The 139344-nt window shown below is 38.4% G+C and overlaps 10 protein-coding genes across 14 annotated transcripts; 5 read left to right on the top strand and 5 right to left on the bottom strand.

Annotated features, from left to right (window-relative positions):
- Window positions 1-3932: 3932 nt before the first annotated feature.
- Window positions 3933-14474, top strand: tab3 (TGF-beta activated kinase 1 (MAP3K7) binding protein 3). The gene is made up of 7 exons (XM_067414038.1): window positions 3933-4123; window positions 5762-5930; window positions 7206-8370; window positions 11252-11412; window positions 11740-11833; window positions 11987-12058; window positions 13092-14474. The coding sequence occupies exons 2-7, from the start codon at window positions 5829-5831 to the stop codon at window positions 13217-13219; spliced, it is 1722 nt and encodes a 573-aa protein (XP_067270139.1). The 5' UTR covers window positions 3933-4123; window positions 5762-5828; the 3' UTR covers window positions 13220-14474.
- A 9-nt stretch (window positions 14475-14483) lies between these two features.
- Window positions 14484-21840, bottom strand: tmem47 (transmembrane protein 47). Its single transcript, XM_067414039.1, has 3 exons — window positions 21396-21840; window positions 15789-15929; window positions 14484-15321 (listed from the first exon to the last, which is right to left on the bottom strand). Exons 1-3 carry the CDS (start codon window positions 21619-21621, stop codon window positions 15143-15145), a joined length of 546 nt encoding a protein of 181 aa, XP_067270140.1. The 5' UTR covers window positions 21622-21840; the 3' UTR covers window positions 14484-15142.
- A 3646-nt stretch (window positions 21841-25486) lies between these two features.
- Window positions 25487-31926, top strand: prrg1 (proline rich Gla (G-carboxyglutamic acid) 1). The gene is made up of 4 exons (XM_067414016.1): window positions 25487-25556; window positions 26119-26162; window positions 26591-26751; window positions 27389-31926. Exons 2-4 carry the CDS (start codon window positions 26153-26155, stop codon window positions 27860-27862), a joined length of 645 nt encoding a protein of 214 aa, XP_067270117.1. The 5' UTR covers window positions 25487-25556; window positions 26119-26152; the 3' UTR covers window positions 27863-31926.
- Window positions 31927-33750: 1824 nt separating this feature from the next.
- On the bottom strand, window positions 33751-39116 carry cpox (coproporphyrinogen oxidase). Its single transcript, XM_067412717.1, has 7 exons — window positions 38416-39116; window positions 37236-37379; window positions 36891-37001; window positions 36663-36804; window positions 36010-36228; window positions 35053-35157; window positions 33751-34457 (listed from the first exon to the last, which is right to left on the bottom strand). The coding sequence occupies exons 1-7, from the start codon at window positions 38954-38956 to the stop codon at window positions 34373-34375; spliced, it is 1347 nt and encodes a 448-aa protein (XP_067268818.1). The 5' UTR covers window positions 38957-39116; the 3' UTR covers window positions 33751-34372.
- A 7349-nt stretch (window positions 39117-46465) lies between these two features.
- Window positions 46466-51700, top strand: ccdc181 (coiled-coil domain containing 181). The gene is made up of 6 exons (XM_067412716.1): window positions 46466-46754; window positions 47697-47816; window positions 48194-49108; window positions 49254-49400; window positions 50661-50818; window positions 50920-51700. The coding sequence occupies exons 2-6, from the start codon at window positions 47715-47717 to the stop codon at window positions 51089-51091; spliced, it is 1494 nt and encodes a 497-aa protein (XP_067268817.1). The 5' UTR covers window positions 46466-46754; window positions 47697-47714; the 3' UTR covers window positions 51092-51700.
- Window positions 51701-53570: 1870 nt separating this feature from the next.
- Window positions 53571-66611, top strand: fsd1 (fibronectin type III and SPRY domain containing 1). 2 transcript variants are annotated; one of them, XM_067414009.1, is made up of 13 exons: window positions 53571-53708; window positions 55571-55666; window positions 55820-55951; window positions 56902-57003; window positions 57359-57381; window positions 57701-57822; window positions 59818-60027; window positions 60117-60215; window positions 60733-60886; window positions 61130-61212; window positions 61318-61569; window positions 62500-62588; window positions 64363-66611. In XM_067414009.1, the coding sequence occupies exons 1-13, from the start codon at window positions 53694-53696 to the stop codon at window positions 64471-64473; spliced, it is 1488 nt and encodes a 495-aa protein (XP_067270110.1). In that variant the 5' UTR covers window positions 53571-53693; the 3' UTR covers window positions 64474-66611. The 2 variants fall into 2 exon arrangements, with proteins under 2 accessions (XP_067270110.1, XP_067270108.1); XM_067414007.1 differs by having other exon boundaries at window positions 55571-55678.
- A 5-nt stretch (window positions 66612-66616) lies between these two features.
- On the bottom strand, window positions 66617-81254 carry stap2b (signal transducing adaptor family member 2b). Of its 3 annotated transcripts, none has more exons than XM_067414011.1 (14): window positions 80893-81254; window positions 78596-78667; window positions 78252-78371; window positions 78004-78060; window positions 76559-76713; window positions 75432-75563; window positions 75072-75144; window positions 74340-74442; window positions 69875-69970; window positions 68247-68312; window positions 68055-68117; window positions 67728-67787; window positions 67335-67448; window positions 66617-67233 (listed from the first exon to the last, which is right to left on the bottom strand). In XM_067414011.1, the coding sequence occupies exons 1-14, from the start codon at window positions 80983-80985 to the stop codon at window positions 67190-67192; spliced, it is 1248 nt and encodes a 415-aa protein (XP_067270112.1). In that variant the 5' UTR covers window positions 80986-81254; the 3' UTR covers window positions 66617-67189. The 3 variants fall into 3 exon arrangements, with proteins under 3 accessions (XP_067270112.1, XP_067270114.1, XP_067270113.1); XM_067414013.1 differs by having other exon boundaries at window positions 66621-67233; window positions 67728-67784; XM_067414012.1 differs by having other exon boundaries at window positions 66625-67233; window positions 75072-75141; window positions 80893-81253.
- Window positions 81255-82336: 1082 nt separating this feature from the next.
- mpnd (MPN domain containing) lies at window positions 82337-87304 on the top strand. The gene is made up of 13 exons (XM_067414010.1): window positions 82337-82525; window positions 83093-83295; window positions 83583-83804; window positions 83915-84026; window positions 84180-84258; window positions 84762-84858; window positions 84967-85039; window positions 85118-85194; window positions 85282-85450; window positions 85555-85625; window positions 85869-85958; window positions 86196-86288; window positions 86792-87304. The coding sequence occupies exons 1-13, from the start codon at window positions 82522-82524 to the stop codon at window positions 86876-86878; spliced, it is 1377 nt and encodes a 458-aa protein (XP_067270111.1). The 5' UTR covers window positions 82337-82521; the 3' UTR covers window positions 86879-87304.
- Window positions 87305-87364: 60 nt separating this feature from the next.
- sh3gl1b (SH3-domain GRB2-like 1b) lies at window positions 87365-120872 on the bottom strand. 2 transcript variants are annotated; one of them, XM_067414014.1, is made up of 10 exons: window positions 120491-120872; window positions 97751-97819; window positions 96127-96199; window positions 94584-94727; window positions 94348-94481; window positions 93061-93219; window positions 91681-91784; window positions 91454-91587; window positions 91109-91156; window positions 87365-89641 (listed from the first exon to the last, which is right to left on the bottom strand). In XM_067414014.1, exons 1-10 carry the CDS (start codon window positions 120533-120535, stop codon window positions 89448-89450), a joined length of 1104 nt encoding a protein of 367 aa, XP_067270115.1. In that variant the 5' UTR covers window positions 120536-120872; the 3' UTR covers window positions 87365-89447. The 2 variants fall into 2 exon arrangements, with proteins under 2 accessions (XP_067270115.1, XP_067270116.1); XM_067414015.1 differs by lacking the exon at window positions 91109-91156 and having other exon boundaries at window positions 120491-120870.
- Window positions 120873-125181: 4309 nt separating this feature from the next.
- rorca (RAR-related orphan receptor C a) lies at window positions 125182-138983 on the bottom strand. Its single transcript, XM_067414006.1, has 10 exons — window positions 138600-138983; window positions 133424-133509; window positions 132390-132531; window positions 131697-132152; window positions 130852-130973; window positions 130458-130590; window positions 129787-129894; window positions 129363-129473; window positions 129150-129262; window positions 125182-128195 (listed from the first exon to the last, which is right to left on the bottom strand). Exons 1-10 carry the CDS (start codon window positions 138604-138606, stop codon window positions 128034-128036), a joined length of 1440 nt encoding a protein of 479 aa, XP_067270107.1. The 5' UTR covers window positions 138607-138983; the 3' UTR covers window positions 125182-128033.
- Window positions 138984-139344: the final 361 nt, after the last annotated feature.

The following is a 139344-nucleotide window of genomic DNA, read 5'->3' as shown; positions in this document are numbered from 1 at the left end:
GGATAAGAACAGATCCAGCAGCGGAAACAGTTTTCATTTGTTTACACTGAATCATTCACTGTTCAGATTTTAGGAACAATTTCTCTTCATTTAGGCATTCCTTTAGTCTTTTACAGCCTGGTCTCATTGTTAAAACATACTAATATGTAACTTTGTTTGGAATTGCTGAACCATACAATATGGATGTATTGGCAACATTTAAATGCTGCATTATTACGTTTTTAAATAACTGGACCTGTTGAGCTATTTCAAGGTCTGAAACACTGGAGAATTACTGAGTGGATTATGTTGCATATTTCAGCAACTGCATGAGAAAAAAAATACAATTGTTTCAAGTGCTACGATTTCTCTTTCAAACCAACTGTAAACTTTCCATCCTGCTGTGAACTGCACCTGTTCCTGTAGTAGAGTAAATGCCCAGCTAGGCCAGCAGCTGACTTGTTGAGAGAGGAAGCGAGGCAGACAAGAAAACAGACGAAGAGAAGAAGAAATAAAGAGTTAAATGATATTTCTTTACACCAAAACACTTTAAATACTCTAAATCAATCATCTTATTATACTGATTAAATTCTTATAATTTTTAGCTTTAGATCAAAATTAATAAAGTATTGTTTTTAATGCATTCAAGTACAGTATTGTTCAAAGAACATTAACATATCCTGTATATCTCTGCATCTCTGCTTACATATAGCTGAAGTCTCCATTATCAGGTACCAGAGCCAAGCTAAATTAAGGCTTGTGACAAGCAAGAAATGGCTGGCTGCCCAGGAGCTCAGAGAAAATGTTGACTTATCAATCTCAAATAACTTTGCTATGATCTAAAATCCTGATCAGTGTCAGAGATCCCAAATAGAAATATGACATGTAGTTATTCCACTGTGTATTTATACAGTAGCATTAGTTGGAGTCTTGACAGTGTGCTCTTGGGACAAACCCTCAAGACCACATAAATATGGACTTGGTCTGTTTTTTTGTCTTGATCTCTGCCCCTAGTTATTAATCTTAAAAGTAGACTCGGCTTGTGGAAAAGAGGTCTCCTCTGTCTGTCCTCTTATGGTCTTTCAGTTTGATTTTGGTCAAAGATAATTTTTTGTTGGGAACACTTTGCAATAAGGAACTAATTGTAAACATTAGTTAACATGAACTAACAATGAAAAATAGAATATAGCCTAATCGTATTTAATGTTAATTTCCACATTTACTAAAACATTATTAAGATCAAATGTTGTATCTAATATTATTCAGTGGACCACATGAACTAAACACTATTTGGGACCTTAGCCTATTGTAAAGTGTTTTTCAGTGTAATGGCATATGCAGGACTATTTAACTAAAATTAATTAAATAGCAGTGAGTGCATCAGTGAGTTGCCTTTAAGGTCTATCCAGAGGGAAAGGTTTAAAGTTGTTTTTTATTATGACACTAAATCATATTTGTAGCTGAGCTGCAGCAAAGGACTCCCTCATCTGGTGAACTATAGGAAATTCATCACAATTTGACTCCAACTCTTGATGCTGTAGGAGAGGGGTGTCCAATCCAGATCCTGGAATGCCACTGTCCTGCAGATTTTAGCTCCAACCCCAATTAAACACACCTGTACCCAGAGGTGGGCATAAATACATGGAAATGTATTTAAAATACAAATACAAAATACTGTGAGGAAAAATTTATTTAAATACAAATACAAAATACTGTGTGGAAAAATGTATTTAAATACAAATACAGTATTTTGTATTTTGAAAATACACCAAATACACGTGAAATTGGCAATTCAGTGAAGGGATCCATATTAGGCTGTAATCTATCTGGGCCTATTCTGAATGCCAAAAAGCATTTAGATGTGTGCAACTGCTTAGAAACTTTCGTTTTCAATTTGAATTTGAATTTCCTTTAGCGGCAGTTATAATAACACAAATTACGTCAATAACTCATTCGCCCTCACTTCTTTTTCCACTCCAACATTCCAATTATTCCTGCCCACTAAAAGCTGCACAGATATATGTGCTTACCCCGATAGGCCTATCTATGTAAATGATTTAGAAAAAGTTCCATCGATTCACATTTTATATTATTGCTACGAATCTACGATGTGTATTGTCATATGATATCACTCATCCCTAACATGCAGTAACGTTAATACTTCAAACACATTTGACAAGCTACTTTAATCAACAAGTAGAATTGACCATGACATCCTCACCTTATTCCAACAATTTTGTAAAGTTGCCGATCCAAGGCTGGGTTGTACTAGCCTATAAATCTAGACGCACCCTAGCGGCAGCAAATCTAATCTGCCACGAGTGCCGTCTAGCAACTCCCAATACACTTCTGAGCTGTAAAAACCAAACTCTGGTCGGGCCAATCACATCGTGTATAGAGTCGGTGGGCGGGGCTTAACATAATGACGGCAGAGTTGCGTTTGCGTGCTTCTAGTAAACACAGACGCTGGCGAACGGCGGTTTTTCGAATCAGCTTTGGCCGTGACTCTGGAAGACTTGAGTTAAGCTTTTCTCTGAGAAAAGAACAAAGAACGGCACTGAAGTCATTCTTAAGAAGGGAAGATTCAGAGTTTTGCTGACTGGATACGGCGAATGTTTAATCTATCAATGAGCTCCGCTTCACGTTGCTCTGGATGTTTGTAGCGCTATCCTATCGCGTGCAGAGGGAGTTTAAAAGACAACCGTTTATCCGCCCCTCGGATTGAGCTGTCAATGGTGAGTTTCCAGACCAAACATCTTGATGTGGGTCTGGCTTGTCAGGCTAGGGTTGTACAGCTGCGGCTCACCTGAATGAATGTTGGGGGGAGGGGCGTGTCTGGTCTGAACTAGTAGATGCATGAAAACAGCTCCTGATAAAGAGGTTGCCTGGCTCAAAGTATTTTGAGTATTTTGAAAATACAAAAATACTCATCTTAAATGTATTTAAATACAAATTACATTCGATTTTTTCCAAAGGCTTTAAAATACAAAATAGTATTTTGTATTTCAAATACGTATTTTAAATACATGTATTTGAAATACTGCCCATCCCTGCCTGTACCAGCTGATCAAGACCTTAACATCCCGACTGTTTAGGCAAGCTGGACCTAAACTAACTCTACAGGACAGTGGCCCTCCTGCTCCGACTTCGATTAAATAATCAAATAATCTGCTTTAGGACATCAATTGGGACGTATACTTTTTTCTCCTTTCAATAGATCAGGCTTTGGGTTGATCTTTATTATCAAACTGATATCAACATTTAGTAAAGAGAAATTTCTTTATTGTGAAATCTTTACTGATTTATATAATGTAAAGAATAACTTTTATATTGTTGTTAATATATGAAGATATAGCATTTAGCCTTTAATCTTTTTTCGTCACTGTGTTTGCATTGCATTGTTTCCCCTCCCACAATAAATGAAATACAAAAACATATTAAATAGCATATTTAAATTCATACAAAATTAAATAAAAAACACAATTAAACACAACTCTTTGATCATAAAACATTTAAATATAATCTACATGGAATATTTTTTTTAAAGAGACAATATTTATTCTTACCTTTTGCCGATGAATATCAGCAACTAGAAAATGCGTATATTTGCTCAGACTGGGCCTCTGAATAAAATGGAGGGGTTTAAATACTGATGTAGGCCTATATTCTACTCAACAAAAAAAACATGCAAATTTCTTTAGAAATATTTTGTCTAAAGGTTTAATAAACTGTTTCCTTAAAAAAAGATGTTTGTCTGACTAAATTATTTAATTTGTTGGGCTTTACCGGTTCATCTTCACAGTAATGGGGGGAAAAGACAACTACTTTTGTACTGTTGTGTACAGGCTATAATTGTGTCCAATGCTTTAGCCATGTAAAGCTTCTCTTTTCTTTTACCCCAGCCCGACAGAGGGCATTGAAGGTGCCATATTTCGTTACATGACAAAACTCCAACCGGAACGACAGAGGAAGAGAAATAGGCGTAAGTGAAGACGGCAATTTTGTTGCGACTGTGCTAACAGTCGCGTTTCCTGTAGAAACCCGGTGAATCGTTGTCATTTTCTACCCCCTTTGCTGCCCGGTGACACACCCTATGTGAAAAGCCTTGCTTGGATGGTCAATGGCCGTAAGGCTCCGGCGCACGGTATGTTATCGCACATTGGCTACACTTGTTTTCAGCACGGCGAGCAGCCAGCCGTCGTTTGTACTGCACCGAAACTGACAGCAAGTTTTCGTATAAATTACTGCGTGTTTTTTTTTTATGATGTCAGCGAGCTTTTGACAGGTATCGCGCGCAGGATTTATTAGACGTCAGTCAGATAAGCACACGGGAGTGGCGCGCGCTGCTTTTCCGTTTTCCCTGCAGCTAAAAACCGGACGGCTAGCGGCTACGCTAAAGCTAACAGTTAATGAACAGCCAGTGTTTTTCCCTTTTTCTTTCTCATCCCGGAGATAAGTACCTGCAAGGGAGAAAAGATTATGCAAATCACGATGTGAATGTATGTCGAAGAATAATGCGGAAACTTTTGTATAACGAGGCGCTGTTGTCTGAGTTTATCCCATCAATTGCGGCTTTCTATCTTTGTCGCCATGCAAAAATAGCGTTCAGTTGTAGCACTTAAACGGATTTGGCGGTGGCTTGTCGTTGTTTCACCGCGATCAAGAGGCGCCAGACAGGTACTCGGCAGAACTGTCACTGATTGACTGTAGAAATAGTTCATTTTGGTGGCAGATTGTGCTTTAATGGCTGCATAGATGGTTCAGCTAGCAGGGGGCAGTGCTGAAATCAACCTGCGCTTGGTTCGTGTTGTCATAACTGTCTCTTGACAGTTTCAGCTCTTCACGAAGTTGTCTTCAATATAATCTAAAATGTTGGTGTTTTATTGTTTTTACTGGTGACTTAACTGCTGTTGCAGTCAGATATATTGTTTATGTACTTAGTGATTCTATTTGGGACAAATTTCAGTTAGGCACCTGATTTTTTGTAAATTGCTTGTGGTCAGTTTAAAAAGGTGTTACAGTGCTGCAGTTATGCATATGACAGTAACACCTGTCGTGTGTGTGAATGGGTGAGGTCGAGCGGAAGGGAGCTGTACACGTGAACCACTGTTCATGACTCAGATTTCAGGTCGTTGTCGTTGGTGAGGTCGCTAAACACAACACAAGCCATTCACACATAAGATTAGCTTCATAATCCTTTTAACTTTTGAATTTACTTATAATTTCCCTGTGATGTGCCACATAAGTGTCTTTTGTTCCGATAAACGAGTTTTAAAGGCATCGGTATAAAAGCTTTGTTCCTGTCTAGTTGTACGACATGTTGTTTACACTGCGGCAGCCGAGAGCCTGAGGCCGTCTGGTGCACAAGCGACCAGGGTTAACCCTGAAAATTGTCATTTATTACTCACCCTCCTGTCGTTCCAAAACCAGGAACATCTTTGGAACACAAATTAAGACATTTTTGTTGGAATCCCAGTTTCTTCACCAGCCATAGGCAGAAATGTCATTGTAAATTTTTAAGGCCCAGAAAGGTAATGAAGAAATGGTTAAAGTAATCCATGTGACTAAGGTTCAACCGTACTGTCATGAAGCTACAGGAATGCCCCTTGTGCCCAAAGGAAATGTTAGGCAGAATGTATAAGGCATTTTTTTCCACATGCAATGACAGTGAGTGATGATTTCCCTTTGTTTCAGACTCCCCAAGGCAGTTTGTTGACAGTGCATTTGAGTGGTCAAACTCGATCTGTGGCTCTGATGTGATGTTATTCATGTGTGTTGTCAGGGGATGAGAGAAGAGCAGGTGCTGCGCTCCTGGCTGCGGACTCAGTGACTCGCTCTTTGGGCTCAGGATGGCGCAGGGAGGGCCTCAGTTGGACTATCACATACTGCAGGACCTTAAGCAGCGCTTCCCAGAGATTCCAGAAAAAGTAGTGTCTCAGTGCCTTCTTCAGGTGAGAACTGGCAGCCACAATTTAATGGAAATTTGGTGTTTAGAATCCGGCCTGCTCTAGGATTTTACATCATTTTGACCCAGAAACCCATTTGAATAAAATGATGATGTATATTATTATGGTTCTACTCCAGACCATTGATTTATACAATTATTTAAATTGTGGGTCTCATAAAAAACAACTTGTTTTTGAGGAAATGGTCTCAAACTACATTAGAAGACAAAATTAGAAGATTTATTCACACAGACACACATACATTATATTTGTACATTACCTGTTTTTTAATATATGAATAATGTAGTACATTTATTTTAACAATATATCAGAGTTAGTGCTATTAATATACTATAGTATTTAATTATTATTTAGCTTTTATTTTTCTAATTTATAAAATTAAAATGTTTGTTTCAGGAATTATGTGATTTCTCTTTTTGTCATTTTTATTCGTTTATATATTATGTTTTATTTCAGGCGATATTTAAGTTCAAACTAAAATAAAACGCATCTAATTTTTTTATTTCTAGTTTTAGTTACAACAACACTGCAATATATTTACATTTTAGTGATATTCTCTAGTTCTTGCTAACTAAAAAGTTTTGGACACTGGATGACTTTCCTGAGGTAAATATCAAATCCGGTGACATTTCCACAAGCTGTTTTAGTGATATCTTTTATTGACATGGTTAAATTGCTGAGAGATGGATGTCAGCTGTTTCTGTACCCTCTGTTGTTTATTCATATTTTTTCATGCTATAACTAGTATTAATTTGAGTTCTCTTTTAAAAGTGCAACATAACATTTATTGTTTGAAATAATAGAGTAAAAACATTAATATTGTGAAATAATATTATAACAATGTAAAGTAGCAGTGTTCTATTTCAATATATTTCGAAATATAATTTATTCTTGCTGTTATGGCAAAGCTGGATTTTCAGCAGCCATTACTCTAGTCTTCAGAAATCATTCTAATATGCTGATTTGGTGCACAGGAAAATTTGATTTCTTCTAATTATCAATTTTGAAAACCATTGCACTGCTTAATATATTTGATTGTATTCTTGCTGAATAATATATATTTTTAATCTTACTGAACCCAAAATTTTAAGCAGTAATGTATGTATAACTAAAGCTAATGACATGCAATAAAAAAAGCATAAAGACTTATCAGTGATAATAGTTGCTGTGTCTTTCTGGCTGAATGCCATTACTGAGTGTGTCAAAGTGGTTTCTGGTGCATGTGCATGTTTACCTCACTGTCTTCCATTTCCTCTTCAGAACAACAATAACCTGGACCTCTGCTGCCATCTGCTGGCTCAGGAGAGTAATAGATACCTGTATGAGGAGTACCACAGTCCAGACGAATTGCACTTAAACCGGAACCACATGCTGCGTATTAGCGTGGGTTACCCTGCTCATGATGTGGCTAAAAACAATGCTGGCAGCCGAGCTTTGGTCCACAGTTCTAGCGACGGGCACATCGAGCATCCTCGAAGTGGTTTCCCTGAGCCCCTGTCTGCCCCTGCTACCATGGCGCCGTCACCTGGCTTCAACCCTTTCTTCATGAACGATCAAGGACGCTCGAACATCCCCACCCCTCCGCCCAGCATCCAGGGCATGTCTCCAACATACCACCCTGTCCCACGTTACATGACTCCCATAACAGTTACCCTCTCCCAGAACATCCCCTCTGCCCCACAAGCACTGCAAATCCCCCCCGGTGCCTATTGTAATAGTGGGAACACCGTGTACATGCGTCCTTCACCGTCTCAAAGTCCTCAGCCACCTCCCTGGTCTACATCTGGGACTTCTATGTACCAGCAGTCTCCTTATGCTACTCCGACGTATCAGTCCCCGTACAGCTCTCCTCAACATCAGGTCCAGCAGCCACCCCAGGTGTTTCTTCCCATAAGTCCTCCTACCCTCCCTGGGCTATCCTACCAGCAGCCAGCGCCTGTTTCCCACAGGTCTTTTATATCCTCCAAAGGCCCTATGAAGAACCAGATAGAGATCACACTGGAGGGACAACGACCACGGAGCAACTCCCCTGTACACGCTCCACAGGGAACGCTCTATATGGCCACCAGCCCTTCCCCGAGCTCCCCATCCCGGGCCATCAATATGACCGGTCCTCCCGGGGCCTCGATTCATCAAGGAATGTATGTCCACCAGGGTGTGGCAAGGCCCCGGCCCACATCCTCTCCTCAGCCTGCCACCTCTGCCTTCATCAAGATCAAAGTGTCCCCTGGACAAGTGCAGCGTTCATCAAGCTCTCCACCAGTTGAGACCGAATCCCTTCTAAACATAGTGGACCTGGGCGAACGCCATGGCGCCCCTCCTCCCATCCTACCCATTTCTGCGCTGCCAGGGAACATCGCCAGCCAGATCAACCGCATGCCTAGACGATCAAGCTCCGGCTCGGATGACTATGCATATACTCAAGGTATGGATAGGAAAATTAATACTTTTGTTTCCAAATGCAAATTTTTGAGGAAATTAATACTTTTGTTCAACAATGATACATTAAATTGATAAAAAGTAACAGTAAAGACATTTATAATCTTACAAAGTTTGTATTCCGAATACAAGTTATATTAAACAAGTGGCAGGAAGAATGGTATACATATGCAAACAACAAATTGCATGAAATCCATCCAAAAATCCATGACGGATTTGATCAAGTTGTTCATTAGATGTCGCATAGGTCATACAAGATAGACCTTTTTGAACATATGAATCTTTCCATTAAACGTTTATTGGATTTTCCCACTTTTAATGCAGGTAGACAACATTTATTTGTAATAAGCTCATTAAAGGACTTGTATAGGTAGATTTTACCAGAAAAGGTTTTATAATTTTAATCAAATGTTAAGCATCTTGTATATTAATAGCTGTTTTGTTTGGTTTTATTTCTGTTGTGTTTATGCAAATCTTGTATTTATGAAGCTCAGGTTTTGCCATGAAGATAGCCTCAGATGCTAAGATCAAAACAGTCTACTACTATTTTTTTTTTTGTATTTTTGATCAATCAAATTCAGCCTTGGTGAGCGTAACATACTTCTTTCAAAAACATTATAAAAATCGTACTATTCCCCAAACTTGTGTGTATAAATATAAAATAAATATAATACGTTTTTTCCCTTTATTTAGGGTGGCATGTTTATGGCTGACTCTTTCAAGGAGTCAAGAACACATTTTAAAGGGGTCATGAATTGTGAGAAAGTGTCCTTGATATTTTGCCATTAAAGAGGTCAATGTACTATAAAAATATATCCTGTAAGTTACAGAACTCAAACTTTCCTATTAAGTCCAAAAACTGTTCTTTTTTTTAAACCAAGATGCCAAAATGACTCGTTTCAAATTTTGTCATATTACATTATAGTGCGAAAAAAGAAGAAAATCGACACCTGCATCATTGCCTCATTTGCCCCGTCCCAACAATTTGCATGTCATGTGGTAGTAAATACGAGAGACAATGACAGGATTAAACCAATGAAAAAATGATCCTCTAAGGATTATAAAATTATTTGCAATGCCAAGTTGTGGAAAAAAACTGTCTTTGAATGGTTGCTGTGATTTTGCCAACTAAGACATGTCCTAAAAGTTTTCCCGACCCTTAAACCTAGCCCTACCCATAACTTAACCTTAAAGGAACTGTATGTAAGAAATGTATTTCAATGAATCATAAAATGGCCCTGATATGTCACTAGGCATTAAGAAATCATGTTCATTTAAAAAACGTATAGCACTGACAACAGAAGTCCAGCCAGGATATCGTCATGTTGTGTTTTGGCCTGAAGCGCCACCCTCCTTCTATTTACCTATCACAAAGTCAGTAGTGTTTCGGCATCCAGGTTGCCAGATCTGCTCTAGTTACCACAGCTGCAGCTACAAACGTTCCTGCTGGATCCTGCAGCCTATCTGGCAACCTCGAGTCAGGATGGAGGAAGAGAGGCATACACCGCTCTGCACTAATTTGAAATTGGCTGCAGTACCAGTTTTGGCCACAATCTTACATACGCTTCCTTAAAAATCAGCGAGAAGGAATGGTAAATAAAACACTGATGTAGTAGCACCTAACCCTGGCTAAAATTTGACATAAACTGTAAACTTATCCCTCAAATCTGATTGGTTGTTTGGAATGTTATTCCAGGATCAGCAAAGATGTCGTTCTTGGTGAAATCACTTTCACCATCTTGGCATTGCCTTCCTTGTGATCCTAACAATAAGAAATCATTGAACTTTATTTTCAACGAAGTTCCAGATCACGTCAGTAAGACTGTTCGTTTGTTTGCTTCATTTGACTTCGGATTCGTTTTTAAACAAGACACCATTCGGCACAGGCTTGTCAAAGAGACTGAAAATAAAAGATGATGCAGTGATGACTATATCCAACTGCAATGTCGCAACACACTGTGTGAGTAACAATGTTTTTACCATGTGTCACTATTTCTTTGTCTGTTACAGGTCGTTTGATATGTACTGACTGAGCATTTATACTGTTGCGCTGCAGTCAAACTGATATTGTGATTTGCTGTTTTTTTTGTTGCTTTGCTTCAGCATTTTTGGGGTTTAATGCGTTGGATTAACGGATTCGGAAGAAAGTATGTAGAGACCGCTGGTTTTCTTATTGTTTTGGTCGAAGGCTCGAAGCCGTTAGTTATCCTGAATAAAAGCTTCAGTGACTGACATCTGTTTTGTCATCAGTAAGATATTACTAAAAGTTTGAAATGCTGAAAATTATTTTAATATGCAAAACTGTTACCCGATCATAGTAGTCAGCATTTACTTCCAAGTCTTGAATGCGGCACACCTATCAAAACAGTGTTTGAAAGAGAGGGGCGAGAGGGTCAAAAACAGGATAGAAAATAGATCTAAATTAAAACTTCTTTTTTTTCTTAATGTAAAAATCTTGATCTCATCGTAAGTAGAACATAAAACCAAAAAAATGCAGTTCTTGACCCCTTTAAGTTATCTAGGCTGAGAAAATAAGTAATGTTAAAACTACTATATACGTTTAGTCATTTTATAATTATAATAAAATCTAATATTTTTTCTAATCGAAGATAGTCACTGGATGATAATTACAGGCTTTATAACATCAAACTTCTGAAAGTTAGAGTTTTGTTCGAGTCAGTCAATTTCAAGTGAAGCAGATATTTACTTGTACATCACATATGAAAAAAACGAATTAGGTTGATCAGACAAATTTCCTATAAAAGTAGTCCATTTCTGCCATGTTTGCATCTGTTTATCCTGTATGAATCAAGGTGAAGTGTTCAGTCTTAAAGCCTTTTGTCTAATGCTGTATGTCTCCTCCTCAGCGCTGCTCTTGCACCAGCGTGCTCGGATGGAGCGTCTGATGAAAGAACTCAAGCTGGAGCGGCAGAAACTGGATCATTTGAAGGCGGAAGTGAATGAAATGGAATATGACGCCCTGCAGAGACGTTTCAGACGGGTAAACAGCTCTAGCCTGATCCCTCGGGTAAGAGAGACAAAAAAAACCAAGCTTTAAAACGTTTGAATGCATCTTTTTGAAGGGTTGCTGAACACACACACACCCACCCACTTGTTTTACATCGCTAATAAAGGAGATGAATGAATCCTCTTCAAATTCTCCAAAAGGGCCTTGCATAGAAGCATACATACCTAGAATCTACATGCAGAATGTGCAGATAATATGATGAGGTGGAAATGAATCACATTCATTCTCGCTCGTTCTGCATGCTTCGCAGACTGTGAATTCATCTTTTCATAGGTTAAACTGCAGTACATAATGTAAAATAAAATGCATGTACTTTGTGTTTGCTAGCCCGAGGATATGACCAAAATTCGGTCACAAAACCGACAGCTTCAGATTGACATTGATTGCACCTTGAAGGAGACAGACCTGCTGCAGTCCAGAGGTAAAAATAGAATGAATGTAGTCATCTTAATGACATTCAATATGAAATGAACACCTGCATTGCTTAATTTCATGTGATTGTGCTCAAATTATTGGAAAGTGTGCTGATAACATTTGCTTCATCCATATCTTTTTTATCTTATTTTTATTTTAGGCAAGTTTGACGTGAGAACCATGAACAACTTCTATGATAATATTCAGCCTGGCCCTGTTGTACCTCCAAGAGGTGGGAATTCAATGAATTCAGCATTTCTAAACATTTCATTCATTTTGTGGTTATCCTTTACAATAAATTTCAATTAGCTAGTGCTAATTTGTTATCCAGAACATATAGAAAATCTTTTTAAACGAATTGTGTTTCTATGGTAAAACTATTAATGAAAAAATGAATCAATGTAATTTGAGTAATCAATACATGTAACAGTCATTATGCAAATAAACTATATTATTTTATATATAATTATTAATAAACTTTGTTTATTTAGCGAGACGCTGTGGTAGCTACTCACCCTCATGTCGTTCCAAACCTGTAAGACTTCTGTTCATCTTCGGAACACAAATTAATACATTTTTGATGAAATCTGAGCGCTCTCTGACCCCTACAAAGACAGCTACGCAACTACCACTTAAATTTATAAAAGACACTTTAAAAAGTTAATAAATAGATTAATTAGAGAATTAAGTGGTTTAGTCCAAATTTCTATAGAGACCAGGTTGCTTTCAAAGCAGCCCAAATATTGATATTGGGTCCCTGATGCATGCAAATTATATACATAATTACCCAACTAATTGCGAGAGAACACGAAAGCATTGAAATGTATATTTTTTTCCCTCCTATCTAATTTTTTTCACCGTGTCCCTTTAGAGACTCCATAGAGTGTGTCGTTTCCTTTAGTATTCAGCTTCGGGTGCATGCCTAATATCCTAGATACTTTTTCAGTAAAATCTCTCATGGAATTTGTAAACTAACTCTACTCCCTTGAGCTAAAATTAGCTCTTTGCTCTCTGAATATCCTGTCAGATTTGTCCTGACCTCTGATTATACTAGTGGAGTAGAGGGTATTAGATTGCTTGTTATGATATAGTGTTACTTGCACCCTAGTTCTATTTTCATCACTCTTTTGTTGCTATGCGGGGGCCAGTGGCCCAATTGTCAGTGGCTGTGGTAGAATGCTTTCTCAAGCCTTCAAATTTAGCTCACAGCAGCAATAAATAAATGCTTGTGTGCTGTCTCATAATGTTTTGTCTCCTCTGACTAGTTAAGCCTCCGGTCGTGCAAAGGGACGAGGATTTTGAGGGCGCTCAGTGGAACTGTGAAAGCTGCACTTTTCTGAACCACCCAGCGTTGCACCGCTGCGAACAGTGCGAGATGCCACGCAACACTTGAGCTGGCTTTACCACGACCCTTCCTGACAGGACATGAACCTCACTCTCACCGCTAATCTTCTGTTCCATCATGCAAAGTCCCGCCTATCATTTGACGATTTCTGTCCCTTGTGCCCTCCGCTTCACCCAGCAATAACTGAGCCGTACCCCACAGAAGACTAGACAACTGCTCTAGTACAATATTATCCAATCAGACCCACCCTGTTACCTCTTGAGGAGCTTCCTGCACTTGTATTTACTTTTTTCTACTGAACGATGCTTTAAAAGAGGAAGTAGGGTGACTTGACATAACGGAGACAAGCAAAAGGGATTGATTGATCGATTGGCACTGGAGTGGACCGAGAAGGTGTGGTTTTAGGAGAGGGCGGAGCTTCCAGATGTTGCAGAGGTGTGGTTTACCAAGCTACCATTCCAAGCAGAATAAGACTGCTGAGTTTACACGAAAAAGCCCAAACAATCCTGTGCACAGGGCTTCTCTCACAAAAAGTTCAATGTATTGAGATAAGCAGAGGCTGAATAATTTTAATGTAGACTTTACACTGTATGTGCTCACTATGAGCTCTTCTCATGAATGAAGAACACTACAAGACCTGCATATGAACCTATACCTGGTACTTTTATGCATATTATGCCACACTGTATTCTGTGTTTAAGTTGTTGATTTCTTGTGCAGATGCCTCAAGTTGCTGTACTTAATAAAGGATCTGATTCTATGTTACTATATGCTGATATTGAGATATCCAGGCTGTAAAACCATGAACACATCACACTTTTCTTTATCTATTTATTCGGTTAGTATATAAATTAGTACAGTATGTCACAACTGCATTCTGGACTGAAAAATTTCAACGGAAAGCACTCAAACACGCACTCAGATGATACATGCACCCTCATTCAAACACATCAACATGCTCGCAACAGACTGACAGTGCTAAGAAACAAGCCTACAGTCTGACTTAACTACCTGTATGGATACTTATGCAAAAGAAGACTTATAATCACTCTTCAGATACCAGTCAAAATCTAGTCTATATGCAAGGCTTGGTTACACCACAAGATCTAGGTTATATACAATGCAAAGTATCTTCTACCAAATCCCTTTTAGACTGAAGGTGAGCTATGCAGAAATATGATTTCAGATGTGCACAAAGTAACCACATGGTGACAATTCATGTGCTATGTACATGTTCTGTGCTTGAAGGAACATCAGTGTCTCAGTTTCTTAGCATTTCATCAGAAATTATATACGTTTTCATGTTTTATTAAAAAAAAAGGCATTTGGGTTCAAATGGGCCATGCAAATTTGCTGTGTTAAGCAACAGAAAGTTGCTTATTTTGAACGTGACTTCTCAGATTTCCCTAATGTTGACGGCACCTTAACTGTAAGGCATTTTTTTAAATCATTATACTGTTTTTTTTCCTAATTGCTTGATTTTTCAATTTATGTTCCCAGATTCATTCCAAACGGTTTATTTTGCCTTTAAACTGTCTATCTATCTTTGAAGTCTCAAAACAAATGTGTCTATCATGACAGTTTTGTAGACTTCTGTCTGCCTTGTTTCAGATCCCACCACAGATGGAGGTTTGCCCACTGATTACATCACAGACTGGAAGTATTCCTGTGAACATGGGTTGACATCTGGAGTCAGATGCTCATGTGGGTTGAGAGGTGTTAGAATAGCATAAGGGGAGAGAGAGAAGACAGAAAGAAAAAGAATGAGAGTTTGATGAAGAGGTTAAATTGAGTGATGGCATAATCTGAGGAAGAAAACGTATGTACGTTTCTAACAGCTCGGCGCTGCCCTGCATTTTGAGGTTCTGTGTGTTTGCGAAGTCAAGGGCTAGTTCCGAACGAACGTTCAGTGCATGAGCTATCACAACAGTGAAGAGGACATTGAAGTGCATTGAGGGTGTTGTAGCATTTTTAGTAGTAGTCTTCGTAGTTCTTAGGGTTCAGGCAGTAGAGAATGGCTCCTCCGAAGGAAAAGATGGTGGCTCCCCAGGCCAGACCGTAGCCCCAGTTAAACTCGTGGTATATTCTCAAACTGATGGTCTCGATGAACTTGATGGGATACAGCACCAGACAGCAGGCCTGTAGGACCACTGTGAGAAACAGAAGAGCCCTGGCTATGAAATTTGCAATCATCAAAGAGACAAAAGTAGGTTAAGAATATTAAAAGTCTTCTAAATCCTCAATGGGCTTTATTTCTTGATAAGTCCCTCAACAAAGTGAGTGAGGGCCAACTTCAAAGCCATGTAAAAATCCTCTCAAAAGAGCTGTGAATGTGTCTGTTTCAGATATACCTTACATCTTTTCCCTGTAATGCGTTCATATCGAGAACAACTGATTTCTGAGCCAGCTGTGATGTGGCTTGGAAAAAAAACTGTTTAGATGCAAATAATGCATTTGCTGTTTCCTGGTCCATTAGCCGCAGCAGTTGCGTCTTAGAGCAGACAATACATTTTAAATTCATAATACATGCACCCTAATTTAATGTGCGTGGAGAACAGAAATGGGAAGCCAACTCATTAATGTCTAAAACGTGTGCGTGTGGTTGTGTCTATTTCACCTGCAGCAAATAGCATAACTGCAACCGGTCTGTAGAAGCGTCTCCTGGAGCGAATGCAGACAGACACCAGGGCCACCAGGAAGGAAAGGAGGATAAGGAACGCTCCGCCCAACAACAAAGCCAATGTGGCGATCTGCCAGTCTGCATTAAATCCATACATAAAAAGTCAGTTTCATATCGCATTACATTGTATGCATTATATTTATATAAACACATATCCAATGGAAGAACATTCTCATGGCATATACACATCATTAAACGCTAAGGAAACCTTCAAGACTAATGGTTTGAGTAAAAAGAAAAACTACAGTGGTAAGACAAAAAACAATGGAGGGAAAAGATGTTTTGTGTGAATGGCCCCTTAAACTATTATTTTTACAGCCTCTAAACATGATGGAAAGTCAATACACACATTCAATGGCTCACTTGAACACTTACATCTTGGGTTTGCGTAAACTGAACGAATGAACCTCTACGGGCAGCTGTGAGCTTATCGACAATTCTGGTGGACTAAATGGGGCATCACATAATGTATTCATCCCTCCCTTTCTCTCTCCTTCATTCCCTCTTGTTTCTGCTTTTCATTCAAGCACTCTGAGACACTCAGTTAGAGTAGGATCCAGAAATAGCTCTGAATCCTCCATGGAACGCAGGAGTGAGGGAGGGGGCAAGGAGAAAGAGTCAGAGAGGAGGTGCCTGAAACTGCATGCCTGCTTCCATATCTGACGACATGAGAGTATATGTGTGGAATCTCACATGCTCTTTAGTAACTCCTGAGGAATCTCATTAGGTAGGCGTAAGAGAAACATATTAGAAGTAGACAATCTCTGAGGAGTGGCTTGCAAAGTTTCTTTAGCTACATAGGCTGACAGAGTATTTTTTTTCTAAACTGTCATTACATTAATTATAACCCAATGTGACAAATTGTTCACTTCAAATTAGTGAGTAGCGAGTAGCAAACTTACATTTTAGAGACACTATTAACAATTATTTAATACATTTGTTGAGCGAATGATTCAATGACTCGCTCATAAAGACAGTGGCATCATCTAACACTGCATACTTCCCTACTATATAGTAGGGAAGACAGTATGTAACAAAAGTATGTCCAAATTCACAGTACTCATAAAAGAGTTGGCAAAAAGTACCTACTACTTCCAGCGATATTCTGAAGTGTGTAATTCTAGTGGCAGTGAAGCGATGTAACGGATGCTGGCCACATTATAATCACAACATGGTGAATGTATATGTCTAGATTAGAAGTTGGGGCCTAATGGTTAGGGAGTCATAACTAGGGCCGGGACTCGATACAAAAAAAAAAATCAAATTAATTAGAGGCTTTGTAATTAATTAATCGAAATGAATCGCATTTTAATTGCATATAAATATTTGACCTGAGAACAATGAGAAGTAATTGTTCACATGTATTTTTAGTATACCACTGAATAATGACTGAATACATAAGCTTTATCAACAAAATATTGTTTATTTATTTCAGTCCAGCAGACCAGTGCAATGTTTGCCATTAAGTTTAGCAAAAGTATATTTGTGATATTTGAGGCTCGATGTGCTGCGGTGATACGCAAATTCCTTGTATAGCTTGCACACAACCATGCTCTTGTCGACGCTTCCATCCATTAGTTTTTTAAAACAAAATTTCCCATCCACGGGGCCAAGCAAAGCGGTCTCATCAGCTTCTTCGTTCATGTTCACTATGGTTTGTTGTTGTCGTGACTCGTGAGCGCTAGTTGGTGTTCCAGTATAATCGGTCCGTCGAAACTCATTCATTGAAAAACGTTCTGCGGTGCAAAAATAAGTGTGGTTAAAATTATGTTATTTATTTTTTTGCGTAATTAATTAACGCGTTAAAGTCCCGACCCTACTTATAACACAAAGTTCGCAGGTTCAAGTCTCAGTGGAGGTGGGGGAAAAGAACAGTGTTCTTTGGGAGACGCATCAAAAAATGGCTGCCCACTGGTGTGAGTAGTGTGAGTGTGCACTTCACTGTAAAAAAAATTCAGGTCTCCAATTGAACATTTTCAAGTGACTGATCACATCTAAATGTTGAATTTTTCAGTTGGCCGAATTGAATTTCTGTGAATTAAATTGCATCAATTCACAGAATTTCAATTCGGCCAACTGAAAAATTCATCAATTCACAGAATTTTAATTCGGCCAACTAAAAAATTTAGATGTGATCAGTCACTAGAAAATTTTCAATTGGAGACTTTTTTTACAGTGTTGGATGGATGAAATGCAGAGCACTTGGCTATGTCACTTTCACTTTATATAACATACTTTTTTAGCTGTAATTACTTATTCAAAATAAGAACCTACTCAAAAGAGTATGCAATTTCAGATGCAGCCAGACACAGAATCATTAACCAATCAGTGTTAAGTTAAGTCATAAGTTAGCTTAGTGAATGATTCAATGACTCATTCATAAAGGCAGGTAATTGTTTTGAATAATGAATAAGTCAGTGTTTCTAAACAAATCGATTTTAAATGAGCGAGTCCTTTAATCATCAACTCAATCATGACTGTTTTTGCTAGAAATCGGGCGAATTAATGGTTCAGTGACTGCAAAGTCACCTACTAGCATATCAATGTAACTTTCAGAGAGGCTTACTTAAAACAAACATTTTTAGTTTTGTTGTTTTTTATTTTTTATATTCAGTACAGGGAACAGAGAACCTATTAAACAACAAAAAGAACAATAAGTACATGTTTAATAAGTGCTACCTCAGATCTAAAAGTTTTCACTCACTTTCTATTATTTTAGGGTAAGCAAACAATCTATTGCAACATTACCCATCATAAATAAAATAATATTCACAGAGTGTTTGCACTGTTACACAAGTTAAACAAGAACATTACAGCAAACATACTCATTTATTATGTAGAGAGTTTGTTTTAGGTTTGAAATTCCTCTAAAACCTGACCTCTGTCTGTCTGTCTGTCTACGCACAGACATTAAAAACAAACACTATGATTACGTTTTTGTTTATCATGTGATAAATTACTCAATTACTGAACCTGAGAAAGGGCTCACAATATTTCATGAGACGTCAATGGCTGTTTGTTAAAATTAGACCATAAAAGCACTGGATCCTGTCACAGGTTTTGTTATTACACAGTGATATCTGTAAATAGAAACATTTTCATCAGCTTGGGAAAATGATCTATAATTTTCTCTGCTGGAAAATAATAATTTTTAGCACTAAATCATGTCAAAACATTATTTTCAGAGATGGTTGAGAGTTGCTCTGGGCTACTTCAGCTCCATTCCACCGTACTATTGTTTCAAACATAAACAAACCATTTACCAAATACGGTTGATGATTTGGCATAATAAATAAGTACTAAATATGTCTGTCACCGCAGGAAGTTGGGGTATGAAAACAGCCACTGATATTTGCTTGCTTCCATATAAAAAATAATAATAATCTAACTGCTCGACCTCCAACCTCCCTGGATAGCCACCAAAAGCCTGCGAATCATCAACGAGAGTGTCTTCCCCCCCCATCTGAGAAAAAGATTTCGACTTTATGTAACCTTGAGGTCTAAGTCTGAAGAGTCTCCGGCAGAATAGAGCTTATCCACACAAAAAAACCCCTGCAGGAATAGAGATGGAAATGAGGATATGAGATAAAAATCAAAACATTCATTACTATAATCTGTTTTTCAGAAACCAAATGCCCCTTGGCTAGTTCTTTTAATCTGATACCTTGATGAGGGGAAAAAGAAGTTCAATGTCATAGACGAGAAACCGAATTCCGTCAATAAGACACAATTCCTCTCTATTCGCAGACAGGGAGAGACATTGGCTGTATAGTGTGCGCCACAGACTCTACATCGAACCGCTGCCTCTTCTCCAGTCGAGCATAACATCCGCACAAAAAGACTCTCACACACTTTCGCCACATTCCTGTTGTTTGTGATTATCTCTCTCTGAGAGCTTTCACAACCTTGGCTATCTGGTGCATGAGTGCATGAAAAAGGGAGTTCGTTTATGTTAACATATCTATGTTGTTAAATTGACAGATAAACTAAAAAGGATGCTCTGGACTCAATGAAAGGTTAGGGAGCAAATATGCTGGTTCATAGAAGTCTATGGAGTCAGCCGGTAATTGCACAGCTAATGAGATTTAGTTTAATGCACAGTGCATGACACAGAGAAAACACAGAGGAAGTGGATTGACTGATTACAGAAAGCCCAAAATCAATAATGCGCTGCAGAGGAAAGCCATTTACCCAGGCGGCCAGGCCGCTCCTTTGGTATTTTGACTTGGGTTTCATGACTTTATAAGGAGTCAAACTGTGCTTTTTAAAAATGACAGGACAGGGTCCAGAGTCAAACAAGTTGTCATTGTAAAGCCGACCTAAAATAACATCTTAAATCTTAACTGCTTTTGGCTATCCCAGACTGTACTATGCAAAATGTGCCAATGAATAACTTTACACTAACATATGAAATGGATATGCAGGGGGAACTGCCTCCAAACTGCAGTTTATACGCTAGCAAACCTTCACGCATGCCAGAAAGGAAGTTTCTTTTTCAGTGCAAAATGACATTTCTAGAATGCAGCACTTGTTTCCTTGGTAACTAATCTGTCCACATTAGGGCCTCTAGGGAGCTCCCCTCTCAAACTTAACCTCACTCCTTGGCCGGTGAGGAGACTTTAACAAAGGCTCATTTTATAGACAACAAAAGCAGAATGAAACCCCAGCTGGACCACCGATTCCATCGCACATTCCCACATCATCCAAAAGCCCTTCCACCAAACAAGCTGTGAATAAAATACAGTGTGCTATTAAACGTTAAGGATCAATATCAATTAATTAATGAAGCACAAACATTGTCTCTGTAATGAATTAATCCTGGCTTGCTATAGCCTGGAGAGTCTTTTTTATAAAACAGGACAAATTCAAGGTTGTTTTCCCCCCCAAAAAAACATTAGCCTACTTCAAGCCTGGTTTTCTTTAAAATAACTAAATGTTTGTTTTTGTTTTTTAAGTAGGCTACTGGTAAAGAATTAAACAGTGACTGTCCTTTTTTTTTTTTTTTTTTTTTTAGTTTTCTAGCATTATACTTTTCATTATACTATACTTCTCATTATACTATATTTCTAGCGTTATACTATTCATTAGCTTCATACTATAGCAGATTACAATTGTTGCTGGTACCTATCAAAATTCTTTTTTTTAATTAAACTATAAGAAGTAAAGTAGGGTATTAGTATGGGCTCTTTAAAATAGACTAGCCTACTAAGCTGAAATATTAAATCCATAGTTTAAAGAAGTAAATAAACGACTTGTCATATCCTGACAAAGAAACGTAAAAATATTTTTTCAATTTTCTCAGTGTTTTGAAAGAGCTGTTTTTGCTTGAGCTGAACAATGAGTGATAATGATGCGCAAGGGAGCGAAGGGCCCCTTTTGTTATCTCATAAATCAAATATGAGCCTCCGGGGCCATGTTACAAAGCTCACTAAAGTTAAAAAGACTGCGCTCTTTTTAGTTTTTCCGGCATCTTAAAATATGTATGTGCAGCTCATCCTGTCTGAACATTGTTTATTGCAAAGTTACAAAAGTAGCGGGTCTCACCGGTCCCCAGCGTGCTGCTGCATCGCCAGTTCGCGGAGGCAGCGGGCTTCCAGCAAGACTCCCACAGGGACAGGTGGTACTGGTCATCCGCGGTGACCCACGCCGGACTCAGCACGGCCCCAACATCCAGGCACAGCGCGAGGAAAATACACACCAGACCCACCAACTTCAGGGGCGTCAACGCCGACACGCGCACTTCCTCCGCTCCGCTCACGGATGAGGCCATGTCGGCTGGATGCGCGGCGATGAGGAGCGATTGCTCTGCGTCGCGGAGAAGCCAGCCAGGAGCGACGATCCCAAACAATGTCTTTGGATCCTTATTCGTGATCAGTGTTTTGAAGATTGTTGAGCAACTGCGCGAGAGGGACGCTGTAACAGCTGCCCTCGCGCTCCTGTGAACGCGACTGCACTGCACATTATTGAAAAATCTCGGCTGCACCTGCAGGGTCCTAGTGCCTAGCTAGAACTGCCCCTCAGTGACCCGTGCCTAGTCTGAACGAAACGTTTACAAACCGAGATGAAACGGTCCGAGCATTTATCGAGTCAGCAATCACAGGAGAACCGCGAATTTTTGGTTTTATTTAAAAATTCGAGGAGGAAAAAAAAAAGAATGTGACTTCTTTATAGCTAACATTTTTTTTATTATATAGCCTAAATGTTTTTCTAGCCCTTTTCCCACAAAACGTTAGGACAGCATCACATGCAATCCCACATTCAAAAGTGGCAAAGAATCTTAGCTATATTCATTTATGCTCTAATTATTGAGACAGATGTTTCATTACCTTTTTTGTAAAGCATATTGGGTTTTTTACGTCTATGCTTTATCCCGTTTTAATACAGCCATATTTATTACGTTTTAATTATAGGGCCTTCATTTTATTAATAATGGTAGGCCTATTTTAATAGGCCATAGGCTATATCCCACATTTGCAGCAATGTTTCTTATTTGTTAGTGTCTGCTAAATAAACATTAGTCTGTTTTGCTGCACAGGCATTCTTTTCTGTCATTTCATTTTTCAAATATTAAAGCAACAGAATTAGGCTACATTTAGATTTTCTTTGAAGTTGTTATAATCACATTCACTGATTAATATCTGACCTTTAGGCTATATAGGCCTGCATAATTTAAAAGTGTATGGCAAGCCGTTTTGTCTTTTATTTATCACAGGATATGAATACTTGATATCAACAATTCAATTTTCACTAGTTAAAAATGCTAATTCTTGATATCAACAATTCAGTTTCCCCAAGTTAAAATGCTTATTCCTGATATCAACAATTACATTTTCACTATAGTTAAACTGCTAATTCCTGATTTCAATCAATCAATTTCAACTAGCCTAGTAAAAACTCTAATTCTTGATATCAGTAGGCCTACTTGTATTTTCACTAGTGAAATCTCATAGGCTGCCATTCAAATCAGTTGTTGAAATCTGGAATTCTTGATATAAAAAAATTAATTCTTCATATCAACAATTGAATTGCTACTAGTAAAAATATTCATTTTTGATAACAACAATTCTATAGTCTCTTGTGACAATGTTAATTTCTGATATTATGAATGTTATTGTTATAGTAAGAAAGACATTTTAGATATCTGAAATTATATTGATGTCAAGAATTTAATTGTTGATATCAAAAGATGAATTCTTCATATCAACAATTAAATGCGTGATATCAACAATTATATTCTCAATATCAGAAAGGTTGTTATTATCAAGAATTTAATTCTGTAGTCTATGGTGACATTTCACTAGTGAAAGTACAAATATTTATATCAAGATTTATAGTTTTTACTAGTTGAAATTCAATTCTTAATATCAATATAATCCTGTATTGGTATTCCTGTATTCCTGTAGCTCAACCAGTAGAGCATAGTGCTAGCAACACCAAGCTCATTCATTCCCAGGGAACATTCAAGGGTTCGATTCCCAGGGAAAGCAAGAATGTCAAAATGTGTACCTTGAATGCAATGTAAGTTGCTTTGGATAAAAGCGTCTGCCAAATGCATACATGTAAACAATTAGCATTTTAAACAGTGAAAATTGAATTGCTGATATCAAGAATTAATGTCCTATGAATGAATAAAAGTCAAAAAGGCTTGCCATAATAGTGTATTTCAGGAAGTCCAGCCAATTGAAGCATTAGCATTATTGATTACCTATTTTAATCAGAGAGAGAAGAATGGCGAATGTTATGGCCCCCCAAAATGTCATTATTCAAACAAACAAACACATCAGAGAAACAATCTCCATCACTTAACTTATTAAAACATTTGGCCTATTGTTTATCTTAACAACTTATCTTAGTAATTACTTACATTTAATTTGTTTAAAAATTGAATTGATACTTTATTAGTTCTGTTTATTTAATTGCTCCCCTGATATTCCATTTTATTCATTCCTATTGTTTATTTGTACAGTAAAATATAGAATTTTTTTACAAGACACAATTTTCCACTATAGGCATACAAAGCTGCTGCCAACACTTTTAAGTTTTTGTCTTGTCAATATAGCACACTAAAATTATAATTCATATGATTATATAAGAGAATAATGTGGAGAAGAGTGACAAGAAATATAGTTAAAATGCAACAGCAATTAAATGTTTCACCACCAATTAAGAATGTATTTAAAGGCACAGTATTCAAGGCGTAGCTTGATGAGGTTGTGAATGAGTGTGGAATGGGAGTTGTAGTCTTAACTCTTTAACTCCACAGCCGATGGAAAGGAATCCGAAGGATTCGGCAGAAATCATGTTCATGAGCGAATGTATTAAAGTTTTATTAATGTTACGGTGGAATGAGCAGGACACTATGAGAGCCCTTGGGAGCGAATACTAATGAGAGAGACCTGCGCGAAAAACACCAGTCTCAGAGCTTTTATTATGCTTATGCCTTTTCGATGCATATGTGGGGCAGTGCTGTTTTACATAGGCTAGGTAAAATAATTATACTAAATACATTTGAGTGTGTTGAAAGTTATAATATTATATTATGCATTCGCTCAGTGGCTGGGATACTTGTTAAAATTTGCAGTGATCTAGATCGATATTATTATTATTATTATTATTATTATTATTATTATTATTATTATTATTATTATTATTATTATTATTATTAGCCTATTATTGAAGGAGTAAGTCAACATAGAGTAAAATAATGAACGTTACATTTTCCTTCCTTCTATTTATTATTATTATTATTATTATTATTATTATTATTATTATTATTAATCAATCAATCAATCAATCAATCAATCAATCAATCAAATTGTATTTATATAAAAACAATAACTAAATGACTGTTGCTAAATGACATGCAATTAATTTGAAAATATAGCCTATTGTATGATAGAGAAAGCTCGCTCTGATTATGCTATGTTAGCCACTTGACAAAATGTGCTGCCTCTGAGGCATGGTAAAAACATTACTCACAGTGAATCAAGAAAACAAGCGATTCAAACAATAAGACGTGCTGCGCTATGTTATTGTTAGTTTTCTGTTGATAATAAAAGTCTGTGTCTAATAAAATACAGGCTATATTGAAGCGTCTTTGGTGTTTTCATGGTTTACAGAAATCCAGGATAGCGTAGATATGACATCATTGACAGGCAACAAGGACCCAAAGTGATGCACCTTAAAGTTGTTTGCAATCCACCATTAATCAAGAGGAGAAGAAGGAGGAGGAGGAGGAGGAGGAGGAGGGGGAGGAGGAGGAGGAGGAGGAGGACGCAAAGTTTACCACAACACTGGTAAAATAGCTGATTTCTCTGTATTTAAACATTGTTGGAAACGTGTGAGATAATGTAAGTACATAAGTCAACACAATATATAACACTGTTCTAGTGGTTTTTGGATAGTTTAATGAATCTAAAAATCTTTCACATTGTACCTTTAATTCAGGGATTCATTCACTTAATTGTCTTTTCTAGCACGCATCTATTAAGCCGATCGTTTCTTTCTGTCTCATTTATCAACCGAAGAAAAAAGGAATTTACAAAAAATCATCTTATTTTGTAATTACTCCCCCACACCCCGAAAACCGCGTCATCCGCTTTTTATATTCATTACTATCCAGTTAATTCTGGCTGCTGACTGCGCATGCTCAAAATCAGGGCATCAGGACTAAGCGTTACATGTTTGGGAGGAAGGGTGGAACGGGTAAACACAGTTTTTAAATATTTTATTCATCTAATTTAAAGTCGCAGCTTTTTCTAACGATTACATACATAAGGCATAGCTTCGGACTCGTCGATGGTTATATTAGTTTGTGTCGTTTTTATGTACAAAACCGCGTCGACAAGCTTCAGTCGATAGTCATCGGGCTGAATTAGCGACACAGTTCTGTATAATTTACTTATAATGTTTTTAATGTGTCGAAGCGGCAGTTTTACTTTTCGATATAGTGAAAGAACAGTCATTTTGTTAAACGTACCCGTTTTTATTCGCGTGTCGTTTGTTAAATATGTCCTATACATGCTAGTAAGCTAACGTAACAGTCCTTGACACATAAAGAATGATTAATGGTTTTGGACATATTCGCTGTTTATGATCATTTATGGATACTGCTTTGTAGTGATTTATGTCAAAAGCCATCTTGAATGTTGGGGTTGTTTTGACTTTAAGAAACTGAACATGCATGGGTACAACACAAGTGAAATAACGTTAAATGTGCGGTCGTTGATTAAATCTAACGTTAGGTGTCTGTTCTGTCATTCTCAAGGTCCTGTTTCCCCCTTTAAAAAGCTGCAGGAATCATGGGAGCCGGTGAGCCTTTCCTTTTATGCTTTATTTCAGCCAGTGACTGTGATAGGAATATTTTGTGTTTCTTGTCGTTGCTAAGATATGTAACGTTACCGTAAGTGGGTTTGTATGCTGAGCCTGCTAGTGATGTAATGGATGTCACGGCCCACGGGAATGACTTCTGTCAGTAATTGCTAATTAGTATTAACAGATTATCAACAGGGGTCTCAGCCTTCATAGCACCTCTAATATCTAATTCATGACTAATCTGATATTTATGCATCACAATATAGCATCTGTTTTATTTCTCCCACTCTTAGTGGTGATGAACAGTAGGCTACTCTTTTACAAGCTTCCTGTGCCAGGCCAGGAACGGGCATTTCAAAGAAATGACTTTGTCAGCTCTCCTCCTTGTTTCTTTGCTGTACACTTATTGTTTGTATTTCCGCCAGTGTTCCTGCCAGCGGATTCCGCTCACTCTGTGCTGCGGAGGCTCCCGAGAGCGAACTTCTTCTTGGAAGAGATGAAGCAAGGGAACATTCAGCGAGAATGCAGGGAGGAAATCTGCAATTATGAAGAAGCCAGGGAGGCATTTGAGAATGATGAGAAAACAGTGAGTATGGGGTAGATTTGTGCTCATTGGGGTTTTTGGTTTTCCACCAGAATTTGGAAATAACTTCCTCTCAGTCATTCCACTCTGTGGCATTTCCTCTAAGCAGGAAGTGAGAATTATTAACAGGAAAGCCTCACTGGGTACACATTTTCTCTGGGTGGCTAATTATGTGTTGTTCCAATGAAGGATGTTTGGGTTGTGTGTTTTTGCACACTGTAAAAAAATGACAACAATGATAAGCCAAAACCGAGGGGACCGATCTAATTGTGATTTCTAATTGTGACCGATCTAATTGTGAAAAAAAAGCCTACATGTTTGTAGAAATGCTCAATTTGAGAATTGTTTTTTTTTTTTTTTACAATTATTTAATAAAATAAAATAAAATTACAATATCAAAGTCACTATGATTATAATAAATTCAGTAATTAAAGTGTAATTCAAAAAGCATTCTCAATTCAGTTCTGTATGGTGCACAGTCATTGCTTTGTGTTGTGCAATACAATAGTCTTGGTTATTGGTCAGAATGACATAGTGGGGTTTTTGTTTAAAATGCAAACTAATGACTTTGACTTATTTACATAATGCAGAGAGGGACTGTCCATATGTCATTGTTTCTTTCACCTTGTGACCCTTACAGAAGCGATTCTGGGAGGAGTACCAGCGGGAGAGCAGCCCAAGACCTGGAGGACTGGATTCCATCGCTGGTGGTGTTCATTCCCTGTACCTGATCTTACCGCTTCTGCTGGTTTTGCTGCTCATTGCTGCAGTTTCCATCACGGTTTGGAGATGCCACTCACGCAAAAGATCCCAGCAAAGCCCTGCCATTGGGCGTCCTCAAAGAGACACAACTCTATCTGTGGTGTCAATGGACCAGTGGGGTCGGGACTACCATCCTGATATTAGTCCTCACTCCGAGATCAGTGCCCACAGTAGCCCTGCCTACCCTAGTGCTGATCTCACACCTGGGCGGGGCAGTCGGGGGGACCCGCCCCCTTCATATGAGGAAGCTGTGGGCCATACAGATATACAGATTGAAGCAGAGCCTCCACCACAATATGAAGACATCATCAGTAACCACGGTAGCACGGTTGTCATCTCCCAGGGAAAGTGACGGATCTTCCATGCAAGCCTCATGTAGAGATACATTTTGAGGCCTCCACTAATACTGTAAACCTTTAGTGCTATATTTTTCTATAACTTCACTTGTATGACAGGATTTATTTTCAATTTAAGCACTAACAAAACAGTTAAAAAAAAAAAAAGATGTGACGTGAATGCTAAGTATGGTAACCCATACTTGGAATTTGTCCTCTGCATATAACTCATCCAAGTTAGTGCACACACAACTGCAAACCGTGGAAACGCACCCGGAGCAGTGGGTAGCCACTCACTTCAGTGCCCGGGGAGAAATTGGGGGTTCGGGGCCTTGTTCAAAGGCACTTCCAGCTGGCTTGTAACCTTTGGGTTACACATTTGAGACTAACCATTGGGCCAGTGGTTTTCAAACCTGTCCTGGAGGCACCCCAGCCCTGTATATTTAGCCCCCATCCACACGGAGACACGTTTAGCTGTATACGTATACATTTTGTACCGTATCAGCGCTTCGTCCACACGGATCCGCCGTTTTGGAAGCATGAATCCGATATTTTTTGAAACCGGGTACCAAAGTGGATAATTGTTTTAGTGTGTACAGCCAATCTGTATATTTTGCAAAACGGTGATGTCATCACACTACGTCCAGCATGGTGAAAGAGTTAAGGGATACAACTACGGGCACTGGGCATGTGCACATCAATATATCGCGTCATTTAATTAACGTATTTGCATTATTGTAACAGTATGTTTAGGGTCGGGGTAGATGTTGATAAAACACATCTGTTAAGTAGCAAATGTATTTACTGTTATTTTATTGTGAGATTGCGCTTCACTTCCAACCATTGCTTTACCCCTTCTATCCATTACTCTTCTTCTCCATTTTTTAGTGTATTTCTGTAGGAGAATTATAGTGCCACACACTGTCCTGGCATACATACTACATCGTTTTGAGTCGTTTTCATAGCTCTCGTGTGGACGCAGATATTTCTTGAAACGAGAAAAAAAAAATCGGATGCAAAAAGCTCTGGCTTCGTGTGGTCGGGTCCTTAGTCTTCCTCATTTATAACACCTGATTCAACTCATCTGATTAGTAGAGACTGCAAGAACTAATTTGGGTGTGTCTGATAAAGGAGTCAAACAAAATGTGCAGGGCTGGGATGCCTTCAGGACAGGTTTGAAAACCACTGCATTAGGCCACATTTATTTACACTCTTAAAAAAAAGGCATGAATCGTTCCATGGAGAACATCCATTCTTTGTAAGAGTGTAGTATGAAGAAAACAACACATGCAATTTCATTCCAGTACTGTAACTTGCATGTTGTTAAACATCAGATTTCAGAGATGATCGCAGAACTCGTGACAGCTTAAATCCTGAACCAAGCCCAAATCCAGTGACAATGAATTACTGTAACATGAACAACTCGCACTCACATTCTTCCTAGTTAGATGTATTTCAAAGGACTTGCTAAGAAATGAGCTAAACATTTTCAGTTGTGGCGCATTTCCACTGCATGGTATGGCTCATTTCGTTTCCTTTAAATCATGTGGTTTGCTTATGGCTTGGTTTCACCGAGCAGTACGGGTTAGTTCGGTATGGTACACAATTTTTGCCATTTCCATTGTCAGAAATTGTGAACGGTACCCTAATACCGTACCGCACCACTTTTTTGGCACCATTCTGTTGGGATACCTAGCACACTAGTGTGGTATTAAAGGGTGGAGCTGGACTAGGGTGACCAAACGTCCTTTTTTTCCAGGACATGGACATGTTGGTTATAGATAGTATTGCTGGATTTCGGTAATCAACGGTCACCCTAAGCTAGACTCACTGCAGAACGTTGATTGGTTTTCGGCTGTCTTTTCTTGTGACCGCCTCATTCTGAGAAGCAAGAACAAGATCTGCTGTATGTTGTCCAATGTGTCTCTTTCTACCATGCAGTGGAAAAGCACAATTAATGAACCATTTAGAACTGTAATATAAAATGTCAGATTCAGTGGAGAAAAGAAATTGCACAATATTTTCAGGAAGTTAATGTTTACTGACGTGCTATATTTTAAAGTTCATTGTAACCTTCAGAGATAACCATCTTGGCTTAGGCTTTCTCTGTAACCTTTGTAATCGCATAGACGCCTCTATGCACTGTACTCACAGCATCAATGAAACATTGATATTGGGCTAATTTTGTTTTTCTCTAGTTGAGGTTTTAAAAACTGTGTGTTAGATTTAGTTAACATGTTGGTAACTGTTCCTCTAAATGGATAACCAGTTATTGTTTGGTCAATGTTATCACCAACGTTGTTCTAAGCATAATTTCACAAATTCAATCCTGATTAGGTTGTAGCATCATGGTTTCTGATTCAGCCTGAGTCAACACCTAGTCAGCGTGTGTGAAGCTTTGACTCATTTGCTGTACAAGTGTGGTTTAAGTTTTGTTCTTTTAGTTGAGCCACACTGAGTTCCATGGCAAGACATGGTAGTTTATGCAACAGTGCTCTCTTTTCTCCATATTTTTGGAGCAGTTTACATGGTCACAGCCTTGTGAAGTTTATTTTTATTGTGGCCAAGGATTAAGCAGGCATATTAAGCATCCCAAGCTGGGAATTCTAGGACAAGCAAGATAAATTGTCTACTGTGGAGGTGATTTTATTACAGAACAAGAAGCATGCTTTTTGTTTGTTGTGAGCTGTGTGCAGACTTTCTTTTAGATTTGTTTTAGCGTACATAACTGTTTCTCTAACCTCTTCAATTATTGACCAAGCTGGTTACTTTTTACATGTTGAAGGCTGATTTCGATGATTAGATTGTTTGAAACCTTCTTTCACGCTATAGTTTTGGGTCCTAATTGTAGGGTACATTCGCATTAACAAACGCAGCTGTGATAGGGATCATTTCAAAGCATAATTATTTTCCCCATTAAAACAATTATTTTTTGGTAACACTTGAAGCCTTTATGTAAAATGCATTATAAAGGTATTCATAATGTACATTCTAATGCTTAATGTATTTTTTTCATGAGTTAAAATGCATATTTAGATGCAGATTTGTTACATCTAAAATTAGTTGTTTTAATGCATTATGTATTTTTTGTTACAATGTATTATATCTGTGGCTGCACTTATTCATGAGACCATTATACATTTTTCTACACTAAAAATAATGCATTATAAAGGCTTCAAGTAAAGTTTTACTGATTTTACTTCGTGAAAATTTTCAGACTGGTAAATTATTTAGGAAATTTGACACTAGATTTCAGGTTGGGCTTGTCTGTGTTTTAACGGCAAGTGAACACCTTTTACCTCACAACATTTTTTTTCTTGGTTTTTTACTCTGGTTCCGCCTCAGGCCCCAGCTGCATGAAACAAAAACCAAGAGAATTTCAGATTAGGATCAAATTAGGGAACAAGCCGTCCCCTAAAAATAAAAGAAGGAAAACCTCAAGGAAACATTCAGTATTAAATATCAGGAAATTTGTGTTTATGGGCGTGTGGGGGGAAGAAACATAATGGAAAACGGTTGATACTTTTATCTTCATTAACTATGAGTGAATGCACTTTTAATGGCACCAATTGCTCTTTGTAAAGAAATATTATTTGATGTGTAAAGGAATGTTAACTAAAGGAAAATGTGATAAATGATTAGAAAAAAAAACATGGCATGGCTGTTTGATTTGTCCACTTGGATATCTACAGTTTCTATTCTCAGCTCATCAACGACATGCTCAGCTGACATACATATGCAATAAAATACGTCACCAGCACTAACTCAAAAAAGCTTTGTGAAAATCAAAACAGTTTCAATATGCCTAACATTGTTTGTGTTTTTAAAGATATTGTGAAATAAGACTATTACTTGAAATACAGTCTGATGTTGTTGCAAGTTTGGCTGGTTTTGATAGATGTTGCTGTATATTTGCAGGCTGATATTTCTGTGGTAGTTAAGAGTGACTGGTGGTGTTTATTGCTTAAGCCTTACTCAGAGATAGATTAAAAAATGTATATATATAAATGTGTTAAGACCAATTACATTTTTTTGTAATGATTGAGCTTGAATTTTTATTTGTAATAAAAAGTTTTTTTGGCCCTTGTTTTTCTTTTCTTCAAAAGTTGAAAGAAGTGAATACTTTTATTCAGCAAAGATGTGATAGTATTAAAATGATTTCTGGAGGAATGTGACTAAAAATACAAAATGCAATGATGCAGTTATTAATTGTACCTCACAATATTACAGTTGTTACTCTATTTATCAACTGAATGTGGTTTTGGTTGATTGTGAAACTTAAGGTATATTGTAATTTGAAATGTTTTTTCTTTTTCAGACTAAAGTCTAATACAACATTATGAACATTAATATCTACAATAGGTAAAAAGTCTTTTTTTTTTAGTATTCCCAATTATTTAAGTTTAACAGACCAAATTAGTTAGTCCTCTGATCTAATGTTCTTCCTTTAAAATTCAGTCTAATTTCAACATATACATTAATGTTAAAAAGTACCATATTTATTACTTGTATTACTTTCCTACGTCCAAACAAGCATTAACTTTATGGGCAGATGTGCATGCTAAAACTGGCCCAAACAATGGATAGACATCACACAAAATTAATGTTCTGTTGCCTTGAAAGACATTTGGTCATTCATTGTCCTTACATGTTTTTTTGTTGTTGTTGTTTTTCCTGCTTAGGTACTATTTTCACAAGAAAGGTGTACATTTTCAAAACGCTTAGTACAAAAATCCAAACTGATCACACTTGTAACACAGCTAGTCATTCTTTCAGAACCTCATATCATTCTTTCATTCAGTAGCACATATTTTCAGCCCACGTTATCGTAATTACTAATCAATTATTGTAATGTAATAAGAACTTTTGGTTTAATCACCAAAATATAACAGTATGATCTTTCAATTTAGTACTCTTAACAACCAGTTCATCCAACAGCAAACAATGCAAGATACAAGTTTCAAATCACCCTCGTTGCTGAATTAATTACAGTAACACATGCTACAGATGCCACATAAGAAAATATGCTTACATTACCTAACTTAATGTAAAGTAATCCATGATGTTTGTAAAAGTATCTATTCAGTGTTATGAAAAAGTGTGATAAAGTTATGATGACACCACCATGAGGTTCTGGGCTATAGAACTACTCATCACACAAAACTTTCTGCATTTTTACATTTTCCACACAAAAAAAAACGAATTCTGTATAATTTATATTTATAAGCTTGTTTCCTCGCTAAATGTCCCCGCAAGTACAAGGATTTAGGATATTGACATCTTTATAGGGACATTTTGTCCCTATAATGTAGTTTTCCAGGCCATACACAAACTTTGAACATAGTGGTTATAATCTAAAATAAATAGCTTATAATGTAAAAATAATTACATATAGTCATCCATATCGAAAATGGATTATCTACGTCTATAGAATCAATATCTATCTATCTATCTATATGTGTGTGTGTGTGTATCAAATGATACATTGATTAACCATTACGATCAGTTGGATTAAATAATAGACACATATATTAAACTGAACAAGAGATGCAAATTAAAAGTTTGATAGTAAGAGATTTATGGAAGGTGGTTATTGTGAATTAAACAGTTATGTAGATGAAACTCTTATTTTGTGTAGTGAAAAGGATACTTTGTGGTTTTGTGTATTGTACTAACACAATTGAAAATAACCTGAAATGTTTGAAAAAAAGTTAACTTTTGATGATCTGTTGTTATATTAGTACTATGAGTTTTGAAAATGTACACCTTACTTGTGAAAATAGTGCCAAAACGAATAAAAAAAACTGTAATGTTTGACCATGCCACATGTGAACTTGAATGTCAGTTTAGCAGTTTAAGTTAACTACTTTACTGACAAGAGTATACCAAATGACACCACATATAAAAACACTTGGTTGTTTTTTAATATGCAGAACATCAACATTACATATGTGCTGAGAATATTCTTTGTTCAAATTTTAATATATGTATAAAAAAGGGCAAGTACTGGTCTGGAATAGAGATCTGTTAATGCAGGACAGGACCAAAAAAAAGGCAAAAATAAAAAAACCAGTGCTAGAAGCAATAATGGCATGGATTGCATCAGCACAAGTTAAACATGACCATTTAGACATACGTGACTGACACGTCCATTCAAAAACAGCATACCAAGGTCATTAAAGGTTTTCGAAATACACCAGTAGTCATAATTAAAGCAGCGCAATCAGAAACAAAGCTGTAACTAAGTAACACTGTCACAGGAGAAAACAGTGAATCCATACAGCCAATGGCAGTGATAGAGAGTTCATTACAGCCAAGCCAGTAATCGTGCAGTGTAGCAGTCAGTCAGCAAAATCAAGTCAGGGAGTCAAATGGTAAGAATTTATCCTGCCATAGTCTATTTTAATGTTGTTCTATCTGAACATCTAGCGCTTGCTGATATGTTTGGTATCCAGAGTCAAACCCACCCTCCATTTTCACAATTCCCACCCAATATTGGTGAGTGGACGAATGAGTCTTCCTCTCCCTCAGATCCATTCTTTAGGGTTCCGTAAGGCCTCCAGCATCTCTGCTTCCTTGGTGCCTTTTGCCGGCTCATGCATGTACTCCCACCTGAAATGAAACATTTACTTTGAGTTTTTAAAAGGGTCATATCATGAGGAATACAAATTTCCTTTATCATTTGAGGTTGTCATATGAGCTGATTTTACATGAAGAAACAGCAGCAAAATCCAGAGCTTAAGTCACAGGGTCGGTTTGGGTGTGGTATAAGCTGACCTCATAGATAAAAAAAAAATGTTGCTGTAAATATGCATGATATAACCCAAAAATGAAAATTCTGTCATCATTTGCTCACCCTCGAGTTCCAAACCAGTATGAGTTTCTTTCTTCTGCTGAACACAAAAGAAGATATTTTGAAGAATGTTGGTTTACAAGACCATAGTACTTTGGAAGTCAAAGGGTGCCGTCAACTGCCTCGTAAACCAACATTCTTCAAAATATCTTTTGTGTTCAGCAGAAGAAAGAAACGTATACACTTCTGGAACAACTCAATGGTGAGTGAATGATGAAAGAACTTACATTTTTGGGTGAACGATCCCTTTAAATTATGAAAGTACACACAATTCACAAAATGATGTACAAAAAGCTCAGAAGGATCATCCCTGGTAAAAGGCAGTAGCTGACACGGTACAGTTTGCTCATATACCTTGCAGTAAGCGGTAGGGACATCAGGATGCTCTCGATGCGTGACCCAGGTGTGGCCAGGCCAAATTTCACCCCTCTGTCATACACTAAATTAAATTCCACATATCTAAGAAACACAAATAAAGTTTGGTTACCTGCCAAACATTTACATCCATATGACATACAGTGCTTTAAAAATGTATTAAACTAACAGTATTTATGATTACTAAATTAGTTTTTTGTTTGTTTCTGTTATGGTTAAACCATTAAGATGCGCGAGCTCTTTAGATAATAATGAAGATGATTAATCAATAATGATTATCAAATATTATTAATATCTAAATTATTAATTAAATAATATTATTAATATTTGTAATAAAAGCACCTGAAATTACGGAATCTGAATAAAAGTTCAAAATAATTTTAATATATATTTGTTGTACATATTTTTATTTTATTTTTATTTAGTTCTGCATGCAGGTTATATAATGGTTCTTTAGTATTAAACTTTGACTCAATAAAGTTTTAAAGAAGTATTTTATGTGCATCATGGCGATATTCATGAGATCAAAAATACAGTAATATTGTGACATACTTTAAATATTTATAATTGGTTTTGTTTTTAATACATTTTAAAATGTAATTTATTCCTGTGATGGCAAAGCTGAATTTTCAGCATCATAACTCCAGTCTTCAGTGTCATATTATCTTTCAGAAATATTTCTAAAATGCTGATTTGGTGCTCAGGTAATATTTCATATTCATCAGTGATGAAAAGGGTAATACATTTTTTGAGGTTACTTTTTTTTTTTTTACTGTAAGTATTTACTGTCACTTTGGATCAACTTATGAAATTGCTGAATGGAAGTCATAATTTATTTCTTTTTTATCCTTTAAAAAAAAATCTTACTGAACCCAACTTTTGAACCTTATAAAAACAAGACCATCCAAATCCGTATGGACTTCCTCTTTAACTAACCTGCCTCTCCTGACTTGCTGCCAGTCCTTCTCCTCAGGGGTAAAGGAGTCATTTAGATGTTTGTATACTATGGGCAGGTAACAGGGCACCACAGTTTTAGCACAGCTTTTCACAAAGTTAAAGACCTCCTCCTGATTGGGTGAATCCAAATCATCAAAAAAGATCCCACCAATGCCTCTCGTCTCCCCTCGATGACGGATGTAGAAGTAGTTGTCACACCTTGAAAAAAGAATGTTTTTTTTTTAGCGATGCTAGCCTAATATTAAGAAAACAAATCTATTTAATTACAAATGAAAAGGAAAAAAAGAACTACTCTTCTACTAGATGTTACAACACAAAAGAGTGGCACAATACACTGGCTGCTGCAAATAATGGGAAATCTTATCATTGCTAAACAGTTCAAATCCACCCAGAAGATATAACGCTTATACACTACACACATACGCATACACACACACACACACACACACCCATAACAGCTGTAATACACCCAGTTTTTTCCTCTCTCTCTCTTTCTCTCTCTTTCTCTCTCTCTCTCTCTCTCTCACACACACACACACACACACACACACACACACACACACACACACACACACACACACACACACACACACACACACACACACACACACACACACACACACGATTCCTACCACTTTTTGAAGTCTGTGTAATATTTAGGATGGTGCTTGTCACATGCTTTCTTCAAAGTCTTGTGGAAATGGGCGGCATCTTCCAAATTAATGTAAACAGGAGTGAGATCTGTTCCTCCACCAAACCACCACTGCTTTGTGCCTGAGAGGAGAGAACGAGATGGGTGGGGGGCACAGATAACAACATCTCCCTTCACACACCTTCAAATGACTGGGCAAAACACTCACCATCTGCTTCCTCAATTTCAAAGTATCGGTAGTTGAAATGCACTGTGGGAATGTGGGGGTTTTTGGGGTGTATGACTGAACTCACGCCCATGGCACAGAACGGCAACTTTCCTGGAACACAGAGATAACGCTAAACGGTAAAAACAATAACTTGTGCATGACGTCACACCTTCTCAATCACTCTCATTCCCATGAAGCATGACAAATAATCAAAGTAAAAGCCTTGAGACCACTGACAGTTCAAACTGAGTATAAAATGAAAAACTAGAAGTAGAACTGTAGATTTAAGGAACTGATTTCAGCCACACTCTGCATTCACCTCGAAATGGGAAGTCATTCTCTCACCATCTTTCCCTTTCAGAACTTTTCCACGGCTGCGCATTTGCTTGGCAGCCTCCTCGGTGAGATTCCCAAACACCACGGACACGTTTACACCCGCTTTCTCAAAAACCTTCCCATCTTGCATCACACAGCTGATGCCCCCTCCACCTTTATCAGACACAAGAGAAACATGATTTGTTACAGTGTAACACCAGCATGCAATGTCTAGCTAATAATTAATTTATTAATGTCTCAATGTTGTAGGTAGAACAAAGCAAAATCGAAATATTTCCAACCTCTGGTTGAGAATCACTGATATATGGAATATACAAAAGTTGGCACAAAGATTTTGTCATTACTGATACAGAACCAATTAAATTATGGGTAACACTTTAGTTTAGTGTATTGCAACTAGTCTACTGACTAGTTGCTATTGGCATGCATATTACTAGGATATTGTCAGCTCGTTAGTAGGGTGAACCTACTACATTCTGCATAACCATATTCTACACCCCCTAATCCTACCCAATACCTAATCTTAACAACTACCTTACTAACTATTCATTTATTGAGACAAAAGTCATAGTTAATAGTGAGAATCAGGCCCTGAAATAAAGTGTGACAAAATTTTGTTTTTAAAAAGAAAATTTGGAAAGGCATATAATGACATATGAAGTCCATTTCTTTGTTGTTGGATTACAAAATAACTTGTATACAATTATACAATTCCCACACTAGACAGAAGTGTACACAGTGAATTGTACTAGTGTATAGTATGTGATAAGTCACATACGTTAAAATTGAGAGATAAAGAATAGAAATTACCAGATTAAAAGTCATAATATTAGTTTATAATATAGAAATTAGATTCAAGCAATAATTATGAGATACAAACCTAGTAATTATTACCAAAATGCCTTCTTTAATTTAATAATGTTGACTTTTTAAATTATATTATGTTATAAATATGTTTTACCAAAACATGTTTTTATTTATATATCATCTCATCCATAAAAAGGGCTTCCATAGACCTGTTGCCCTAAACATAAATCAGGACTTTGGACCATATGTTTGCTCTATTACTTTATCTAAGGCTTGCCTGTGTGCCACTAATTATGGTACATAATTTATAAGTTTCATTCAACACTTGAAATGTTTTTGAATAAAACGCACATAGAAATTCATAATAAATCCATAAAACAACCTTCTTTTCTACTCCATCTGTCCACCTTGAACGTGCCTCCATCCACCTCCTCAAGGGCTTTACAGAATGCAGCCTGTGTCTCCATGATGAGCATCTCCATTCTCGTGGACATCGCATCTTTCCTCTGCTCTAAGACCTTGATGTCAGTGACTGGTGGAGACATGAACGACTTGCATCTCTCCCGCATGTCTTCCTCCTCTTCTTCAAACTTGGATATCTTCGTTGCCATTTCTGCCCGCTGAAAGTGACTTACACCTGCCGCCACAACACCAGTGACAGCTGCCGCCCCAGCAGCCAGAAACACACCTTTACCGTACCGTCCGAGTGAGATCCTCCCCGGCGATGCTTGAGACATCTGTCTCCTTCCTGCTCTTATGAGTGACCATTTTCCTCCCGGAAGAAAGGCACATTTACGGAGGGTAGAGTAACGGGCTACGAAAGCGTGGAAATCAGCTGTACCATGCGCAGAGCGGGACGCTTGACACAGTCTCGCTATTGATCTCGCGGAGTTGCTTATTGTGCACAACGCTACAGAAGTCATGTTGTGTACTGAGGCAGAACAACTGTATCTCTCCACGAGCTGTGAGTTGATAACTGAACCATAAATAGGGTGTAAAGTGACTATATCTAGTTTTGCACGTAGCTTCTCCAACAGTTCTGCCCGCGGAGGCGTGTCTTAATTGCTGTATGCGAGTCGAGGTGTATTTTGGGAAATTGAGTTTTTCCACATATAATTAGAACTTTATTCGACTCAATACGGACTACATATACCATAGACGTTGAAAACAAGCTAAACTTGACCTGTACTTCCGAGATGTAAAAAAAAGTATTTTAAAAATGCTTTAAAAAACGCAAGTGCAAAGTCCTTCAATTATAATTCACACTATGTCCTTTTATAAATACTTTTTATTAACAAATAAATATTTATTAATAATAGCAATGTACAATTACGCCTTTGTGTTAATCTTGTTGACAAGAATTTTGTAAGAAAGTGCAGTCTAGGAAAGTGTCAGTCAGCTAAATTTTACTGGAATGGTTGTTAAAAATGAGAATATTTCCAAAGCATATCAAGTATATGAATAGACAACAACTAACAACAAGGTGAAATAAGTTATTAAGGACATACTTGTGTTAACCTTTCCTGCTTTTGACTCCTAACCGTGGTTGGAATATACAGGGGAGATCCGTCTTCTCCAGGGCCGGAAGTTTTCCTCCCGGGGTTAACTCCCTAACTTTTACGTTGTCTAGTGTGATGGTGGCATGTAAGGACCAGGAGACGTCTTGCCGCCTTTTAATATGCTTTATTTCTCGAACTGCACAGAAATACACTCCACATTGGTCTAACTGCACTGGTCACCGTATTACTGTTGTCTCGCACACACACATCCGCTGCTTCGCGGGGACTCACTCAGGGGGGCGCGCGCTCCTCGGACACGCGCACGCGCTCACTGTCATCCACACACACGCACTGAGCTGTCCCAACTAAACACGTAAAGACACATCCCACAACACTACCCCCACCATGGACTGGCAATTAACCCTAATTCCATTCCATTTAGATATACTTATAGAACACACTCTCGATATCTGTAGGCCTAAAATGTGAAGAGATAGCTGTGTTCCAAATAATAAATAGGTAGGTTTTACTAACTCAACAAGTGTCTAAACGGGGCTAAGAGTTCTAAAGCTCATTCAACAGTGTATACAGGAATGACCAGATAAATGACGATAGTAGAAACCCAATAGTCTCTAATAAAACAGAGGAGTACATCCCCTTTTAAATCCTATTCGTCGGTGACCAGTGGTAATACTGTCTGCCTAATCTGGTAGTGATCAGAACATACATTGGATACAATAAAGTGCAAGTCTGACAAAGCATTAAAAACAACCCTTTTTTTTTTTTTTAACAACAAACAAAGAAAAATGCTTTTCTGTAGAAACATTTAGAAAACTGGACTAGAGTCCAAAACGTAACTGCGTAGTCTCTACTGCAAATATGAACTGTCATACTCGACTCACTCAGTGACCCAGTCCCCGTACCGGACCGGTCCTCTGCGCTGACGTTGGGGCCGAGGTTGGCGCGGAGACTGGTGGTGTGGTTCTCCCACCGCACCCCCACCATGGTCAAGTATCACATGGGAAGGAGTGGATGGAAGAGACCCAATTATGCGAGAATTAGTAGCAGGTGGAGTGGACGGCCGGGAGTCGCTGGAGCCAGGAGAGTAGAGGCTGTGTAAGCCGAGATCCTCCTGGTCTGCTGGGTGCTCGTCCACAGCGGGTGGCAGGACCTCAGAAGGCGTCCAGCTCTTGGATTGGTCCAGGACCCAGGTGTTATCCAGGGCCTCACGGCTGCGATAGCTTTTAAGTTGATCATGATGGACAACTTTGACCTTAGCTCTGGGGCTCTTTTGGATCCGATAGACTAGATCGTCTAACTGTCCCATTACAAAGTAAGGTCCTTCGTAGGAGGGAAGGAACTTTTTGACTTTGTTTTTGACATGGCGTGTTCCTTTGACGAGGTACCACACCGTGTCGCCGACTTTGTACTGTGTGTGGCAAGCGTTTTTGTCATATTGTCTTTTTGCACGCTGGACTGACTCACCGAGGGCTTCTCGGGTGATATTGTGAGCCAATTCCAGCCGCTCACGCATTTGTTGCACATACTCGGGGACTGAAGGGGCATGGTCAGAGTCTGGGGGCAAACCAGCCACAAGGTCCACTGGCTCACTTATTTCACGGCCGAACAGCATGAAGTTGGGGGTGAAACCAGTAGCGCTGTGCTTGGTCGCTCTGTAGGCCATAACTGCATATGGGATCATCAGGTCCCAATCCCAGTGACAGTGTTCTGCAGTAGAAGCCAGGATCTTTTGGAGTGTGGCGTTGAAACGTTCAACCTGGCCGTCGGACTGCGGTCTGAAGGGTGTAGTGTGGGTTTTGTCAATGCCAAACAAACGGCACATTTCTTTGAATACCGCTGATTCAAAATTACGTCCTTGATCGCTATGCAAAGAGTGAGGCATTCCAAAGCGACACACCCATTCAGTTGCAACAATGTTTGCCACTGTCTCAGCCCTTTCATCCGAGATTGCGAATGCTTCAGTCCATTTCGTGAAGTACTCCTGTATTACGAGTATATAACTGTTTTTACGTTCCGTCTCATTAAGTGGGCCCATGATGTCCAGCGCAACGCGCTCCATGGGAGCTCCAACTCTGACAGTTCCCATGGGCGCTTGGGGAGTCTTGTGGGGTCTGGCTCTGCATGCACAGTTTAGACAAGTCTGGCACCAGAGGGCCACATCTTCCCTCATGTGGTACCAGTAGTATCTGGTTCGAAGTCTGGCCACAGTCCTTTCGATACCAAAATGCCCACCTACTGGCCCTTCATGCATTTGGCGCATAACATCGGGTTGCATTTTGCGTGGAAGAACAATTTGAGGATAGAACTGTGTGTCGTCTAAACAGTAAAAGCGGCGGACCAGTACTCCGTCTCTGAAGTACAGCCTTCTCCATTGACTCCAGTACGTTTTGGTGGCTGGGCTGCATGGAGAGACTGTGACCCATGGGGGCCGCTCATTGCTGACCTCCAACCAAGCTCTGATTGGTGCAATGTCCGTATCAGCAGCTTGAGCCTGGCGCAACTCCTCCATAGTCCATCCAAGAAACAGTCTGGTCTCGTTGGTGTTTGTCACATAGACCATCTCTGCTTGTTTTAAAGTGTCTGTATTAGTAACATTGGCAGCGCTTACCCCCACCGGACGCAGCAGCAGGGAGCCGGTGTCAGCGTCCAACTCACACTGAATTGCTTGATGACTTGTGGTTCTTTGCTGCGAGTAAGGGTCCTGCAGATTACAAGGACAAGACAGACGACAGGGCCTGCGGGAGAGACTGTCAGCATTTATATGTAAACGACCTGGGCGATGGATGATTTCGAACTCGTACTCCGCCAGCTTCTCAAGCCACCGGGCTAGCTGACCTTCCGGCTCTTTCATTCGCGTGAGCCAGCGCAGACTGCTGTGATCGGTTCGTACCTTGAAAGACCTCCCAAGTAGGTACTGCCGAAAATGTGATGTGAAGTCGACAATGGCTAGCAGCTCCCGCCTCGTAGTGCAATAGTTCTGTTCCGCTTTGCCTAACTTGCGGCTACCATATGCCAACACACGTTCGGTGCCACTCTGCATTTGCGACAGGACAGCGCCGATACCTGTGTCACTGGCATCGGTGTCCAGGATCATTTCACCATGGTCCAGTGGATAGCCCAAGACAGGGGCTGTGGTGAGGCGGTGCTTGAGCGTGTCGAAAGCGGCTTGGTGTTCCACGTGCCACTGGAAGTGTGCATTCTTTTTCGTCAGGTTATGTAACGGTTCGGCAATGGAGGCAAAGTCTTTCACAAACCTGCGGTAGTAGGAGGCGAGGCCAATGAAACGTCTGACCTCTTGGACTGAGGTGGGAGTGGGCCAAGTTCGGACCTTGCTGACTTTATTGGGGTCAGTGGCCACCCCGTGCTCAGACACAATGTGACCTAAATAGACAACTTGACGGCGGAACAGGCAGCATTTGGCTGGTTTCAGTTTAAGATTTGCCTGTTTAAGTCTCTGGAACACTTGGCTTAGTCGCTGCAGCATCTCAGGAACATCCTTAGCTAGCACGATGATGTCGTCCAGATAAACGAGGCAGGTCTCCCACTGCATGCCAGCAAGGACGCGGTCCATAAGCCGTTGGAACGTCGCCGGCGCATTACATAAGCCGAACGGCATAACGTTCCATTCGAATAATCCATTACGGGTGCAAAAGGCAGCTGCACGGCGGGCTCTTGGTGTTAGCTCCACTTGCCAATAACCCGAAGTAAGATCCAGAGTGCTGAACCATTTGGCGTTGGCGAGTGTGTCCAGCGTGTCTTGTATGCGGGGTAGCGGGTACGCGTCTGTGATGGTGTGGCTGTTGAGCGCTCTGTAATCTATACAAAGGCGATAAGTCCCATCCTTTTTACGCACCATAACAATCGGTGAGGCCCAACTGCTGTGGCTGCGCGTGGCGAGGCCGTTCTGGAGACTCTCACTGATCTGCTGTTCTGCGCTCCGCTGCTTCTCCCCAGCCATACGACGAGGAGGCTGCTTCACCGGAGGTCCCGGCCGGGTTATGATGTCATGCTGGACGAGACTGGTCCGGCCCAGATCACCAGGTCCCCTGGAAAAGATGCTTTCGTAAGCACACAACAAATTAGATAACTCAAGTTTTTCATTATCATCAAAGTCAGTGGAACTCTGAACATAGAGCTCCTGAAGGTGCTCTGGAACTGCAGGAGGGCTGGCTGGGAATTCGGCCGTCCCGGGGACACATGACGAAGATAGAGCTTCAGCTGGCTGGAGGAGGCCTGCAATAGCTCCTTCTTTAATAGTCACAGCCTTATTGCCAGGGTTAAAGAGGCGTAACGGAATGATGTTGGTGGGCTGGGCATTGACTAGGGCTCTGGCGATAAGTATTTTGTGCTTTTCAACAAAGCCTTTTGTGGGAGTAAGCATCATGTCCCCCTGGGCTTCTCTGCAGAAGAATGCATTGCCCTTCACTAGGTACTCCTGTCCCGCTTCAACTACAACAGTTCTGGCTACTCTGACAGCGTGTGATTTCGGAACAGTCTCTGGGTGAAAATAGGGCACTTCCTCTCCAAACAGAATTATGCGGTGCTTACCGAAATCAAGGCGGGCCTCAGCTTGGGTGAGGAAAGGATGGCCAAGCAGCACCTCATTGCCATCTATGTCTGCTACAAGAAAGTTCACTTCCACTTGACGGTTGTTAATACTGACCGGTATCTTGACCTCACCAAGCACTGGCACGTCCCCTGGGCCCACCCCAAGTAAAGTTTCTACGACGGATGACTGAAGCGGTGGTCTCACATCCGGGTGGATGGCGTTGTATTGGTGGAGGGGCAGCACGCTCCTCCGCGCTCCACTGTCTAAGACTGCACAGACCTCCAGCTCAGACATGCGCAAGTGAATGTTCATTTCCCGATTCTGTCCTTTAAGGTGGAACACAGTGGTCAGTGGGCTTTCCTTGGCTGCGCTTGAACGGAAACCCTTTGTATTTCTTTGAGGAGACGGGCACTGGCTATGTTTATGACCCCAACCACTACAGTTATAACACCGGATGTCACCTTTCTTAAAGTTCTTGTGCTGCTTTAGTGGTTTTTCCGACGTGTTTGGGCCAAAGTGACTGGGTGCTGGCCTAACTACAGGAGTAGCGGTAATCACAGTCTCATCGCTATCTCTTTCTCTGACAACAGCGGCCCGGGGCCTGCGTTCATTTAAGTTGCGGGCCACTGGCTGCATGATGCTGGTGACATAGGAAGCAGCTCTCTTAGTGGTGTCATGGCGGTGGGCGATCTCATAAGCTTTAGCTAGTGTGGCTGGACGTTTTTCTAACAATCTCTGAACTAGCTCTGCATCACCCAGGCCATTTGTGAAAACTTCAACAGCTATAGCGTCTTGTTCAGCCTCTGACCAATCACCGTAAGCTATAGCTACTTTTCCGTAAATGTCATCTCTGAACACATGAAGCGCCTCACCAGCTTTACGCACTCTCTGTCTCAGCTCTACTGCTACAGCCGCCGCATGATCTGAAGAAGGGCCATACGCAGTTTCAAGTTCCTCCAGCAGGCGGCAGTAGTCCCATCTAGATGAACGAGGGTTTCGGTGAACGATGGCGCCTGCAGCCCCGGTGAGGCAGAATTTCAGCTGAATGGCCATTGTCTTAACGGACCAGTGATTCGCCTCCGCGCAGCTCTCAAACCTGTGCAGGAACTCTCTCCATGGCGTGCTGCCGTCGTACTGGCCAGGACGTAGAGTGGGGACTCTCTCTTTGGGGTTATATTCCTCATCACTGTCCGACAGAGGAGGCGGACGGGGCGCAAAGTGTCTCCTACGTGTTAAGGAACAGGGCTGGTGCAATGGGGCATGTCCATGTTTTACAGTCATGTCTGGGTTAGTCAAAGAATAGGACATGGGCAGCGTGCAAACTTCAGCTTTGGATATAGCTGGTGTGCTCTGTACAAAATTCCCCATGTGAGCATCGGCAAAGGGATTTGTGACTTCATTGTGTCCCTTTAATGGCATGTCTGAAGCGGAGTATGCAAAAATGTGAACATCGGGCCTTCCCGCGAAGCCGTGGCTTTGATTGTTGCCTCTGCTGAAAGGATTGGTGGGCGGAAAACAGGCGGGGCTGCCGAACGGCGCGAGCAGATCTTCGCCATTAGCCAGGGTGTTAGTGCAACTTTCATCACACAGGAATGGGTTATAATGTTCGCATTCTCTCTCAGCCTTACGTTCATAAGCTTTCCCAGTATCTTGACTGTTGCCATCAACTTTGGTTAGCGACATGAACGGGTTTGAGTAGTTAGTTTCCCGTCCGTAAACATCGGAGGGATAGCGAGCGGCCGCCATGTTGTGTAGCTTAGCACCGCCGCTATTACAGTTGCATTACAGTTAACGTTACTCAGCTTTACTATATCGTCCTTTTATTTTCCATGCCCACCAGTTTTTAAACAACGTGAACTGTCCCTTCGTGGTCGCCAGTGTTAACCTTTCCTGCTTTTGACTCCTAACCGTGGTTGGAATATACAGGGGAGATCCGTCTTCTCCAGGGCCGGAAGTTTTCCTCCCGGGGTTAACTCCCTAACTTTTACGTTGTCTAGTGTGATGGTGGCATGTAAGGACCAGGAGACGTCTTGCCGCCTTTTAATATGCTTTATTTCTCGAACTGCACAGAAATACACTCCACATTGGTCTAACTGCACTGGTCACCGTATTACTGTTGTCTCGCACACACACATCCGCTGCTTCGCGGGGACTCACTCAGGGGGGCGCGCGCTCCTCGGACACGCGCACGCGCTCACTGTCATCCACACACACGCACTGAGCTGTCCCAACTAAACACGTAAAGACACATCCCACAACACTTGTTTATACATAAAGATTTGGCCAAACAAACCCAACTATTCTTTGTTGTAGTTGTACCTTGTTTATTTTTCCACCAACTGTATCGCCGATAAAATCTGGCTGGTTCTACCTGGTTTATTTTACTGTCTATGGGTCCTACCGTCTACATTTACAAAGAGTCTGCGCATGCGAGCGCACCCACGACAGGCCGTTTTGTGTGTCTCTATGGCAACACCTGTTACATGCTACTTTGAAGCCGAGGCCAGCAGAGGATTAGAGCGCCCTGCTCCTGCTCTCTAATGTAAAGGTGCGCGTGGAGGCCAGCTCTATAGAATATATAGGGCGGCTAATGAATTGAAATTAATTATTTTTGCGCTCAACGCGAGGCAACTCCATACAGAAGTTTTGAAGGTAAGCTCCATACATTTTCCGTCGCGGGAAAATAATTACATTCTAAAAGCAGCCGGTAGGTCAAATCTCTAATGCGCTGAGACGACCACCACTAGGTTTGGCCTTAAATTTAATTTTATCACGCAGATTTAACATGAATCATTTTGGCATTGCAGTGTGTTTAGTAAAAATCTGGCATTTACAAATACAAAGCTATCTATAAATTGCGTCTGCAAACAAAGTCGTAATTTAACAAATAAATAAAGTAGAACGAATAACAACATTTTTGAATTGTCACTGTAGGCTATGTCTAGGCTATATGTGGAGCAGTGTTATTTTAGTATAATTGAGATTATTATTAATATCTTTATAATTTCCGTTTTTATTTGAACTGTAGTTCAAGTTTTAGTAAATTTGTTGTTTTAGTCATTTTTATTAGTTTTTGTTTTTAATGATTTCTATAGACCTATAATTTTTATTTTTTAGTTCAAGTTTAGCTTTAGTTACTTTACTACATGAAGGAAAACTTAAGTGAGAAATGTTGCCTTGGTAACTAACTGAAATAAAAGAAGTTGAAGTATTTTAATATTTGATGTTATTTTAGTGAGATTTATGGACCAGATGTAATGTGTTGCTCTTTCTAAAAATACTCTGACATTTAATTTATGAGAATCCAAGCCTAAAGCCCGAATGCATATGGATTTATGTCCATGTCAACAAACATAACAAGTAACTGTTATGTTGTATGTTTAAGTAATGCAAAGGTGAAATACAGAAATACGTATGTTTAGATAATGCTTTAATCTAAATGCTTTAATGTAGCTAAAATAAATTAAGAATGATAAATAAAATGGTCACTTATTGTTTACATTTTGCTCAATAATACAATTATTCTATGATCTTTTTTGGTTTGAAACTAAAAATAAGTCTGTCGTGCTCCATGTTTTATTTGCGGTGTCTTAGTGAGAAAGCGAAGAGAGCATGAGTGTTTCTGTGGTCAAAAACACTCCAGATGAGTATGAGGATGACTTTGAGAAAGACCTGGACTGGCTTATCAGTGAGGAGAGCAAGAGTGAGGAGCAGGTAAGTGAGTGAATGACCAATGATGGCAGAAACAGGTTCATATCTTGGAGACAGTCCTCTGGAATAGTGTGTTGTATTCCATTACACAGACGCTGTACCTGTGTGTGTGTGTGTGTGTGTGTGTGTGTGTGTGTGTGTGTGTGTGTGTGTGTGTGTGTGTGTGTGTGTGTGTGTGAAATCCACCCCACTGACACAGATCCATACACACTTTCACTCACCTAGAGAACTATGTCTCATGGCGTTTCATTATTCAACACATACACTCTATGTATCTGATTCACTCAAGCCAACTCTTTAACCCGCACAATGCTGCTCTTTTTTATTTCTCTCTTATTTTCTATTTCTCAAACTTAACACATTATTTCCTTCAAAAAAAGGATCCTGATGATTATGACATTGAAGCTCAGATCGACAAAGAGCTTGAAGAAGATGAACCTAAAGAAGATAGAAAGAAGGATGTGCATAAACACAGGGAAATGGATGATGAAGAAGCAGATGAAAGGTGGCCAACACCTATGGAGCCATTAGAAGGTGTGTTAAATCCAGACAGGGATGACCTTATAACCTCTCCACATTTACAGAGCGACGAAGACCTCGATGAAGAGAAGAAATACATTTTGGAAAAAATTCAAGAGGCTAACAAACAACTCCAGATCCAGGATCCTCCAGACCAGAGCCGGCGCAGACGTCTGCAGTTTAAAGACACTCTGGTTGACCTGGTGGTGCCTGCGCTGGAGTTTGACACTCAAGAAAGCAACAGCGCCTCCTATGGGGACTTAGAAGAAGATGGAGAGGTATCTGGACAAATGCTGAGACTTAAGATCTCTACGAGAGAGGTAAGCGACATAGGACACCCTGAGAATGAACACAATGAGGGAACCAAAGAAGGACGGGTTTTGGTTGAAAAAGATGGAAAGTTTGATCTGGTGAGTCTAAAGGAGGTGGAAAGTCAAGGATTGCTTCCTCCATTGCCGGTTTCTCACAGCGACAATCAGCGAGCATCTTCAAAGCAAAGTGAGCCTGGTTTCCAACTGAGCAACTCTCCGAAACAGAATTCTACCTCACATTTTCCCCCTGGCGCTGAGTCTTTGTACATCCCCAAACCTCCTCCAAAGCACAGAAATAGGCCCAGTTCTGCCAGACCGTCCCAAAGGGGAGCATGGGTCCAGGGCACCAAGCGCAGGGTTCAGTCTGCAAATGGAGCTCCTTCACATGCCACCTACACCCTGTCATCACAGCAGAAAGAATTACTGGCCAAACTTCAACAGAGGAGGGAGAAGCAAGCCAAAGAGGTGTAATGTGGTTTCTATTGGTTTAAATATCAGTATAACGTCAGTTTCTGTCAATGTATTGTAAAATCTGACTTAATTTTCTATGTGACAACTTATTTAAAATAGGCCTAACATTTTTTTAGACCTCTCCTCTTTGCTTCTTCAGGATGAGTTAAAGAAAAAAGAGGAAGAGGAACAGAAACGCCAGGAGAACGAGATAGCCTTCCGATCGTGGCTTATGAGGAAAAGAGAGCAGCTGCAGGACGAGAGGAGAGTTCAGAAAGCCCAGGAAATGGAAAGGATGAGCTGCATGGTATGTCCAACAGGGGGAGCCAATTAAACAGAAATAGGTAAACCAGGGATTTGCGATCTTTTAGATGTCAAGGACCCCCCAAATAAAGACTGTATATTATTAATTCTATTTTACTATTAAAAAAGACAACATGGCATATTTTTATATTGTGATTGTATATATATATATACACCAGTCAAAAGTTTGGAAATATAACGACTTTTTAATGTTTCTGAAAGAAGTCTCTATGCTCACCAAGGCTGTATTTATTTGATCAAAAATACAGTAAAAACAATATTATTGTGAAATATTACTACAATTTAAAATAACTGTTTTCTGTGTTTATATGTTTTAAAATGTAATATATTTATATGATGGTAAAGTTGAATTTTTAGCATCATTACAGTCTTCAGTGTCACATGATCCTTCAGAAATCATTCTAATAGTATTTTAAAAAATGCTGTTCATTTTACCTTTCTATTCATCAAAGAAGCCAGAAAAAATAATTAAGCATGCAAAAATAATTTTCAACATTGATAAAAAATAAGAACCATTATTAATAACTGAGCACCAATAATAACTGAGCACAAAATCAGCATATTTTTATTTTATTTCTAATCATGATTAGGATTAGGATCATATGACATTGAAGACTGGAGTAATAATGCTGAAAATTCAGCTTTGAAATCAAAGAAATAAAATTACATTTTAAATTATATTAAAAACAGAAAACAGCTATTTTAAAGTGTAATAATATTTCACAATATTACTGTTTGATACTTGTTACTGATCAAATAAACAGCCTTGGTGAGCTTAAGAGACTTCTTTCTAAAACATTAAAAAATCTGAATGTTTCCAAACTTTTGAATGTTTGCACAAAACTAGGATAAGGGATAAAGCCGGGATATCTTGGTGATCCTGGCTCAATTTATCTGCTAATATACAGTTATCTTCCGTTATCGTTCTTGACATGAGTGTGCCTTCAGGGTACGTTTACATGTCAGTGGTGTACTAAATTTTGCATACAGATGACAAGATCACCAAGATATCCCAGCTTAATTCATTCTCCTAGTTTTGTGCAATAGGCCCCAGTACTATATAATACAATAATATTGTGAATTATTATTATTATACATTATTTGTATAGTGCTTTTCACAATAACCTTTTATTTTCTGTGGAACCTCTTCTTAATAAAATAAATAAATAAACAAACATCTAGAAGTCAATTAATTGATGCCATTAAACAGATTGTCACTTTAATTGTTTTGTTGTTCTGGTAGAGGGACTGTGGTGACCCAGAGGAGGCCTTTAAAAACTGGCTCCAGAAGAAACAGGAGCAGCAGTTCAAAGACAAACAGGTAGAAGAGATGAAGAGACTGGAAAAGGAGAGTTTTTTTTGCCTGCACAGCCGAGAGGAGAGTGAGAAGGCATTTAGGCAGTGAGTTCAGCACTATATTGCTCTTCTAAAATCAGAAAACAGGGAGAATTGTATTTGTAACTAATGTGCTAGCATTTCCCTCTTGTTGTTTTGGACAATAGATGGTTGAGACGAAAGCGCATAGAGAAAAGAGCTGAACAGCAGGCAGCTCGAGAGCGCTCACGCAGGCTCGTGCTGGAGGAGCGAAGAGCAAGACGCATGCATGACCTCGTCTGCACTGTCAGTGAGATTAATCCCTTCCGATTCAGTGATCCCTACGGATACCGCTACTGATCATCTCGTGATAGACAGCTGGCCATTGTTACAACCTGAATCTGAAGTTCCTCCAATTCAGCAATCACTGTGGTAACTGCAGAGGCACCTATTCATCTGTAGCTATGGTTACAGTTCTATCGAACTTCTCAGAAATCTGTTGTTTCATCTCCCTGATACAGTGGATGAAAGATCATGTGGTTACAAGCACAAACAAGAGCTCTCTTTTATTAATATTCTATTCATCCTTTTACAGTATAAAGAGATCAGGTGCTCGAGTGAATGTCTGTGATCCAACAGCTTTAGGCACTTAAAATAATTGCTACATGATTTAATGAAGTTTTGTGCAAATGCTGATTCCTCAGATATGGTCATTTTTTGTTTAGTTGGCTATCCTGCAGTTTTGCCATGTGTCTGCTACAGAACAGCAGGAACCATATAAATGCAGCAGCTCATTTGCCATGAAATTCTCAGCAAAGTAAAATGTTGTACTCCATTCTAAACTGCAATTATTTTATAATTATTATGCATGCAGCTTCGATGACCTCATATTAACTGAGAGACGATGGGATTTTTGTACTTTTAAAATATATTTGTTATTGGTATAATTAAAGGATCATTAAAAATCGAGTGAAGGCTAAAATGTGTTTAAAAATTGTGAAAATGTAAAACCTAAGATATACACATTCATACAAAATTACAAATTAAAACTTCTAATCTTAATGTTGATTTTGAAAAAAGTCTAAATTATGCATCAACTACGTGCCAAATGCATTAAAAATAGTGCATTTTCAGCATCATTACTCCAGCCTTCAGTGTCACATGGTCCTTCAGAAATCATTCTAAAGGCTGATTTGATGCTTGCTAAAAAAAAAATATTATTATCATCAATGTTGAAAACATTTTCAGTTGAAAACAGTTTTTGCTTCTCATTATATTTGTGGAAAACTACAAATATAATGAAAACTTGGTCCCCCTTTTGCTGCCAAAACAGCCCTGACCTGTTGAGGCATGGACTCCAAGAGACCCCTGAAGGTGTGCTGTGGTATCTGGCACCAAGATGTAAGCAGCAGATCCTTTAAGACCTGTAAGTTGCAAGGTGTGGCCTCCATGGATTGGACTCCTTTGTTCAGCACATCTCACAGATGCTCGATTGGATTGAGATCTGTGGAATTTGGAGGCCAAGTCAACACCTCAAACTCGTTGTGCTCCTCAAACCATTCCTGAACCATTTTTGTTTTGTGGCAGGGTGCATTATCCTGCTGAAAGAGGCAATAACCACCAGGAAATACCGTTTCCATGAAAGGATGTACATGGTCTGCAACAATTCTTATTAGGCGGTACATGTCAAAGTTACATCCACATGGATGGCAGGACATTGCCCAAAGCATCACTCTGCCTCTGGCGGCTTGCCTTCTTCCCATAGTGCATCCTGGTGCCATATGTTCCCCAGGTAAGCGACACACATGCACCCAGCCATCCACGGGATGTAAAAGAAAACGTAATTGATCAGAACAGGCCATCTTCTTCCATTACTCCGTGGTCCAGTTCTGATGCTCACATGCCCACTGCTGACTCACATGCCCACTGCTGACAGGGGTCGGCATGGGCACCCTGACTGGTCTGTGACTATGTAGCCCCATACACAACAAACTGCGATGCACTGTGTATTCTAACACCTTTCTATCAAAACCAGCATTTACTTCTTGAGCAATTTGAGCTACAGAAGCTTGTCTGTTTTATTGGACAACATGGGCCAGCTCTCCATGTGCATTAATGAGCCTTGGCCGCCCATAACCCTGTGGCTGGTTCACCACTGTTCCTGCCTTGGATCACTTTTGATAGATTCTGACCACTGCAGGCTGGGAACACCCCACAAGAGCTGCAGTTTTGGAGATGCTCTGACCCAGTCGTCTCACCATCACAATTTGGCCCTTGTCAAACTCGCTCAAATCCTTACACTTGGCCATTTTTCCTGCTTCTAACACATCAACTATGAGGACAAAATGTTCACTTGTTGCCTAATATATCCCACTCACTAAGAGGTGCCGTGATGAAGAGATAAACAGTGTTATTCATAATATTATGCCTGATCTGTGTATAAGATTTATTAACAAATACTGTTTGTCTGAAATGGTTATTTTAAATTGTAATAATATTTCACAATATTACAGTTTTTACTGTATTTTTGCATTCAAATAAATGCAGCCGTGGTGAGCATAAGATGGTTAATTTAAAAACATTTATAAAACCGTAGGCTAATTATTCTAATTTCTATTCAACATGAGAGATCAGTGTTTACTGATATGTTCACATTACTCATAAATATTATACATCGACATAAAAGTACATTACTTATGAAACAGAATTCAGTATTCTTCACATTTTTACATGACATAGCAGGCTAGTTGAACAACAGCAGTGATGTTGCGAGATGTATTAGGAAAACTACAATTCCCAGCATCCTAGTTGTGCGTCTGCGCAGAACTCCCTTTACAGCTAATGAGTCGTTTAGGGATGCAATGCTCCATAGCAACATCAGTACCAGCGGAGGAGCGCTATAGCGGACGACCTGGGATAAATATCCTGAGAATATCGGAAACAGGTGCTGCATGCTGACAGCATGGACGACCAAAAGGTAAGAAGCAACCGCTGTTATAGAGATATAATCAGTGATACACGTCTGATGAAAAACAAAAAATGCTGCATTATTAACGAGTACTAAATGCGAAATACCGTTAGCTTGTAGCTTTACTTCCAAATGTCCTCCGCCCATTGTGTAAGTTAAAATGTGGCCTTATAAAAGACAGTCTGGAAGTAACCATTTCACATCGTTAGGATTTCACATCTAAAGTGTTTTAAATGCATGATACATATATGAAGATTTGCCCATTTGTTCAACAGCAGTCAGTCTGAATCTCCAGAAACCGCCCCGGTTCTCTGTAACGTCAAACGAGTATTCTTTTGAAATATTTATTAGAGGAAATGTTCTTAAAGGAGAAAATAACATTTCTGTATAGTGATACATGAAAACCCACTAGCCAGAACAAATTTTGGTGCAGGGAAACCCCAAACCGGCCTGTATTGTTAGAAGCTTCAGGCTTCAGGGAGGCGCCCCGGATATAAAGCCGCTTCTGCGTGGCTCATCATCAGTGACTTAATCCAAGTAGAAACATGACATTTCTAATCAACCCTGTCCCTGTATGAGTTACAGCGAAATCAACTCACTCTTAACTCTTTAACATGTATTACGAGTCTCGACTTATGCCTCAAATCAACACTCAAAAATAGACAATGCAATAATGACGTGATGGCAAAGTATCATCTGAATGACATCAAAGAAATTGTGTTAAAGGTGCAGTCATTAATATTTTGGTAACTAGATTTATTGTTTTTATTGTAAAAAATATTAAATAGCACTATTTTGAGAGATATTAAAATGATTCCAGTCATATCAGTATACTAAATAAAGCTGTTTATTCTTCATTGAGTGGGTCGTTGCATGGGTGCTGCCATGTTAAGATCACATGACCAACCATCAGTTCCACCAGCATGAAAAAACAAGTAAGCATAGTAATAAAAGTTAAAATAAAATAATATATATATATATTATATTAAATTAAATTATATAAAATTATATTATATAAGGTGTAAAATTGTCTAAATATACTTGATATGTATATGTTTATATATTCTAACTTCTACATAAAAGGGTAATACAAAGCAATAATACATTTCTAATAGGACTATAGCAATATGCGCTAGTAAAAAGTAAAAAACTTCCTCCGCTTTGGGAGAGTTCTCTGCCCTGCACGTGCAGCCGTTGGTGCAGCAAACTATTATTGGTTTAATTAAAGGTGCACTATGTAACTTTTCATAGTAAAGTAGCTAGAGATCGCCTATTCAAAACAAAGGTGTAGTTTGATGACGCCAAGTTTGAGCGCATAATCTTGGGACATAAAACAGCCCCACCCTAAAAGATGGGATTGGATGGGATTATTAACATTATTGTAGTGTGAAGCAAAGCAGGAGCTGAGCAAGGCCGCTGGAGAGATTGTTAATAAGATGAACACACTACACGCCTCGCGAGCAGCGGGACTTTTTTTATGCCGCAGACGCCGGCGCCATTTCTGCTCTTTCGGTCATGTAGTACGCAGCTCTGTTTATCATATTAGATACATCTTGAGTGTGATAAAAAATTATTTTATGATGTAACTTGTTGCACACTGCAGTAATTCTGCAAAATAATTGGAAACTGAGGGTAACGCAGATATGATGCACCTGTCAGGCGACTCCCTCACACGTCCCGGTTCCTTGGTTTAAATAGCAATTTTTCACTTTTTACAAATAGTTTAATACATTTGGGATATTGTAAGTACTCAACTGAAGAAAAATAAATAAATAACTGGCCTAGTCATTTTATTGTAAAAATGTTACATATTGTAGCTTTAATTCTTTTACATTTTTGAATGCATTTGTGATGTTACATGCATGTTTCAGGAGTCACTGAGGAAGATTATCACTACGTTGGCTCTGAAGAATGAGGAAATTCAGAACTTTGTCTGCTGTCTAAAGCAAAATCTAGAGAACCTAGAGGTAAAGACCACAGTAAGCCTTCTTTTATTTTTACTTGCATTTCGTTAGTGAACCGTTTGTTGAATGAGGAAATGTCTTTGTTTGCCTAGTCACGTTTCACTAAATCAGCAATTTGCAACAGCAATACAGTTTTAAACAATAAGGTGTTTGCAGGCAAATTCAAACCGAGTCCAGGGGGATCTGGAGTCAGAGTTTAGTTCTCTGCATGCTGTCCTGGACGAATTGAAAGAGGGCATGGTGACACGCATCAAGCAGGAAAGAGCCAGCCGCACATATGAGCTACAGGTGAGAGCACTGTCTGAGCCCAGCCATAATACAGGTTAACAAATTCAAATGTTTTCTATTTTGTAGACTGAGTGATCAGATATAATAAGTAAAAGGCAGAGTGAGACGGCTTTAGAGCTTGTGCATGACTTAGATGTGTCATGTTAAGAGAAGGATAATAAGAAATCCTTGAGGATTACAGTGTCTGTCAGTGTGTGTGTGTGTGTGTGTGTGTGTGTGTGTGTGTGTGCGCGTGTGTGTGCGTGTATAATCCATCATTGTGTACATGTACATCTGAAACAAAGCATTTTGCAGCACACATTCTTCACCATTAAACTTAGTAAATAAATGAAGAGCGTAATGACAGAGGTCAAAGTAAATTAAATGAAGAATATCATTTCCAAGCACATACTCCTGTATGTATGACCCTAAAGTTTTTCACAGTGTGAAAAGGTTAACCATTTTATCCACTCGTGTGTTAGCTTTGTGTTTGTAGTTATTATATACTCCATGATATATGTATATGTAATTTTTTTTAACACCACTGTTCAAAAGTTTGGAGTCTCTTACACTCACAAAGGCATTTGTTTGATCAAAAATAAAGTAAAACAGTAATCCTGTGAAATATCATTACAATTTTAAATAACTTTTTTCCATTTTAAATTCTATTTTTGCCTAAATGTCAATTACCGAAACAAGGTTGCAAACAAACTGTAACAAAGTATCAATGTAGAAAATCATTCAAATCAAGTGCAAATAAGGTTGTGCCAAGAATAACAGAAATATGCAAAATACAACAACGTGACAGCAATTTCGCATAGTGCTAGATAAATCTGTTTGATAAGACTACAAAAAGTTTATATGGTCACTATAGATGAGTAGTTATGTAACCCATTCTAATCATGTGGTAAACGTCAACTGGGTTATATACTTGTCCAATGATATTCTGATTATTCTGATGGTCTTTTCAGAGCCAGCTGAGCGCATGCACTAAAGCCCTTGAGAGCTCAGAGGAGCTGCTGGAATTAGCCAATCAGACGCTCTGCTCATCCGGGAATGACAGCTTCACTCAGGTAACGCCCACTTGGAATGTTAACATGCTGTTACAACTCATCTATTCAGACTTTATGGTGTTTCAACCCTTTTCCTTTTTTATACATATTTGAAGATATTTATATAACTGCCTTAAGGATATGTCATTGTTAAAGCATTTATGATGATTATTTGATTTTGTGTTTACAACCGTTTGGGACTGCTGTTGCTTACTCTAACAAAGTGGCAAATTGTGTCAGATGCTGCTGGCTTTTCCTGCTAACACGTGCTGGTATGACTGATGTATTGTGTGTTGTTGAGACTCAATGAGACTCAGTTCTTTTGCTCCCTATCTCTCTCTGTCCCTTCCTTTTTTCTCTTTCCTCTCTGCTGCAGGCGGCCAAAGACATAAAGGATAGGTACTGTACAACTGTCCATACTTAGATCTTGAGTTCAGTGTAGAACAACTTTAAACATTCCTCCTTTGAAATTTCATTCATTTTATTAACTCATGTAATGTATATATTTAGCAAATTCTAGTCATTTTTATTAGTTCTCATTTCGTCTGACTCCCCAGGTGTGTGTCTGTCTGTGTACATGCATGCCATGAGTGATTTTTTGTGTCCTCATTGACATTTTCCCTCATGACATTCCCGTGTTCCTGTTCCTGTCTGTCAGGAGTTTTATTGTCTTTGTAGACTAACTGTAAGTGCTTATTGCGGGTCTGTGTTTCTGCAGTGTGACTATGGCTCCAGCGTTTCGTCTGTCCCTGAAAGCAAAGGCCAGCGACAGTATGAATCACATGATGGTGGACTTCACTCAGGAAAGAAACATGCTACAGGCCATCAAATTTCTTCCAGGTCGGTGTAGCATCAGTGAGAAAAGGTCATAAACACTTTAAGCAAAGTCCAGTCAACACACCTAGATTTCAGCCTACTTTGCACATAAAGAGTTTTATTGGCTGGCTCGCCAGTTCTATATGTAACAACACCAGCCCAAAGACCAATCAAAAATTGCCCAATACTAGTCCAATGACCCTGTCCAAATATCAAAACTCAATGTATGTTACTCCCATACCTAACATACATGTTTAACAGTCACTGTTATGCCTTATTCACTATAGCCAAGTAATAATCAAGCAGTTTTCATAAAGTTGCTCAAAGGCACCTCCCTCAAAAACTCATCCAGCACAGTTTTATCGTTGTAAAATATTTCAATATGAGCATTTCAGTCAATGTATGCAAAAAAATGTATGTGCAGCAACAGTATAAAAGCAGCTCAATTCGGCAGGAAAACCACGAACTTGGTAACCCTGTTTATTGGTGTCATATAAACAAATGGAGTGTCAATATATCTGATGGTATTATCGTTTTAATGTCAGGAACTGAAAAAAACAATACATCACATAACATTTAACATAAATGCAGACAGATTTTCTTGTAAACCGCTGTAACGGGGTTCGTTGATGGAAGGAAGGAGGCGGGAACCGGCAAATGTTTAACAAACTTTAATTCAAAATAAATAAACAAAACGAAAGTAAAACGCGGGCAGCCCCTCACGGACGACTGCCCGCACATACACACACATAATAAAACGCGGGCAGCCCCTCACGGACGACTGCCTGCACACACACAACAAAACGTAAACGAACCATAACATAAATCCAGGCCTGGTCCTCTCTCGTCTTCCGCTGCCTTCGCTCCTCCTTTTATGCTCCCGTCACTTGGCCGCGAGACGAGACCGGTGTGTCGCGCAGCTGGTACTCATTACCACTCGTCACCGGCCCGCTCTCGCGGTCCCTCGCCCCGCTGCTTGCCACAACCGTTAAAATAGGTTTTTGTTGTGCATGTAAACGCACTTTGTGTTTAATAAACTAAACATACCAGAAATAATCCCTCAGTTCAGTCTGAGGCTGGGTCATATGATGCTATTTATGATAATATTTAAAACAAGATATATTTTTCACAAAACATTTTAATACATTGTAATAATCAATTTAAAGCTTGGGTCTGTAAGTTTTACCTCTTTGTCAACATCTCTGTTTAAAACCTGCAATTGCAGTTATTTGCGGAATTATTATCTTAACGTGGATTGTGCATCGTCACGGCTCCTCAGCGCATCTGAACAAGTAACATGTCTGCCAATTTTGTTTAGACCAACTCAGGAAAAAAAGAATTACTAAATCTAACGATTGCGTAGCTCGTATCACATCAAACCGGTCAAATTTATTATTAGTGTTATACTTTGTTCTCAAATTGTTAATGTTAACAACATCAGCATTGTGTGACTATGTGTATGTAGTGTTTCTTAGCATTACCTGTAGATTTCAATTTCGTATCCCATGTGAAAAATCTGTACTATTAAATGCATTCAAAATGTACTTGAGTATCTTTTTAGTACAATAGTAATATATTATAATGCATGTTTAATGCATTTAATAGTGCGACTTTTTCACCTGGGATAGCCTACCCAGGACTCCTTCTTTATGTATACACTATACAGACATGATGTAATGACACAAAGACGAATGGCACCATGCCTGAATTTCCCACAGAAAGCTACCAGTACCACTCGAATTAAAACATTATTACAATCTTACTGTTGTGAATCGGGCTAAGGTAAGGAGATTTTTTTTAACCAAATAAAGTTACAGACTGCAGCTTTAAAAATACTACAAACTATATACAGTATGTATCTATGTTTGTATGTGTATATACAGTACATTGTGTAATACAGTAGTTTCAGAATAGGTCATATGATCCCGATTCTTGGGTCTCATGAAAATTTTAGGCTTTGGGTAGTATCTCTGAACAAAGGTCTCCAGTATTAGATATCTCTGTTCCTCTCACCTTTAGTGCCTGCCACGCCAGAAATTCACATGGCTGAATGCCAGGTGTTTGATAACACAGTCACAGTGGTGTGGGCCTTACCTGAAGTCGACTCCAAAATCGACCACTACATCCTGGAATATCGGAGAACCAATCATGAAGGTCCTCCTCGGGCTCGAGAAGACTATCCCTGGATGGTGATTGAAGGGATAAAAGAAACTGAGTACACACTCACAGGTTAGCGCTGATGTTTGTTGTGACGTGACGTGATCTTATCTTGAGTAGATTTTAATAAAGCATTAACCATGATGTCATTTGTTTTTCAGGCCTTCGTTTTGACACACGCTACATGACCTTTAGAGTGAAGGCATGCAATAAAGCTGTGGCGGGTGAATTCTCAGAGCCGGTTACTTTAGAAACACATGGTAAGTTGCACTTACACACATACACACACAGGGGTAATGAGGCATGAAGTTTCTTCTCCTTACAGAAAAGACTCTTACAGAGGTTACAAAGCACTACCCAAACTAAAACTGTTTGACCACAACTGTAGTACGTCAGCCTCTTTTGTAAAATAATTTATGGCTGCCAATTTAACATGTTCATTTAGTGTAATTCATTTTAAAATAACAATAATAATATATGGAAGTAATTATGCCCCTATACATTGAATGACCGTTTAATACATTGTCTTTATTTAGAGTATGTGAATTATTGTGTTTTAAATGGATTAATTGGCATTTAATGTCATTATAATTTAAAAAAGGCTCTGATTAAGCTGCATGTTTCAGAGTGAAGTGATGCACTTTGATCTTTTACAGTCAAGCAGCTCATTAGTCTATGTTTTCAGTGTCTTGGAGCGGCTTGGTTCACAGTAAATGTTACTCCAAGAAAAATCAACTTAACCTCTTACCTTTATCTCTCCTTCTTGTTTGCTTACAGCATTCGTCTTTAAACTGGACGCAGGTTCATCCCATCAGAACCTGAAGGTGGAGGATCACAGCGTGGAATGGGACAGCAGTGGTGGGAAGGTAGCAGTCCAGGACATCCGTAAGGAAAAGACCAGGACCAACTCTCCCATGCATTCTCCTGCCAGGTCAGATTCACACCTACATATCTTCTCACACTTAAATGTGCTGTACATGGACAGCATTGCCACTGAACAGCTGTTGCCATGAAATGCATTTGTTTGCTTATGGCTTGTATAGTCAGAAAACATATGCTATCATTGGCTAAAATGTTTGCATGCCAAAAACAGCCTTTGCTGGTGTGTTTACCCAGCCATAAGTCAGATAAACTGTCTTGCTTGCACCATCTCATAATTCATTTTCTCCCTCAGGACAGCCATGATGTCCCCCAAAAGAGCTCCATCTGCTAGAGTGGGCCGGGACCGCTTCACAGCAGAGTCCTACACTGTCCTGGGTGAGTCAATGCAGATATGTTACACAGAAGAGCTACAAGACATCGAAGAACCTTGACTTTGAGAGTGTTCCTTCAAAAACACCTCAATTTCTCTCCAACGTCCAGGAGACACCATGATCGATGCCGGGCAGCATTACTGGGAGATACGGTTTGATAAGGAGAGTAAGGCGTTTGCAGCAGGGGTCGCTTTACGGTCTCTAGGCCGCTTTGATCAGCTGGGGAAAAGTACCGCTTCCTGGTGCATCCACCTGAACAACTGGCTTCAGCAGAGCCTCACAGCCAAGCACAACAATAAAGCCAGAACACTGGACTGCCCTATTCCGGACCGCATCGGCATTTACTGCAACTATGAAGAGGGTGAGTTAAGCTATAAATATGACAAAATGAGGGAATACTTTCGCAGTCTACCAGTTGTTACCTCTGAACCTAACTTGGTAGCTATGGTGAAAGCAAATTGATGTTTGCTGTGTGAGAAACAGCTATTTGCAGCAGTCGCTTTTGTATATTTAATATAGTGGTCAACCGATAGATCAGATTTGGTACATATTTAAAAAAAAAAAAAAAAAATCTGTTTGGCCAATAAGTGTTGGAAGTGGGACTTTTATTTTGACAGTGCCAGGATCAAATTAGTGTAAATAAACAGGAGTGTTGTCATTAGATGTGCATGAGCGACAAACTTTAGAGTTGTTTTTAAACTAAAGGACCTGTATAATGGCACTGTCTATTCGGGTACTATACCAATATCCATGCCATACTGTGTACTGTATGTAAAATTAGCGTTACCTGGTCTTTATTTGAGAAAATATGACTTCCAGACAGACTTAATAGTTTACAAAGTGCACCTTTGGCTATGGTTTGCGTCCTTTTTTTGTCCAAATTTATTTATTTGTGAAAAATACTAAAATCTGATCAGATGTTATAAAGTCTAAATATGTTTTATTTATTTTAAATGATTCAAATTATAGTTTTCAATATTTTAGTATTTAGTCATTTTATTATATAATTTAGTTATATTTTTTTCCATATTGATTCATTTTTAAACTATTTCTTTCTAATTTATTTTTAAATATGTAAAAAAAATCTAAATTTAATTGCAGCATGTGTTATTTACTAATACTAATATATATATATATATATATATATATATATATATATCACATAATGTATATCTTCCATCAGTCACTGCACTCTAAGATATCAGCATTAGCCATCAAAAAATCCATATCGGTCGACCACTAATTAGTAATTACTAACTAGTTTGTTCTTGTTTTTCCTTACCTATTTCAGGCATATTGTCTTTTTACAACTCCAGAACCAAAACTCTCCTTCATACCTTCAGAACCAAGTTCCAACAGCCTGTTATACCAGCCTTTATGGTAAGATACAATACAGCTCATTTAGTATTTTACAGTTAAATCACGCATAAACTAGGCATGTTTTGAACACATTCTGGTCGGCTAGTCAGTCTGTATGAGCCTTGTATAATTAAGCTAATCAGACGTGTTTTAGAGTCCTTTGTGTAAGAAACATTCTTGTATTAAAAAAAATCTTGATGGAGCACAATGGAATGGAACAGACTGGAGAGGTCTATATTTAACTCTACATACCGACATAAAAATGCCTGGTCATGGAACACGATGCACAGAAAGAAATACACGTCACAGCAAGTTTGTCTGTGTGTGTATGCTTTAGAGATAGTTTCAAAAATGAAAAATACCCCATGATTTACTCGCCCTCAAGCCATCCTGGACGTATATGAAAATAGCCCCGTTTCCACCGAAATTACCCGGAACGATTTGTTCCAGGAACTTTTTTTTACAGGAACTCATCCCACCCCCAGACCTGCTACTGTATGCGTTTTCATCGCGGTCTAAAGTACCCTGAAGATTAGTCAAATTAGTCCGGTGATGTAGGACTGCGCGCCACTGCTCCTTCCAGTCAGCGACGGACAGTAATAATTTTTGCACGACACTGTCTGCAACATAGACCATAAAAGGTCAGCAACAATAACAAGTATGGAGGAGATTTTCACTGTGCTGCTTTGGCTGGTTATGTATTGGTTTAAAGAAGTAATTAACAAAACAGCGGAAAAGAGCACTGATACTAAAGCGTATTCTGAAAGCTTGTAAAGCTAGATTTAAAATGACAATGTATGTTATTATCAGCTATACGGACATTAGACCGTTTGATGGCTAAGACGAACGCGCGCCAAAAGAGCAAGGTTGATATTTACTGAACGCAGAACAAACATTGCTTAAGACTTCTAAAAATGCCGGTTGAAATAAAATGCTGCGTGAGCTTAACCAATCAGCATGTTCAGCGCTCAAGTCCCACCCTCGAAAGTTCCTGAACTTTGATAAAGTACTACCTCGCGTTTGGAGGGGGAAATATTTACACAGAACTTCATTTAGACCCTAGTTCCGAAACACATACCGAAGACCACCTCAAAGTTCCTAGTTCTTGGGGAAATTCCTGTGGTGGAAACGCGGCTAATCTTTTTTTTTTTTTTTTTTACGAATACAATCAGTTACATTAAAACATGTCCTGGCTAACCAAGCATTATAATGGCAGCCCAAAATTTGAAGCCTAAATTTTTTTTTATAATGGATGGATGCATTTTTTGGGCTGCCATTATAATTCTTGGATTATTTTTTTAAACTCAGATTGTATTTGTCTGAAAGAAGAATGTCATATACACAGAGGATGGTTTTAGGGTGTGTAAATCATGGGGCAATTTTCATTTTTGGGTGAACTATCCCCTTTAAATGCAGCGATTTCAAAGTGCCCCTATTGCGCTTTTTTAACGTTTAACTAATTTAGCTTTGGAGGTCTCCTCCAATATGTTTACATGCTTCCAAATTCAAAAAACACTTTTTCATACATTGAATTTTTTCATAATATACATTGCAGCTTGTCTCTTTTCTCCTTTCTGTCTGAAAGGGTTTGATAAAGGATCTGGTCTCTCTAAACCTCTTCCTCTTTCCAAAAGCCTTATTTGCTTGGATTGATCAGTCTGTTGTGATTGGTCTCCATTACCATTATCTGAAGTTCAACTCAGAAGGCCTCCTCAACACTTGTACACAGAGTGATACAAACACATTTCTATTTCTACAAAAACACATCAGCCTCATGCTCTCTTTCATTCCATAGGTGTGGAATGGGAGTTTCTCAGTGCAGACGGGCCTTCAGGTACCCAGTATTGTGTTGAGCGGTCAGAAGAGAAACAGTAATACAAGCAGCTCTAATGCCAGCCTTACCTAGATCATACTTCACTGATAAACATACACTCTAGAACTGCTACATGTATGCACAGGTTTGGAGAAAACACCTGGCTAGCACTGACACAACAAGCCTGGAGGCTCTTCCTATCATCACTATGTCTTGCCAGCCCAGGGGGAGAGCTGCTCTAGTTTGCCTTCCTCATTCCTTTTAGCTTACTGGTCTGGATTCTGTGCCTTTCAGTGTCCTGAATTAAGACATGTGTTGGTATTACTCTAGTTCAACATGCAAAGAGCTTTAATAGCCTTGAATTCATGTGTATATCGCTAGGGCCAAACGTATTGTTTTTAGCATTCGTTCATTCGAACCACAGTATTTGAGCCACATTTGAACAGTTATTTCAATGCAACAGCAGCATGTTGGGGTTTGAAATGTCAGATGAAACTGTATTATATTTACACACTGAATGTCTTAAAAGATATGCCTCATTCTGTTAGAGTAGCTGCTTCCGTGAACAAACCTTTTTAAACTTACACTTAGTATCAGAGTAGCACAATAATCTTAAACTAAATCATCAACGTCAAATGCCTTTTATAGAATGTATTAATTCAGCAGTTCCAGCATCTGAGAAGGGAGGCAGGTTTAACAAACCAGTTGGTTGTGTGCATGGTCTGTATGTGTGTGTGTGTGTGTGTGTGTGTCCATGTTCATGTTCTGTCACCCAGAAAGGAAAATTTTCAGTGTTCTTGATGCAAATATTTACCAAACTTTACTTTTCTGTATGCCTGCAGCAGTTACGTATTACATATTACAGAAGACTGATATTTTTTGCCATATTGCTCTCCTCTTAAAGGGATAGTTCACCCAAAAATGGAAATTCTGTCATTTACTCATCCTTAAGTTGTTCCAAACCTGTATGGCTTTGTTTTGATAGTTAAGTCAAAAGTTAATATTCATCATATAGGTGCAGTAAGCGATTTTTGAGAAACACTGTTGATATTTGAAAACAACCCAAACAAACTCAACCCTCCCTTCATTTCTCAGCACCCAAAGTGCACAAACGCGCAACGCAATAGTGGATGTCTCTTTATTATAGCTGAAGCAAATAAAAAAAAATGCTTCTTAAAAAAAAAGCTGCTTAAAAATAAACAGCACATTAGTATGTGTATACAAACAAGAGTTCGTTCTTAGTCGCCAACAGCACACACTCCAATGTTATTTGGGTATGGAGCAGAAACAATGTAACCTTTGCGTCCATTTCCAGGCCTTCCTACGTAGGTGTCTATAACTCTGGAAAGCTTTTCTAATACTTACATGGGTCCTAAAGCTCTTGTCTGTTCATAATAACCCTTTTTCCCAGTGACATTCCTCTGGCCTTTTCTTTTGTAATGTCTCTCAGCCATCTCTTTTTCTAATCTTTCTTCAAATCTCCCTCTTGCTCACTCTCTCCTCAAGATTGAACACGCCCCCTACTGCTGATTGGCTACACGTGTTGTGGCACTCTGTCCGATCCATCTTTAACAGTGTTTCTCAGAAATTTCTTACTGCACCTTTAAGTGAACTGTTAATTCGCACCACTGCAAATGGATCATTGCAGCATTTGAACAAAATCTGAATCATAACCGAATTAGAGCCAACTCAAAAGAATGATTCGTTCATCGCTGCTGCTTTTATTAACTCTCTAAAGAGAGCTAGGATTTTTTATTAAAAGATGTCATTTATGAGTAAATGTCCATCTGTTAATTACAGTTATCAAACGACTTCTAAAGAAATATCAAACAAGATGTTTGCTGCTTATAATTATTGCTGCTTAAATAATTTTTTAAAAGCCTGAAAGCGTCACATCGTAATTGCATTGAAAAGAGCAATCAATCATTCAGTTTTGAAGCGACACGAGGGTGAGTAAGCTAATGTAATATAATCTGCAATGCTTTTAGTCAAACATCTGAACATTTTAAACACTTCTGTCTAAAGCAAAAGTCAAACTGTAAAGTCGTACTATTACAATACCCGTTACGTCAATAAACAAATGCCAAACATACTTATTGTCTTGCACATCCACACAAGGAAAAAAGTATGACACAGGGTACGTTTTTTTTCTGTAATCATTGTATTGTTCTTAAAATACATAGAATAAAATGTCATGTTTTAACAGGAACAATAAAACAACATTGATTTGATCTGTTTCTCTATCTGGAGAAAGAAGACCTGCAACTTCCCCACATAATAGTCACAGTATAACTCATGTGACTAACAACCATTTTCTTTATGGCTAGTCTGATATTTTTAATATCAGAGGCAGAGAAAAGAGATATAGACCAGCTATCCAATACATAGGACAACATTCAAGACAAAACATTTATATGTGACTTTTCACATGAATAATCTCTGAAATTGTGATAAATTAACAGTACGTCAGTGAGATAAACTCGAAACAGCAATTTGAGTTTGACTATGCAAACAGCAGTAGTGATTTACAGTCAGCAGCTACAAAGTTCTCTGTGGCACATAATGATCGATATGTCGGTCCAATAAATGATCGTAAATATTGAATATATCTTTATGCTGAAAGGATCAATATAGAGAACTTGATTCAAGGGCCTATTTGTTGATCCAGCCAACTGGACAGAAGTGGACAGATACAGCGTTCAGGTGAGTAAAGCTGTATATCTATACATCTGCTGGTTTAATACTAAGGAATTATTCCTTGTTCAACAATGAAACCATTATTATTATCATCAGCTTACTGAGATTGCAATTAATCCTTGATAGCCCGTCTCCTAATAGCATCCTGGAGCTCATCTGTTAAAAACAAAACAATAGTAAGTAGCAGGAAATCTTGCTCTGATTCAAAAGTAAAAGAGTTTTGAGATGGCTCAAAACAAAAAATAAATTGTTCTTACTCATGTCAACACTAAGCTCACGCTTGGAAAGATTCAGAGGCAAGCCTGACAAACTGTTGCTTCGGGAAGGTGTTTTACCGTAGCCAGGAGGTACCAAAGCTTTTCTTTGACAATCTACATCAAAGCAGAACACATTATAATGGTTTTCTTTGAGATCATTGGTAACAAAATCTAGAGATCCACACAACATAACACTGGGGAAGTGATCAAAGCGCTGGAATGACCATTTGGAATGAATGCTTCATATTTGAACCAAGAGATATCAAACTTGCTCTGACAAAATGTATAAAGCAGTTCATCATTACAAGATCCCCCCACATCATCTCTGATGATAAGACATCACAATTTCAGGCTGGACAACAACCTCTCAAAAACAATTCATATTGAACTCACCTGAACTGGTATTTAGGTCTACTACAGGCACTGAATTCTGATGCGGCAAATACCGCTCTGCTAAAACAAAAGACCATCATCAGAATAACATCTGGAAGTCTTTCTCTTATGCTCACCAAGGTGGGATTTTCTAAAGAACAGCATTTTTTAAAAATAGAAATTAACAAAATGCCTTTCACTTTTGCTCAACTGAATGCATAATTGCTGAATACAAGCATTGGCTTCTTACTGACATTTAAACAGTAGTGTATTACACAACCACAAGGCAACTTCTAAAAAAAAAAAAGAAACGCTGGAATGGAAAATTGGAATGGCTATTCGTGTTACCTGGAGGACGTAAGACAGGAGGTCTCGTACATGCGGCCTCATCCACTTCATAATCTCCAGTATCTGGAAAACAAAAATGTACTCAACAGGATCAACAGCATGCATTAGATACGCAATTTAAAATGATTCATCTAAGTAAATCCAATTGAAATATACACTGAAAGAAGCTCTATGAAGTGTATAAAGACTCACCTGAGAAATTGAGGTATTCGTTTACATGTGTGATTGGTTCTGAACTGGACCCGAGATTCCTTGTGACTAAACATACACACCAAGATTTATTTATTTTCCCTCTACATTTCATATTTTCTAAAAGTAAAGTTGAGCATTAAAAGAATGGTACACCCAAATATGAAAATGATCCTATAATGAACTCGCCTTCAAGCCATCCTAGGTCTATATGACGCTTTCAGATGAGTACAATCAGAGTTATGTTAAATAAAGCATTATACTGTAATGGCAGCTTAAAATTTGGAAACCAAAAAAGTGCATCCATCCATTATAAAAGTAATCAATACAGCTCCGGAGGTATAATGAAGCAAATCGATTGGTTTTTATAAGAAAAATATCTAGCTTCCAACTAATTAAACTTACAAAGAAAGTCTAGCACCTCTCACAGTTTAAAATGCTTACACTATTTCCCAAATCAGCCAGTTAACTTGAATATGGAAGGTGGTCCACCAGAAGCTCGATATTTTACTGTAGAACGTGTTAAAAATATGGATATTTGTCTTAAAAATAAACAATCGCTTTGCATCAGAAGGCCTTTTTTAACCCCCCGGGGCCATATGAATTACTTTTATAATGGATGGATACACTTTTTTTGGAGTTAAAATTTTGGGCTGCCGTTCATTGCCATTATAATGCTTGGAAGAGCCAGGACATTTTTTAATATAACTCTGATTGTATTCGTCTGAAAGAAGAATGTCATATATAGCTAGGATGGCTTGAGGGCAAGTAAATCATGGGGTCATTTTCATTTTTGGATGAGCTATCCATTTAAACCAATACAATGTTTAACAGTTAAAGGGTTAGTTCACCCAAAAATGAAATTGATGTCATTATTGACTCTCCCTAATCTCGTTCCACACTCGTAAGACCTCCGTTCATCTTCACACACAGTTTAAGATATTTTATATTTAGTCTGAGAGTGTATAAAAGTGTATGCACACTTTACCGTCCATGTCCAGAAAGATAATAAAAACATCATCAAAGTAGTCCATATGAGACATCAGTTAGTTAATTAGAATCTCTTGAAGCATCGAAAATACATTTTGGTCCAAAAATAACAAAAACTACGACTTTATACAGCATTTTCTTCTTTTCCTTGTTTGTGTTCAATCCTCAAATAAAGATTCAAACGGTTATGAATCAGTGAATCGATCAATGATTCGGATCGCCAGTGTCACGTGATTTCAGCAGTTTGGCATGCGATCCGAATCATTGATCGATTCACTGATTCGCAACCATTTGAATTTTTATTTGAGGTTTGAACACAAACAAAGAAGGAAAGACAACGCTGAATAAAGTCGAAGTTTTTGTTATTTTTGGACCAAAATGTATTTACAATGCTTCAAGAGATTCGAATTAACCAACTGATGTCACATATGGACTACTTTGATGTTTTTATTCCCTTTCTGGACATGGACAGTAAAGTGTGTATACACTTGCATACGCTCTCGGACTAAACATAAAATATCTTAAACTGTGTTCCGAAGATGTCTTATGGGTGTGGAAGGACATTGGGGTGAGTCATTAATGACATCAATTAAATTTTTGGGTGAACGAACCCTTTAAAGATGATGGTAAAGATGTATTACCTGGTTTAGGGGGTGGGACCGGAGGAATAGGCGAAGGAGCATTTCTGAGACAATGTTCACTGATCTCACCATTTTCTTCATTGGGCTTAACAATTACTGAGCGAGAAAAAAAATAAGAATAGTATAGATCAGGTCTATTGAACTAGATTGTGTGAGGTTGGCAGTTATTTCTCCCAGAATGCTTTCCTTTGTTGAAATAAAGTAATACATTATATTATTATTATTTGCTACAAAACTCTAATGCCTGCCCAGCTTTGTGGAGAATGTGTCTCTCAATTGTCAAACATTCAACTTTAAAATATACAATAGAAACAATGCTAGCCTTCATTAAGTCAGAAAAAGAGAGAAGGAAAACCACCAGTTTCAAATAGAATGGAATGACAAGTATTAGTTCACAAAACAGAACAAACTAGTTCTCAACCAGTGTGTTTGTTATGCAAAGAGACCATTTTCATATTTTCAGCTCCGGCATTAGTCTGATTTTCGGTGTTATGGACAAGTTTTGCACTTTTTGGATGATTTGTACATGTTTTATATAAAATGAACATTATTTTTGTCTGAATTTCCCGCTGGGTGGAAATGTTTTTCATGGGGGAAAAAAGCTTGAAACACTTATGTAAATAATTTTGGTTTAAACATGGCCAGACAAATAAAACAAAACCAAAAAGAACTTGAAGACCAAATATTTATAACCAGCAGAACAAATAAACCTGTATTTATATGTGTGTGTGTGTATGTGTGTGGGCCTGTTTATGTGGTTTATGAGGACACAAATTTGTATGACTACATGGGTATTACACTGGTATTACACTATAAATGTGGTTTATGAGGACATATCAAATGTCCTCATAATTCAAATGGCCTTAAAAACACACTAAATGATGTTTTTTTTGAGAAAGTAAAAATGCAGAATGTTTCCTGTGATGGGTAGGTTTAGGGGCAGGGGCAGTGTAAGGGGATAGAAAATACGGTTTGTACAGTATAAAAGCCATTACGCCTATGGAGAGTCCCTGTAAACCACATAGACCAACGTGTGTGTGTGTGTGTGTGTGTGTGTGTGTGTGTGTAACATTAACATTTTGGTTTTATTCTATAAACTACTGACTACATTTTTCCCAAATACCAAATAAAAAATATTGTAATTTAGAGCATTTATTTGCTGAAAGCAACAACTGGTCAAAATAACAAAAAAGATACTGTGTTGTCAGACCTTCAAATAATGGAAAGAAAATAAGTTCATATTCATTTTTAAACAACACAATACTAATGTTTTAACTTAGGAAGAGTTCAGAAATCAATATTTGGTGGAATAACCCTGATTTCGAATCACAGCTTTCATGCTTCTTGGTATGCTCTCCACCAGTCTCTCACATTGATGTTGGGTGACTTTATGCCACTACTGTTGCAAAAATTCTTGGATTTGCTTGGATTTGTTTTATGGCTTGTGACCATGTATCTGCCTCTTAATAACATTCCAGAGGTTTTCAATGGGGTTCATGTCTGGAGATTGGGCTGGCATGGAGGCATGGAGGATTGTCCTGCTAAAAAAAAACAGTCCTCAGAGTTGGGGAACATTGTCAGAGCAGAAGGAAGCAAGTTTTCTTCCAGGACACCCTTGTACGTGGTTTGATTCATGAGTCCTTCACAAAGACAAATCTGCGCGAGTCCAGCCTTGGCGGTCATGAGTTGGCTGTCATTCACCGGAATGGAGAGTCGTTTTCGCCCTCTGCCGGTCTGTAGTTTTGTTGTCCCCAATGTCTGCTGCTTGACCTTGTTTTTATAAACCACTGTCTTTGAAATTTTAAGGATGGAAGCAACCTGACCCTCACTGTATCCCTCTGCCAGTAAAGCCAGAATTGAACCCTTCTCTTCCTCACTCAAAACTGTCCTTTTCAACTTTTTTGGCATGGTCGAGTTATTTTTTAATTCCAATTACTTTTGAGGTAGTATTACTAGCACCATTTTTGCCATCCAGCTGGTTATACTGCAAGAGGATAGTGATGACCAGAGAAGTGTTTTTTTTTCTTTCTTTTTTTTTCTTATTAAATAATATTCAGTTCAGGTGATCACCTAATCAGCACCTCATTCAGTGAAATTATTTTAATTAAAATCTAAAAAATTTCCAGAGCGCTATATAATATTATTTATATACAGGTCCTTCTCAAAAAAATTGCATATTGTGATAAAAGTTCATTATTTTCCATAATGTAATGATAAAAATTTAACTTTCATATATTTTAGATTCATTGCACACCAACTGAAATATTTCAGGTCTTTTGTTGTTTTAATACTGATGATTTTGGCATACAGCTCATGAAAACCCAAAATTCCAAAAAATTAGCATATTTCATCCGACCAATAAAATAAAAGTGTTTTTAATACAAAAAAAGTCAACCTTCAAATAATTATGTTCAGTTATGCACTCAATACTTGGTCAGGAATCCTTTTGCAGAAATGAATGCTTCAATGCGGCGTGGCATGGAGGCGATCAGCCTGTGGCACTGCTGAGGTGTTATGGAGGCCCAGGATGCTTCGATAGCGGCCTTAAGCTCATCCGTTGGGTCTAGCGTACCTCAACTTTCTCTTCACAATATCCCACAGATTCTCTATGGGGTTCAGGTCAGGAGAGTTGGCAGGCCAATTGAGCACAGTAATACCATGGTCAGTAAACCATTTACCAGTGGTTTTGGCACTGTGAGCAGGTGCCAGGTCATGCTGAAAAACGAAATCATCTCCATAAAGCTTTTCAGCAGATGGAAGCATGAAGTGTTCCAAAATCTCCTGATAGCTAGCTGCATTGACCCTGCCCTTGATAAAACATAGTGGACCAACACCAGCAGCTGACATGGCACCCCAGACCATCACTGACTGTGGGTACTTGACACTGGACTTCAGGCATTTTGGCATTTCCTTCTCCCCAGTCTTCCTCCAGACTCTGGCACCTTGATTTCTGAATGACATGCAAAATTTGCTTTCATCCGAAAAAAGTACTTTTGACCAGTGAGCAACAGTCCAGTGCTGCTTCTCTGTAGCCCAAAAGTGGCTTGACCTGGGGAATGCAGCACCTGTAGCCCATTTCCTGCACACGCCTGTGCACGGTGGCTCTGGATGTTTCTACTCCAGACTCAGTCTACTGCTTCCGCAGGTCCCCCAAGGTCTAGAATCGGTATTTCTCCACAATCTTCCTCAGGGTCCGGTCAACTCTTCTCGTTGTGCAGTTTTTTTTGCCACACTTTTTCCTTCCCACAGACTTCCCACTGAGGTGCCTTGATACAGCACTCTGGGAACAGCCTATTTGTTCAGAAATTTCTTTCTGTGCCTTACCCTCTTGCTTGAGGGTGTCAATGATGGCCTTCTGGACAGCAGTCAGGTCGGCAGTCTTACCCATGATTGCGGTTTTGAGTAATGAACCAGGCTGGGAGTTTTTAAAAGCCTCAGGAATCTTTTGCAGGTGTTTAGGGTTAATTAGTTGATTCAGATGATTAGGTTAATAGCTCGTTTAGAGAACCTTTTCATGATGTGCAAATTTTTTGAGAATTTTGGGTTTTCATGAGCTGTATGCCAAAATCATCAGTATTAAAACAATAAAAGACCTGAAATATTTCAGTTGGTGTGCAATGAATCTAAAATATTTACATTTTTATCATTACATTATGGAAAATAATGAACTTTAACACATTATGCAAATTTTTTGAGAAGGATCTGTTTGTTGCCTCTGCTTATTAAGCTGAGATGGGAGAAAGTATACTTAACATCAAAAATTATATATATAAATAAATAAATACATAAATTATATATATATATATATATATATATATATATATATATATATATATATATATATATATATATATATATATATATAAACACACACAGTATAATGTCTGTATGTTTAAACAGCAATCTGACCTTAATGTGTAGTTCAAATAATATAGTAAATTTTTTGTCAGCCAACTGGAAACCCATAGTGAACGTGGTTTCAACCGGTTCCTAGATCAACATGCTTGTTGATCCAGGAACATTCCAACAATCTAATCAGATTTAAAGTATAGGTTTACAATTGATGTCAAGTTTAGGTTTACAACAATGGTTTTGGGTTTCTACACCCTTCTTCTTCACCTCTCATTTCCCTCTGATTTTAGAAATAAGTTATGGGTAGAGGTTGAGACTGTTAGGAGTTAGAGTTAGGGCTGGCTGATTATGAACAGGAATTTTGATCCAGGAACATGTCTTAGCAAAACCATGGTGCCCGGAAACCCATGTCTAAACGTTTGTCAATCATTCTTTTTGTGGCCTCTACAAATTTCTGTGACGTATAAAGATTTGAATCATAATCTACATATCATTCTTTCATAGTGTTGTAAACATTTTCTAGATTGATGATTCATACCAACAAGTATGTCAGTCTGGCTGACAAACAAGATTTTTCTTAAATACTTTCCAAAAAACACAGATAGTCTCTTACCAATATTTTTCTCATAGTGTTCCTCCATTAGAAAAGGCACCAAAACCCCACTGGTCTTCTCCACCAGGCAGGTAACGACGTCATGCAGGGTGGGACAGGTGATCTGTGTGTTTGTGAACATGGTGTGTGAACAGATTATCTGATATATCAGTACACATACCACAGTAAATGATTTGAGTACGGCGATAACCTAGAAGTGGTCCATGTCTGATCCTTGGAAAATCTTTTACCACTAAATACACAACAACACACATGACCAGTGATAAGCAATAACTTGTGTCAGATGGCATTGAATGCAGTTTTTATTCCTTGAGATCAAAAACTTAACAAATGAAAAAGGAAGGAAATTCTATGGTATGGTTTTCTGGTATAAAAGACTAGAGATAGGGCTGCTCAGAACGCAAATAAACACATCTAAAGTGGTAAATGCCAATTAATGTTTAATGTATAACACCTCAGCTGTACTGATTCACTGTGGCTGATTCCCAAAACTTACCCATAAAGCTTTTTCTTATCAGAACTTCCTCTTTGCTTTCAGAGCAATCACACCTTAAGCATTTCACAAGAGCTCGGAGTTCACACAAAATTGAGAGCATGTAGAAAGTTAAATGAATCCTTAGATGTTCTGAGAGTCTTCCTATGAGTCTCAAGCTTTTATTGGGCATATTGTGAACATAATCTAATATTTATCACAGGCTTTTAATGTGATTTGAAAATGAAAGTATTACTTACAGGAGTCTCGAGGGCAATGGCGAATCCTCCTTCGGGCCTCCGAGACACACGATAATGTTTGAATACTGATCTGCTGGACGCAAGAGGATATTCATTCTTTACAAATACAACTATATTAAGTTTTAATCAAGCAGGACTTCCCAGAATATGCAGACTATGTGTAACATGTTTTATTCCTCAGACCATGATGCAAAGTTCAAGACCACTGAACCAGATTGAGGAGCAATTCAGAAGGTAAAGATAATTACAATTTTGAGATCTCGAGGGCATAAAGCAATCTCCGTTAATGCATTTGCAAGCTGTCTGCCCAGCAAATTGATTCTGTACTGAGTACAGATGAGATGAGAGTGTGAGTTTTACCCATTAATATCTTGGCGAGTTGTGAGAGCGAAAGATGTCCCATCATGACCTGGTCGCAGCAATAGGTTTCCCCGATCAGAGTTCCTTTCCAATAAGATTTCTGCTTCGACGCGAGTGACGTTCTGATAACACCTGCACAAAGCATCATTATATTTTTACATAGCAGGCATTATTATTTCACTATGTTCACACGCATATCAGAAACTGCAAGAAAGCTCTTTAAGGTCACCATGAAACAGAAGTTGCGATACTTTTTCCCTCCTCTTGAATTAAAGATTATGAGGGCATGTGAATAAAAAAATTATGAGCACAGATAAATAATTTATAATAAATACTGCAATATCCCTTTTGATTTCATGTAGACTTTAAGACACAAAAGCAGTGTTCTATGTAAACCCTACTATATGCTGTGCCACCAGTAAGCTGTTTTCTGTCACTTTAGTAGCCCAGTGAATCTTAAAAATTTGTTTACAGACCATATAAGCCACGTTTAGAAAACCAAGTGCATTAAACTGCTTTCTCTCAAGCCAATGTCATGCTAGACTTTGAACATGCAGTTTCTCTGAACACTTCAACAGAAGTGACTTCATGCTGCAAAGTCTTTTTGAATACATAAATGCAATACATGAATTAAAAAAAAACTCACTATGTAAAAATATGACGTCATGTCACGCATCTGAGTATGAACGGATATCAAAGGAACAAAAAGTTGTGTCAACCCTTTTAATCCTTTAAATGGCATAAGGAAAATAAAAATATTGTTTTAGAACGCATTTTCGAATGCATGCAAACATGTTCACTTACAGAACAATACATTATTAATAGTGACTGCCACAGTCAAAAATAATGAGTGTTTTCCTACTTGTTTTCCCAAACACTCTCCCCCATCTGCCATTGGTCAGTCAAAAAGATAGCACCGCCCCAGACTAACACCATCGGTTGAGCTAATGTTGCTGTGTTGGGTTGGTCAACTAGTGGTGTGAGTTCAGAGCGGGACTATCCGTTTGTTGCCTCTGCTTATTAAGCTGAGATGGGAGAAAGTATACTTAACATCAAAAACATTACACACATTACCTTTACTCTTTAACATTACATTAGCACTAATAAAGCGAGTGGTTTTAACTTACGAAGGCATGTCTGACACAACAGAAACATAATGGTCAGAATCCTGGGGTGGCGGTGGGGTTGAAAGTAGCTGCTGTCTCTTTGTCTCTTTCTCAATTATTTCCTTCATCATGTGAATCTGGCCAGGCAGCAGGTTCAGAGAAGTTGGCACAGATAGCTGAAGGACAGAAACAGTGAAAATTATTGTTCAGAATTTATCTGAATGTGTATGGGTACATTTAATTCAGCTCCCTAGGACCCTGACTCGCTACACATCGGGACACTGATGGCTATTTCCGGCGATATGGCAACATCCTCGTTGTACAACATCTCTACTAGCATTTATGAACAGCAGAAATATCTTTTTGACATTGTGTTTATATAATTTAAAAGTACATTTTAATAAATACTTGATTGTTACATATCCCTGCAATATGGCAGCCGTAAATTAATTATAAATGTTAGCTAGATTAGGTTCATTACCTGTCTAGCTATGTTTATGTAGCCTAGAAATCTAGACGCACCCTAGCGGCAGCAAATCTAATCTGCCCGCGAGTATCGTCTAGCAACTCTCAATACACTTCTGAGCTGTAAACGCCAAACTCTGGTCGGGCCAATCAAATCTTGTATAGAGTCGGTGGGCGGGGCTTAACATAATGACAACGGCCGAGTTGCGCTTGCGTGCTTCTAGTAAACACAGAAACTGGCGAACGGCGGTCTTTCTAATCAGCTTTGACCACGACTCTGGAAGACTTGGAGTTAAGCTTTTCTCTGAGAAAAGAACAAAGAACGGCACTGAAGTCATTCTTAAAAAGGGAAGATGTGTTCGGAGTTTTGCTGACTGGATATGGCTAAAGTTTAATCTTTCAGCTAGTTCTGCTTCACCTTCGTTGCTCTGGTTGGTTGTAGCGCTATCCTATCGCGTGCAGAGGGAGTTTGAAAGACAACCGTTTATCTTGCCCCTCGGATTGAGCCCTGTCAATGGTGAGTTTCCAGACCAAACATCTTGATATGTAGTCAGTTGGCACAAGAATTTCCATGAGCATCGATGCTTCTAGTTTTTCACAATGCATTATGGGACTTTTTAGGGAGTAAATATTTCAGTGCACTGGAATGATTTTGCGATTGAGACAGCCCTTAAAATGGCCGACTCCATCATCAGTGCCCTGACTACTGAACTAGGGAGCTGATTGGAAGCACCCTATGACATGTACAAAGGACTGTTTTTGGTGGTACATGCTGACAAACAAAAAAAAAAAAAATACAGAGATGTACTGACATTTCATCACATAATTGCAAGAGAAAAAGTCTCTGGTTTGGCAAACATTGACCTTGGATATCAAAAAAAAAAAAAGTGATAAGATGAGAAGATCAGAAATCACCACCCAATTAACAGCATTATAGATGAATAAAACTTAGACACCATTGTATACTAATGATTCTAATTTTTTTTTAAATCACAACTGACCGTAGAAACTGAGAGCATAAAGCCTTTCCACAGTTCTCGCGCCTCAAGGCTAGGCACCTGAGAAAACATAGATAAAGGAGGAAAATGCATGATATTAAGTGTGTATTACCAGATTTAAATAACTCAAAGTTAAACAGCTATATTCAGGTATTGCAGTAAATCAAAGGCAGATTAGTTTTGCAGAATTGTGCAGTGTGCCAACACTTTTAATCACTTAAATGACATAAGGAAAATGCTAAAAGCCCTACAATCATCTTGATGTCTTCATTTTTCATGTGCAGAGTGAATCCAGCGGCATTCAGGTTTCGGTCACGACAGCAGTCATCTGACACTGAGATGAGGTCAGAGAGATCCAGCTTCTCTATATACTGCATTCACAAGCACAAGCAAACAGTTGATGCACAAATAATCCATTCTCTATGTAGACAAGCATGTATACAAACAAACAGCCTTCAGAACTGCAAGCTTGCATTTAAATACATTTATGCCAATATACATACAGTATGTAATAAAATGCACACACATATCAAACTTATTTTCTAGTATTTATGTTAAACAGTAAACTTAAAAAGCAGTGTGTAAAAACACTTACAACACTGTCTTTGGTGTTATTAAAGAAAAAGAGTGTATTTCCACATAAACTGGTCCAGAGCTTACGACCCCTCTGTGAAAAGAAAAATAAATATTTAGTAAATAACTACTGAACAATCATACATATTGCTTATTCATTTCACATCATAACATTTGTACGAATTTACTCTCTCAAATTTTGTGTTTTCACAAACTGAATATGTTTGGCAATGGTTCGCGTTGACAAAATGTTTGCAAATTATTAATTGAGTTAATGCTAACAAATAATTACTTTAGTTTATTCATAAAAACATACGTGTGTAAAGACTGAATCTGTATGAATGAAGAAAATGATGGAACATAATTTTCTTCCGAAAGAACAGTTCAGAAAAAACACTTGACCCAGAGGAGGGATTATATTTTATTCTATTTCATTTCATTTGAACCAGTTCCCTTCCAGTCTTTTTATCTTCTTAATCCCAAACTATTAGTGTCCCAAAAAGTGTTATTATGCAAACCATGCTGACTTAGTAAATCATGAACCAATAAAAGTAAATGTGATGAGCTCTATCAACAGGATGTAAGCGAAGACCTCATTTGTGAACAAGAAAATCTACTTTACTAAAAATATCTTTACAATGCAAATCATTTATCTGTAGTGTTTGATCTGTATGCAAGTATGCCACCAGACCAGTTTTTTGTTGACATTTCCACGTTTTGTAGGAAAACAGTTCTCATGTTACAACAGACACTTGTGTGACACTTTTGATGACGACAGAAAATTCACTACACCTGCTTTCTTAAAGATCACTGGTCACATCTTTATATTAGGTGTCTTCACTATTTACTTGCATTACAAGTAGGTGTGTTGACTGTTTGCTTATATTCAAATGTAAAGCATTTGTTAGAACCCTGACTCACTACATACATGGGGACACCGAAGGCTCTATTTCTGGCGACAATGTCCTATTCGTACAACGTCTCTAGTCATTTATGAACAACAGCAGCAGAGATATTTTCTGACATTGTGGTTATGAAATTTAAAAGTACATTATGATTGTTCCATGTTAGCTATATTATGTTCCTTTCATGTCTAGCTGTATGTTTATTCTGAAACATAATAATACCATTTTGTTTTGCTTGTCATGATGTGTAGTGATTTGGCTCATGAGATTATATTTTGAGGGGACATGAGCAAAAGTTATAAAATGTAAAGCCTTTACAAGAACATTCTGTGTCCATAAATACTGTTCTGCAATTGCAAAATGTACATGTTAGGGTCACTGTGGGACTCAAATAAACAGCGTATGAATATGACATTTCCTGTTTCTATGACTAAAATAAAAAATTAAAAGTCAAATAAAATGTTACTATATACACTGGGGTTCAAATTAAGATGCATTTGTCTGCAACGCTTTACAATAAGGTTTCATTTATTAACTACATTAGAATGGACAACACTTCTACGGCATTTATTCATCTAAGTCAATTTTAACATTTATTTATACGTTTTTAAAATCAAAAGCTGTATTTGTTAAAATGAGTTAATGTACTGTTAAAAAACATGAACAAACAATGAACAACTGTATTTATATTAACTAACATTAACAAAGATGAATAAAACAGATGGCTTACTGTTTATTATGTAGCCTATTAGCTAAAGTTAACAAATGAGACCTTATTGTAAAGTGTTTAAAGTACCCATATTTTAAAGTACAACAGAAAATACAGATAGGTATAACTAGCAGATTTACAGCTTTATACATTATAGTATATTTCAAAATATGTAGGCCCAGATAGACATAAAATGTATATGTTCGAGATTAGTCAAGAGTCTGTTTGTGCCATTTAGAGAGGGATGACCCTTCTGAAATACTTAGATAAAAGCTGATTCAATATTTACAGTAAACCTACCAATGTGTGACAATAAAAGATAGTAACCAATGGTCCTGGTCCATGGTAAACTCTAACTTAAGGCCAGTAAATTGAATAAGTTCCTTCCATGAAAACTGGAGATTTCAAATTATTTTAAGTTATTGGGTAATATCTAATGAGCTTGTTCAAAAAAAAAAAAAATTTGACTGAATGCATCTGACTAAATTGAGTTAGTTACACTGATACATTATTTTAAGTAGCCGATTTAGTAAAAACTAAACAAAAAAAAGTTAAGGTAAAAGCTTGTCACTTTTTACACTGTATAAAACCCAAATCAAATATGATGAAAATAACCCTGTTTACAAAAACATCTTAAACTACCCCAAACTGGATTCATTCTTTCGGCGGATTAAAACCTCTTATTAATGGCTTAAACTCTCTCACCTTGTCTTTGATGGATTTCTTTTCCATAAAACCTTCGTGATAACATGTTGGCAGCTGAGATCTCACTCGTCTATAGCGATTTGCTGTTGCCATAAGTACATAAATTACACTCCCGCCAACTGCAAACTTCTCACAAAACAATTGAAATGTTTGAAAGAAGACGCTTCACTGTCCACCTGCACGTTTAATGCGTTATTAAACTGCCAAATACATCACAAAGTTCACGCGCTAAAGCTTTATAAAAAGTTAGTGACGAACAGAAACCCTGAAAACTGGAAGGAAAAAAAAGATTGTGAAGAGTTCTACGTGCTGCCTTTCTATCTCCCACCCCCTTGCCTGTAAACAGGTGAGTCAGGTGCTCTCGAGTGTTGCTGGAAGGCATGAAACTAAGTCCCGCCCATTGAGAAGAAATGGCCATGCTAGCCGCAGAGACAACAAAATCATAACCGCAGGCAAGTAAACGAAACCAAACGAGGAAATACCCCAGATTAAAATGCTATGGAAAAAAGATGTACTTCTTGTTATTCCTTATTCCTTAAGCCTTTTAAAAAAGGCATCACAAAAGTGTTACGTCACTGTATTACGCAATGTATGTAGAATATGTTGCAAAGATATATCTTTATATATATATACATATGTGTATATACACATTCTAATGTATGTTCAGTTCTTTTGGGTTGATGTAGAATATTTATTTAATATGTTAAGTGCAACCAAAATTAACATAAAGAAAAGAGATGCTATTTTTTATGACAAAAAAGATAGGCTATAGAAAAGAGTCTTGCTTGTTTATTAAATCTTATAATATTACTTGGCAAGTTCTACATAAACAAACGTAAATGTCTGAAAGAATTCATTATCTCCCATTTTAAGGCTGACATGAAGATTTATTTTGAAACTTTACAAGGACTCTCAAACCGCAAAGTTTTGACATTTACAAACAATTTAACTCCTCATCTTTAACTTGAGTACACATGTTCTGTTTGGATCAATAGCTTCTGATCATTTTCTGTTATCTTTCAGGTATTTTGCACTGGAATACGGCGTTCTTTGGCGACCTCTAACGGTGAGCATTTAAGGGTGACACTACGTTATTCATTACCGTAAATCCTATATTATACACGCATATTGGCCAAACAAACCATCTGTCCACTGATGGGTCCCAGTCGACTGCTCATTTGACCGTGGTCCAGGGCCATTATGAACTGTATCTAAACTGATATAAACACAACAATGGTAAACAACCGCAGACAATTTGCTTGTAATATGCCCGCGAAAATATCTTCCGTTGTAACAGCAATGCAAAACAACACATCCGTCCCCCGTGTTGGAGAGTCTATAACCATAAACACCGCTAATTTATAAAAGGGAGTAAATGACAAGGACGGGTAGGAAGGAGAAAGGGGAGGGGAATTGACATTAAAGAAACACTACACAAGGAAACCACACTGCAGACACACACACACACACACACGCCTTCATTTTATGTTTTTGAATAACAGCCTGGTGGCGAGTGTCCGCACAGAAGTGTTATATTAACACCGCTAAACTGAAGTGGCGAAAAGAAAGACATCACATCAGTCTGTGGAGCAGTTTCAGGTCAAAGCGTTTTCCGACGATTATCAAGAAATGGGTGAGAATAAAAAAATAGCGATTTTTAATAAGCGAGTGAAATTAATAATTACTAGGCCGCGGGGTTGCGGAAAGGAGCGAGAACAAAACACGCGAAGGACGAACCGTTTCTCGACAAATTATCAGCGGTTTTGTTTTAATTTCTGGAAGAAAAAAAGCTTATCAGATGGAGATGTCAGCGGACAGTCGCTGATTCCCTGATGTGAGCTTCGCTGTGTTGACCATTTTTGTCCCACAATAAAAGCCATATTTTCCCACATGAGAGTTCAGAGTCCCAAGTAATGACTTTGTTCAAAGGACATTCAAATTTTACAATGAATAAGTTTGTGAGATTATATTTGAAAACTGTTTCAACTTGATCTAAGGACATTAAACTGTAAATTTGTAAATAAAACATTAGAACATTCTTATGTGAATTTAATTTGAATTTCTTGAATAGACTGGATTTCTGTTCTTTGCCAGGTTATAGCTAGGATTCCACCTATTAATATATCATTTAAAAAAACGTAATAAAGATGCGTGATTCTTGCCTGTATTAATTTATTATGTGCCTGTTCATTGTCGCCAGGCTCGGAGCCACCCTCGTCTCCTCAGGTTGTGGAAGAAGGAGCAGATGAAGAGGATGAGGAGTTAAGTGGGGCTGAAGATGCTGACCTGAGGGCTTCTTCTGGGAGGGGTTCCCTCCTGACCAGGAGAGGCATCACATTAAGAGTCCTTTTAAAGGATGGCCTTGTGGAGCCTGGAGATGGCGTTTTGTCCATACACTACCTGGTACTGTCCAGAAACTTCATCGTTAGGGCTATTATTTATATATTTTATCGTTAAAGAAATAGTTCACCAATAAATGAAAGCTGTAGCATTTGTTCACACTTCAAGACTTGTCAAAATTTGTCAGAGAGAGGGGGGGGGGGGGGGGGGTCTATGGAAAAGTCTGTGGTGAATAGTGACACCACAATTGTCACAAGGGTGAATCAATAATGACAGACTTTTCATTTTTGGGTGACCTTTCCCTTTAATACTTCTCTGGTCAGGTACAAGTACTCTATGTGTCTTCATAGGGTAAAAAGTTTGTTGGCGATCTTTTGAACGACGGGAAGATCCGTTGGGTGGAGACTGGGCAGATCTTTAACTCTCCAAGTGCCTGGGCAACACACTGTAAGCGCCTGGTGAACCCGGCCAAAAAGTCTGGCTGTGGCTGGGCCTCGGTGCGATACCGTGGACAGAAACTGGTCCAGTACAAAACCACCTGGCTGCACAAATACCAACCCTGTGCCGACATGGTGAGCAATGGAGGAAAAATGTATTACGAGGTCGCAACATGTAAACAATAAAGGGGATAACAATTAGTGCAATCAGCAGTTTGTGTAAGACTTGATTTTTTTTCCCTTAGAGCTTGATAAGTGAAGGAGAGGATGATGAGATGGGCGATGACGATGAAGAGGAAGGGAAAACGGCCATTCCATTAGAGGACAAGAATAAAAAGTCCAAACCTGAGTTGCACGGTATGTTTTTATCTACATAAACATTACATATAAAAAAATTCACTCTTCCCAACCAGCTTGATTCCTCATCAGAAAACGGCACCTGAGTAGTGATGACCTGATCTGTTTATATTTACAGCTTAGTAAGCATTAGTTATTTCATGTTCCCCCCAGACATTAGCCTGATGCAGAGGAGAGACAGAGAGAGAGTTCCAGTTAGGTATTGCACTCTTGGGACCAGAGATGCTACAAGGTAATTATAATATTATTACAAATATTTGAATCACATATGTCCTGATATATATTCGTTTTAATATATTTATTACTGTAAAACAGTGTAATATGACAGTTGTATGACGACATTTACACTAAAGAAAAAAATCTTTAGAACGTTCGATTCATAAGAACATGCTAGTTTCCACAAAAATATTAAGCAGCACAAACATTTTCAACATCATAAGAAATGTTTCATGAGCATCTAATCAGGATATTAAAATGATTTCTAAAGGCTCATGTGACACTGAAGAATGGAGTAATGATGCTGAATTAAATGACATTTTCAAATATAATACTCTAGAAAATGTTTAATTTAAATTGTATTAATATTTCACAATATTACTGTTTTTACTATTTTTGATCAAATAAATGCAGCCTTGGTACGCATAAGAGACTTTATTCAAAAACATCAAAAATACCTACTGACCCCAAATTTTTGAACAGTGGTGTGCCTGAATGTTCCTGTGGTTGTCTTCCCAGGGATCCACACACTCTCGTAGAGCTATCTGCCTTTTCTGCCATCAACCGCTTCCAGCCTTTTAATGTAGCCGTTTCCAGCAATGTTCTGCTGCTGATGGTATAATGTGCTCATGGATTTTTGATTTTACAAAGTCAATGTACTGATGATATGAAAATTAGTTTCAATGTTTGAAGCCAATATATATTAACCCACCTCTATTTGTAGGATTTCCACTGTCACCTGACCTCAAGTGAGGTAGTGGGGTATTTAGGGGGCCGATGGGACACTAACACGCAATGTAAGTGTAAATATTTGTGAAATCAACTGTAATATCAAATTGGAGATTTGCACAAAATCTACATTTCCTTTTCATCAGTGCTCACGGTCTTGCGGGCGTTCCCATGCCGTACACGCTTGGCTGATAAAGACGCTGCCCCAGCTGTCGAAGAAGAGGTTAGTATGCAAAACTAATTTGTTGGCTGTAAAAACATAGCGATGTACAACAGTCTCCAGGATTTTACCTTTTTAACCGTGTCGCAGATTTGTCAAAATCTCTTCATGCGCGGGCTGTCATTGGTGGGATGGTATCACAGTCACCCCCGAGGCCCCGCCCTTCCATCTCTGCAGGACATTGATTCGCAGATGGATCACCAGCTCCGTCTACAAGGCAGCAGTAACGGCTTCCAGCCCTGTCTGGGGATTATCTGTGGTGCGTGATGGATTTAACAGACGATCACTGTGCAACAAAAACCACCTTATTAAATGATCAGTGTTAAGTTTTTTCTTTACTTTCCTTTGTCTCACCACTTATAGGACCCTATTACCATGGCAACCAAGGCGTGGCCTCCACCATCACGCCATTCTGGGTAGTTCCCCCTCCTGAGGTAACTCTTCTTAAACATTTGCAAAGACATTTTTGCTATCAATGCCAAACTAGTAGTTTACTCAGTTACACTTCGTTTTAAGGTGTCCGTATGCATTTTAGTAAATATGCTTACTGTAGGGTTAGGATTAGAGTGTGGTTAAGATAACTTGGATGTAATTATACACAATTCATAGTAATTACTATATTAACTAACTACATGTAACGTGTAACAAGCTTACTCTAATTTTCCCCTTCCATTTAGCAACGACCCAATGATTACGGCATCCCAGTGGCGGTAGAGGTCACATACGTGCAAGACAACTTCCTCACTACAGACGTGCTCAATGAGATGGTATAATAACCACTAGCATGTTATATTTATGCAACGACATCCATCTTGGGAAAACAGAAATGTTATTCTCTTTTAAAGGTCAATCTTTTTGAAGCAGATCACTCACTGGTTGCCTTTTCCTGCAGTTCTAGATAACACCTCACTCTAGATAAGATTAAACCAACGTCTAAACAACTTCTGTATGATGTAGAAAGTCTAAGATCTGTTTGTTTCTTATTTTTATATCTTTCTGTGTAGATGCTGTTGGTGGAGTTTTATCGGTCTGCTCCTGACCTGGTGCAGTTCAGTCAGATGTGGAGTCCTAATAACTCAATACTCGACAAAATCAAGGTCTGCCATAATTTCTCTCCCTTCTACATAGACAAAAAACACAATCAAGTTCATGATTTAAAATGACATAATTAAGATTATTCTTAAAGGTAAAGTGTGTAATTCTAATGCCACTAGTGTCAGGATTTCGGATATAATTTAAAAAAGGGTTTACTGAACATTTCTCAAAATATAGATGCAAAATCACATTGGGTCAGAGTAATGCTTTAAAAGCAAAGAAATCAAACTGGTATGATTTCAGATGGAGTAAAGTTTTTAAATTATATTTTTAAAAGTAAAGTATCGCTTTAGTCTAGACTTTAAAGAAAAATCAACCTATGAATGTCTTAAAGTTGTCTGCATATTATGCAAGAATGGAAGGCAATTTTAGCATCCAAAAAATTACCTTTAAAACATAATTTACATAATTCAGTTAAGTGCCTTTTAATGATCTCACAGCAAAGCATAAATTATATGTCTGACAAGCAATATTTAAAGAAATGCTTGTTTTCTCTCATTCTCAGGCTTCTCTGAGTGGCCACGCACCCAAAGACCAGGCATACGCACAGATCCTGGAGCATGTGTACAACCAGCTGCGCAACGCTCAGTGACCAGTGCAGTTTATATGTGCATTTGTGTTAAGCTGTAGAACTGTTGAACTGGGACCTCCTGCCCTGTGCATTACCGTCTGTGCACTGTTATACTGTATATGAAATGCCTTCATGGAGGATATATCATATATGCTTCCGTCCAAACTGTTGCCTTTAGGACTATTAGGTCTGTATCACTGGCTGTGGTTTATGCGATTCTGCCATATCTGTGCTGTGAAACTTGTCTTCCTGTGTGGTAGGAACGTCTGGTGGGTAGTTAGGAAAAAGACAACGGGTAACTGAGTTCTTTCTCTCTCTTTTGACTAGTATTTATCTGTTTGTGTGGTTAGATTTGTGTCATGTTGACTACGCAATATGGGAACAATGCCTTTTACCTGCTGAACACCTTAAAATATACACTGGAACAAATTAAATGTGCCGATTCCATTTCCTTTTTTCTTTCCGTATAATTAAAGAACCAGTTCATACTCATACAAGTGAAACAGATTGAGTACTTTCTTGAATTTATTTACTTAAAGACGAGTGGACACAATAAGATACAAATATTTAGAGTTCAGGATACTTAAGAATAACAATATAATGCAGTTAAATCTGAGACATACAAGAGGAGACTTTAAAACTACAACATACATCAGCCTGCTATTAAGCTAACATGCAAAAATCATTAATAAAAAAGGTTGAATGGTTTTGTATGTATATAAAAAAAACAATATAATACTTAAAAGAGAAGAACCAGAATGAATTATTTTCATAAAATCCTTCTGGTACCCTCATTCCATTAGACAGAAATAACCCATTTGCTGTTTTCTTAAACTTGTAGTGTTGCAAAGGCACATTTGTACACATGCTCGTACATCTGGTCACAGTTCATGCCAAATACTGAAACCAACAAGCCCTTCGTAAATAATGAAAGGACAGACATAGAAACTACATATTAGATCTAAAATCATAATTAACATTTTGTTTGGTTTTCTAGATTGATTCTTGCCATTGAAAAGGCACTAAAACCCTTTTTTCACATTGAAACGGTGACCGTAGCCTGTCTGATTCAGCACACCTACAATGGTCAGTTATGGTGAACAAACCAAACCGTGGACAATACATGTAAACAGACACTTGGAGGAAAAGGTCACAGTGGTGCTGTGCTGACAGGACTTGGAGTCGGGGTGGAGGGACAGATGTTAGTATGTTCAGAACCACCAAGATGGTATGTAGGTCCGTACTTTAACGGAGTGCGATGGTACAGTATTTGAAAAGGAAAAAAATCCTAAGAACTAGGGAACACTAACTCAAGTACTAACTAGATCTTCAACCACTTTTAAAGCTATAAAAATGCTTTAAAAGTGATGGGTGAGAGCAAGAGATGTAGCACCATCTCTTCATTTCTGAAGATGAGGAGTATTTGTTAATAAAGATATTCTGTGTAAATTAAATTGAATACGGGGCTTATGAGCCAACATCCACCCTAAATACACACACCTGAAATTATGGGACACTGCCAGCAGCATCAGACATATAGACTACCGTAAACTGACATCAAAAGAGGAGAAAGAGAGAGGAAGACTATAATTTAGGCTGCCAGAAGAAGACGTCTCCATTTAAAGAACTATTTGGCTGTGTTTCCTTCAGAAAACAGTGTGCGAATTGTTTATTTGCCGCCCTCTGGGTTCAAAGTTGTAAAAGGGGAAGCAAAGTGTTTCATACTTTATAAACGGTTGGTAGTGCAGTAAAACCCTCTCCACCTGACTAAACAAATCCATTAAGTGTTTTAGCTCACCTTTAGGACACGATCCAAGGTGCAGTTCAGCGTCTAATTTCTTTTATCTTTTAAGAAATATACAAGAAAAACATTAGATGACGAAATGCTATAGAAAAAACTGAATTATGGAGCGTACAAAAGGACTATTTCCTCTCAAACGGTCTGTGGCTCAGGATTGCTGCACATTGGGACATTTCACGCACAGCCCCACAGTGCTAATGTGTCCGTCACAGATACAAGGCGGTTTCTCCTTAATCTGAGGCAGGTCAATGTCGCAGCCTGACCAGCAGGGGGCGTTATGGGGACAAGTCGAGTCAAAATGCAACTTTTCACAATCCAACAATTGAGAATTTGTACTAAGTAGATAAACACTTAGCCTGTCTACTCTTTAAAAACATGAGAATTGTATCACAGGGATATCAAAATCTGTATTCATTTATTTTCAGTCAATGCAGCACAAACAGTACGAGACATTATTAAAAGACTTGGACGATGAAGCGAGTTAGTGTGTCTGAAATTTTAGCTTAAGGACCAAGTTATACCATCCGTAAGTCAGTCAAACGGTCAGTCAATCAGTCCTGGAATGTGAAAGGTCGTCATTTCCCAAAGTTCCCTCCTTCAAAAATAAATCAATGTGTAAAAGTGCCAGAGTACAGGTACATTTGGATCAACGGCAACAATGTGGTGAGGATGAAGACCAAGATGATTTCAACTGGCTCCTTTCTCCCTACCTCACTTCCCTCCTGCTTTCTCCCTTTCACTTTTTATTGCTCTTTCTCTCTCTCCCCCCTTTTCTGTGACAGAGGTCACTTAGTGTGTCAGAGGAACGATCACCTCCACGTAGTTGAGAGGGAAGAATCCGGATTGGCCACGCAGCATGCCTTCATACCAGTTTTCATCGATCTGATTGGTCAGAGTGATGATGTCACCCTCGTGGAAGCCCAACTCGCCTTCGTTCTCCGGCTCAAAGTCGTAAAGTGCTTTACAGCACGGCTGGTCCGATGCTGAGAGGATAGATGGAGAGATTTAATGACAATGAGATATTAAGGAGGGATTTGGGGAAAAAGGGATATTAGTATATGGCAGTAATAACAATAAAATATCATCAAACCAATATCTATCGTTCTAGACAAAAACATAAAACAGAAGTCCTGAAGAAATTATTTACACTAAAATGTCTCATTCAGGTTGTGTATAAACACCCAAAAATAATTTTACAAGATTAGAAAATAATATTTAGAATTTCTATTTTGACAAACTTTACTTTTAAAGCATTAAAGAACAAATAAAATGTTTAAACACTAAACATTTTAAATCCTTTCATAGCAGGGTTGGTTTTGGTAATTTAATTTAATTTTTGTACCAACAGTTGGTTAGACTTAGCTACTAAGTTGCAACTAAGTTTGAAGTTGAAGTACTAAAATAATTAAAATAAACTGCAATAAAATTAAAGCAAAAAATAATAAAAAATGAAAAAAGCACATAACAGCAATATTAAAACAAACTAAAATAAATACTGACCAGCAAATACAACTAATTAAAAATATTAATAAATACTTTCAAAATAACACTGCTTCATGGCAGTAAGTTTTTCAGTTTCCTGTCAAAGAAACATCTCCCAGTCCAGTCTGTCAAACTCAAGTCATGCCCTCAGTGAGCAGTGGCATATATGTGTTAGTGTTAATCACACAGTTTTAATCACACTACAACCGTCTGGGTTAGGACAAGGTGCTCTGTGTTAGTGAGGGTCCGGGTGGCAAAGCCTGGGTCTGTGGTCATGTGACAGGAGACCTCCAGTTTCAGTCTGTAGCAGGGGTTCACTCTGTTAAGTGGAGCAGCACTCTTTGCTTGAGGCCAACACACATGCGCACATTTACACACACACAAACACAGATATACTTGTACATTCTTCTTCACTTACACACATACACGCCTCTTTCCTGTCTGGCACACATCCCCCAACAAGCACCATGTAACCTGTAGTTTGCTGTATGTAAGTACAATAAACTTTCAACTAATAAAGAGCTGAACCCTGTATATTTCAGATAAATACTTCCCTTCATAAAATCATATTTTCACAGCTATGGGAACATCTACCTGATAGTGGTATCACAGAAGAAAACTTTATGATATTTTTGCTTACCACTTGTAATTTTTTGTAGTTGCGCCACACTTAACTATTAAAATCTTTTTAACTTCCTTCCAACATTTGTCAACATTCAACATTCCACCTAACAGGGACATTCTGTTCTTCTTCATAGATTAAGGTAATCTAAATGTGCAATTAAATCCATTACATGCTAAATATATCCTATTTCTTTTGATTCTGATTAATTAGAAGACTCTGATAAATGTGCAGTTTTGGACATTTCTACTTCCTATTTCCTAATTCTTTTTCTCCACCCCAACACACATAAACGTGTAAACTTTCCCATGCAAACACATACAGAACCACACACTCTCTGACTCACGCAATCTGGGTTTCCATGTGGATATTCTGCCAAACTGGTGGTATGGCTCTGATGACGCAATGGGAAGAGAACACAGAAGAGGGTCACTGGCTGACGAAAAGAACAGCTGACATCTGTCCATTTGGCCTGCCTATCCCGACACACGCACAGGCGGTCTCATCACACCCTGCCACCGGGCCGCAACCGCACAAAGCACAATGTGCCTTTCTCTCACTAGTCCGAGGCATTTTCTCAATGTAATGAAGATCATCTATCTTCATTAAAGAATGGCTCAATTCCTTATACTGGCGACATAATAGGGGAAATGTGCATTTTTATGACTTTGTTAAGAAGGTCTTGTCTTACCTGTATTGCGCATGGGTGGAGCAGATGTTGGGGCGAAGCCACCGTTAGACTGTTCGCTGGGGTCTCCAAAGTCAATTACAGGCTTGGGCTTGGGCATATACTCTTTACGAGGACGTGACTGAGCATCTTTCATCCTGGTCGGTTAAACAGGAGTCATTTATTGCTTCTTTTGACAGGACCCAGAACAAACACACATGCTGTGCAAGGACACATGCTCATATACACACCTGTCTCTGAGTTTGTCAGAAAGTTCGTCCAGGATCTGAACAGCCTGTTTGTGGTACTGCAGCTGAGATTCAACCAGTGACGACAGCTGGCTCACCTGCTCAATCTGCACAGGAGTAAACACAGGAAATATATAAATAAATAGTTATTTGTCACTTATGCACATCCACAATTATGGTCACACTGGGCAACCACAAAAACCTTTATTAAAGGATTAGTTCACTTTAAAAAAAATTCATGTCTTTCTTTCTTCATTGGAAAATAAATTAAGTTTTTGGAGGAAAACATTCCAGGAGTTTTTCTTCACACTATGGTTTTCAATTGCAACCAATGGGTTGAAGGTCCAAATAAATGCAGTTTCTAACGGTTTTGATGGGCTTCAGAGACTCTGCATGATCCCAGACGAAGAATAGGGTCTTATCTAGCGAAACGATCGTTCATTTAAAAAAAAAAAAAAAAGAATATACTAAACCGCTCATCTTGCGATGCTCTGCGAGTGCCAGTGATTGTGCAATCACAATGAAAACGTCACAATACACGTAGACAGAAGTACCGCACCAAGCAATGCAAACAGCCTTTACCAAAAAAAAAAACAAAAAAAAAAATTGAATTATCGATCATTTGCTAGATAAGTCCCTATTCCTCGTCTGGGATCTAGCAGAACCTCTGAAGCCCATCGAAGCCCTTTAAAATCCATTATGTGAAGAAAAATTCTGGAATGATTTCCTCAAAAAACTTTATTTCTTTTCCTCTGAAGAAAGAAAGACATGAACAGCATTTTGAAGTGAACTTATACTTTAATAGTCAGAAATAGTTCATGAGTAATTCCTGAGGACCTCACAAAACTGCTGAATTTAGACTGGGAGCTCTGCTATAGGTTCACACTAAATGTTTACTATCATTTAAAACTCTACCGTACATGTATCTTCAGTGTATTAAATTACATCTCGAGCCTGATGAGTTTAAAATAGTGTTTCCCCTTGCCAATGTCTATTCCCTCATCAAGTTATTTTCATTTGAACCAACAGATGGCGCTCTGACATCTCCATAAAACATTAGATAAAAACTGCAGCCAAGCAGCAAGAGGATTTTTAGCGTTTTAGCTGCTTTATTGGATTACCTGTCTTGACCCCAGTGATGGGCTGGAGTCAAAAAAGGGCAGGAAACTTTCATCCTCAATACTTCTAATTCTAAAGTGTCAGTCTTTGCCAACATTTCTTAAAAGAAACAGTTGAGTTGGTATTAAATCAGTAAGGCACGGTGTTACAGAAAAACACTGAATTATTCAGTGCTGCTAATAGGATTAGAACAATCCCCAGGACACACAAAAGCACAAAAACACACTGAATGAAGCATCAAGCTGTCAGATGGTAAATCCTTACATCAGTTTCTAGAAGGTTGTACATGCTGATCTCAGCCACCTCCTTAGATTCATGAAACTTCTCCAGCGCCTGCCTGACCTCTTCATCTGGAATTTTCCCCTGACGTTTCTTCTTATAGTCAAAATCCAGCCTGCGTCCTTCAAGTTTTTTCAAATGGTGCTGAGAAAGAGGGAAACACTTTCAATATAACTGGTGTGGAATAGACCATATTAAAACTTTGCAAAGGCAATTAACTCAAAATTTAAAATGTACTTCTACACAGAGGACATTATGTACAGAGGACATTACTTTCTACATACTTTCTTACTTCCTGTAAATAGTCTAGCACATTTTGGGCCCTATCATACACCCAGCACAATACGGTGCCAGATTTTTTTGCTAGTTTCAGCCCGACGCAGTTATATTTTTCACTTCCACGTTGTTTAAATAGCAAATGCATTCAGGGCCATCTGTTTGCCCATGGTCTAAAAACGAGGTGTGTTGTCTCGTTGCTATTTTGAGGCAACTGAAATCGACTCTGCCATAAACCAAGTCTAAAATCAATAGTGCAGTATTTTTTGTTATTTAAAGGATGCATTAGTAATATGCACCTATAGGCAGATGCACAAAACACATACACTGCTTATTACTCCCATGAAGATTTCGAGAAGCACACAAAGTTTTTTAAATTTTAAAAATGAAAGGATTCCTCTCTGGAAAACCGTTCAGTCTTTACGCTCTTAAATTCCGCCATGTAAATAGTGAATCAGCCACGGTGCAAGCACAGCAGGGTTTTAAAGGGAATGGGAGATGAGACTCTGGTTTGTTTATTATACATTATGCCTAAAACACACCCATGTTTAACATGCCTCATTAAGAGATGAGGACCCTTTTGGACCATGCACCTGGTGCGCTGACCGTTTTTTTTCCATCGTTAAACTAGCAAAAGTGGATTCGGACAAGTGCACCTGCACGTGTGCTTCAGACCATGCGCTCAGATCGCTAAATTAGGGCCCTTAATCCTTAATTTTTAAATAAAACATTTTTTTGGAGGTCAACAGCTTGTCACTGGGGCAGAGACAAAGCTGTACCTTATCTATCCCTAAAAGGTGCATATTATTACCTTAGAGTATAGGCCTATGTACCATTAAGGTACAACTATGAACCTTTCAGGGGTACTGCTCCATTGAAAAGCTGTTGTACCCCCCTAAAGGTAAAATTGTTGCACATTATTTGGTTGTGAGAGTGTGGGTATCAACAAAAAAAATGTCTCCATAGGCGTGTGTGAGACAGAAAGAGAAAGCAAACCTGTATCTCTCTTAGGTCCTTGTCACACAAGCCCTGCAAAGGGTCGATGAAATTCTGCTTGACATCAATGTCCAAAGAATCCTTCACCTCTGCTAGCCTCTTCATACTTTCACCAGCATCAATTAATGCACCACCTACAAACAAAAATGTGGTTGTTTTTGTACATGTGGTTAGCTGGAAAATTGCAATCAAAACTTAGTGAGGTTTTAACAGCTGCTCTCGTTTTGTAAACCTACCGAAGTTTGTTTCCTCTCCGAGTTCTCTGCCATACTTTCCCATGCATTCTCCCAGCAGCCCCTCAGCCTGAGGATAACCTGGACTCTTCACCTGCCCTCTGATCTTAGACATAGTGTTTAACATAGAGAGCTTTGCACGAGATGCTGTGTGAGACAGACAGACAGGAATAGAGGCAACAATGGAGAATGGAAAAGACATATGCTGCGTCCCAATTCGCCCATTTATACTACGTCCTAAAAGTATGTACTCTTTTTGAGAAGAAAAAGTACATACTTTTGGACATACTACTTTGTCATCTTTAACTGACTCTGTCGCTTAGTTACGTGCATCCCATCACCGTTTAACTGCCCTGTCAATCATTGTAAGATTTGTCACAGTTAAAATCCTCCACATTCAGTTTAATCTCCTACCGTATGCGAGAGAAATGTAGACTCACGTTGATTTGCTATGTGTGGGTCTTTAATGCAGAGACTCTGCTTGTGCGTTTGCAGTTTAAATAAAATGACACATTTAAAAGTTAATGGCCAAACGTGTCATTACAAAAGTACACAATGCTGCTGCAGGTTAAATATAATGAGGATAGCCCTGAATAAATATCTTTTTGTCAGGTTAAATAGTGGTAATTGATCACTCAAACCTTTATCTAGACTCGCACATCCGTCATGTTTGTAGTTTTTTAACACTTTTAAACCACATTTGTAGTTCTAATCAAATCCTCGTCCTACTCACAATGGGTTGTGGGCAATATCAGCTGTTAAGAGTGTGCATCGATCCGCAGTTCGAATTCTGACCGGAAATAGTAGACAATCTGGGCATCTTTGGAATACTCTTTTCAGCGTACGATGATTTGGGACATACTAATTCTATTTTCGAATACTATTTAGTATAGCCTAGAAATCTAGACGCACCCTAGCGGCAGCAAATCTAATCTGCCCGCGAGTGTCGTCTAGCAACTCTCAATACCCTTCTGAGCTGTAATCGCCTAACTCTTGCCGGGCCAATCACATCGTTTATAGAGTCGGTGGGCGGGGTCATAATGACGACGGCCGAGTTGCGTTTGCGTGCTTCTAGTAAACACAGAAACTGGCGAACGGCGGTCTTTTGAATCAGCTTTGACCACGACTCTGGAAGACTCGGAGTTAAGCTTTTCTCTGAGAAAAGAACGGCACTGAAGTCATTCTTAAAAAGGGAAGATGTGTTCTGAGGTTTGCCGACCAGATACAGCGAATGTTTAATCTATCAACGAGCTCCACTTCACGGTGCTTGTGTGCAGAGGGAGTTGTGAAAGACAACCGTTTATCCCGCCCCTCGGATTGAGCCCTGTCAATGGTGAGTTTCCAGACCAAACATCTTGATGTGGGTCTGGCTTGTCAGGCTATTTAGTATGGATAATATGTGAATTGGGACGCAGGGATAGAAACGTTTTACAGTAATGATCAATTTTGTGCCTCTGTTTTGACAGAAGAAAAAAAAAAATTTTGTGTGAACATTTTAAACAGACAGCAAGCTAAATAAAAGCTTCAGGGATGTCTTTGATCTTACCTGGATTGGGCTGCAGGTACTCTGATGTTTTAGAGATGACTTCTACCACAGCTTTATTTGTCACATCTACTTTCTAAAGAAACACAGAGGGGAGGTCAATGCACAGAGAACACATGTACACCCACAACTACAGGCAAGACACAATACCAACATGGAATAAAAAGGCAAAATGGCTTTTTAATAACATGTAACAATAAGAACAGCCTAATTAATTTAATGTCTAAATAAAAAAAATCTTGATTCTTGATAAACAGTACATTTGACAGTTATCTAAAGCTGAGGACACATTTAACGTCTAGCTGAAACATTCTAAGACACTACCTGGCATGTTTGGGACTGTTAATGTAGACTGTTATTATAAAATCAGGAATTAAAAACAAACTGGTTTATTCTGAGCAAAAATGCTGGGCTATTTTTTTCATTCCGGTTGCAGAGTGACCAGTTACCAGAACAAAACATAAAATGCTGCTTTATTTATTTCAAAACTGAAGTAATTTAAAATGTTATTTGTATATTTTAATTTTAATTTGATCAGTCTACAGTAAATGTACAACACTTCCGATATTTTTTAATAGAAGCATGACTTCATTTGACAGAAGAGCTGCAAAGATATTCAATAAACTGTGTTTCCTCATCATATTTCCACACATATATTAGATATGATTAAATTGTATATATTAAATTATTTTATTTTACTAAATGTTTTGTATTTTCTTTTAAACTGACTGATAGTAAACCTTATTTATCTGAGCTTATATTGGTCATAAATGACCATATTTTGAAAATGAATGGGAGAGATCGAAACATTTGAAATAAGACCAGTTGACAAAAACTAAATCCAATATTTAGTGGAAATATAGTATAAGAAATGATTTACAATTTTGTTTTTAAAAGGCTGTTTTTTTTTTTAGAGGTACCACAAAAGGTGTTACAGGGTTTTCAACCCCACATAAGGGTAAATGGCTTTTATCTCGCATAATAAGACCATTTCAACAAATCAATATTTCTTGTTAATTAATTAATTAATTAATTTAGTAAGTAAGCTGGTCAATATCTGATACATATGATACATGTCATCAGGCTTATTTTGCAATGTTGGCCAGCAGACTGTATTTATGCCTTCCTGAGGAGGAGTTTTAGTATTGAATTTTCCTACATACGATTTATCTGACTACTGTTCCAAGTAATTCTTTGCTTGTATTATATTAAACTTTTTACAAAAATATGTAATTACAAAGAAAGTGATTGAAGATACATTTGTAAAATCTGTGAGGCCACACAGAGTTTAGTGTTAGAACAAAGTTTAACATTTATCATTGATCAGTATTTTCAGGAGACCTGATGACATAACTCATATTTAGAGGATACGATTATTAAAATCAGACACCTGCAGACACCACTGCAGTGAAAAAAAATTATAGCTCATTATGAAATTATTATCCTGAATCACTTCAGCCACACCTTTTACTTTGTAAGTGAACGAAACTTTCCAGAAAAACACAGCTGGAGTTGAAAATCAAAAAAATTGATGTATGTGTGGGACAGAGGTCAAACCTTTGAATCACTTGATGCGTTAAAATCAATGTATTTAGAAAGACTGTTGGCTGCTTGTTTGTCCACTTACTCTCTCCAGGTCCTTGAACTCCTCGTCCAGTTTAGTTCCCTCAGCACCACCAACCTTCTCACTCACCATCTGACAAACAGAGAGAGAAGCCCTTTTTAAACCAGTATGACTGTATGACTGACTGAATTGGAATTATTATTATTTTAAATTGATGAATGTATGATTAAATTACTTATTTATAAATACTTCACACTTCATTACTGGATGAATTCATGTTTTAGAAACAATCTCGAATGAATGATTCAATTACGAGTACATTTTCAACAGTAACTTGTCACCACCTGGTGGCGCGAATGTAATTGATGTAATTTCAAAAGTTGATTTACTCTATTGTGTTCTCGAATTATATTGCACATGCTCAGTTAGCCCCTCCTCCTACCCGGAAGAAAACAAACACAGGCAACCTTTTCCTCTGTAAAAAAGACATAATTTGTCACAGTCTAAACATGCTTGTTTGTGTGAAGCATTGTTTTAATGAGTGTTTTCTTAGCTTCTAACAGGTATAGCTAGCATGCGTCAAAGCTATAGTGTCAAGATAGCATATCGATGTAGGGACAGTTGCAACATGACATTCAGACCAAATCTGCAGGACAGTGGCTCTCTAGGAGCAGGACAGCCCTGCCTCCACTAGCATATTTTGCATTCCCCCTAGACCCCAGCAGTTTGAACATTTTTCAGGTGACACACACACACACACCCTCACTCACTCGCTCGCTCTTTCTCTAATTAAAACGACAATGAAACATGCTGTCATTTTCAAACAAGACATTTTCAAATGTAACTAACTATAACTTGAAAAGCTTGTATTGATCATTCTACTGAATCAAACCAGGACACAAAATAACAGTGACCAGTTTGATCCAATTCATGAACAATTTCTGTCAGTTTACACTTCCTTCACCTCTGTTTTCCTCACAATATATAAACTGCAGAAAATGGCTAACTTTTTCACAAGGAACTCATTTTAGCACTGTACACATGTAAATCTAATTAGCCTCCCTGCAACTCATTTCTCTTGCGCTCACTTGGGAGGGATATTTTTTTCCTTTGTACTTCCATAGCTTTCATTCTTAATGCGTTAAATTGCTCTAATACTACTATTATTCTCAGAAAATTATTGTAAATATTATACTGCATATCTTGCATTACTTGTCTATGTCAAAACACCAGTGGTACTAAACTAAAAAAAGCTGTGTGAACCTGCGTCTGCCACAACAGTTGTTATTCTCAGGACTTGGTAACACATGTTCATCCCGCTAGTCATGTCCTGATCCTGAATGTGCAACAAAGAACCAAAGACAGTGATCGTGCAACTGTTGAAACAAGGCCACATGTTAAATTTCTTTCCACACTAACATATGTTGTTCGTTTTATTGCTTTTCTTGACCCTAACTGGAGGAAGCATATATTTCAACATGGGGAACGCTGGATGTTTGTCATATCACGTCATATGAACATTAAATCACAAACACATGTCATTTTATGGTGGTAACTTGCCATGTTAAGTTAATTTTTTTGTTTTTGCTATTTCTATGGTGCTAAAGATTATTTATCTATAACAACCACCAACTGTGTTATGTTTCCTCATGTTTTTCTCTTACTCTAGCCTTTTCTACGATCTAAACATGCACATTTAGTTTGTGAACAACACACTTCAAATGGTCTTTTAAGTCAAAACAAAACTTTCAAAACCATTAAAAATACACTATGGGACATTCTTGCAACATCTGCTGTATAGATCACAGCAAACATCTCTTGCTGGTTAAAGCCAATTGCAAATAAAATATATGCAATAAAATAAAAATAATTAAAAAAAAAAAAAAAAATATATATATATATATATATATATATACTGTATATATGTATATTTTGTATTTGTAGACAAAATATATTATACACACACACATACTAGGGCAGTCTATTGAATTAATGACATTGTTAATTTAAATGTAATAATCACAATTGTGTGCAAAATAGAAGCTGCATAAAGCCGTCAAATTAGGTAATTCGCAGACATGCCATTCCTTCCTGTGGCAGACAAAAGAATTTCATAGATATAACACACAGCCAGGGCTGTTAGAAGTCAATAAATTGTTTATTTTACATCCTTTAACATAAGCCTATTAAGCCTGCAATACTTTTTTAATTCTTAGTATAATGTACATATGCAAATTGATGTCTTATAAAAAAAATTGTTAACACCACCAACATGCACAAGAACAATCATGAACAACTTGATACAATTGTATCAATATGAATAACACAGTTATTTTAAGCCAAAGACATCAGCACAAGAACACTCTATCATAACCGTAGCTGTGTTTGACATGGTGTCTGCTTGCAGTGACCTTTTCACTCCATATCCTCCAAGCATGTTTGCAATATTTGTGCAATTCAGTTTGTTTGGCAGACGAGGGCACAAAGGAAACTAATTAATAATTAACCAGTGTTTTGTGGCAAGTCAACAGGTGCGTCCAAATGTCTCCAATATGTTGAGATGACGAAAGACACAGGATAGAGTTAACGCCATAAACTGGGTGGAAAACATGATACGGCTTAGATTAAGGCAACAGATAAAGACTGACGTGTTCAAATTCCCATCAATTTAACATTTAACTGAAGGCAATATTATCAGTGTCACCTTTCTATTTAAAAAGTACATAAAATCTAATTTTGTAAACAATCTTGCTGTAAAAATAAGGAAATGAATATACAGAACTACATTTACTGATAGCTTTTGGTTACAATTTATTTTAAGGTGTTATTGTTACAGTCAGTGTAATTATATACAGGTCCTTCTAAAACAATTTGCATATTGTGATAAAGTTCATTATTTTCCATAATGTAAGGATAAAAATGAAACTTTCATATATTTTAGATTCATCGCACACCAACTGAAATATTTCAGGTCCTTTATTGTTTTAATACTGATGATTTTGTTGTGGACATGATTTTGTTGTAATCTCAAAAAATTAGCATATTTCATCTGACCAATAAAATAAAAGTGTTTTTATAACAAAAAAAGTCAACCTTCAAATAATTATGTTCAGTTATGCACTCAATACTTGGTTGGGAATCCTTTTGCAGAAATGACTGCTTCAGTGCGGCGTGGCATGGAGGCGATCAGCCTGTGGCACTGCTGAGGTGTTATGGAGGCCCAGGATGCTTCGATAGCGGCCTTAAGCTCATCCAGAGTGTTGGGTCTTGCGTCTCTCAACTTTCTCTTTACAATATCCCACAAATTCTCTATGGGGTTCAGGTCAGGAGAGTTGGCAGGCCAATTGAGCACAGTAATACCATGTTCAGTAAACCATTTACCAGTGGTTTTGGCACTGTGAGCAGGTGCCAGGTCGTGCTAAAAAACTAAATCTTTATCTCCATAAAGCTTTTCAGCAGATGGAAGCATGACGTGCTCCAAAATCTCCTGATAGCCAGCTGCTTTGACCCTGCCCTTGATAAAACACAGTGGACCAACACCAGCAGCTGACATGGCACCCCAGACCATCACTGACTGTGGGTACTTGACACTGGACTTCAGGCATTTTGGCATTTCCTTCTCCCCAGTCTTCCTCCAGACTCTGGCACCTTGATTTCCGAATGACATGCAAAATTTGCTTTCATCCGAAAAAAGTACTTTGGACCACTGAGCAACAGTCCAGTGCTGCTTCTCTGTAGCCCAAAAGTGGCTTGACCTGGGGAATGCAGCACCTGTAGCCCATTTCCTGCACACACCTGTGTGCACGGTGGCTCTGGATGTTTCTACTCCAGACTCAGTCCACTGCTTCCGCAGGTCCCCCAAGGTCTGGAATCGGTCCTTCTCCACAATCTTCCTCAGGGTCCGGTCACCTCTTCTCGTTGTGCAGCGTATTTGCCACACTTTTTCCTTCCAACAGACTTCCCACTGAGGTGCCTTGATACAGCATTTTGGGAACAGCTTATTCTTTCAGAGATTTCTTTCTGTGTCTTACCCTCTCGCTTGAGGGTGTCAATGATGGCCTTCTGGACAGCAGTCAGGTCGGCAGTCTTACCCATGATTACGCTTTTGAGTAATGAACCATTGAGTTTTTAAAAGCCTCAGGAATCTTTTGCAGGTGTTTAGAGTTAATTAGTTGATTCAGATGATTAGGTTAATAGCTTGTTTAAAGAACCTTTTCATGATATGCTAATTTTTTGGGACAAGAATTTCGGGTTTTCATGAGCTGTATGCCAAAATCATCAGTATTAAAACAATAAGACCTGAAATATTTCAGTTGTTGTGCAATGAATCTAAAATATATGAAAGTTAAATTTGTATCATTACATTATGGAAAATAATTAACTTATTATTTTATCATGGGATTAATGGAGCGAAACATCAATGAAGGGTGGCTCCCGGCTGATGACCCTGCAGCTACCCAAAATGTCTGAGGTGCAACAAGCAGAAATGCTTAACAGGCATGAGCTAAAATGAGCTTTTCTGTGAAAAGAAACCTGAAATCTGGCAACCGCACGAACGCGAGCTCTCTCTTGCGTGCGGATGATCTGAAAACACCAATAAACAAGTAAGCTGCATTTTATCAATCTCCATTTGAGATGTTTTGCTTAAAGTTTCATTTAGTTGGTCTGTGTTTTGTCAGGATGGTCAGGACTCACGAGCCGCTTTACTGAACTGTTGTGAGCTTCTGAAATAAGCCAATCAGAGCAGAGCTCAACAGTAATATTCATGACTCCTCCAAATAAGGCAAAAATATACAATTTATAGGGTTGTAAATGGACCTGTAAAACTGTATCTGGACAATTCTTTCCCTTAAATAAGCCACATACCCTCTATGTAGATATCAGAGAACAATTTAACATACTGTTTCAAATCATTCTAGGGCACCTTTAAGCAGAGGTGGGTAGAGTAGCCAAAATCTTTACTCAAGTAAAAGTACAAGTACTTACGGAAATATTTACTCAAGTAAAAGTAAAAGTAACAATCGTAATAGTTACTTGAGTAAGAGTAAAAAAGTATTAGATGAAAAAACTACTCAAGTACTTAGTTACTAGTTACTTTCGATCTGATTGATAAGATCCAAAAACCCTGAATTTCAGACTACTTAGAGAGCTTTCACACACCTCCATATATATATACACACACACACATATATATATATATATATATGTGTGTGTTTAATGGTTAAACAGTGTAAATTAATGGTGTGCTGGGCTAACCACAGCTCTTTTTAAAACATACTTTGTTCTTATATTTTTATAAGTATATGCATTCTTAAAAATAGAGTCCCATTTTTAAATGTAGACTTTTGTCTGTCCGGATATGTGTATAAATGCAAGATGTCACATTAGGCTGTTCAATTTGTTTCGTTTTTAGCCTGATCAATCAGTACCTATGGCAACGTTTATGCAAACCACAAAATATGTACCAATACGTACATATTGCGACAGTTTCAAAGTGAAATGTCCACTGGGTGGCGCTAAAAGCTTTTTTTTTTCCAGAACAGATTTGCGTGAATCTGACATGTTTTGTTACGTTGTGTTTTTAACGTACACCCACACTAAACCTACCCGAAAGTGTTAACAAAAGCAAATGTGACAAAAATAAAATTGTGTCCATGTATTTTTAGCTTGTGTTTAGAACTCGTCTTTGAGCTCTTTTATCATGACTCGTTCTTCATGGGGTTCGTTCTCAAGCTTTTCGAATTGCAAATACAAATCTGTATCAGCTGAGCTATCGAGCAAGTCTGGTGAATCAGAAAAGCAGAACATGGAGCTGTGACGCAAAATTCAAAATGTTTTAGTTTACAAACCATAGACTAAAAAAATGCAGTTTTTCTGCCTATAGTGTTCATTTCTGTTGGAATTTCTGCAGTGTGTATTGGTACGTATTTTGTGGTTTGCAAAAACATTGCCACAGGTACATTTTGCCAATGAGGTTGCTCGTTTTATGTGAAAAAAAAGATATGTAAATGTGCAGATGTGAACGTTTGTTTGTGGACGTGTGTTCGGAGGATTCAAACGATTTGTCAATGCTTGCACAAGAGCGCATATGAGGAAAACACTCGGACAGTGTGTGAAATAGTATTACAATAAAGGAAAAGTGCCCATAGTTACCAAATTACCATTAATAGTGTTCAAATATAGGCATCATTGTTACACTTACCACTGCTTTCTCAGGTTGGAGCTGGAATTATGCTGAGATGTCAGTTCATATTGGTGCACACAGCATGCATTAAATTATGAAACTGTTCTTTTTGACATCTTGGACTGAAAACAGGCTGAACTTGAGGCCACGTACGGGTGATCTGCCGCTCACACACATCTCCCTCTGCTTCGGCCATCATCTTCTGACTAAACGCGCGCTAATTTTATGCGGGTGATGCGTATCCACCTCTCGCGAAGCAGCCTCTCCAACGTTTCGCGAGACTTGCGAACAAGTCATAACTTATTTTAAAATATATAATTAATTATCACCATTGACAGTAGCGGAGGAACGCCACCGAATGTAACGAAGTAAAAGTACAGTTTTTTCACAAGAAATGTACTTGAGTAAAAGTAAAAGTACCCATTTTTAAATATACTCTAAAAGTACAAGTTACCCAAAAAATGTACTCAAGTAAATGTAACGAAGTAAATGTAATTCGTTACTACCCACCTCTGCCTTTAAGTACTGAGTAATATTAATTAACAACTATTGGGCTAGGGTAGGTTAGGGATTAGGGTTTGGTTGAACGGTTAGTTGAATGTAGAGATGCACCGATTGCAATTTTCTTGGCCGATTCCGTTTTTCCGATTTTTTTTGTTAGTGAGATCGGCCGATACCGATTTTTGCCGATTCCGATTTTCTTTCTAAGAACTATAATGGACAGCATATACAAACAAAAATCCACTTTTTCTTCAAAGCAAAATCTTTTTAAATTATAAAATAAATTAGTAAACATTACAATAGGATCTTCTCTCACTTAAAGAACTCTCAAAAAAAGTGTTCTGTGCCAGGAAGGAATAATTGAAAATCAGTTGCTTAATGAAACAAAACATAAATGGTCCCTTTTCTCTTTTTTACCTGTCTTACAAAAGTCAAAAGATCCTAAGAATGAACAAACCTGAAATGTACAATACTACTCCAAATAGGCATGTGCCGATTTTCGGTAATTTGATATATCACGATAATGAATATGCATGATATTGTTGTCATGGGCACTTCAAAATATCGTAAATAATAATTTATTAACAATTATTAAAAAAATGTATCATGCACTCAAGAATACGTTGCCCATCAACCATATAAATGCTCAACACCGCTGTATTCTAGGGCTGTGCGATTAATCGAAATTGTAATAAAATCGCGATTTGAGCAGGTGTGATTTCTAAATCGCTTCATAGCACGATTTTTTCCGCTCCTGGCCCCAACCTCCCAGTACCCTATGCTTTCCGAACCAATCAGAATGCAGCGTGCCTAAATTGAGTGCGAGAACGGAACAGACCAGGCATAACACATCAACATATGAAATAAATAAAAAATATTATAGGCTAGGCCTAATATTTAAACAAACCCTAATTTAATAAGCTAGGTTTTCTTTAACCCATGGCCGACGAAGTTGGCGCATTCTGATGGACATTGTTCTTTAGCCTATGGCAGCGGATATAACAGTACAAGATATTTTTTGCCAGATATGTGCAAGACATAATTATAAACTATAAACTGTCTACTTTTATCTGTGTAGCCTACACTCACAAAGGCCGTTGATTCAGAGAACAGATTATTTTGCATGCACTCACTCCAAACGCCATCTTCATTTCAATAATTTATTTTGTTTATTTTGTTTCTAAATTCAGTTCATATTTAAAAAAAAAAAAAAAAAAAAAGGAATAGAAAATTAATGAAATCTAACGAAATTCAAAGCCAAAATAACGAAAAAAAAAAAAAAAAAACTTTGAGTTACCACCATGCAAAATCAAACATTTTGTTCTTGTAATTTTAATTAGGATAACAGGCCTAGCCTATATCCTTCCATTAAAAATAATGTCTATTGCGGCGCTGGGAAACTTACCAATTTTGTAGACTTTAGTCTGGATTGTTTTTTTGTTTTTTGTTGTTGTTTTGATTACCCACATTAATCAGTGATGCGCAGGTTGATCCAAAATGAGCGAGTGTTCATCTTAACGGCCACCAGTACTAATACGGTATTATATAAGCTATTTATTTGTTTTAAACTGTAATAACCATCTCAGAAAAAATAAATTCTTCTGTCAAGCGCAGTTGAAGTACAAACTGCCTGGGACAATAAACACTCAAGATGAGGGTGTAGCCAGGATATGTCTGTGTCATTATTCCAACATTATCTTCATAACTTCTTATGAAATAAAAAGTTTACCTTCATCTCTTGTTTAGAGTTCTTCAGTTTTGGAGGCGTGCGTTGCATATCAAGTCATATAAGAACACATGGGAAATGTTTTCTTTTGACCGGATCATGAAAAGATTATTCCCACGGTCCTTCTCAAACCAATTACAATTTCATTTGGTTTGGGCATTTTTATTCTGACTGAGGTGTTTATATGGAGCATTTTCATTCGGATTGGGCTTTTAAACTGAATACAGTGCAGCCAGTGCTCCATGTAAACGCACCTACTGTCTTCAACAAGTATGGAAGAGATTCAAGCTGTGCTGCTTTTGCTGGTTATGTATTGGTTTACTAAAGAGATAATTAGCAAAATGGCGGAAAAGAGCCCTAGCGTATTCTGAAAGCTTGTGAAGCTAGATTTAAAACATTGACCGTGATATGGGTGAGATGAGCGCGCGCAATCAGACAGAAAGAGCAAGACTGATATTTACGCAGAATGAACCTTGCAAAAGACTTTTAAAAACGCCGGTTGAAATAAAATGCTGCGTGAGCTTAACCAATCAGCATTTTCAGCGCTCAAATCCCACTCTCGAAATTTTCTGAACTTTGAAAAAGTACTACTTCATGAGCAGGGCCTTTTGGAGGGAGAAATATTTACCTGGAGCTTCAGAGCTTCTTTAGACCCTAGTTCCTGCTGTGGAAACACACCAGGTACCACCCCAAAGTTCCTAGTTCCTGGGGAAAGTTCCTGCGGTGGAAACATGGCTCATGCTTTGAGCACTGGTGCGCAATCATGTTCGAACATGAAGGGGCCATCCCCAAACTGTTCCCCACAAAGTTGGGAGCATGAAATTCTCCAAAATGTCTTGGTATGAGGAGGTACTATACGCTGACCCCGCTCTTCATGGCTGAGTTGCTGTTGTTCCCAATTGCTTCCACTTTGTTATAATACCAAAAACAGTTGACCGAGGAATATTTAGTAGTGATAATTTCTAGAATGTAATCATTACACAGGTGGCCTATTACAGTACCACACTTGAATTCACTGACCTCCTGAGAGCGACCCATTCGTTCACAATTGTTTTTTTAGAAGCAGTCTACATGGCTAGGTGCTTGGTTTTATACACCTGGGATCATTAAAGGGATTGGAACACCTGAATTCAATGACTTGGATTAAAGTTAACTCATTAGCATGTGCAAATCTGATTAATGTGTGTTTAACATTTTACTTTTAATTTATTTTCAGTATTAAATTAGTGAAGCATGTAAAACTGCATCATTAACTTAATTTACATCATGCAGCCAGATAATCTGGTGAATTCATTAACAGGTCATGTTCTAAACGAAGCAGCTGCCGAACGGCGGTCTTTCGATTCGGTTTTGGACGCGACTCTTAAAGACTTGGAGTTAAGCTTTTCTTTGAGAAAATAACAAAGAACGGCACTGAAATCACTCTTAAGAAGGGAAGATGTGTTCGGAGTTTTGCCGACGAGATACGGCGAAAGATTAATCTATCAACTAGCTCCGCTTCACCTTCGTTGCTTTGGTTGGTTGTAGCGCTATCCAATCGCGTGCAGAGGGAGCTTGAAAGACAACCGTTTATCCCGCCCCTCGGATTGAGCCCTGTCTATGGTGAGTTCCCAGATATCTGCATGTCTGGCATGGCTTGTCAGGCTACTTTTAACCATGTTAGGTGGAAAATTATATTCTAACCCTTTAACCCGATTTCACTTCTCTGTTTGCACCACCTGGTTTTCTTTACATTAGCACTGTTTTAGACTGCACTTTGTACATCTAAAACACTTTGTATTTCTAAAACAGTACATTAGCACTGTTTTAGACTGCACTTGAATTACTTTAGAGATGGCAGAGATAATATAGACTTACATTGTTCTCATTAAATTATTAATTTGAATGTGTGTTTAGCTTTAAAACACAAGCTCTGACATACCATATTTCCTCAAATAAAAGCCTGTAGTCAAATAAACGCCTGTAGTCAAATAAACGCCGGGCCTCTGATAGTGGCTGGGGGTGTGGTCAACACGAACAAATAAAGGCTGGTCTCAAATAAAGATAGGGGCAAAATGAGTGGATAATCTCCTAAATGCCTAGGGCTGGGTTTAAATTCAAATTTCAAGAATCGATTCGATTCTCAAGATCTTGAATCGATTACCATTATTCGATCCGATCTGATCCGATCTTTGAGATTTAGATAAGTGTTTTTAAAGAAAGCATTTTTTCCAGCTGTTACCTTAATATTACAGGACTATAGTTATGCAACATATTGATACTATCATTATAGACATTCAACTGCAAATAAATGGAGTATTGATGGTTGTAAAGAACAACTGTGCTCTGTGGAGAGGGCGCGTGCTGTCTGACAAGCCAGCCATTACAACTTCCTTGGCAGTAAGCGCGCGCTGCAGTGAGAACGGCTGTGATGTAAGCCACGTTCTCGACATATCCAGCAGCCCGAGTTTACTCGTCTACATTACTCTAGTATTCTCTGTCCACCGCGGTAACGAGAGAAGAGGAAGACTGAGGGAAAACTCGGTCTGTCCGCGACGCTTCTTCAGCACGGCGGCGGCGGTATAGTGACGAGAGCTTCGACTTGAGTTTGTTTACCTACTAGGCATGTGCCGATCTCAATTTTTCATGCTGCGATTAATTGCTGATATTTTATCACGATATATACGATATTATCACAATATTGAAATAAGTTGCAACAAAAAAAATTGTTGCTATAGCATAACAGCTTTAAGACCTATTTTTGTAATAAATAAAAAAAACTGAATGTTTAAATACAAAAATGCACCAAAAATATATACAGCTCTGGGAAAAAATTAAAAGACCACTTAACATTGAGAAATCAATTTTAAGTGGTCTCTTAATTTTTTCCATAGCTGTAAAAGTACAATTTTCAAACAGATTAAAGTGCAAAAGAATAAGGCTATAAAGAACAACAGGTAGGCTAACAAATTACAATAAGGTCTCATTATTTAATGCATTAACTAAGAGCAATAGCTACATGGTACAGAAAGTATAATGTTTTTGGTAATGTTAGTTAAGAAATACTGATCATTGTTAGTTTTATCTTAGGTCCATTAAAAAAGTTATTTTGATTTTAATGTTATTAAACAGTAACTAAAAAATTAACATTACTTAGAATAATTAATTCTTTATAAGTATTTTTCATTGTCAGTTTGGTAATAATGAATTAACATGTTAACTAATGACGTTGTATGTCTCAAAGTTTTACTGAACAATAACAAATAATTAGAACAGTTCTAATTATTAGGGCATGTTGTAGTCCAGATTAAAACAAAAATGTTTAAGTCTGAAAATAAATAGCCTATTAAGTCTTTAATTATTAAGTATTTGGTGCTGAGCCTGTGATGAACAACAAAAACGAATGGCTGTTTTAAAAACTTCTTTACTAGCGCAGTTGCTAGGGATAAGCGTATCGATATGAAGTATCGATATATCGATACTGGTGTGAGCATCGACAGTATCGATACTCAAATAAAAATATCGATACTAAGGTGTTTTTTTTTTACCAGTAATTTTGTTTATTTAAAAAGATTATTTAATGCGTACAATACAAATAAACTATGTTAATTGTGTAGTATAGGACTATTTTCCTGCTCATCTTAACCATGATCTGAATGCATGCAGACGCTAAAAGACAGAACCAATCGATCACAGAGAGACTGTTCGTTCACTGATGACATTATTCAAACAGAACTGCGTTTCCCAAAACTATCATAAGAAACCATAGATGCTTTTGAACACACAGCCCAGAATAATGCTCATCAAAACACAGAAAAACATAACAGTTTGAGTTGTCACAATAAACAAATAGAAATTGTAGCCTACATAGTGCAGTCACACTCTTTAAATGTAATGTTAAAAGTTGAAATTGATCATGTTCTATGCTGTAAAACTAATACTAATATAAATCACTATCAGAATTAAAAGGTTGCATTTTATGGGTGCAATGTTCAGTCACTGGCAGTCCCTTGTGAAACTGAACCATGTCCATGTTTTTTTTTTACTGAAGTAGCCGTAGTTCAAATAGGCCAGTATTTGTAGATTTCCATGGTTAATTTCCCTACTACTAAACATTTTATCCATGTGTTAAAATATTAGAATCTAATAAGTTGCAATTAAGGCATATTGAATGTTAAAATACCTTTCAAATATGTTAAGTGGGTATTTTTACTCTTAGTCATTTAAATAATTTAATATATTTAATAATTTAAAAAAATAAGTTTAAAAGTATCGTATCGATATCGGTGATAATGGCCTTGAAAGTATCGGTATCGTATCGAAAACAAAATAAGTGGTATCGCCCATCCCTAGCAGTTGCTTTTGTTTCGGGGTAATCGCAGCATTCTGCAGTTCATCAGCGCCCTCTGCTGTCACTGAGCACTTCAGCAGCACGTCTCCTTCACAAGCTTCTCATATTACATCTGAGCACGCGCGTGTCCCTTTGTGCAGAATACAGCGGTGTTGAGCATTTATATGGTTGATGGGCAAAGTATTCTTGAGTGCATTATAAAAAAAATATTAATTGTTAATAAATTATTATTTGCAATATTTTATAATGCCCACGATAACAATATCGTGCATATTCATTATCGTGATATATCGCATCATCGAAAATCGGCACATGTTTATTACCTACTCTAGTATTCTCTGTCCGCGGCGGTTCTGGAGTTTTCAAAGCTGCCATGTTCGTTGTTTTAATGTCCTTCCACCTCGCGAGTGCATGCGTGAATTCAATGACGCGGCAAATTAAAATTCACATGGAAAATGTAGGCCTATTATTAAATCGATCCTCTGAGTTATGGATCGATCTTTAGAAATTAATATGAAAATTAAATCAGAATTGGTGAATCGATTTTTTCAACACAGCCCTATAAATGCTGTTAATTTAATGCAAAACCATCCTGATGCCACACGCCCCGATGCGAGTCATGCCAGTGCGACACACACTAATCCTGGTCTCTTCTATAGTTAACCTTAACACTTTACAGGGATTGCTTTGTAAATGAAATTGAGAATATATAATGGATGCATGTGCCATTTTAAATAGGCTAATGTAGTCTATGAGAGATGCGATGTCTGTGAAAATACCGTGTCACCAGGCAGGCTACAAATATCGATCTTCACAATGCGTGCGCCTCAATCTGCTCCGTCAGTAGTCAGGGCACTGATCAGGGAGTAAGCCCATTGACTTACCGGTATGTCCTGATCAGTGCCGACTACTGAACTAGGGAGCTGACTAAGACGCACCTAATATTAGCCTCTCGTCTCTTTTATGTCTTCTTAAAGGGGGGGGGTGAAATGCTGTTTCATGCATACTGATCTTTTTACACTGTTAAAGACTTGGAATCCCATACTAAACATAGACAAAGTTTCAAAAGTTAAGGTGGACGTTTGATGGGAGTATTTCTTTGTCCGGTTAGTCATAAGTTTCGGCAAGTTTTTTGAGATCATGCGTCCCCTTTGACGTTAATGGGGGCGGAATTTCCTTGTATGGGCCTTACGGACAATTCTACCGGAAGCGCGTGAGAGAGAGAGAGAGAGAGAGAGGGAGAGAGCGAAAGTAACAGGCTACGCCCATCAAAGCGCTGGCTTGTAGGATGCTGGACAGGTGATGTGCACATAACAATGTCACCAAAAAAGTGCGTTTTTGGTTGCCAGACCAAGACAGTCCTGCACAGATTCGCCAAAATCCCCGCGTTAAGTCAACAGTGGATGTAATTTGCTTTTCCGGATCAGCAACTGAGTTGCGCGAATGTTTATATCTGTTCGCTGCATTTCGGTGCTGACTGTTTCATAAACAAGGCCCAGCTCGACGCCGGATTTTCCCAATCGCCTAATGCTGAATGATGGAGCAGTCCCAACGTTAGAAGGGTGAGTGAGACTGCTTCAAATGTCTGTGTTTTTTTTAGTCCGCTTACTGTCTACACAAACCACGCGTAAACACACAAACACACGTGCACAACTGCACTTCCCACATGTACACCTTCAAAGACAAAAATACGACGATATAATTCAAGTATAAATATGTAAATAACACAAGCCGCTAAGCATATTATATAGTTAGTGTATAACTTGTACCACATACAGACGTCCTGCTCTAGTCGTTTTTGCTGCTGCTCCTGTTCAACTGCAGCCTCTGGGTCTGATTCCGGATCATAGATGTATGGCTGTATCTGATTAAAAGCCATATTTTTATTTTGAATAAAGTTTTTTTCCCGCTGTTGACACAGCTTTACGACACACTCGACTCAACATAGCAGCAGCGAGCACACGTCATTATTTAGCTCCGCTCACACGACACGCCCCCACCCGCTCGGCTTTTTTCGGAAAGACTCTGAACAGCGCATCTTTCTTATATAATTATTAAAAAAATAAAGACTTTTCGGAGATATGCAGGATGCAATGCTACTCTATAGGTACTCAAGATTGACATGACACTGACTGAAACTGAGTGTTTCACCCCCCCTTTAAGGGGGTCGCACCCAAGCCTCGAAGCTCAGCTCCACGCAGCGCCGCGTCTCAAGCCTTGTTTATACATGCGCTGACTGCGTGCCGCGTGCTCCTCTCCAAACGGACGAGGCGTTTATACTTGACGCGCTCGCCATTTGTGCTATTCTTTGAAACGACAGGGGGCGATTCGGAGTAATTGTTCTATAAACCAACGCGTCGAGAAGTGGGCTAACGGGCGCACAACCACACTACAAAAGAATTGTGTAAAACTCAGTAAACCTTGGCTCGATATTATTACTTGTGACATGAGAACAAAATATTCACTAAGTAACGATCTCTTAAACATTTCCTAATTTCACTCAACTTTAATGTTGTGATTTATTTATTTATTTTATTAAACATGAATGTTTATTTAAAATGGCTTATTTCCGCTTTTGTAGGCTCATTCAGTAAATATAAGCACCTCATTTGTATGTGCAAACTGGGGGCCGGTGGGATGAGACGTCATGCTCGGCTAGATTCGCTGAGAACTCACGAATTCGCGCGGAGTTACAAAAAAATGCGTATTATGTTTTTGTATGGTGATATTTTTGCAAATGTTTCTTTAAAAAAATCAATGATATTTGTCCACTGGAACAATTACTTTAAATTGAAAACGTTTTACATAAAGCAATTATATTTCAAACAGATGGAATTAGAAATACAGGCCTGCCCCTAATAAAAGCCTGCTTCAAATAAAAGCCGGTTCCCATCGGCAGTTCAGGTAAATAAAGGCCCCGGTCTTATTTGAGGAATTACGGTATTCTTGTCACTGTTTCTGAAGAGTGCAAGCCATAACTCGTCGCACTATGTGAAATACAGACTGAATAGAATGTCAAACCATCCCACTGCTATATGGCCAGATGATACACAAACTGTTTCTCAGCTGCATAAAGAAAACCCAGTAAAGTTTTGATGAATGAGGATTGCAGTCAAGATTTTGGTAATTTACAGGAGATGTACAGTAAGCAGCGTGAGTCTGTTATATTGATGCACAAACAAAGGCATTGATTTCGATGCATTGATCACACATGCTATTTATGCACAGACACATTTCAGTACATTCACATGGTTTGTTTCCACACACATTCAGGATAATAATTTGATTGGTCATGTGTATGTTGCATGTTGCTGTGTTTATTAATTCTAACTGAATCAGTGTGCTGTAGTAGGAAGCCTATAGAGTTAAGCCTATAGAGTTAAGTGTTATCTGAGCAAGTCGGGCCAATGTGGTTCATTTGTTCTGTAATGATCGCAATCAGACACTCCCGCAATGAAACTGTACAGCTCAGTCCGCTAGCAACATGATTATGTATATTTACAAGAGAAAGAGGCCTTATCAGCAGGTAAAGAGATAATACAGAGGCTCAGCTCTGTCACACAATGTTGATAAAGAATGCAAAGTACTGCTAACTTTGACACAAATATCCATACACACAAACAGCCGGCCACATAGCTGAAGCAGAACCAGCAGGCAAAAGACTGAAACCAAGACCACACTCCATAGATAATGCTGTGCTTGTGAGTCTAATAAAGAGAAGAATGCACGACTGTGTCAACTGCTACAGAGACAACGCAGGAATTTAAGTACAATCCCTCTTACGCAATCCACATACAAAACAAATGTCAAGTAAATGTCTTACTAGGTAGACAGACAGGTGATGGATCTACTTTTTCTGTTAAAAATACTTTCTCCTATCCCACCTTGCTATGCCAAGACAACCAGAAGGCTTAATTTCTCACAGAAGAAGTGTAAATGATGTCTCAATTAAAACATTGCTGTTTGCAGTAGCATCTCAACAAGCCTGACACAGCAACACTAACACACCCAATGAAATATCTTTGTCTGACCAGAGAAAGTGTTCAGGAAACCTGTATGAAAACATTTTACTGTTTATTTTTACTGCAGTGGTGCCGAAATGATGTTCCATAAAAAACAAGAAAGTGCTGATTTTGGTTACATGCCGAGTTTAAAAATTACAAGGGCACATGAATTAAACAGAAATAGGAAGAAGAAAAAACAGCAATATATATTTTTTCTTTTATAAAGTCCATTTTAATTTCTGACACTTCAAAAAAAATATATATATATATTGTATTTTCTCCAAGTTCAGAATTGTTAAACTTTTAGAAATGTATAATGTGCTTGTTATGTTCACTGCAGCAAGCACATCAGATTCCATAACGGAAAGGCTATGCTGTGATCATTCTTACGCTGATCGTTGTAGCCAATCACAGACATATTTGATGAGCGTGTGGGCGCAAATGGCCAGTCAGAGGCGTGTACGATTCTGCTCAACAGCGCTATGGCACATTTTTTTACATTTCAGTACTGATTTGGTATTGACAATAGTGATGGGAAGTTCGGTTCTTCTCCGCGAACCGGTTATTTCGGACAGTTCGTTTCAATGAAACGGTTTTAAAAAAACGGATCACCGGTTCTTTTACGTCCTTACGTAATGACGTCATTTCTATCATCCCGGCGAATGAAAATACATTCAAACACATTCATATAAAGTATTTGTAATCAAAACTTAGTAAAAATTATTATAGCCATCATCATCATCTTGGATACGTTTTTTCATTTTTGTTTTGCAAAAGCACTCAATACAGCCACTGTCGTGCAAACACTGATGTTTTACACAGATTAAATAAACTTATATTGACATAACATAAACTTACACAAATCCTCGGTTCACCCATGCTCATATATTATCAGCATCAGTTGTCAGAGAGAAACAGCATCAGCTGTCCGAGAGTATGCTCAGTATCTCAGCTCATCGATTCTCAGAATCAAGCATGTCTGATAGAAACGGTTCTTGATTCTGTACTGGTGATCCGAGAACCGCTGCAACCCGGTCCTGACTCAAGAACCGCTGTATCAGTGAGCCGAGCTGTGAACTGCTCCAAGCTGAATATGTAGTGTGATATCAAACCTTCAACCTACTGTTTTGATTACATTTTCAAATTTGTATCGACTTAGAAATTAAATAAGAAAAAAGCTGTTCCTGAAAATATAATGCATTATTGATAAAACAAATAAATGTTTAGTTAGTTTGACCGTTTTACAATCCATTGTGTTTCCAAACTTTAAAATAATACAGTAAAAAGACCGCTTTGTGTGATGATGTTTCCAAACGTGATTCGTTTTATACACTTAAAACCTGCATTTCGTTCCTCTGAACAAATAACATGCATGCTCAGATCATTGGCTCGTCGGTTCTCCGTATCAAACGTGTCCAAAAGAAACATGTCCGTTTTCGATTCTGTACGGATGATCCGAGAACTGCTGCACGTTTAGTTACAAGCGCGTGCTCCGTATCAGCTGCTCGTGAGTTCATCAGTTCTCTAAGCAAAACATGTCTCAGTTCAGTGAACTATTGGAGTTACAACATCTACTTCAAGATATTAGTATATTTCTAGTTGGAGGACTGTCACTCATGAGTAACTATAGTAACTTGTGCGATCAGTGCTGATTTGAGACGCGAAACCGGAACGATTCAGTCCGATTTGGTGAACTGGTTCGACCGGTTCATTAAAAAGATCCGGTTAAAAAGAACGATTCGTTAACGAACCAGACATCACTAATTGACGACACTATTCTCGGCATGTGGCTGTTTGTCACAAAATGTAGGCACGCTTTGTTTGAGTCAAGGCTGCAAGGAAAAACACAGTCAAAAAAACATTAGCGAGTGATGATTCTCAGTCAACCATTCAACATTTTACAATGAGTCTAGCTCCCCCCTTTTAGTACCGGACTATAGGTACCCCAACGGAAGGGTGCCAAAAAAAGTGTTAAAGCACGGTTTTGAATAGGGTTGGGCATCGTTTTGATTTGAACGATTCTGATTCCGATTCCGATTCTTACTTTCGATTCCGGTTCTTTTCGATTCTCGATTCCGATTCTTTGAGGGGTGGAGTCAAAACATGTCACATCGATATTCAATGCTATTTTCAATACAACGGGGGAAAACGCTGCATATACTGTCAATTAGATATTTTTTATATAATTTTTTTTTTTGTCTGTCTTTTGAAAGTCTAGGCAATCAAACATTTCTTCTGAAGAGATCACTTTATATGATAAAGCTTTTAAGCTTTTTCTCATATATAAACATTGATCAATTACTATTAAAATTATCTCACAAATATTTGTTAACTCAATGTATTTTTTACAACGGGGTAATTGTGTTGCAATAGTTTACACACAGCACAAGTAAGCTTGATTTTGAATGGTAAATTGAATAAACAAAGATACATATTACAAAAAATAGCACAAATAAATACAATAGAATAAAAGATATAAATGAAATAGACTGCTTTATTTTTTCAGGTAGGTCTAACATTCAGGTAAGAAACTGAATAAAAAAACGCAAAGTGGCTAAATAAATTTAAAATAACATTGGATAATGTTTTTGCAAAAAATTAAATAGTTTCATATAAAACCATTAAAGTTACACGCGTTGATCAGTCAAGAGCAGTGTGATCGTTTGTCTTTTTGTAGTTTGACTTTGAATAACAAATGACTGCTGTCCCTTTAAGAACTGCCTCACTCAATGATCCTGAACACTGTTCCTGTTACTCATTCTTCATTTCTTCCTGAATTGTTTAAGACTATGTTTACATACTGTTCAAAATGTGCACTGAGAATTTGTTTGAGTGTATTTGACCAATAATAAGCTGTAAAAAGAAGCGAATATTTGCACTTGTATGTCAGGGGCGGCTTTATTACGGTAGGCTATGTGTGTGTGTGCGCTTCAGATGTGAGCTTGAAATCTGCGGGGATTCGTAGAATTATGTGCAATCCCGCGCGAAATTCAGACCGATCACACACACTAACACTAACACGCTGTCGTAAGGAAAAGTCCAGCAGAACGCGCGTCCGTCGTGTTCAGAGGTTAACCGGCTGAATGAGAATATGCGGCTGCTGGTCAACTCACTGTCGGTCAGAGAGGAGAGGAGAGGACAGCAGCTGGGATCGATTGTGTAGACTGAGCAGGCTATCGTATCTTTTCAGATATTTCAGTATCGATATTTTTGACAACACTAGTTGCACTGTGCCGACCCAGGCTTTTAAAAGTGAAATAAATCCACACTTCAGAGCCGCTTACCGGGCTTCCATGACTAAAAGAACAAGCGGGCGCGCAAGCACCGGAAATCAGGTGGCCATGGAAACCAAAACTTGCGCGCTTGGAACCGAAGATCGGAACCGAAAATAAATTTTCTAAACGATTCCAATGGAATCGTTATTTTTTAAACGGTTCCAAGTTAGAACCGGTTCTCGATGCCCAACCCTAGTTTTGAATTAGGGTACCATTCGCATGACATGGAGGCGCCAACGCAATCACTTGCATTTTTTCACCTTAAAATACTTAGTTTTTGAGAGTAGTTGCATAGACCTGAATGAAAAATAATATAGGCTATATTGTCTTTTTTAGTTTTGTTTTTTTTATTCTGTCAAATTTTAGTGTGTTACTCTAAATTAAAGTGTGGTTATTTTATTTTATTGGCATGATTTTTTTTTTTTTTTTAAATTCAGTCAAATGACTTAATAATAATAATAATAATAATAATAATAATAATAATAATAATAGTTAATATTAAATTATAATAATAATTATTATTATTATAAAAAAAAAATGTATTTATAATTATGTTTTTAAAAAGTAATTTTCAGTTTCGGCAAAGTTTTTGCATCCAGAATTTTCAGTTTCAGTATCGGCCCAGAATTCATTTTGGTGCATCCCTAGTTCTAGTCATTACAATTTGGAATCAAGGCTGCAGCATATCGTTTCTGCTCAAAAATAAAACAAAATGCTAAATGTTTCCTGGTGTTTACATTAAAAAAGACAATCTCAAAGTAGCTCAAACAGTTCTACGGACAGCACACCGAAAGGAAGGCTGAGGGTGTGACTGGTGTCTTAGTTTGTCTTTTGGCAGGGTGTCCAGCCTATGTCAAGTATTGATTACTGTGGAATGCTGGCATGAGTTCTCTGCAGCACTGCAGTCCAATAAAAAGAGCCCAGCAGAGCAAGCGAGAGCACCCCAACCCCCTTTAGTGTTGCATGATTCATACTCCTCTTCTCAGGCCCAAACACTGGCCATTTTCCTCTGCCCTGCTGTACTCCTCCACTCATGTAGACCCCCCACTGGGGATCTGAGCATGTTCCTGACAGGAAATTAGGCAACCGATTGTCCTTTCCTGCTGAGATCAGCGAACAGGGACAGAGATGCACTGCTTCCCCTACATCTGTGACCATGTGCCCTAAGGAAAACACAACCACTGGCAACAAGACACTAACAAACCGACAAAAACACATTAAACTGTTGAGTAAATTATACCATAAACCACAGGAAAAAAAAATCTCCTCACAACACCACCAGAATGCAAGAGCAGCCAAAATCAAAGAGTTTTTCCTGATAACACATTTGAATGTCTTCTTCACAGGGTCCAAGTGAGACTTTTGGCACTTTTGAAGCCAACACACTGCCTGCTGCTGCTGCCCACGCTCAGGTTCCATTATACTTTTGCCATTTCCAACATAATAACAAAAAATATTTAGCCAAACTGGATTGACAAGCTTTAATAAAGCTTTTCTGGCCAGTTATATTGAAACAAATTTTTCTCCAAAGATCTACTGAAACTGTTTTCAAGTTTTTGCTGTTATGCAGGCTCCCCTCATATGTATTATTATATTGGATGTACACCATATTTGTCAGTTTCCCTTTATCATATCACATTTAGATGAAAATAGGGGTGCATTTTAAATAATTTCTCTACTTTGATAGAAGAAATGCATTAAAAATAACCCAGGTGTCCTGGTTTCTTCATTCTTTCCTTGTTATAATCAAATTGTATCAAACAAAATGTGTTCTCATTTTCACTTTTATATCCTGTTAGAATTTTGTAATATCTGATTATTTATATTAATAACTCATACAGCTGAAGTATTTGAGCTTGACCAAAACATATTTCTGAAACCTTGCCATAGAAATACTTTCAATGGATATTAGCACATAGAAATTTGCAATATATTTTATATTAAGCATATTACGTTTTAAAAAGAGATTAATGGCTACTGCATAGCAGGAATTACCTAAATTGTACTTGTTTAATCACATGCAGGTTTCTTTAACCCACTTTTGCTCATTTGTAAGAGGAAAGCCACATTGACAGTGTCAGTTTTTCCAGTTAAATATTGCCAGCATAAAGTTTGAACCATAGAAACAAGAGACACACAAACACACAATATCCATAGAAGACGGGATTGTCCAACAGATGCCAATAAAGGGAATTGCGGTAATGGTAAACCTGATGCTGCCGTACATTTTTAGTGTATTTCTTTGCAGAATTTGCATATACTTTTATATATTCCAAATAACCCTGTTTCAGTAGTAGATCATAGCATATACACAGTGCAAAATCCTTTGTTTTACTGCAGTAAACGTGGCAAACGGAGTGATATGGTAAGGACGGGGGCGTTGTATTGCAATACCAAGCTAAAAGAAAACAGACACTCTTCTGCATATTTTAACACAGTGTAACCTCTAATTAGGACTAAATGAGCCCATAAAGTGGCGCTAACTATTTATGAAAGCTGTCAAAAATATGAAATATGCCAATGACTAAATTAGGACAAGACCGACAATAAAAACACAAAGCAAGCAGTTTCTAACTCTACAAAGGTATGACATTAAACAATAGCACGATTTATCTTTGTAAATATTTAGAAACCGTTAAATACAGCGAGGGGAAAACACACACTAAACACTTTTAAAATGCAGAATAGCGGGTGAAGTTTAGCACAGTGTTAGCAGGCTAAGCTAGCTGGCACAACACTGCAGCTCTATGGAAGAAAACAACAGAAAAAAGTAACTGGCAAACCTGGCTGGCTTTGTAAAACTGCTTCTTTAAGCCCGCCACGGACATCTTCAAGGCGTAATCCCCTTTTCTTGACGAAAAAAGACTTGTAAAGTATGTTTAATACTGACACAACAGTGTGACAAAAGTCAACGGTCGCTAAGTGAAATATAAAACTCAAGTCCTCAGATAAACGGTAAACGACACCCACTCCACACAAAAAAATATTCCAGGTGGTTTTTGGGAAGGGTTTGATCAAGTTGTGATATTAAATGTTCCTCTGGTGGATTTCTACAAAAATGTGACTTTAATACGGTTAATAGTCCAGCCACCGCATTTGTATGTCTTCTTGAGAAACTAGCGGTTTCCTGCGCAACGCAAGCACATTCCTAGCGCGAGTGAAGAAGGGACTAGAAAAGGGACCGCAGTGCCTCCTACCGCTCAGGACATACACTGCACCCACAACTCAACTGACCAGATGATGGAGCCAGATGTCTATTTTAGAAAGTACAACAACAGGCTTATAGTTTATTATTATTATTAAATATTATGCTGAGACGATATTGGTAGCTTGTGCTTTATACTCACCTAAAGGATTATTAGGAACACCATACAAATACTGTGTTTGACCCCCTTTCGCCTTCAGAACTGCCTTAATTCTACGTGGCATTGATTCAACAAGGTGCTGAAAGCATTCTTTAGAAATGTTGGCCCATATTGATAGGATAGTATCTTGCAGTTGAAGGAGATTTGTGGAATCCAGAGCACTAAGCTCCCGTTCCACCACATCCTAAAGATGCTCTATTGGGTTGAGATCCGGTGACCGTGGGGGCCATTTTAGTACAGTGAAGTCATTGTCATGTTCAAGAAACCAATTTGAAATGATTTGAGCTTTACAGCATTATCCTGCTGGAAGTAGCCATCAGATGATGGGTATGGTGGTCATAAAGGGATGGACATGATCAGAATCAATGCTCAGGTACGTAGGCCGTGGCATTTATTAAACGATACCCAATTAATAATAATAATAATAAAAGATTTTATTTATAACACACGTTTCATTCCGATGAAACTCAAAGTGCAACAATGGAAAAGGGAAAAAATAACAAAAAATGAATAACAAGTAAAAATATAGAATAATACAAATAATCAACCAAAACATAACAGTTAAAAGCTTTTCTGAACAGAAAACAGAGCTGATGGTGGAAGTCTCTGTAAGCTCCACAGTACACTGGGGTCCACTCCATGTTTAACATTTCTCACAGTGCTAGAGGCTCTATTGCTACATATTCCCAATTCGGCAGTGCCCTGATGATGTCGTCGAGGCATGACAGCTGAAGACCAGAGGGGATCGCTGCAGCTCCATGCAGGAGGCAAACAAAGCTCTCCGGGCACTTCTGTGAACACACAGGTCAGTGCAAAAGTCCAAGCAGTTCTACGGCTGCAATGCAAGACGTAACAACGGCGCAGCCGAGACGCTGAACATCTCAACACCATGCCGGACGCTGATGACGCTAGCCCGGTGCAAACGCCGCCAATCAACTGGCATCCTCAGCCACAATGCAGTTCAAGCCTGAAGGAGACCACCAGTAAGCAACCGACACCCAGAAGAGAGAGAGCAGCCACAGCGAGCAACATCAAATGTCCTTCAAACCAGAAGCAACCGCAACAATTCAAACAAAAACAGCAGTGGAGAATTGCGAACAACGTCCTCTCAGTGGCTGCCAGCAATCAGCAACAGTCCTATTTGTAGCTCTGACTGTTTGACTAGTCACAGTCATAATAAAATAAAATCTAAATCTAACAGAACAGTTTATCATGATTTGTGGGTGGAGAAGCGACGAACAGACAACACCAGCATCCTGTCCCCCACGTTGCTCAAAACAAATTGGTAGTAAGGGGCCTAAAGTGTGCCAAGAAAACATCCCCCACACCCTTACACCACCACCAACAGCCTGCACAGTGGTAACAAGGCATGATGGATCCATGTTGTCATTCTGTTTACGCCAAATTCTGACCCTACTATCTGAATGTCTCAACAGAAATCGAGACTCATCAGACCAGGCAACATTTTTCCAGTCTTCAACTGTCCAATTTTGGCGAGCTCGAGGCTGCAAATTGTAGCCTCTTTTTCCTATTTGTAATGGAGACGAGTTGTACCCGGTGGGGTCTTCTGCTGTTTTAACCCATCTGCCTTAAGGTTGTGCGTGTTGTGGCTTCACAAATGCTTTGCTGCATACCTCGGTTGTAACGATTGGTTATTTCAGTCAAAGTTGCTCTTCTATCAGATTGAATCAGTCGACCCATTCTCCTCTGACCTCTAGCATCAACAAGGCATTTTCACTCACAGGACTGCCGCATACTAGATGTTTTTCCCTTTTCACACCTTTCTTTGTAAACCCTAGAAATTACTGGCCCGTCTGGCACCAACAACCATGCCACGCTCAAAATTGCTTAAATCACCTTTCTTTCCCGTTTTGACATTCATTTTAGAGTTCAGGAGATTGTCTTCACCAGGACCACATCCCTAAATGCATTGAAGCAACTGCCATGTGATTGGTTGATTAGATAATTGCATTAATGGGAAATTGAACAGGTGTTCCTAATAATCCTTGAGGCGAGTGTATATATTTTATCCACTGGCCATATCTCCCTGTAGCCCAAGACTGATTTTCCACTGAAGCTAAGCAGGGAGGAGCTTGGTCAGTACCTGAAAGGGAGACCAACTTGAAAAAATAGTTTGCTGCTGGTAGAGGTGTTAGTGAGGCACGCAGGGGGCGCTCACCCTGTGGTCTGTGTGGGTCCTAACACCCCAGTATAATGATGGGGACACTACTGTCAAAGAGCACCGTCCTTCGGATGAGACGTTAAACCGAGGTCCTAAAATTTGCCCATTGGCCCCTGTCCATCATGGCCTTTAATCACCCCCCTTTCCTGATTGGCTTACTTTCTTTGTCTCCTCTGCACCAATCAGCTGGTGTGGTGAGAGTTCTGGCGCAATATTGCTGCCGTCGCATCATCCAGGTGGAGGCTGCACATTGGTGGTGGTTGAGGAGATTCCCTCCTTCAATATGTAAAGGCCTTTGAGTGCCTAGAAAAGCACTATATAAATGTAACTAATTATTATTTATTATTATTATATATAACAAATACTATAAGTACTATACATTTTGGGATGCCTGCCTTTACATGTAGATGAATTTGAATAACATCCCATTCTTTTTCTGTAGGGTTTAATAAGAAGTTGTCCCACCCTTTGTAGCTATAACAGCTTAAAATCTTCTGGGAAGGCTTTCCACAAAGTTTAGAAGTTGGTTTATGGGAATTTATGACCTAGAAGCACATTTGTGAGGTCAGGCACTGATGTTGGACGAGAAGGTCTGGGTCGCAGTCACCACTCTAATTCATCCCAAAGTGTTGAAGTCTAGACACTGTGCAAGCCAATCAAATCTACACCTCTACACCAAATGCACTCATCCATGTCTTTATGGACCTTGCTTTGTGCAGTCATGTTGGAACAGGAAAGGGCCATCGCCAAACTGTTCTCACAAAGTTGGGAGTAATTGTCCAAGGTGTCTTGGTTTGCTGAAGCATTAAGAGTTCCTTTTACTGGAACTAAGGGGCCAAACCTAACCCTTGAAAAAAAACTCACACCATAACCCCCCCTCCACCAAACTACACTTGGCACAATACAGTCAAGCAAGTATCGTTCTCCTGGCAACCACCAAACCCAGACTCGTCCATCGGCTTGCCAAACACTGAAGCGTGATTCATTTCTCCAGAGAACATCTCTACTGCTAGTCCAGTAGTGGCATGCTTTACACCACTGCATCCAGTCCCACCGCTGGCCGTCTTGATGCCTTAAGCGTCATTACCTTATGATGCCCGCGGCTACGGTGTCCGTGACTTTGTTTAGTAGGTTGGTAGTTTTAGTTTGTTTACTGTTCTCAAGCTAATTTGAAGGCCACACGAAGTTTGGAGGTCTGTAGCTATTGACTACAGAAAGTTGACAACTCTGCGCACTGTGATTTTACTTGGCTTACCACTTCGTGGTTGAGTTGCTGTTGTTCCTAAATACTTCAACATGGTTATACTAACAGTTGACCGTGGATTATTTAGTATTGAGGAAAGTTCACGAACGCACTCATTCTACAGGTGGCAACCATTGTACCACGCTTGACTTCACTGAGCTCTTGAGTGTCACCCATTCTTTCATAAATGTTTGAATAAGCAGTATGCATGTCTAGGTGCTTCCTTTTACCTGTGGCCATGAAAGAAAAGTAATTGGAACATCTATATTCAATCATTTGGAGGGGTGTCCCAATACTTTTGGGTAAATAGTGTATGTATGCTACTTTTCAAAAGTTTGGGGTTTCATTTGAATCTTCTTGAAAGAAATATCATTTATTTGATCAAGAATGCAGTAAAAACTATCATATTGTAAAATTATTACAATGTAAAATGTTATCTAATTGCTGATTTGGTGTTCAAGAAACTTTTTTTTATTATTATTACAGTTGAAAACGGCAGTGCTGCTCAATATTTTTTGTGGAAAGTACTATAACTGTTTTCCAGGTTTCCTTAATGAATCAAGTTCCAAAGAACAGCATCTATTTGTTTTTACAGAGTGTAAAAATCCTGTCACTATAATGCGTTCTGGCTGAATAAAAGTATAATATTTTTTTTCCCTAAAAAAAGCAACAAAACATCAAATGTAAAGTAAAAAGACCTTTATTACATTCTGTAATCCATGTGTTTAATCCTCATTGTACAATAATTACTCTTTAATGTGTTTTATTCTCTGTATCCATAATATATCATAAAATTATATTCCTTAAAATCTATAATAGGATTTATTTACTTAAAAATAAACAACCACAGAAGGATCATGGCAAAGAATGAGGACTCTTTTAGGGGATTTTCTGCTTAAAAATGCTCTTTAAAAAAATAGGATTTTAATTCATCACGACAAATGATGACACTAGACGGGTGAGAAAATATGTTACAGAAAATGACCAAAATGAAGAAAGAAAATAATCACAAAAATAAACAAATAAAAAAACACAACAACACTAGATTCAATGATTATATTCATCCTCAGTATAGTTTTGATCCTATTCTTTTTTTTAACCAAGTCAAACTGAAAAAGATCTCCAATATCACTGATATAAGACGGGGTAAAAATCTTTGATACTTCTGCAATTAACATTCACAAGAAAAGTTACCGTACACAGTGATAAAGGTTTAAGGTCTTCTATTTGGTGCAAGGTGTCTTGCTAGGCTAACTGAAGACATTTTAGGACAGAGAACCCAGCTATCTCCCTGAGTGACTGAGTGTAGATGTAAACGCACACTTCCAGAACTACCCTCAAGGACGGTGCGAACGTCTGTGGCAGTTTGTAGCGCTGCGAAATACACTCCACAAAAATCTAAATGGTTTTTACAAAGTATTTGCACTTTGTTACAATCTTTATCCGCCTTCACACGTCAATTGAAGTCAGTTAATACTAGAAAAAGCATAAAAAAATAATAAAAACTTTGAGTGTACTGTAGACAGAACTTAGCGAAGGTGTTAAATGATCTGAGCTGGAGTGCTTATGAAATCCAAGGAGATCCTTGGCTTGTAAGGGCTGTCAATACTAAAAATGGAAAGACTGATTATTGCACAGGCAGACATTATACGATACTGTATTAAGCACCCAGAAAATGTGTATTAAACCAACTATATAAAGTCAATTTACAAGAAAATATACAGCCAGGCACTGTTCCAGCAGTGCAAAAATAAAACATCAGGCGAGCTTGTTAAGTTTAACTGTCAGGACACTAAAGGGTTGATACTTATCAATAATTTGAAACATCTTTCATACCCTGTTATCTCTCAAAGCTAGAACTGGATACAGAGGGGTTTTCCTGTTTCAGCTGGTATTCTGCTTTCTGGACCACTCCTAAATCTCGACTTCCTGGCTCAGAAGAATGGTATTACACTGCGGACAGATAGCAGATTTTTGTTTTGTTCTTCATATTGAACTGCAAAGTTTTGGAATACAAACTAACCATAGTATTCCCTAACTCAGGGGGGTAGCTGATGGCTCTGTCAACCAATAGTTGTGCTATATGTGAACACAGGATAAAGGGAAAATGATGAGAGAAAAAAAAAGAAAATCACACAACACACCACTGATCCTCACATCAGACACTGCAAAGCATGAGGCCTGTGAGTCCATTTATCCTCACAGCTGAGACAGAAAAAGTCTGAATGGTGCCATTTCCGCAGCGCCTTAGCGATTGACGCAAGCTCAGCTTGTCCGTTGTCTCTGAAAAATATATGGTTCCTTCCAGCCGCTTACTTCTGTGTTCTCTGCGTTGTCCGTTTGAGTGGTTTGCTAAATGCTCACATGGAGGATCTGACTTCAGAAAGCCTCGCTCATAGTGCCATTGTCTTTCCGCCATCTAATGTGTAGCAACAGCAAAGTCCTGCTCCTGCAAAGTCCTTTTTTGTGGAGTTTTTAAGTGCTGTCCTCCTGTATCAAAATCAGCATGTCATGCCAAATCCAACTCCAGCCCCATGTCAGCCCAGAATTCCACAGCTATGGTTGGAAAGTCTTTGAAGGGGCTTGAGAACATTCAATCTAAGGTGCAACTTTCGTTTTAGTTAGTCCTCTGCCTACGTACGCTATCTACAGGCTCTGTTTATAAATATATTCTCAAATACATCTATCATTCTACATATATGTGGTTTCTGATCAAATGAGGATATCAAAATATCATCTAATATCTTTATCCAAGTGGCATTTGTGTGGGAAAGGGTAATAAGGATGAGGTTTTTGTTAGTTTTGTTGCATCTTTTAAAATATCTGCAAAAATTAAGAGATCAAAAGACAACACACCACGTGCACATGTGGTGTGTGCAGTGCACTGTATGTTAGTGTTGAGTCTGCGAACGTGAAGGTGCTCAAGTGGCGTTTATGACCTCAGGCGTGTATGTATTGGTCCCATAAACAGTTTCTCATGGATTCAAAACTGTTTTTCTACAGAAACCAAGTCGCAAGAGCTTGTTTTACATATGGGGCAGGAATACATAATACATTCCGTCTTAATCCTGAGGCTTTGCCACATGTCATTTGGGTTACATTCATAGTTCTCTTCCTAAGAGTACTTGAAAAATGGAACAGGGAAATATCCACTTTTCAAGTACTTAATGTAAGGGAGATCTGAGGTCCAGGTTTAATCAGGTACACTTTTCAATCAAAAATACACTGTGTACTCCTGAGTCACTATATGTAGGTAGCATGAGTAATGGTAACCAGCACCTTAAATGACTGCTGTCATTTAACAGTGTCTCATAACAAATCTGGGTCCTGTTCAAATAAAGGAGTGAATCACTCCATCAGGAGGGAGGTTACAGATGGAGTTCTAAAGTGTAACGTGCAAGATTGTCAGTGTGTTGCTGGTTTTCTCAAACACATATCCATCTAAACCTCCTATTTCCATTCCCTGTCTTTCTTGAACTTTCTCAACCTCTCTCTCTTTCTCTCTCGTTAGAGCCAATATAACACTTCAATGAATGTTAGCCCTCAGTGGAGTCAGGGAAGGTGATCTCGCTGCAGAAAACCTCTCTGTAGAGAGCAGGGAAGTTGTAGGCCGTTTCTGGGTGAAGGAGGCGGAAAAACTCCAGCTTATCAATATGGAGGTTACTAATAGACTTCATCATGGGCAACTTGGACACCATCTGTTGAGTCAATAGAAAAAGAAAAGACATTTATAACATTTCCTAGCATAACTTATAAAATAATGATAAAGGGCTTTCAAATAACATTTTTAATAATATTTTTTACATTGATTAAATGATTAAATATTTAATATTGTATTGTAAATGTTTTTGTGGTGAAAAGCATTTGGGACCTTTTTAATGAATTTTAAGGATAGCATTAAAAAACGTTTAGGGTCGGTAAGATTGTTTTCTCTTATGATCAGCAAGGCTGCTTAATCAAAAATAAACAGTAATATTGTGAAATATTACAATATGATTTAAAATACTGTTTTTTGTTTTTTAATTCATATTTTAATTTCTTATTATCAATGTTAAAAACGGTTTAATTTTATTTGTAAACCATGAATATTCAGGATTCTTTCTCTGAATATAAAGCTCAAAAGAACAGTATTTACTTAAAATGGAACACTTTTTATCATTATAATGTCTTTACTGTCACTTTCGATCAATTTCGTGCACCCTTGTTGAATAATATGTTCTTTTTTGTAAAAAATCTTACAGACCTCAAAATTTTGACCGGTAGTGTATGTGTATAACAAGTTATTGGGCAATTTATTTGGCTGTCACTCTCATTTGTACAAAATGTAATTTTCACCATAAAAGAATGCAACTGACTTTAGTTAAATGTCCCGTCTTGGTTTGATTTATAAAGTATTCCAAACAAGACGATTGCGAGGGTGAACTCTTGTAGTTCAAATCTTCTGCAGTCAATTCAGAAGGTTTTGATCAGTTTTCAGAATTCACACAGAATATAAACCAGTTAAAATGTCAATTTAAACAAGCGGGTTAACAGCATGAATATTTTTATTAATCGCATATGTTTATTTTGAAAGTCCTGATTTTCCCACATTTAACAGCTGTGAGAGTTTGAACTTGTGTTTCCATTCATTCTTTGGATTTTTTCCCAAATACCTTTGCAAGTTTCTCCTCATGGGATCCACTTTTATGAAGACAGTGCTGCAATGCAACATAGACCTTCTCCTGAAGTTTCTTCACCTTCTGGGCATCTGTCAGCCAAGGTCGGTCTGTGGAAAAAAATTAGTGGAAGACTAAACTCAAATGTCTGTCTATATATCCTTTGGAGAGACTGTAAGAGTTAAAGATCACTTAGATCACAAAAACTACCTGGAGACAGAAGCACAGTGGCAGTAAACAGAGCCATCTCCTCCTCAGACAGCTGTAGCCGGCTCAGAGTTTTAGCCATCTCAAACACAGCATTCACCAGATCATCACAACCTACAGACAGGGGGAAAAAAAACAGTAAATACACATGAAATATAAAACAAAAGTAATAACATTGTAATTTGCCCTAGAAAAAAAGGAAAAAGTAAACAGACCAACCAACCACCTTTAACAATCATTCAATGGACCTGGAAAATGTTTAATTGACTTATTTGTTTAAGGTTATGTAAAGAGTAACGATGGCTTTATCATGATTTTACAGCACTTGTATCATTGCTCAGGTTAATTGCACACTGAAGTACCCAACATGCCCTTTGAAATGCTACAGGGTGTTGAATTATGTGAAAGGTCTAGGGAGGAGACTCACCGAGCGCTTTAAAGAGCTGCGGGCTTGTGAACTTTCCATCAAACAACAGTGTGTTGTTGATTGGGTTGTAGGCCCGACACATTCGGATCAATAGCACGTCCAAGCATCCTGGATGGTCAGCGCCACATAGAAGATGAACAAAGGAAAGGCAGGAAAGAGGGAGGCAGAGAGGAGAGACAGGCAAAAGAATGCTCCACACGTACACAGAGGAAAACAAAAAACAATTGGGATTTAATTGCACAAATTACAAAATGTTTTTTTAAATTGAGGATTCATTAAAACAGTCATCATTTTCACAGAGGAATAGTGATGTCAACATTCAATCGAATGGCATGATGGTTGTTTTAAAGAGAGAGAAAAAAAGTTTTTTGTTTTCATTTAAATAGCAAATGGGGTAAAACACACACCACACAATGCACAAAGGGAGGACACAAACGGGAAGAAAGAGTGAAAGAAAACAACAAAGAGCCATTGTCAGAACACAGATAAGAAACTAAGAATACATACATATTCTTAACTTAAATATACAACTATTATACCGTAAATATAATGTATTCGAAGGTTTAACAAGAGATATATACTGGACATTTAAGAGTATTTACAGCAGGTAATCACTAATGTGGAAAACAATATACGATTTGGTTGTGGTCTTGCACAGAGTTGATGCTGACCTGCTTTCAGAAGGATAATCTGGTCATTTTGACACAAGTCCATGAATCCAGAGATGCGCTTTGCAAACTCCACCACATACTGGATGGCGTTCGTGATGTGCACAGCACACTGCTGCCACAAAATCTCTGTGGACTTGGATGAGAAAAATATATGTTAGACTCTTCCACCCACATTCAGATTGCAATAATGATTAGCATTTGACATACTTTTAACCTACTTTTAATTAGGCTGCTAACAAAGTAGGACTAGGAATTATTGTATTCTGTGGGATTCATTTACATGGAATGTAAGGTCGGGTAGTTGCTAGGTTCACAATGTACACATCACAAAACATGCCGTTACACCCCATGGTATTAGAAAGTGTGACGCATCTCATTGGCAGTTGATAGATACCTTGTTTTGGTAGACACGTATCTCCTCAGGTGTATAGAGGGTCCAAGCCAATCTCTTCAGTTCCTCTGAGCTGTACTGACTGGTCTCGATGTGGGATTTTACCACATTCTGTGTAATTCGTTCTAAAGGAAACATACATTTATACAATTTAACCATGCACAAAAATATTCTCAAAATATTAGTCATTTTATTAATATATTCATCAGTATCAGTCGATATTGGAAATTTAATTGTACACACTCAAAGTTAATAATTAAAAACTATTATATATCTAAATAATTTATACAGTTAAATAGGTAAAACTTTTAAATATTTAAAACATTTATAACACTGTTAAATGTAATGTGTAGTATTTAAAAAAAAAAAATCCATTTTTGTTATTATATATATATATATATATATATATATATATATATATATATATATATATATATATATATATACACATACACATACATACATGCACACACATACACACATGATACAAGATTCATGCACAATGATATTCATTACACCATTAAAAAGTTTGAGGTCAGTATGATCGTCCTGAAAATGTATAATGGTTACCAGAAAAATACTATGCAGCACTATATTTGATCATAATGCGTATTAGAATATTTTTTTAAGGATCATGTGACATTGAAGGAATAATGGCTGCTGAAAATTCAGCTTTGCAGCAATACATTTTAATAATACTTCACAGTATTGCGGTTTTTACTGTATTTATGATAAAGGCACCCTTTTTGACTTCTTTCAAATGATTAAAAGGAATCTTAATAATCCTCAAATTTTGAACAGTAGCTAATAAATAAATAAAAACATTCCTAATATCATAGAGTACTAACCAATTTCCATCAAGGAACAGCCTTCAGGTGGGTTAAATAATGAGCGGGTGAAGAGTCCCGTGTCATGCAGGGTCTGGTACTCGTGTTTGATGTGTGTCACATCACTAAATTCATGTCTGTTGGGCTCAGGAGAACTCTGGGAGGACGAACTGCTCCCACCGCTTCCCCCTAGGAGTTCTAGGCTGCAGTAGTCAGCAGCTTCCTCAGGCGTGAGTGGCAGATCCAACAAGAGACCATCTGGTAACGTGGTTATGTCATCAAGGTCGCTAAGGGTGGTGCTGGAGCCCCGGCTGTAGGCCCGACCATGGTTGCTGCCGTTCTCCCCGGCCTCATCGCCAGTGTGTCCGGGTCCGCCATTGCTCAGACCCCCTGCCCGCTCCTGAGACTGCTGGTGCTTCTGAACCTCGGCATAGAGGCTGTCACGCTGCTTTTTTGACATGCGGCCAAACTTAACCGCTGCAGAGAAAAAAAAAAGAAGAGTGTGTTGAAAGAAAGTCAATGTTAGATTTGATTGTTGATAAGAACTGACAAGCATGCTAAAAAAACAAAACGGCCAACATTATACCACATATAGCCAGTGGCCATTGGCTACACAAAGTCATTACATTTACACTGAGAAAACAGCAGTGTTTAATAAGACTCAAGGAACATCCACTTCCAGCAGAAAATTCCCTCAAGTAAGATTAGACTCACCATCGCGGCTCATGCCCAGTGCCAGACACTTCTGCAGGCGGCAGTGCTGGCAACGGTTGCGATTGGTTCGGTCAATAAGACAGTTCCTCTGCCTCGAGCAGGAGTATATTGCATTGTTCTGCTGACTTCGGCGGAAGAAGCCCTTGATGAATGAAAAATGGGCAAAAAAAGAAAACTGAAGTCAAGAAGAGGTTGCATGATCGTAAATTAAGCAATAAATACGGATTACAGCATAAAATCAGGGTTACATAGTTTATCAAAACATAACTCTAAAACCTGTTTTCAAAGCATAGAAATCACAAGGGCTATTTGTATTGATTCGGCCACCAGTGCAGTTATATAATCATTTATTAATGCCATGTGCCATGGGGGTTCGAAAACACGGTTGAGTAATGTGATTCAATACAAATTTGGCATTTGGCAAAGACTTTCAGGCAGTCTGAAACAGTAGATCAGCTTTGGCACACACTGTGTGACCTGTGGTCAAATACAAGCTGACTGAGATTTCTGACTGGTCAGAAAGCCAATCAGATAAAGAGGTTGTATTGTTTACTGTTTCAAGGAACAGTCTGAAGACGTTATTAGGGTGTAACTACTAGGTGCTCTTTAGTATTGTATACTTGAACACGGTTTATCTTTTTTTTCCCTCAAGCAATGAGAACATTTAATGGAAAACAGATCAACAGAAACATTTAAACCAACTATAAGAATTGTAGATATTTATTGTATCATCCTTTACTCCCCCTCAAGTTGTTACAAAGGTTTTTTCTTTCATGGAACACAATATTTCTAGCATATTGTGTTATTTCTTTTAGTCCATATAATGAAAGTCAAAGGGGTTCAGTGTTGTTTTGAGTCCCTTTGATTATCATTGTATGGACAACAATCTTTCAAACATATTCATGTGTTTTTCAGAAGAAAGACATTTGAAATGACTTGAGGGTAAGTAAGTGATGAAAGAATTGTCATTTGTGTGTGAACTATCTTTTTAAGACTTATTAGGCAAAAGGAAAGATGACTGAAAGGATGCTTACCTTGCAGCCTTCACAAGTGATCACCCCATAGTGGATGCCCGATGACTTGTCCCCGCAAATCTTGCATGGGATTACTTCGATTTGAGCTAAGAAATGGAGAAATGGTTGAAGCATTAGCTAGAGCTACACTTATCCAGCACACAGCCTATAGAAGAGTCCTGGCTCAAAGCATTGAAAGCCATCTACTATCTACTTTACAGTTCTAAAGCGAGCTACAGCAGCGTTCTTTGTTTGACCCATTGATTTAAGCAATCGTTCAATAACAAAAGAAATATAGGCTGACACAGAGCCCGAAGGTCTGGTTTGACTCTCACATGGACGTGGAAACTTTGCTAGCGTCATTCTTTCAATAGTGATCATGAACAGCTAATGCGCAATGAGCTAGGTCAAGCGCTACAGCTCATATTCGAAGACTCAAGGTTTTGACCCACTCAGGATGACATAATAACACAAGTCCTTGGACAAAATCAAAAACAGCTTTATAAACAAAGCTTGCTCTCTGCTTGGCACAGTTGCGCTGGAATTAAGCGGATTGTGATGCTCTGTGTGGGAATTATAAACAGCTGCAGGTTCATGAATAGCGCCTTTGAGTGCAAAGAGTGCCTTAGAATAAAAAAAACAAACTGAGCATATACACCAAAATGTGCAAAAGTAAGTCCTCTATATCCCAACAGCAAACAAACTGTTCTTTTCATTATACTGTTTATCCAAGTAGAAGCACCATCCCAAGGTTGATAGCATTTATCTGGAGTGGACGAAGGTTAACAACTATAGCACCTATTGCAGATGAGTCAAATGATACAAGATGGAGACCAATAAAGGTTATTTTCTAGGGAACACGGTCCTCTCAGGTGATGTAGGAAATTTCAATAATATATTTGCGCAATGACAAAACAGCTATTGTGTTGTGACAAAGAGACCTGGCCGTCCAAGGATAATGACATGAGGACTCACACTTCAGGCCGAACGCTAGCTGATGTGTGCGTCACATAGGAGCAATGGCGGTCGAGAGTGGGGAAAAAGAGAGAAGGAGAGACACGTCTGCCTTACATTTCCACAAGCTAGGTTGATAAACACAATCTCCTGAATCCCTTTTCAGACACTGAAGAGGAAAATAAAGTTTATTCCATAATGTAATATGTCAGTGAAATTACCAAATGGAACATATTCATTCTTTTTTGTTCGCTCTTTCCTTCTACCCCATTCTGAGCCCCTGGCCCCCACCATCCTTGTGTTATATAACTGCTGTCTGGCTGCATTCCATGAACACACTCATTCAGAGCGGATCACCCTAGCAACGCAGTGACGAGCATTCCTCCATCCCGCCCCTCCCACGTTCCCATTGGCTCATGATAATATAGCTTTGATTCTGACTTGCTTGCTCACATGCCACTCACCTGCGTAGCACGGTCAGGCTATGTGGTTGAGCTGTTCTACTGACACACTTTCCTACTGAGCCGAGGGAGGCGCTTGTGAGGTAGCCTCGCAAGTGCTGTAATCTGATTACATTTTTTAGATTTTCCTTTTTTCACCTCTTGTCATGTTTAAGGTAGAACCACAAAATCAACCAGGAAAACCAGTCATTTCAGTATCAGACCAATCCAAAGACACTATAAGCAACCCTGAATAACCTTTTTATCGGAGACATAAGATCGAGGCACATTTTATGACATGGGTCTGATTTATGACTTTTGCACATTTGAAATATCTACAGTACACTCATTAAGGGCCCTGAAACTTACACTTGCCCTTAACATGTGGCAGCCTGTCAAGAATTTGAGCACAGTCCCAGCTGTCTCAGAGCGCTCACATAAAACTATTTTTAAGCTATGGCTTCTGTGCATGGCGGCTGGAGGTTGAATTTATCAAGCCTTGGTTTTATCATGCTTCGTGTCAGATATGTTTTTATATATACACACAAACACACACTCACACAATCATAATCAAAACAAAACCTTTCATATTGCGACTCTCACATTGTAAAATGACTGAACACTGAACTGACTGCAAGGAAGTATGACCGAATTATGACGTATTACAGCTTTTTGGCATAATATCAATGAATTCTGGCCAATTTATTAATGAAAAATGAGAATAAATGTATCATTGACTGAATATTTGAGGTCAAAAAGTATATCATAATGACCAAAAAGATGCCTGCCTTTTGTTTTGGTAATACAGTCAGGAACCTTTGACATTTAGGCTGTGTATAAAAAGCAAACATCTCCATTTGACACCTGAAAAAAAGCCTATCATATCAACATATCAAGCCAATCTCCCCGAGACACTTAGTCAAATGAAAAGTATATCAAACTGCTTTTGTTTGTTAAGAACTGCTGTAGAAGCCGGAGGCGAACGTAGTCAGATTGTTGAAAAACTAATTAAGAGGAGATTTATTAGAGTGCTATGTTTATCTGGCAAGCTGGGGTTAGTAATCTAGCTCTTCTTATCTCCTCTCTTTCCTCTATGTCACTTAGTCAGTATGTCAGTCCATCGTACAGCAGTCAGCAGTTTCACTGCATGATGCCGGGAAAAACCCAAGACAAATGCAGAGACTTTGCCCTTTTATCTCACATAATCAAACAACTTTGTTCGTCAATGTTCAAAGGTCCAGTTTACCTTGCACGTTGCATTTGAATAAAAGTGCTTAGTTAACCTAATCTGAGATTTGTGTGCGCAGTCCATATTAGAGCCAATATTGCAGCCTGCGCTGCGTCCCTACCAACAAGTTTGCTTTAATCTCACACAAACAGGGTCCCATTTGCATCCGCTTACTCATACGTGAGATGTCAAAGCAGTTTTGTGGTCTGCAGTAATGATTTTTCCTCTCCCACACATCACTTAAAAGTGACCTACCTATACAAAGTAAATTGAGATTGTGGAATGACACCACAGGGCTCTCTTTAAATATGCACAAAGGGATTGAGTAATTCTTTGGTATAAGTAACAACACCAAGTTGAAAAACATGAGCTGAGAGGGAGTGTAAGGTGACTCTTGATGGGCATTAATTATCTTGATGCCTGCTGGGATTAGGAAACAATAAAAGTCTCATTCAAAATAAAATAGGATGTATGAAAATATTAAGATAAAGTAAATAAAGTAGAATTGTTTGGTCATTATTATTATTATTATTATAAATGAGCCATGGTACAAATATTTTTTTTATTCAAGATGCATTAGCTAATGCACCCTAACAATACACCTTAGGTGTGGAACTGTTATGACTCTCTGAGAAGACTCCTGAAATATTTTTATCTTGCAAATAGAGATTTGAATCCCTAATAGATCAAGTGGTTGGTCACATTCTCCCATTGCCTGGGCTTAGGTTGTGGTTTAAATGAATGGAAACTCCATGGGCAGGTGTCAAAGTGCCACTGCATTAAGCTGCTCAGCATTCATTTATAGAAGGCTCATTGCCTAAGTCTTCAAAGCCATGGTGGCTTATAAGCTACAGCACTCTGCATATAGAAGAGTGTCTTTACTCAGGATCATGGATAAAATTTGGATAGAAAACATACTGAATATACAGCTCAGTAAAAAATTAAGAGACCATTTAACAATGAGAAATCCATGTTAAGTGGTCTCTTATTTTTTTAGAGAGCTGTATAACACTTATTTAATAAATTTCGCTATGATATTTCCATTGAGCACATTCTAGAAATCTCAGTGATGAAACTCTGTACATTCCAGTGGCAATGCATACATATAAATAATTACAGAATATACAATTACTAGGATATAAAAATAAACTACTACAATCTAGTAAAAGTTCATATATATTTACACGCAGTAAAGCTTGGCTGAGTCCATGTTGTTACGCTTTCGCACCAGAGCAGGCGCTGTTTCCTTCGTACAACATTTTAGGTTTAAACGTCTGTGTCGTTTGCCATCACGCTGTTTGGGAAGCCGAGATTCAGCACTGGGTAAAGGTTAAAACAAGATGCCAATAAGGTAAATAATTAGCCCATCTTAAAAATGACCAATTTGCGCCCTGATCTATCAGTGCTGCAATATACTGTGTAATCCTCAATGACAGAAATAGGTCAATGGAGCAGAAAGACTGTCAGACCGGCGGCCATGCTCAGACTGAAAAACAACAACACGCAGCAGATACGTACACCCCCACTCCCTGTGCCCCAACATCTCACACTGTCATGCAGTCTCCTCTGAACTTATTGATAAGCTTCATCAAGATAAAACATTCATCACTAACATTCAGCGCAGCTCAAGTTCAACATGGCGGTTAAGAGCTTATACGTGACCGCTTGTCAACTTTGCCCACGACCATAACGCGGTATTTGTACTTTCCATTAAGTTCAAATGACGGCATCTAGTTATTATTACATTTTAAGCATATTCAAACACGTTGTTTGATTCTTACGTAATGGGGTTCTCTTAGTGGCAGGTAACAGTAACTACAGTGAGACAAGTGTTGCCAAATCTTGCAAGAAATACAAGCAACCTGGTCTAATAAATAAAAAAAAACTTTAAATGAGCAACGTGCCTTTGTCACTCAAAATAAGCAAATAATGGAGAAGCTAATTGCTTAATTTGAATAGCTGATTTGTTCTAGCTAAATGCATAAACACATCTAGCTACGCAAGTCTACTTGTGTCATTTCAACAATTATATCCTTTTAATAATCCAATGTTTCACATACACCTGGCCAACGTATTAAATACAAATCGTTCATGGACAGCCCTCATTAAGGTAGGCTACGAATTGCATTTACACGCACAACTATTAAACTGGCTATATTTACGAAGTTTAAAAAATATGAAAGAAAAAGAAGAAAAACAATCCCAAAGTCGCTTATTAAAGGCGGACATGGCAACACAGAGACTTTTCTACATGACACTCATCGCTTCCCTTTCATGCTCGCAAGCGAAGAAACCAAACAGAGCTATGCAAAGTTTATAATTTCCATGTGATGGATATAATCGGTATATGTCCGAGTGGCAAGAAACCGACAAAGTAGTTTAGAAACATGTTACAAACAACCAACAGTTGCAGATTATCTGAGCGATATTTTGCGCGCTTGCGCGTGCTTTACTTTGGTTGGGACTTTGCGCAGTTCGTGCAACATCAAAGCGAACCGTGTCCCGATCACCGATTTCAAACTGACATATTAGACAGTATTCTTTTGTTTAGAAAAATATATTTTTTTAAACTTACCTCTCATTTTGATGCTATATTATCTGCCAATGATAATATAACTCCAGAACATTTGAACAACGCCGAAAGTAAAACTCAGATGAAAATTTGAAAACTCCAAAACAGAGCCGTTGTAAGAAAATAACAACTAACGTTAAACCTCATATGTTATTGCACAGCCTACTTGTTCTTCTCATTCGGTTGTTCAGAGTAAATTCCGCTTCATCATAGGTTTTTTCTCCTGCGTAAATGCGCGCTCTGTCGGCTATGCAATAAAATGATGCCCTCGTCTCTTTCGCTCTCTCTCTCTCTCTCTCTGCGCCTGTGCTTCTCTGTAGTCTAACCTACTTTCGGCGCGTGGACTCTCACATGATCTCGCTCCACTGGCCCGCCTCGTGCCCCCAGGCAGCGGTGCGCGCTCCCGCACTCGGCCACGCGCTTTAAGGAGGATCCGTGTGCCAGAGCTCGAGCGCGCGTGGGAAAGTGTGGCAGTGTGTCACCATAACAGTATCGTGGGAATCTTTCGCGGGCTCGCGGTTCCTGCGGCTGCGATTGTTTGCGATTACAGCATAGCGTCCGCTGTGAAAGAAAAAAAAAGAAATCACTGCATTATTGTCCTTCCTCACAGAACCAAATGTGCTTTACTCGACCGCAATGGTAGCTTTCAGCACAATCCTACTTAGTGATAAAAAGTCAAATTATAATAAAAAGGTGAAAAGGGCAGAGTGTGTTGGTAGATAGGCCTTCTTTTTAAAAAAAACAGACC

Source organism: Pseudorasbora parva, chromosome 13 (genome assembly GCF_024679245.1).
Source record: "Pseudorasbora parva isolate DD20220531a chromosome 13, ASM2467924v1, whole genome shotgun sequence".
Classification (NCBI taxonomy): domain Eukaryota; kingdom Metazoa; phylum Chordata; class Actinopteri; order Cypriniformes; family Gobionidae; genus Pseudorasbora; species Pseudorasbora parva.
The sequence above is the reverse complement of the archived record's forward strand: the minus strand, read 5'-3'. Positions and strand labels throughout refer to the sequence as shown.

Bases quoted from the DNA above. Each gene is read 5' to 3' on its own strand.
- tab3 (XM_067414038.1), top strand. From the start codon at position 5,829: ATGGCGCAGGGAGGGCCTCAGTTGGACTATCACATACTGCAGGACCTT. The intron at 8,371-11,251 runs GTATGGATAGGA...TCTCCTCCTCAG, and splicing joins TGACTATGCATATACTCAAG to CGCTGCTCTTGCACCAGCGT. The intron at 11,834-11,986 runs GTAAAAATAGAA...TTTTTATTTTAG, and splicing joins AGACCTGCTGCAGTCCAGAG to GCAAGTTTGACGTGAGAACC.
- tmem47 (XM_067414039.1), bottom strand. From the start codon at position 21,621: ATGGCCTCATCCGTGAGCGGAGCGGAGGAAGTGCGCGTGTCGGCGTTG. The intron at 15,930-21,395 runs GTGAGACCCGCT...GATTTAATGCAG, and splicing joins CAGCAGCACGCTGGGGACCG to ACTGGCAGATCGCCACATTG. The intron at 15,322-15,788 runs GTGAAATAGACA...TGTTTCTCACAG, and splicing joins AGTTATGCTATTTGCTGCAG to TGGTCCTACAGGCCTGCTGT.
- prrg1 (XM_067414016.1), top strand. The intron at 26,752-27,388 runs GTGAGTATGGGG...TGACCCTTACAG, and splicing joins TTGAGAATGATGAGAAAACA to AAGCGATTCTGGGAGGAGTA.
- cpox (XM_067412717.1), bottom strand. From the start codon at position 38,956: ATGACTTCTGTAGCGTTGTGCACAATAAGCAACTCCGCGAGATCAATA. The intron at 37,002-37,235 runs GTGAGAGAATGA...TCTGTGTTCCAG, and splicing joins AGTTCTGAAAGGGAAAGATG to GAAAGTTGCCGTTCTGTGCC. The intron at 36,229-36,662 runs GTAGGAATCGTG...TCTTTTTTCAAG, and splicing joins TACACAGACTTCAAAAAGTG to GTGTGACAACTACTTCTACA.
- ccdc181 (XM_067412716.1), top strand. From the start codon at position 47,715: ATGAGTGTTTCTGTGGTCAAAAACACTCCAGATGAGTATGAGGATGAC. The intron at 49,109-49,253 runs GTGTAATGTGGT...TTGCTTCTTCAG, and splicing joins GGGAGAAGCAAGCCAAAGAG to GATGAGTTAAAGAAAAAAGA. The intron at 49,401-50,660 runs GTATGTCCAACA...TTGTTCTGGTAG, and splicing joins TGGAAAGGATGAGCTGCATG to AGGGACTGTGGTGACCCAGA.
- fsd1 (XM_067414007.1), top strand. The intron at 55,679-55,819 runs GTAAGCCTTCTT...AGGTGTTTGCAG, and splicing joins ACCTAGAGGTAAAGACCACA to GCAAATTCAAACCGAGTCCA. The intron at 57,004-57,358 runs GTAACGCCCACT...TCTCTGCTGCAG, and splicing joins GGAATGACAGCTTCACTCAG to GCGGCCAAAGACATAAAGGA.
- stap2b (XM_067414011.1), bottom strand. From the start codon at position 80,985: ATGGCAACAGCAAATCGCTATAGACGAGTGAGATCTCAGCTGCCAACA. The intron at 78,372-78,595 runs GTAAGTGTTTTT...TTGTGAATGCAG, and splicing joins ATAACACCAAAGACAGTGTT to TATATAGAGAAGCTGGATCT. The intron at 74,443-75,071 runs GTAAGTAATACT...ACAAACACACAG, and splicing joins CCATTGCCCTCGAGACTCCT to ATCACCTGTCCCACCCTGCA.
- mpnd (XM_067414010.1), top strand. The intron at 83,805-83,914 runs GTGAGCAATGGA...TTTTTCCCTTAG, and splicing joins ACCAACCCTGTGCCGACATG to AGCTTGATAAGTGAAGGAGA. The intron at 86,289-86,791 runs GTCTGCCATAAT...TCTCATTCTCAG, and splicing joins CAATACTCGACAAAATCAAG to GCTTCTCTGAGTGGCCACGC.
- sh3gl1b (XM_067414014.1), bottom strand. From the start codon at position 120,535: ATGTCCGTGGCGGGCTTAAAGAAGCAGTTTTACAAAGCCAGCCAG. The intron at 91,588-91,680 runs GTGTGTATATGA...TTAACCGACCAG, and splicing joins TCTGACAAACTCAGAGACAG to GATGAAAGATGCTCAGTCAC. The intron at 91,157-91,453 runs GTAAGACAAGAC...TTGCGTCATCAG, and splicing joins TCCACCCATGCGCAATACAG to AGCCATACCACCAGTTTGGC.
- rorca (XM_067414006.1), bottom strand. The intron at 132,532-133,423 runs GTAAGCATCCTT...TCATTCATCAAG, and splicing joins TCACTTGTGAAGGCTGCAAG to GGCTTCTTCCGCCGAAGTCA. The intron at 129,895-130,457 runs GTCAGCATCAAC...CTGACCATCCAG, and splicing joins GATTATCCTTCTGAAAGCAG to GATGCTTGGACGTGCTATTG.